Raw genomic sequence first — 104,417 nt, 5'->3', positions numbered from 1 at the left:
CATGTTTAACTTAAAACATCTTCATATCAGTTCTAATATAAAGTTGCCAGCGGAGATTGGGAGATTAACTAATCTCTAAACACTACATCACTTTACAATGGGCAAAGAGAAGGGCTACCGAATTGAAAAGCTTGGAAGTTTAAAGAATCTCAAAGGATTACTAGTGATTCATAATCTGGAGAAGGTACGTGGTGAGGAAGAGACTCTAAAAGCAAATATATTTCAGAAACCAAACTTATTTAATTTTCGGTTTGAATGGAGCGATGATAGTGAATATGAAAGAAACGATGAGTGAGTTGGAAGGCCTCCAACCTCATGCAAATCTAAAGAAGTTGAAGATTTCAGGATTCAAAGGCGAAAGATTTCCATTATGGACTGAGAAGATGGCAGTGTGTGATGGGCCTCAAAGCTCTTGGGTAAATCCCAATGCTAGAGCACTTGCCTAATCTCAAGTCTCTTTGTTTGGACGGATTGGAGAAGGTGAGGTTTATAACACTTCTAATTCTAATTGTTTAAAGTGGGGAGAAGAAAATTTAAAATTGACATAATAACAACTAAATACAATCAATAATAATTAATGCAATTGTAAAAATTTAATTTATTGATAATTCAACTAGTTACCAATCACCACTTTTAAGATGTAATGTTTCGTAAAGCTCTTGAGTCTTTGACCAATAAGGATTATAGTCTATTTTATTCTTACCAAAGGAAGTTGCTTTCTTAAGTCGTTAGATACTACTCCCTCCGTCCCGCTTAAGATGACACGTTTTTCTTTTTAGTTTGTCCCAACTAAAATGACACATTTTCTTTTTATAGTAACTTTCTCTCTCCAATTAATACATTCAACCACTTTTTCTCACTCCTACTAAAATATCCATCTTTTTTTATATCTCTACTTTAATACTTACACCCACCTTCTCTCTCCAATTAAACACTTTAACCAATAACTCCTAAAATCTAGTGCCGGCTAAGCAATGTATCATCTTAGCCGGAGGGAGTATATATTTCAAATAGTCAACCACCATTATGAATAGAGATAAATAGCTAATGGACTTTGGAATATGGAATAGCTTAATTGGATTGAATCAATGGCTGATCCATAATAATGCCTGACCACTAATTTTATTACCATTTGAGATAGTAAGTTTTAATTGAGGCCCAAACAAAAAAACAAGCCCAAAGAAAAAAGGAACCCAAATGTAAAAAGTTTTTGAAGGAGAAAAAAGGAACTCCAATACAATACGGTTATCATCCACAAGTTTCACAAATCAACCATTCTTCATCTCCAAAGATAACTGTGAACGAAGATTGTATTGATTTTGTCAAGGAAAATATCACATATTAAATGTTTACCATTTAGTATATACTCACTAATAATTAACTAACTCATTCAATTAGAGTTTTGGAATGTAACAAATTTATTTTCATCCAATTTTCTATATATTTCTTGAATACGTATGGATTTGAAAAAAAAAACATAAACATAAGACTTTATAGAGTTGTAGGCCCCGAATCTAGTTGAATTGATTGGTGTTTGAAACCTATGGAAATTAGAGAAATTGCCAAGTACGTTGAAGTGCATGTTTAACTTAAAACATCTTCATATCAGTTCTAATATAAAGTTGCCAGCGGAGATTGGGAGATTAACTAATCTCTAAACACTACATCACTTTACAATGGGCAAAGAGAAGGGCTACCGAATTGAAAAGCTTGGAAGTTTAAAGAATCTCAAAGGATTACTAGTGATTCATAATCTGGAGAAGGTACGTGGTGAGGAAGAGACTCTAAAAGCAAATATATTTCAGAAACCAAACTTATTTAATTTTCGGTTTGAATGGAGCGATGATAGTGAATATGAAAGAAACGATGAGTGAGTTGGAAGGCCTCCAACCTCATGCAAATCTAAAGAAGTTGAAGATTTCAGGATTCAAAGGCGAAAGATTTCCATTATGGACTGAGAAGATGGCAGTGTGTGATGGGCCTCAAAGCTCTTGGGTAAATCCCAATGCTAGAGCACTTGCCTAATCTCAAGTCTCTTTGTTTGGACGGATTGGAGAAGGTGAGGTTTATAACACTTCTAATTCTAATTGTTTAAAGTGGGGAGAAGAAAATTTAAAATTGACATAATAACAACTAAATACAATCAATAATAATTAATGCAATTGTAAAAATTTAATTTATTGATAATTCAACTAGTTACCAATCACCACTTTTAAGATGTAATGTTTCGTAAAGCTCTTGAGTCTTTGACCAATAAGGATTATAGTCTATTTTATTCTTACCAAAGGAAGTTGCTTTCTTAAGTCGTTAGATACTACTCCCTCCGTCCCGCTTAAGATGACACGTTTTTCTTTTTAGTTTGTCCCAACTAAAATGACACATTTTCTTTTTATAGTAACTTTCTCTCTCCAATTAATACATTCAACCACTTTTTCTCACTCCTACTAAAATATCCATCTTTTTTTATATCTCTACTTTAATACTTACACCCACCTTCTCTCTCCAATTAAACACTTTAACCAATAACTCCTAAAATCTAGTGCCGGCTAAGCAATGTATCATCTTAGCCGGAGGGAGTATATATTTCAAATAGTCAACCACCATTATGAATAGAGATAAATAGCTAATGGACTTTGGAATATGGAATAGCTTAATTGGATTGAATCAATGGCTGATCCATAATAATGCCTGACCACTAATTTTATTACCATTTGAGATAGTAAGTTTTAATTGAGGCCCAAACAAAAAAACAAGCCCAAAGAAAAAAGGAACCCAAATGTAAAAAGTTTTTGAAGGAGAAAAAAGGAACTCCAATACAATACGGTTATCATCCACAAGTTTCACAAATCAACCATTCTTCATCTCCAAAGATAACTGTGAACGAAGATTGTATTGATTTTGTCAAGGAAAATATCACATATTAAATGTTTACCATTTAGTATATACTCACTAATAATTAACTAACTCATTCAATTAGAGTTTTGGAATGTAACAAATTTATTTTCATCCAATTTTCTATATATTTCTTGAATACGTATGGATTTGAAAAAAAAAACATAAACATAAGACTTTATAGAGTTGTAGGCCCCGAATCTAGTTGAATTGATTGGTGTTTGAAACCTATGGAAATTAGAGAAATTGCCAAGTACGTTGAAGTGCATGTTTAACTTAAAACATCTTCATATCAGTTCTAATATAAAGTTGCCAGCGGAGATTGGGAGATTAACTAATCTCTAAACACTACATCACTTTACAATGGGCAAAGAGAAGGGCTACCGAATTGAAAAGCTTGGAAGTTTAAAGAATCTCAAAGGATTACTAGTGATTCATAATCTGGAGAAGGTACGTGGTGAGGAAGAGACTCTAAAAGCAAATATATTTCAGAAACCAAACTTATTTAATTTTCGGTTTGAATGGAGCGATGATAGTGAATATGAAAGAAACGATGAGTGAGTTGGAAGGCCTCCAACCTCATGCAAATCTAAAGAAGTTGAAGATTTCAGGATTCAAAGGCGAAAGATTTCCATTATGGACTGAGAAGATGGCAGTGTGTGATGGGCCTCAAAGCTCTTGGGTAAATCCCAATGCTAGAGCACTTGCCTAATCTCAAGTCTCTTTGTTTGGACGGATTGGAGAAGGTGAGGTTTATAACACTTCTAATTCTAATTGTTTAAAGTGGGGAGAAGAAAATTTAAAATTGACATAATAACAACTAAATACAATCAATAATAATTAATGCAATTGTAAAAATTTAATTTATTGATAATTCAACTAGTTACCAATCACCACTTTTAAGATGTAATGTTTCGTAAAGCTCTTGAGTCTTTGACCAATAAGGATTATAGTCTATTTTATTCTTACCAAAGGAAGTTGCTTTCTTAAGTCGTTAGATACTACTCCCTCCGTCCCGCTTAAGATGACACGTTTTTCTTTTTAGTTTGTCCCAACTAAAATGACACATTTTCTTTTTATAGTAACTTTCTCTCTCCAATTAATACATTCAACCACTTTTTCTCACTCCTACTAAAATATCCATCTTTTTTTATATCTCTACTTTAATACTTACACCCACCTTCTCTCTCCAATTAAACACTTTAACCAATAACTCCTAAAATCTAGTGCCGGCTAAGCAATGTATCATCTTAGCCGGAGGGAGTATATATTTCAAATAGTCAACCACCATTATGAATAGAGATAAATAGCTAATGGACTTTGGAATATGGAATAGCTTAATTGGATTGAATCAATGGCTGATCCATAATAATGCCTGACCACTAATTTTATTACCATTTGAGATAGTAAGTTTTAATTGAGGCCCAAACAAAAAAACAAGCCCAAAGAAAAAAGGAACCCAAATGTAAAAAGTTTTTGAAGGAGAAAAAAGGAACTCCAATACAATACGGTTATCATCCACAAGTTTCACAAATCAACCATTCTTCATCTCCAAAGATAACTGTGAACGAAGATTGTATTGATTTTGTCAAGGAAAATATCACATATTAAATGTTTACCATTTAGTATATACTCACTAATAATTAACTAACTCATTCAATTAGAGTTTTGGAATGTAACAAATTTATTTTCATCCAATTTTCTATATATTTCTTGAATACGTATGGATTTGAAAAAAAAAACATAAACATAAGACTTTATAGAGTTGTAGGCCCCGAATCTAGTTGAATTGATTGGTGTTTGAAACCTATGGAAATTAGAGAAATTGCCAAGTACGTTGAAGTGCATGTTTAACTTAAAACATCTTCATATCAGTTCTAATATAAAGTTGCCAGCGGAGATTGGGAGATTAACTAATCTCTAAACACTACATCACTTTACAATGGGCAAAGAGAAGGGCTACCGAATTGAAAAGCTTGGAAGTTTAAAGAATCTCAAAGGATTACTAGTGATTCATAATCTGGAGAAGGTACGTGGTGAGGAAGAGACTCTAAAAGCAAATATATTTCAGAAACCAAACTTATTTAATTTTCGGTTTGAATGGAGCGATGATAGTGAATATGAAAGAAACGATGAGTGAGTTGGAAGGCCTCCAACCTCATGCAAATCTAAAGAAGTTGAAGATTTCAGGATTCAAAGGCGAAAGATTTCCATTATGGACTGAGAAGATGGCAGTGTGTGATGGGCCTCAAAGCTCTTGGGTAAATCCCAATGCTAGAGCACTTGCCTAATCTCAAGTCTCTTTGTTTGGACGGATTGGAGAAGGTGAGGTTTATAACACTTCTAATTCTAATTGTTTAAAGTGGGGAGAAGAAAATTTAAAATTGACATAATAACAACTAAATACAATCAATAATAATTAATGCAATTGTAAAAATTTAATTTATTGATAATTCAACTAGTTACCAATCACCACTTTTAAGATGTAATGTTTCGTAAAGCTCTTGAGTCTTTGACCAATAAGGATTATAGTCTATTTTATTCTTACCAAAGGAAGTTGCTTTCTTAAGTCGTTAGATACTACTCCCTCCGTCCCGCTTAAGATGACACGTTTTTCTTTTTAGTTTGTCCCAACTAAAATGACACATTTTCTTTTTATAGTAACTTTCTCTCTCCAATTAATACATTCAACCACTTTTTCTCACTCCTACTAAAATATCCATCTTTTTTTATATCTCTACTTTAATACTTACACCCACCTTCTCTCTCCAATTAAACACTTTAACCAATAACTCCTAAAATCTAGTGCCGGCTAAGCAATGTATCATCTTAGCCGGAGGGAGTATATATTTCAAATAGTCAACCACCATTATGAATAGAGATAAATAGCTAATGGACTTTGGAATATGGAATAGCTTAATTGGATTGAATCAATGGCTGATCCATAATAATGCCTGACCACTAATTTTATTACCATTTGAGATAGTAAGTTTTAATTGAGGCCCAAACAAAAAAACAAGCCCAAAGAAAAAAGGAACCCAAATGTAAAAAGTTTTTGAAGGAGAAAAAAGGAACTCCAATACAATACGGTTATCATCCACAAGTTTCACAAATCAACCATTCTTCATCTCCAAAGATAACTGTGAACGAAGATTGTATTGATTTTGTCAAGGAAAATATCACATATTAAATGTTTACCATTTAGTATATACTCACTAATAATTAACTAACTCATTCAATTAGAGTTTTGGAATGTAACAAATTTATTTTCATCCAATTTTCTATATATTTCTTGAATACGTATGGATTTGAAAAAAAAAACATAAACATAAGACTTTATAGAGTTGTAGGCCCCGAATCTAGTTGAATTGATTGGTGTTTGAAACCTATGGAAATTAGAGAAATTGCCAAGTACGTTGAAGTGCATGTTTAACTTAAAACATCTTCATATCAGTTCTAATATAAAGTTGCCAGCGGAGATTGGGAGATTAACTAATCTCTAAACACTACATCACTTTACAATGGGCAAAGAGAAGGGCTACCGAATTGAAAAGCTTGGAAGTTTAAAGAATCTCAAAGGATTACTAGTGATTCATAATCTGGAGAAGGTACGTGGTGAGGAAGAGACTCTAAAAGCAAATATATTTCAGAAACCAAACTTATTTAATTTTCGGTTTGAATGGAGCGATGATAGTGAATATGAAAGAAACGATGAGTGAGTTGGAAGGCCTCCAACCTCATGCAAATCTAAAGAAGTTGAAGATTTCAGGATTCAAAGGCGAAAGATTTCCATTATGGACTGAGAAGATGGCAGTGTGTGATGGGCCTCAAAGCTCTTGGGTAAATCCCAATGCTAGAGCACTTGCCTAATCTCAAGTCTCTTTGTTTGGACGGATTGGAGAAGGTGAGGTTTATAACACTTCTAATTCTAATTGTTTAAAGTGGGGAGAAGAAAATTTAAAATTGACATAATAACAACTAAATACAATCAATAATAATTAATGCAATTGTAAAAATTTAATTTATTGATAATTCAACTAGTTACCAATCACCACTTTTAAGATGTAATGTTTCGTAAAGCTCTTGAGTCTTTGACCAATAAGGATTATAGTCTATTTTATTCTTACCAAAGGAAGTTGCTTTCTTAAGTCGTTAGATACTACTCCCTCCGTCCCGCTTAAGATGACACGTTTTTCTTTTTAGTTTGTCCCAACTAAAATGACACATTTTCTTTTTATAGTAACTTTCTCTCTCCAATTAATACATTCAACCACTTTTTCTCACTCCTACTAAAATATCCATCTTTTTTTATATCTCTACTTTAATACTTACACCCACCTTCTCTCTCCAATTAAACACTTTAACCAATAACTCCTAAAATCTAGTGCCGGCTAAGCAATGTATCATCTTAGCCGGAGGGAGTATATATTTCAAATAGTCAACCACCATTATGAATAGAGATAAATAGCTAATGGACTTTGGAATATGGAATAGCTTAATTGGATTGAATCAATGGCTGATCCATAATAATGCCTGACCACTAATTTTATTACCATTTGAGATAGTAAGTTTTAATTGAGGCCCAAACAAAAAAACAAGCCCAAAGAAAAAAGGAACCCAAATGTAAAAAGTTTTTGAAGGAGAAAAAAGGAACTCCAATACAATACGGTTATCATCCACAAGTTTCACAAATCAACCATTCTTCATCTCCAAAGATAACTGTGAACGAAGATTGTATTGATTTTGTCAAGGAAAATATCACATATTAAATGTTTACCATTTAGTATATACTCACTAATAATTAACTAACTCATTCAATTAGAGTTTTGGAATGTAACAAATTTATTTTCATCCAATTTTCTATATATTTCTTGAATACGTATGGATTTGAAAAAAAAAACATAAACATAAGACTTTATAGAGTTGTAGGCCCCGAATCTAGTTGAATTGATTGGTGTTTGAAACCTATGGAAATTAGAGAAATTGCCAAGTACGTTGAAGTGCATGTTTAACTTAAAACATCTTCATATCAGTTCTAATATAAAGTTGCCAGCGGAGATTGGGAGATTAACTAATCTCTAAACACTACATCACTTTACAATGGGCAAAGAGAAGGGCTACCGAATTGAAAAGCTTGGAAGTTTAAAGAATCTCAAAGGATTACTAGTGATTCATAATCTGGAGAAGGTACGTGGTGAGGAAGAGACTCTAAAAGCAAATATATTTCAGAAACCAAACTTATTTAATTTTCGGTTTGAATGGAGCGATGATAGTGAATATGAAAGAAACGATGAGTGAGTTGGAAGGCCTCCAACCTCATGCAAATCTAAAGAAGTTGAAGATTTCAGGATTCAAAGGCGAAAGATTTCCATTATGGACTGAGAAGATGGCAGTGTGTGATGGGCCTCAAAGCTCTTGGGTAAATCCCAATGCTAGAGCACTTGCCTAATCTCAAGTCTCTTTGTTTGGACGGATTGGAGAAGGTGAGGTTTATAACACTTCTAATTCTAATTGTTTAAAGTGGGGAGAAGAAAATTTAAAATTGACATAATAACAACTAAATACAATCAATAATAATTAATGCAATTGTAAAAATTTAATTTATTGATAATTCAACTAGTTACCAATCACCACTTTTAAGATGTAATGTTTCGTAAAGCTCTTGAGTCTTTGACCAATAAGGATTATAGTCTATTTTATTCTTACCAAAGGAAGTTGCTTTCTTAAGTCGTTAGATACTACTCCCTCCGTCCCGCTTAAGATGACACGTTTTTCTTTTTAGTTTGTCCCAACTAAAATGACACATTTTCTTTTTATAGTAACTTTCTCTCTCCAATTAATACATTCAACCACTTTTTCTCACTCCTACTAAAATATCCATCTTTTTTTATATCTCTACTTTAATACTTACACCCACCTTCTCTCTCCAATTAAACACTTTAACCAATAACTCCTAAAATCTAGTGCCGGCTAAGCAATGTATCATCTTAGCCGGAGGGAGTATATATTTCAAATAGTCAACCACCATTATGAATAGAGATAAATAGCTAATGGACTTTGGAATATGGAATAGCTTAATTGGATTGAATCAATGGCTGATCCATAATAATGCCTGACCACTAATTTTATTACCATTTGAGATAGTAAGTTTTAATTGAGGCCCAAACAAAAAAACAAGCCCAAAGAAAAAAGGAACCCAAATGTAAAAAGTTTTTGAAGGAGAAAAAAGGAACTCCAATACAATACGGTTATCATCCACAAGTTTCACAAATCAACCATTCTTCATCTCCAAAGATAACTGTGAACGAAGATTGTATTGATTTTGTCAAGGAAAATATCACATATTAAATGTTTACCATTTAGTATATACTCACTAATAATTAACTAACTCATTCAATTAGAGTTTTGGAATGTAACAAATTTATTTTCATCCAATTTTCTATATATTTCTTGAATACGTATGGATTTGAAAAAAAAAACATAAACATAAGACTTTATAGAGTTGTAGGCCCCGAATCTAGTTGAATTGATTGGTGTTTGAAACCTATGGAAATTAGAGAAATTGCCAAGTACGTTGAAGTGCATGTTTAACTTAAAACATCTTCATATCAGTTCTAATATAAAGTTGCCAGCGGAGATTGGGAGATTAACTAATCTCTAAACACTACATCACTTTACAATGGGCAAAGAGAAGGGCTACCGAATTGAAAAGCTTGGAAGTTTAAAGAATCTCAAAGGATTACTAGTGATTCATAATCTGGAGAAGGTACGTGGTGAGGAAGAGACTCTAAAAGCAAATATATTTCAGAAACCAAACTTATTTAATTTTCGGTTTGAATGGAGCGATGATAGTGAATATGAAAGAAACGATGAGTGAGTTGGAAGGCCTCCAACCTCATGCAAATCTAAAGAAGTTGAAGATTTCAGGATTCAAAGGCGAAAGATTTCCATTATGGACTGAGAAGATGGCAGTGTGTGATGGGCCTCAAAGCTCTTGGGTAAATCCCAATGCTAGAGCACTTGCCTAATCTCAAGTCTCTTTGTTTGGACGGATTGGAGAAGGTGAGGTTTATAACACTTCTAATTCTAATTGTTTAAAGTGGGGAGAAGAAAATTTAAAATTGACATAATAACAACTAAATACAATCAATAATAATTAATGCAATTGTAAAAATTTAATTTATTGATAATTCAACTAGTTACCAATCACCACTTTTAAGATGTAATGTTTCGTAAAGCTCTTGAGTCTTTGACCAATAAGGATTATAGTCTATTTTATTCTTACCAAAGGAAGTTGCTTTCTTAAGTCGTTAGATACTACTCCCTCCGTCCCGCTTAAGATGACACGTTTTTCTTTTTAGTTTGTCCCAACTAAAATGACACATTTTCTTTTTATAGTAACTTTCTCTCTCCAATTAATACATTCAACCACTTTTTCTCACTCCTACTAAAATATCCATCTTTTTTTATATCTCTACTTTAATACTTACACCCACCTTCTCTCTCCAATTAAACACTTTAACCAATAACTCCTAAAATCTAGTGCCGGCTAAGCAATGTATCATCTTAGCCGGAGGGAGTATATATTTCAAATAGTCAACCACCATTATGAATAGAGATAAATAGCTAATGGACTTTGGAATATGGAATAGCTTAATTGGATTGAATCAATGGCTGATCCATAATAATGCCTGACCACTAATTTTATTACCATTTGAGATAGTAAGTTTTAATTGAGGCCCAAACAAAAAAACAAGCCCAAAGAAAAAAGGAACCCAAATGTAAAAAGTTTTTGAAGGAGAAAAAAGGAACTCCAATACAATACGGTTATCATCCACAAGTTTCACAAATCAACCATTCTTCATCTCCAAAGATAACTGTGAACGAAGATTGTATTGATTTTGTCAAGGAAAATATCACATATTAAATGTTTACCATTTAGTATATACTCACTAATAATTAACTAACTCATTCAATTAGAGTTTTGGAATGTAACAAATTTATTTTCATCCAATTTTCTATATATTTCTTGAATACGTATGGATTTGAAAAAAAAAACATAAACATAAGACTTTATAGAGTTGTAGGCCCCGAATCTAGTTGAATTGATTGGTGTTTGAAACCTATGGAAATTAGAGAAATTGCCAAGTACGTTGAAGTGCATGTTTAACTTAAAACATCTTCATATCAGTTCTAATATAAAGTTGCCAGCGGAGATTGGGAGATTAACTAATCTCTAAACACTACATCACTTTACAATGGGCAAAGAGAAGGGCTACCGAATTGAAAAGCTTGGAAGTTTAAAGAATCTCAAAGGATTACTAGTGATTCATAATCTGGAGAAGGTACGTGGTGAGGAAGAGACTCTAAAAGCAAATATATTTCAGAAACCAAACTTATTTAATTTTCGGTTTGAATGGAGCGATGATAGTGAATATGAAAGAAACGATGAGTGAGTTGGAAGGCCTCCAACCTCATGCAAATCTAAAGAAGTTGAAGATTTCAGGATTCAAAGGCGAAAGATTTCCATTATGGACTGAGAAGATGGCAGTGTGTGATGGGCCTCAAAGCTCTTGGGTAAATCCCAATGCTAGAGCACTTGCCTAATCTCAAGTCTCTTTGTTTGGACGGATTGGAGAAGGTGAGGTTTATAACACTTCTAATTCTAATTGTTTAAAGTGGGGAGAAGAAAATTTAAAATTGACATAATAACAACTAAATACAATCAATAATAATTAATGCAATTGTAAAAATTTAATTTATTGATAATTCAACTAGTTACCAATCACCACTTTTAAGATGTAATGTTTCGTAAAGCTCTTGAGTCTTTGACCAATAAGGATTATAGTCTATTTTATTCTTACCAAAGGAAGTTGCTTTCTTAAGTCGTTAGATACTACTCCCTCCGTCCCGCTTAAGATGACACGTTTTTCTTTTTAGTTTGTCCCAACTAAAATGACACATTTTCTTTTTATAGTAACTTTCTCTCTCCAATTAATACATTCAACCACTTTTTCTCACTCCTACTAAAATATCCATCTTTTTTTATATCTCTACTTTAATACTTACACCCACCTTCTCTCTCCAATTAAACACTTTAACCAATAACTCCTAAAATCTAGTGCCGGCTAAGCAATGTATCATCTTAGCCGGAGGGAGTATATATTTCAAATAGTCAACCACCATTATGAATAGAGATAAATAGCTAATGGACTTTGGAATATGGAATAGCTTAATTGGATTGAATCAATGGCTGATCCATAATAATGCCTGACCACTAATTTTATTACCATTTGAGATAGTAAGTTTTAATTGAGGCCCAAACAAAAAAACAAGCCCAAAGAAAAAAGGAACCCAAATGTAAAAAGTTTTTGAAGGAGAAAAAAGGAACTCCAATACAATACGGTTATCATCCACAAGTTTCACAAATCAACCATTCTTCATCTCCAAAGATAACTGTGAACGAAGATTGTATTGATTTTGTCAAGGAAAATATCACATATTAAATGTTTACCATTTAGTATATACTCACTAATAATTAACTAACTCATTCAATTAGAGTTTTGGAATGTAACAAATTTATTTTCATCCAATTTTCTATATATTTCTTGAATACGTATGGATTTGAAAAAAAAAACATAAACATAAGACTTTATAGAGTTGTAGGCCCCGAATCTAGTTGAATTGATTGGTGTTTGAAACCTATGGAAATTAGAGAAATTGCCAAGTACGTTGAAGTGCATGTTTAACTTAAAACATCTTCATATCAGTTCTAATATAAAGTTGCCAGCGGAGATTGGGAGATTAACTAATCTCTAAACACTACATCACTTTACAATGGGCAAAGAGAAGGGCTACCGAATTGAAAAGCTTGGAAGTTTAAAGAATCTCAAAGGATTACTAGTGATTCATAATCTGGAGAAGGTACGTGGTGAGGAAGAGACTCTAAAAGCAAATATATTTCAGAAACCAAACTTATTTAATTTTCGGTTTGAATGGAGCGATGATAGTGAATATGAAAGAAACGATGAGTGAGTTGGAAGGCCTCCAACCTCATGCAAATCTAAAGAAGTTGAAGATTTCAGGATTCAAAGGCGAAAGATTTCCATTATGGACTGAGAAGATGGCAGTGTGTGATGGGCCTCAAAGCTCTTGGGTAAATCCCAATGCTAGAGCACTTGCCTAATCTCAAGTCTCTTTGTTTGGACGGATTGGAGAAGGTGAGGTTTATAACACTTCTAATTCTAATTGTTTAAAGTGGGGAGAAGAAAATTTAAAATTGACATAATAACAACTAAATACAATCAATAATAATTAATGCAATTGTAAAAATTTAATTTATTGATAATTCAACTAGTTACCAATCACCACTTTTAAGATGTAATGTTTCGTAAAGCTCTTGAGTCTTTGACCAATAAGGATTATAGTCTATTTTATTCTTACCAAAGGAAGTTGCTTTCTTAAGTCGTTAGATACTACTCCCTCCGTCCCGCTTAAGATGACACGTTTTTCTTTTTAGTTTGTCCCAACTAAAATGACACATTTTCTTTTTATAGTAACTTTCTCTCTCCAATTAATACATTCAACCACTTTTTCTCACTCCTACTAAAATATCCATCTTTTTTTATATCTCTACTTTAATACTTACACCCACCTTCTCTCTCCAATTAAACACTTTAACCAATAACTCCTAAAATCTAGTGCCGGCTAAGCAATGTATCATCTTAGCCGGAGGGAGTATATATTTCAAATAGTCAACCACCATTATGAATAGAGATAAATAGCTAATGGACTTTGGAATATGGAATAGCTTAATTGGATTGAATCAATGGCTGATCCATAATAATGCCTGACCACTAATTTTATTACCATTTGAGATAGTAAGTTTTAATTGAGGCCCAAACAAAAAAACAAGCCCAAAGAAAAAAGGAACCCAAATGTAAAAAGTTTTTGAAGGAGAAAAAAGGAACTCCAATACAATACGGTTATCATCCACAAGTTTCACAAATCAACCATTCTTCATCTCCAAAGATAACTGTGAACGAAGATTGTATTGATTTTGTCAAGGAAAATATCACATATTAAATGTTTACCATTTAGTATATACTCACTAATAATTAACTAACTCATTCAATTAGAGTTTTGGAATGTAACAAATTTATTTTCATCCAATTTTCTATATATTTCTTGAATACGTATGGATTTGAAAAAAAAAACATAAACATAAGACTTTATAGAGTTGTAGGCCCCGAATCTAGTTGAATTGATTGGTGTTTGAAACCTATGGAAATTAGAGAAATTGCCAAGTACGTTGAAGTGCATGTTTAACTTAAAACATCTTCATATCAGTTCTAATATAAAGTTGCCAGCGGAGATTGGGAGATTAACTAATCTCTAAACACTACATCACTTTACAATGGGCAAAGAGAAGGGCTACCGAATTGAAAAGCTTGGAAGTTTAAAGAATCTCAAAGGATTACTAGTGATTCATAATCTGGAGAAGGTACGTGGTGAGGAAGAGACTCTAAAAGCAAATATATTTCAGAAACCAAACTTATTTAATTTTCGGTTTGAATGGAGCGATGATAGTGAATATGAAAGAAACGATGAGTGAGTTGGAAGGCCTCCAACCTCATGCAAATCTAAAGAAGTTGAAGATTTCAGGATTCAAAGGCGAAAGATTTCCATTATGGACTGAGAAGATGGCAGTGTGTGATGGGCCTCAAAGCTCTTGGGTACCACTTGACAACTTGATTGAAATAACACTCTTCGAGTGCTCAGAAATAGAGGAATTCCCAACACTAGAACACTTGCCTAATCTCAAGTCTCTTTGTTTAGACGGATTGGAGAAGGTGAGGTTTATAACTACTTCTAATTGTTTGAAGTGGGGAGAAGAAAATTTAAAATTGACATAATAACAACTAAATACAATCAATAATAATTAATTCAATTGTAGAAATTTAATTGATTGATAATTCAACTAGTTACCAATCACCACTTTTAAGATGTAATGTTTCGTAAAGCTCTTGAGTCTTTGACCAATATAGATATATAGTCTATTTTATTCTTACCAAAGGAAGTTGCTTTCTTAAGTCATTAGATACTATATATTTCAAATAGTAAACCACCATTATGAATAGAGATAAATAGCTAATGGACTTTGGAATAGCTTAATTGGATTGAATCAATGGCTGTCCATGATAATGCCTGACCACTAATTTTATTACCATTTGAGATAGTAAGTTTTAATTGAGGCCCAAACAAAAAAACAAGCCCAAAGAAAAAAGGAACCCAAATGTAAAAAGTTTTTGAATGAGAAAAAAAGGAACTCCAATACAATACAGTTATCATCCACAAGTTTCACAAATCAACCATTCTTCATCTCCAAAGATAACTGTGAACGAAGATTGTATTGAATTTGTCAAGGAAAATATCACATATAAATTGTGTCCCTTTTGCTTTTATAACTTTATATCACTTTGCTTTATGCTTGAGAGAGAAAGAAAGCAAAAGTGGTGGGAATAACTGATAATTTGATGAGTGAGAATATTATTAGCATACCATCCACAAGTTTACACACATTCTTCATCTTCAAAGATAAACTTGCAAAAGAATTTTCTCTGTCTAGATCTATCTCTGTGAAACCATGGAAGGAGTGTCTTCAGCCGCCATTGAAGTTCTTGTTCAAAACATGATCAACCTTTTTAGTGAAGAGTACTCTTTACTTCGAGGTCTCGATGAAGATGCTCAACAGCTGCATAGGACTTTGGGGACGATTCAAGCCTACTTGAATGACGCTGAGAAGAAATCCATCACCCAAGATTCTGCCAAGATCTGGTTGAGGGAGCTTGAAGCCGTGGCTTTCGATGCTGACAATGTCTTGGATGAACTCAGCTATCATCTTCTCCACAAAAAAGTGAAGAAAATGAAGACTCCCAAAGCCAAGGATAAGGTACTATCATGCTTCTCATCCTTTAATGGTATTTTGCGTCGGCATGACATGGCTCACACAATCAAACAAATCAATGCTACTTTTGAGTGTATGAACAAAAGGGCAACAGATCTTGGCATTCAAAGCTTGGTTGTGAATGCACCTGCTATTAGTCATATTTCGATTGAGACAGATTCCGTCAGTCTTGATCCAATCTTTGTTGGAAGAGATGACGAACTGCCTAAACTAGTTGACATGTTCACCCAGATCCAAGATGATCGGATGTTTTCCATGGTTGCTCTTGTCGGAATGGGGGGTATGGGGAAGACTACATTGACTAGGAAAGTCTTTAATCATGAAAGCTTAAAGGCTCGATTCGGATCACTTATTTGGGTTCATGTTTCTCAAACTTTTGATCCCATTATTCTTTTCAAAAAAATCCTTTCACCATTAACTTCAAATATTGGTGATGGAGTTGAATCCAGGGAACTTATCCTGAAAAGGCTTCGAGAAGTTCTCAAGGATAAAACTTATCTCCTTGTTCTTGATGATGTATGGAATAATGATGTTTCGAAATGGGAAGACTTCATAAACTCCATAATGGGAGTTACTTCTACAAAGGGTAATGGCATTATCATCACCACTCGGAGTGAAAAAATTGCTTGTGTAGTTAACCCATTTCATATTCATAATTTGAAAGGCTTATCAAATGAAGATTGTTGGTCCATAATCAAAACCAAAACTTTTGATGAAAATGGAGAAGTTCCATCAGGATTTGAAATGATTGGGAGAAAGATTGCTAAAAGATGTCAAGGTTTGCCCTTAGCTGCCAATGTAGTTGGGGGAGTGCTTCGCGGTAAGTCGGAAGAAGAGTGGCGCTTCATCAATGAAAATTGGCTTTCAGATGGTGAAGGAGGTGATCATATCTCAAAAATATTGAAATTGAGCTATGATCACCTATCCTCACCGTCGCTCAAGAATTGCTTTGCATTTTGTTCGATTTTCCCCAAAGGTCAGAGAATCGAGAAGCAAGACTTGATTGAACTATGGATGGCTGAAGGCTTTCTTCAACCAAGCCGAAGAGATGACATGGAGTGTGTGGGAAACATGTTTTTTAATGTGCTTCTACAAAACTCTTTGTTGCAAGTTGCATATAAAGATGTTTATGGAAATGTTTCAGAGTGTGTGATGCATGATCTTGTGCATGATCTTGCATCTTCTACCTTATCCAATAATGAAGATGGCACTCCATTGCGATATATGTTTCTCAATGAAGAATCAAGTCCTATTCCGAAAAAAGTGGCTAAACATTTGCGTACATTATTCTTGCATGGTGAAACTTCCGGTATGAATTTCTCAGACTTTGAATGTTTGCATAATCTTACTCTTTCTGGTTATAGTTACCGTGAGTTGCCGAATTCAGTTAGGAAGATGATACATTTGAGAAATCTGAATATTTTAAATACAAGTATTGAAAAGTTGCCCAAGTGGATTGCTGAACTCCATCACTTGCAAACATTAAGATCAAGCTGGACCATAGATGAACTGCCAAATACGTTAAAGTACGTGTTTAACTTAAGGCATCTTCATTTCCAGTATAATAAAAAGTTGCCGGCGGAGATTGGGAGATTGAAAAATCTCCAAACACTACCTCACTTCACAGTGGGCAAAGAGAAGGGCTACCGAATTGAAGAGCTTGGAAGTTTAAAGAATCTCAAGGGATCACTAGTTATCTATAATCTGGAGATGGTGCGTAATAAGGAAGAGGCTATGAAAGCAAATATGTTTCAAAGGCCAAACGTATTTGATTTGGTGTTTGAATGGAGTGATAATAGAGAAGATGAAAGAAACGATGAGAGTGTGTTGGAAGGCCTGCAACCTCATGCTAATCTGAAAAAGTTGAATATTTCGGGATTCAAAGGAGAAAGATTTCCAACATGGGTTGAGAAGATGGCAGTACGTGATGGGCCTCAAGGCTCTTGGGTACCGCTTGCCCACTTAACTGAAATAACACTCTCCAATTGCTCAGAAATTGATGAAATCCCAATGCTGGAGCACTTGCCTAATCTCAAGTCTCTTTCTTTGTGTGGATTGAAGAAGGTGAGGTTTATAAATACTTCATTTAATCATTTAACGTCACTCGATATAAGCGAATTAGATAAATTGGAATATCTACCAGAATTGTTATTCCTTAACAATCATAATCTCTCATATGTGAGTATATCAAGTTGTCCTGTGTTGAGTGAATTACCAGATGGCGTTGACACTCTCAATTCTTTGGAGTATTTGTTTATTTCGATTTGTGAAAATCTGAAGTCGATTGGGAATCCAAGTTGTGGAGCACGACAATCACAACAGATCCTCCGTCGGCTGATGATTGTTTGGTGTGGTGAGCTGATGGAATTGCCGTGTCAAATGCTAGAGTCGTGGGCCCCTACAATTGAGGATCTTTACTTGGAAGGATTAGGGAGGCTAAAGAATCTACCCATGCTAGTTGACTGCCTCGCCAAATCATCTACTCGACTAACAGAATTGGAAATTGAAGGTGTTCCTAAATTGATGGCTGCTACTAATGGTAGTGTTGAGAGTTGGGATCTTAGCAGATTGAAAAGATTAAAGATAGATGTGAGTGTGGAATGGTCAAGAGAGGATAGTGTTGGCATTGCACAGACTGTAGAAGGGATGCTGCAAAGATGTGGCAACTCACTTCGTTACTTAAATTTGAAGGGGGTGGAAAATTGGGAGTGGCTGCCCCAATCAATTCAATATCTCACTGGTCTTTATGAGTTAATGTTGAAGAATATAGGAGTAGAAGAATTGCCCCAATGGTTGGGGAATCTCTCATCTCTAACAGAGTTATATCTATGGAATTGCAACAAGTTGAAGCTTCTGCCCTCTGTGGGTGCATTGAAGCTTTTAGAAATTAGAGATTGCCCGGAACTACGTATTGATTTGGAGTGGCGCAACCACTATCGCCATCTCAAAATCTACGTCGATGGCCAACCCGTTTGAATGTTGTAGCAAGTAAGTATCATATTCCTTTCATATACCGTTTAGTAAAATATTTTATTGAAGCAATGGACCTGCTCTCTGTTTTTACATTGTGCTGTGCACCTTTTGTCTTCATTGTTTTATTTCATGAAACTTTGTTGATATGGAGAATCATAAATGACACAAATTGTACTATATGTTTGTTGGACATATGTCAAATGAATCTTTTTTCTTGATTTGGCATTTACTTTGGTGCAATTTTACCTATAAAACAAAATTCCATTCTTAAGCATTGTATTAATGATCTTATAGTACTACACATGTAATTGTATTGCTTTAATTTCATATTCTGTTGAGGTGAATATTTTAATGAAGCAATGGATGGCTCAATACTTTCAAATCCTCTCATCTGTAATTTCCTATACTCTGTTTTCCTTGATAATTGAAAACAGTTTCTAATAGTTCCATACAGATCAACTGATTATACCCAAATTTCATCACCTTTTCTTTTCTTTTTCTATACTCCAAAGATTTTAAATTAATCAGATAGGTCCTTTTGATGAACTTATTACGTGTTTTTAGTCTCATATTGGTTGTAAATTTTCATCTCAGGTCGCAGATTGAGGTGGAAACAGAGCGCGGACGAAGTTAGAGACAAGAATGGAGTTAAAAAAAAGAGACAATAAGGCTCACGTGGCTTGTGTATTTTGTGAGAAGTAAATGTGGTCCGTGATGTGGTGCGAATTGGAGTCTAAACACCCCATTTGGTTAATTGGGATGTCACAATGTTCCACTTCCACATGGTCTAGTCAATCGTAATCCAGAGGAGTCAGAACATTACAATTGACCGCGTGAATTGTCGTTACAAGTCACACCCCATTGATTCGGAGTGGCGCAACAACCATCACCATCTGGAAATCGAGATCGATGACGAATCCGTTTCAATGCTGTAGCAAGTAAGTTTCATTTTTTTTTCATATTATGTTTAGTAAAAGAATATACTGAAGCTAGCAATGGATCCCTCTCTACTTTTTTATATTTTGCCTGCAGTTTTACATTTATTCCAAAACTACAAACCATCCAATCTTACATAAATCGGTTGAAACATTGATAATGTATGATTTTTGCTGTTATAGGCAAAGTGTGGGCGTACTCGGAACTTCAATAAGGCAGATACGGTCGGCATCATCATCATTGTCGTCGTCGTCGTCCTAGTTTCCAACATGATAATAAGTTGAGGTCTAATATCTTTTAAATACTTACCAAATTTTGAAAATTTGAAGATAGAAACATTCAATCATCAATTGAGAAATATTGATAGTACTAATTGATTTTTTTTTGTTACGTGTGCAGTTTGTATGAAACATAGAGCTTCAACAGACTGACGTTGTCGTCGTTCAAGTTACCAACGTGCTAATGATTTGTAGTTTGTTATCTTCTAAAGCTAAATGTCTCCTAACTCTGCTGGCTGTAAATTTTTTAGTTTGTGCTGAGCACTTTTTCTTCATTGTTTTCATTCATGAAACTTTGCTACTATAGAGAATCATAAATGAGACAGCTATGTATATTTGTAGGGCACTTTATGTCAAATGAATCTTTTTCTCCTTTCATTTGCCATTTACTTTGGTTCAATTTTCCTATAAAGCATATGTTAGACGCTCAAGATTTGATTCTTTTTGTTATATACTTAGAAATTAGTTGATAGTTTATTGCGCTCCTGCTGGAGTTCTTAGTAAAAATGAGGTCGTTTAGCCCGCAGAGACAGCACATTTGGTTCCGAAGGGACAAAATTGCCTAAAAATGAAGTCGTTTAAGCATAGTTAGAGTGGAAAAGTAAGAGTCAATGTAATTCTTGTACCCAATATATAATATTCTTTCTCTAGGTGTGAGCAAAATACCCAAAAATCGAAAACAAAAATCCAGTTTGATTTTTTTAGTTCAATTTGGTTAGATATAATTTTTTGACAAAATTTGTTTTTTTGGTTCGATTTGGGTATATTAAAAAAAACAAAAACCAAATATAGTTTTAACATATGTAGTATATTTTATACCTAAAAAATCTAAGTAAAAATATATCCATCCAAAAAAAATGGTCGTTTCCATTTCAAGATGTCAACAAAGAATAACAAGTCTCATGCCACAAACCATGAATTAATTAACATACCCACCAAAATGTCAACCACAAAAAATGCAGAGTTTGGCCAAATTTAATTACATTAACTATTACTCCACAACAACATGCACACTAACTACACACATAGGCTCTCTGATTAATTTGTTTACAACATATTCCATCAAATTTTTTGATTTTTGTCCTTTCATATTGGCAATAATGCAAGATTAGAAATTCTCTAATATAAGAGCAGCATGTGAATACAGAAACCCTTAAGCTTTCATTGGATATGTATAGGTAACCATAAACAGCACAAACTTTTACATCACAAGCTTTCGTAGGATTTCTCCATAGACTACTTTTACGTAGAACGTGCCATGATCGTCTTCACATCAAGCACTCCATGATCTCAATGGTTTTGATTATTTGTAGTGTTTTCCATGCTTTAGATTATTGGTTGGTTTTTAAGTTGTTCCAATCCCAAATGACTCTATATGAATTTTATGGACAAACACTAATGTAGTGTCTTTGTTATTCATTAGCTATGCCTATAGTCCTTGTCTATAAGTTTTCATGTTGAATTGCTATGCATTGATGCATCTATAATGAATACTTTGTCCTTCCTTAATGTATTTTAACTTAGGGAATGAGGAATTCATGAGTATGAACCGTTTAAGAAAGAAATCATGAATGGATGGTTGTAAAAGCAGATTAGTAATATTTGATTATAGACTTTCTTTACTCACATAGATGTTACAATCAATGTAAAGGACTTAGAATATGTGTTTAGCTAATCTTGTCTGAATTTTGTCAAGTATGTTCAATGCTAGACGAATAAAAACCATTACACCATCTTTATAGATTGGAATTAGTTAATTTGATGGAGCTCTGAATTTATCTAGAAACGTGTTGGGAATGACAGTGTTTTCATAATTTTAATGTGTTCAACTATACTTTGTCTAAGAAACCATACTCTTTTGGGAACAAACTTTATCTCTTCAGCTACTTAATTGCTACAACTAAGTTGTAATTGTACAATATTGTTACCTTTAATCCGAAAATGGAGACGTGATATAGTCTCCTATCAGCGTGGCAACCGCGTCAAGGACCGTTTCATCATTGACTATCTCAAAATTAATATTTTGAGTGAATGTAATCTTCAAGGCATCTTCTTGAAAAGATTTGTGAATAAACAATTTGAGGCATGTGCATATTATATCAGGGTCGGCTGTCTCGGACAGACCTAATTAATAAGCTAAATAATGACTAATTTAAGGTCATTAATTTTTAATTAGCCACTAGCTTTAGCTTTTCAATAAATGCAGCTCTGATGTAATCGTGTTTGTTTTTTGCATAACCACTTGCTAACTAGTCTTTAAATTCTGAATATCGAAAACCCTTGAGAGAGAGAGATTCTATAGTTTTATTTTTAATCAATTCATTTTGAAAATATGTATCCCTATAATTTAACTTTACAAGTCTTAGAATCCTTTATTTTTTAAACTCAAATAATTTTATGAGTTATTTAATTAGTTAGTAGTATAATTTTGAAATAGTATACAGTCTAGATAATGTCTTACGGAATACTGGGCGTTTGATTTGAAAAAAAAAAAACCATGACATTTAATTTCTATATCATCACTTCTCCAATTTATGAATTGAACTCTTATATCAACAAAATTATTATTAGTTGTATTGTTAAAACAAGTAATCATAAACGAAAATAGTATTTGTAGAGTTAAATTGAGAGATTGTAGTAGAACATAGAAATAAAGCTTCATGAGACAATATAAATTATACTAAGGAGAGCATCGTTACATTTTTTACCAAAAGAGAAATAGGTCAATTAACCTAAGATATCCAAAAAAATTTGGAATCAGTAAATCAACAACGGAGGAAGTATTAATTAAGACTCATTATATAATTCTTTTAGGCGGTGGCGGTGTTATTTTTTGTGCTTTTATAAAATTTTCTTTGTATAATTTTCTCGTATCTATAATACAACGAATAGTTGGTATTAATTTTATTTCTAGTTAATTTATGTTTCATTTTGTAATTATTTTTAGTCCGATAATTTTTATTCAACTTGAACTAAAATATGCCAACAATTGATAAAATAATGTGATTTGTGGCTATGGAAAAGTCCACTATTGGGCTAGACAAGTTTTTTCGGCTGTGCCAACGTTATCGTGGACACTCTAAATATTCCATGATTTTGTACTAAAGGGTATTATTGTCAATTTACATTATATTTAAATAACAAACTCTAATACATTCTTATCAACCAAACACCAATCTAAACACACTAACTTTACACTATCTTACTTTTTTTGTCTGAAAATACTATCTTAAGTTAATTATCTAGTACTCCCCCATTATAAGGAAGATGACCCCTTTCTTGAGCGGCACAAGATTTTATACAATTTTATTTTGTGTGTTGAGTGGATAGAGTAAAGTAATAGAAAGGGAATGAAGTAGAAATAAAATATTTTTATTTTAAATAATATAATCTTGACTGTGACAAACTAAAAAGAAAAATGGATTATCTTCAATAGAACGGATGGAGTATATCCTATCATCCTATCATTGCAATCAAACGAGGCCTTATTAAGTGGAATTCAATGGACCCTAGACGACAAAATTCAGTATAGAAACATAAACAATCTTTACAGGCCGTGGGCCCCGATTCTAAAAGAGATAATTGGTGTTTAATTGTTGATGGCTACTGATTTCCTAATCCGTTGAATAATTATCCACTACTTAGTTTCCAAACCAATTAGCTGATATTTGTAAGCAAAAAAAAAAAGTCAAAACCATTTTCTCTCACACTGCATATCCCTTCTGCGAAACCATGGATGGAGGTGCTGCAGCCATCGAAGTTCTTCTCCAAAACCTCATCAACCTTCTCAACGACGAGTTCACTCTGCATCAAGGTCTCAAAAGTGATGCCCGAAAGCTGCAGTGCAATTTGAAGATGATTCGAGCCTACTTGCGTGACGCTGAGAAGAAATGCACAACTGAAACTGTTAAGATCTGGTTGAGGGAGCTTGAAGCCGTGGCTTTCGATGCTGACAACGTTTTGGATGAACTGAGTTATCATCTTCTCCACAAAAAAGTCAACAAGATGAAATCATCCAAGGATAAGGTACCATCCTGCTTCTCATCCTTTAATGGCATTTCACGTCGGCGTAATATGGCTCTCACAATCAAACAAATCAATGCGGATTTTGACTCTCTGAACAAAAGAGCATTCGATCTTGGCCTTCAAAACATGGTTGTGAACGCACCTGCTGCTGCAGCTGCTCATACTTCCATTGAGACGGATTCGTCCAGTCTTGATCCAATCTTTATTGGAAGAGATGATGATGTGTCTAAACTAGTCGACATGCTCACGGAGATCCAGGATGGTAAGGTCTTCTCCATGGTTGCTCTTGTGGGAATGGGAGGTATAGGGAAGACTACGTTGACTAAAAGAGTCTTCAATCATGAAAGGGTAAAAGCTCGATTCGGAGTCTCACGTATTTGGGTTCATGTTTCTCAAACTTTTGATCTCACCATTCTTTTCAAAAAAATACTTTATAAGTTGACTAAAAGGAGGAGTGATGAAGTTGAGAGCAGACATGAAATCTTGGAAAAGATTCAAGAAGCTCTCAAGACTAAAACTTATCTTCTTGTTCTTGATAATATTTGGAATGAGAATGTTCAAAAGTGGGAATATTTTATGAACTTCATGTCAAGAGTAACATCAACTAAGGGAAATGGCATTATCATCACCACCAGGCGTGAAAAGGTTGCATCAATTGTTAATCCATTTTATAATTATCATTTGAAACTCTTATCAGATCAAGATTGCTTTTCCATAATCAAAGCCAAAGTCGTTGTTCTTCCATCATATTTCGAGTGGATTGGAGAAATGATTGCTACAAGATGTCAGGGTTTGCCCTTAGCTGCCACTGTAGTTGGGGGAGTGCTTCGCAGTAGTAAGTCCATAAAAGAATGGCGCTTCATCAACGAAAATTGGCTTTCGGATGGTAAAGGAGGTGAGAATATTTCAAAAATATTGAAATTGAGCTATGATCACCTGCCTTCACCGTTGCTGAAAAAGTGCTTTGCGTTTTGTTCGGTTTTTCCCAAAGGATGGGAAATCGAGAAGCATGAGTTGATTGAACTATGGATGGCAGAAGAGTTTCTTCACCCAAGCAGAGGAGAAGATATGGAGTCTGTGGGTGACATGTATTTTAATGTGCTTCTACAAAACTCTCTGTTGCAAGTTCAAATGATAGACGATTATGGGAATGTTTTGAAGTGTGTGGTGCATGATCTTGTGCATGATCTTGCATCTTCTGTCTTATCCAATAATGCAGATGGCGGTACTCCATATCGATACATGTTTCTCAAAGAAGAATCAAGTCCTATTCCTAAAGAAGTGGCTAAGCATTTGCGTACATTATTCTTGGAAGGTGAAACTTCTGGTACAACGTTCTCAAACTTCAACTGCTTGCGTACTCTTACACTTTCCAGTTCTAATTATGAAGAGTTGCCAAATTCGGTTAGGAAGTTAATACATTTGAGAAATCTGAATATTTCGAAAACATGTATTAAAAACTTACCCAAGTGGATTGGTGAACTCCATCACTTGCAAACATTAAGAATAGAATTGGCGTTAGAGAAACTGCCAACTACATTGAAGTACTTGATTAATTTAAGGCATCTTCATATTGATTCTAGTATAGAGTTGCCTGCGGAGATTGGGAGATTAACTAATCTCCAAACACTACCTCACTTCTCAGTGGGCAAAGAGAAGGGCTACCAAATTGAAGAGCTCGGCAGGTTGAAGAATCTCAAAGGAACACTAGAGATTCGTAACCTGGAGAAGGTGCATGATAATGAAGAGGCCCTGAAAGCAAATATATTTGGGAAGCCAAACTTATTTGATTTGGTGTTTGAATGGAATGATGGTAGAGAAGATGAGACAAATGATGAGAGTGTATTAGAAGGACTCCAACCTCATGTTTATCTGAAGAAGTTGAAGATTTCAGGATTCAAAGGAAAAAGATTTCCAACATGGGTTGAGAAGATGGAAGTACGTTATGGGCCTCAAGACTCTTGTGTACCACTTTACAGCTTGATTAAAATTACATTCTGCAAGTGCTCAGAAATTGATGAAATCCCAACGCTGGAGCACTTGCCTAATCTCAAGTCTCTTTCTTTGAAAAAATTGAAGAAGGTGAGGTTCATAAATACTTCATTCAATTATTTAACGTCACTCGAAATAGAAGAGTTACATGCATTGGAATGTCTGCCACAATGGTTATTCCTTAACAATAAGAATCTCTCATATTTGAGGATATCAAAATGTCATGTGTTGAGAGAATTACCTGATGGTGTTGACACCCTCAATTCTCTGGAGTATTTGCATATTCATGATTGTGAAAATCTAACGTCGATTGGGAATCCAAGTGGTGGAGCACGGCAATCACAATGGATCCTTCATGAGTTGAGTATTAAAGGGTGCATAGAGCTGACGGAATTGCCATGTCAAATGCTAGAGTCGTGGGCGCCTACAATTGAGGATCTCAAATTGGAAGGATTAAGGAGCCTAAAGAATCTGCCGTTGCTAATTGACTGCCTCTCTAAATCAGCTACTCCTCTCACACAATTGACAATCAAAGGTGTTCCTAAATTGATGGCTGCTAATAGTGGTAGTGTTGAGAGTTGGCATTTTAGCAGCTTGAAATCATTAGAGATAGATGTGAGTGTAGAATGGTCAAGAGAGGATAGTGTTGGCATTGCAGAGACTGTGGAAGGGATCCTGCAAAGATGCCGCAACTCACTTACTAGCTTACATTTGAAGGGGGTGGAAAATTGGGAGTGGGTGCCCCAATCAATTCATAATCTCACTGTTCTTGATAAGTTAAGGTTGGAGAATACAGGAATAGAAGAATTGCGCCAATCAATTCAAAATCTCACTCTTCTTGTTGAGTTAAAGTTGGAGAATATAGGAATAGAAGAATTGCCCCAATGGTTGTTGGGGAACCTCTCATCTCTAACACGGTTATATCTATGGAATTGCAACAAGTTGAAGTGTCTGCCCTCTATGGATGCAATGAAGCACCTCACTAAATTAAAAGGGTTATATATTAGCAATTGCCCGGAACTACGCATTGATTCGGAGTGGCGCAACCACCATCAACATGTGTATATCGAGGTCGATGGCAAACACGTTCGGATGTCGTAGAAAGTAAGTATCATTTTCTTTTATTGAAGCAATGGAATGCTCTCTGTTTTTTCCTTTGTGAGTGAACCGTTTGCCTTCTTTTTTTACTGTCATGTAACTTTTTTAATATGGAGAATCATAAATGAGACAAATTATGTATGCTGGACACATGTAAAATGAATCTTTTTTCTTTGATTTGGCATTTACTTTGGTGCAATTTTTCCTATAAAACAAAAGTCCATTCTTAAGCATTGTACTAATATGCTAAATCTCATGATCTTATTATAGTACTACACATGTAATTGTATTGCTTTAATTTCCAAACATGAATGAAAGGGATAAGCTTCATTAACCATCTTATACCTCTTTATGATGCAGCTCTAGAGCTTAAAAAGTCACAGTCTCGGAATAACTCTATATTCACACGGGACATGTGAAACGGCCTTAGGAATCAAACACTGAATTTCGCCGAAGGAGTGTTCATGCATGATGAACATTTTCATATTGTGTTGAGGTAAAAAATTTCATGAAGCAATGGATGGCTCTCTATTTGCAAATCCTCTCATTTGTCATTTCTTATACTCTATTTTCCTTGCTAATTGAAAACAGTTTCTACATAATTCCGTACAGATTAACTGATTATACTGAAACTTCTTCACCTTTTTCTTTTCTTTTTCTATACTCCAAAGATTTTGAATTATCCAAATTGAAAATGGCTAACTAAATCATATCGTCGTTTTGATAAACTTATTACGTGTTTTTAGACTCATATTGGTTGTAAATTCTCATCATAGGTCGCGAATTGAGGTGAAAACAGAGCGCGGACAAAGTTAGAGAGAAGAATGGAGTCAAAAGAAGACAATATGGCTCACGTGGCTTTGGACCGTGTATGTGGTGCGAATTGGAGTCGAAACACCCAATTTGGTTAATTGGGATGTCACAACGTTCCACACGGTCTAGTCAATCGTAATCCAGAGGGGTCAGAACATTACACTTGACCGCGTGAATTGTCGTTACAAGTCACACAGACATTGCTCATACCATGTAGGGGTTGAATTTTTTATAATACTTTGGTGAATTATTTAGTGTATTTTATGTTTTGATTTTCATACATGGCTACTATTTTTGAGGCACATGTTTACGAGAATTGCTTATCTCTAAAGCTTACTAGTCGGACCAAAATGTGGAATGTGAATGCAGAATTAAACCCTAAGCTTTAAATAAATTAAACCTAAGGTTTAGTTGAAACAAAGCTAATGGATTTTGGAGTAGTTTATATTGATTGAATCGGTGGCTACTATAGACTTTTTTATGTGAGAGTGCAAAAATAAGTAACAACGAATTTTGAGACTCGGAGCATGAGCTATGAATGAATAGATGGTTCATGATTGATGATTTTTCACTATGAATAATATTCCTTACATCCATAATAAAATTTCTTATTTTTCCAATAATGGATATTTAAAATAAAATATCACATTTCACTAGAACTATTCTTGCATTTCACTGAAGAAGAAGATATGTATTATTTATGTTGGACGTAGAAAAAAGAGAAATACTAATATCTATTTCTATGGAACACAAGGAATAAGAAATGAAATCACGTTTATCAAACTTTTTCAATTCATTTTTCTGTACACTTTAAAAAATTCATGCCGGGTTCGAGAAGAAAAATATAGTGTGGATGAAAAGAGTACAATTTAATGTATGCAATAACAATTATTTTTAAATACTCCCTATGTCCCAACTAATTTGAGTTGTATTCCTTTTTGGGATGTTCCAACTAAATTGAATTATTTCCTTTTTTTTGACTAAAAACAAAATATTTAATCACTTTTAATTTTTTTCATCAGCTACTTTACTCTCTCATTGCCTGATTGGTATATGTAGTTACTAAAAGTATTTATTTCACTCCCTCCCCTTGCCATATTAGCAAGGCCCAATCCTTTTTAGGCCCATCTATGAAGAATCAAGTCCATTAAATGAATGAAAACCCCAAACTCACAAACACAATTTGTAACACGTAAGCCCAGTATATCATTAAGCTTTTGGGGATGTCTAACTTTATTTCTTAAAAGGTTTAATCTTATTTCCTATGATAAATATAAAAAAATGAAGAAGTTTAATTGAGGCCCAGCCAAAATAAACAGGGCCAAAGGAAAAATGAAGGTCGAGTTAAATGTGAGTATGAGTTAAGGTATAATGGCCCAAAATACCACTCACTCCAATCTCCATTAGAAGATCCATTTTGCCACCTTAGTGTAGTTTCATTTGAATCATATTTCATTTTTTATTATATTTAACAAATAAACTTTATATTCTACCAACTTACTCATATTTTATATATTATATTAAAATTAATATATAAAAAATAGGATATACATTTCTACCATTTTCAATTATAAAGTCAAACATTCCATTAAACAATTTCGAAGTCAAACAAATTGTCAAAAGACAATTAATAGACAATTAATAGACAGTAAGAGTCATAATGCATGAGAGAGACCTTAGTGTATGCATATCGTCCACAACCATTCCTCATCTTGGAAGATAAACATACCATTATTTTCTCTGTCTAGTACTATCTCTGCTAAACCATGGAAGGAATGTCTTCAGCAGCCATTGAAGTTCTTGTCCAAAACCTCATCAACCTTCTCAAGGATGAGTACTCTCTACTTCAAGGTCTCGACAAAGATGCTCAACAGCTGCAGAAGACTTTGAAGACGATTCAAGCCTACTTGAAAGACGCTGAGAAGAAATCCATCAACCAAGATGCTGTCAAGATCTGGTTGAGGGAGCTTGAAGTCGTGACTTTTGATGCTGACAATGTTTTGGATGAACTGAGTTATCATCTTCTCCACAAACAAGTATACAAGATGAAATCATACAAGGATAAGGTACTCTCATGCTTCTCATCCTTTAGTGGCATTTCACGTCGGCGTAATATGGCTCTTACAATCAAACAAATCAATTCGGGTTTTGAGTGTATGAACAAAAGAGCATTAGATCTTGGCCTTCAGAGCATGGTTGTGAATGCACCTGCCGCTGTTGCTCATACTTCCATTGAGACGGATTCGTTCAGTCTTGATCCAATCTTTATTGGAAGAGAGGATGATGTGCCTAAACTAGTTCACATGCTCACCGAGGTCCAGGATGATCGGATCTTTTCCACGGTCGCCCTCGTCGGAATGGGGGGTATGGGGAAGACTACATTGACTAGGAAAGTCTTTAATCACGAAAGCTTAAAGGCTCGATTCGGATCACTTATTTGGGTTCATGTTTCCCAAACTTTTGATCCAATCAGTCTTTTCAAAACAATTCTTTCAGCATTGGCTTCAGATATTGGTGATGGAGTTGAGAGCAGGGAACTAATCCTGAAAAGGCTTCAAGAAGTTCTCAAGTCTAAAACATATCTTCTTGTTCTTGATGATCTATGGAATGAAGATATATCTAATTGGGAAGACTTTATAAACTCTATAATGGGAGTTACTTCTACAAAGGGTAATGGCATTATCATCTCCACTCGGAGTCAAAAGGTTGCTTCAGTTGTTAACTCATTTCATATTCATCATTTGAATGGCTTATCAGATGAAGATTGTTGGTCCATAATCAAAGCCAAAACTTTTGATGAAAATGGTGAGGTTCCATCAGAATTTGAGATGATTGGAAGAAAGATTGCTAAAAAATGTCAGGGTTTGCCATTAGCTACCAATGTAGTTGGGGGAGTGCTTCGTGGTAAGTCCGAAGAAGAGTGGCGCTTCATCAATGAAAATTGGGTTTCACATGGTGAAGGAGGTGATAATATCTCAAAAATATTGAAAATGAGCTTTGATCATCTATCTTCACCGTCGCTCAAGAAGTGCTTCTTGTTTTGTTCGATTTTCCCAAAAGGTTGGGAAATTGAGAAGCATGACTTAATTGAACTATGGATGGCCGAAGGCTTTCTTCAACCAAGCCGAATAAATGACATGGAGTCTGTGGGCAACATGTTTTTTAATGTGCTTATACAAAACTCTTTATTGCAAGCTGCATATAAATATGAGTATGGAAATGTTACAAAGTGTGTGATGCATGATCTTGTGCATGATCTTGCATATTCAGTCTTATCCAATAATGAAGATGACGGCACTCCAGTTCGATACATGTTTCTCAACGAAGATTCAAGTCCTCTTCCGAAAAAAGTGGCAAAGCATTTGCGTACATTATTCTTGCGTGGTGAAACTTCTGGTACGAAGTTCTCAGACTTTGAATGTTTGCATAATCTTACTCTTTCTGGTGAGGGTAACAAAGAGTTGCCCAATTCCATTAGGGGGTTGGTACATTTGAGAAATTTGAATATTTCCGATTCAAATATTGTAAAGTTGCCGAAATGGATTAGTGAACTCCATCACTTGCAAACATTAAGAGCATGCTGGTACACAGAACTGCCAAGTACATTAAGGTATATGTTTAACTTAAGGCATCTTCATATTCATTCTCGTTCAAAGTTGCCGGCAGAGATTGGGAGATTGACGAATCTCCAAACGCTCCCTCACTTCACAGTGGGCAAAGAGAAGGGCTACCAAATTGAAGAGCTCAGAAGTTTGAAGAATCTCAAAGGAACACTAGCGATACGTAATTTGGAGATGGTGCGTGATAAGGAAGAGGCTATGAAAGCAAATATGTTTCAAAGGCCAAATTTATTTGATTTGGTGTTTGAATGGAGTGATGATAGAGAAGATGAAAGAAACGATGAGAGTGTGTTGGAAGGCCTCCAACCTCATGCTAATCTGAAAAAGTTGAATATTTCAAGATTCAAAGGAGAAAGATTTCCAACATGGGCTGAGAAGATGGCAGTAAGTGATGGGCCTCAAGGCTCTTGGATACCGCTTGCCAACTTGATTAAATTTACACTCTCCAATTGCTCGGAAATTGATGAAATCCCAGCGCTGGAGCACTTGCCTAATCTCAAGTCTCTTTCTTTGAAAAAATTGAAGAAGGTGAGGCTCATAAATGCTTCGTTCAATCATTTAACGTCACTAGAAATAACAGAGTTAGAGGCATTAGAATTTCTGCCAGAATGGTTATTCTATAACAATCATAATCTCTCATATTTGAATATTTCCAGATGTTGTGTGTTGAGAGAATTACCAGAAGGATTGGACACCCTCAATTCTCTGCAGAGTTTGAGTATTTGGGGTTGTGAAAATCTGAAGTCGATTGGGAATCCAAGTTGTGGAGCACGGCAATCACAAGGGATCCTTCGTTCGCTGAGTATTGGAAGGTGCGTAGAGCTGATGGAATTGCCTTGTGAAATGCTAGAGTCGTGGGCCCCTACAATTGAGGAACTTCAATTGGTTGAATTAAGGAGGCTAAAGAATCTACCAATGCTAATTGACTGCCTCGCTAAATCATCTACTCGTCTCACATTGTTGAGCATTTTAGGTGTTCCTAAATTGAAGGCTGCTAGTATTGGTAGTGTTGTGAGTTGGGATCTTAGCAGCTTGTACTTTTTAAGCATAGATGTGAGTGTGGAATGGTCAAGAGAGGATAGTGTTGGCATTGCAAAGATTGTGGATGAGATGCTGCAAAGATGCTGCAACTCACTTAAGGTGATATATTTTCAGGGGGTGGAAAATTGGGAGTGGCTGCCCCAATCAATTCAAAATCTCACTGTTCTTTTTTCGTTAGAGTTGGAGAATATAGGAGTAGATGAATTGCCCCAATGGTTGGGGAATCTCTCATCTCTAAAATATTTATCTCTAAATAGTTGCAACAAGTTGAAGTGTCTGCCCTATGTGGATGCAATGAACCACCACACCAAATTAGAAAAGTTGAATATTAGAGATTGCCAGGAACTACATATTGATTCGGAGTGGCGCAACCACCATCCCCGTATTGAAATCAAGGTCAATAACCGGCCCGTGTGAATGTTGTGGCAAGTAAGTAATCAATTTTCTTTTCATATTCTGTTTAGGAATAGAATTTATTGAAGCAATGGACTGCTCTCTCTTTTTTGTACTCCCTCCGTCCCAGAGAAGTTGGCATACTTTGAAAATGGCACGGGATTTTAGGAGGTTTTGTTTTGTGTGTTAAATGGAGAGAGAAAATATAATTTTTATATTCATGTGAGAGAGAACTTTTTCCAAAAAGGGAAATGTGACATCTTTTGTGGGACAAACTAAAAAGGAAAGTGTGCCAACTTCTCTGGGACGGAGGGAGTATCTGTTATGCGGTTTTACATGTATTTCCAAAACTAACAAATTTTTAAAAATTTAAGATAGAAGTATTCAATCTTAGATAATAAATCAATTGACAATAGTGGATAAGTTTTGTTGTTATATGTACAGTTTGTGTGAATTCACGGTTACAAAGATGTTTTTTCTTTGACCTGTGCACCTTTTTCTTCATTTCATGAAACTTTGCTAATGTAGAGAATCATAAATGAGACAAGTTATATTTGTTGGATGCATGTCAAATGTAATCTCTTTTCTTTGATTTGGCAGTTACTTTGGTGCAATTTTCTAGTATAAAATAAAAATCAAACCAAATTTAAATTCTTTAGCATTGTAGTAATATGCTAAATCTCATGATCTTATACTACACTTGTGATTGTAGTGCTTTAAATTCCTCTCCTCCGAATTGAAAGAGATGGATAAGCTTCATTAACCATCTTATACCACTTTATGTTGCAGTTCCAACTACGAGCTTAAAAAGTCACGGTCTCGGAATGACTTGATATTCACACAAGACCTGTGAAACAAGCAAGCTAAGGAATCAAAAGTAGGATTTCGCTGAAGTAGTGTTGATGCATGGTAAGTTTTTTGTCACCGGAGGTCGGTTGAGGAATAAAAACATCATACTATTACAATTTTCCGAATTTCGTTGCTAATTTACGTTTGTTAATTCCTTTTTTTCGTTTTAGGGTTCGCACCTCATATAAATAGTGGAAAGAGAGGGATCAAAATAGGTAGGAGACGCGATAGAAAGGAACCTTTTCTACCGATTTCATTTGAACTGTTTTTTCATATTCTACTAATACATCTCATTCATATTGTATTATTGAATGTATGCAATAACAATTATTTTTAGATATCTTTTGGTAATACTTTTTGTACAAATATCAATCTTGTTGATTGGTATGCCGTATGTAGTTATTAGAATAACCAAAATATTTATTTGACACACCCTCCCCCTATATATGGCATGGCCCAATCCATTTTAGGCCCATATAGTATAGGCGTGAAATTACACATGACTTAGATAAGTTAAACTATGCCTTCTTATAATACTAGATACATCTTAATTTAGTTGAAAACATTAAAATACATCACACCTAGACTATCAGATCTCTTCACCGTAGAATAATTACAATCAATTCAAATTTCGGTTATTTTGAAAATTGCATACAAATCAGAATTTAATAAAATTTCACGTGGTAGTTTGGCATATTTTGAAAGTTGACAACAAAATACACGTTATACACTACTAAAAACTCAGTATCATCATTTTAGAATGTTCACCATTAAAAATTATTTTATTATTTTTATAAATTAACTTATTTATATTACTATTATTTTTTCGTCCATTTTTCTGTATTCTCTTTCTATAATAGGGTAGTTAAGTTGTTGTCCTTTTTGGATTGTCCCAAATTATTTTATTTTTATTTGGTAAAATGTCTATCTTCTCATATTTTCTATCTCTCTTATTTTATCTTCAGTTTTTTTTTTTACACTCTCTCCATTTTTTAGTCTTACCATATTCATTTCTTAAATTTCGTATTCAAAATAAATGCCTCAAATATTTTAGGACGGAGGGAGTATTTCTTATAACTTAAGGATCATTCGATTAGATATTTATTCATAGACTAATGGAGTAGAAATTTCTAACAAAGTTGATTGGTGTTTGAATATTGATGGCGGCTGCTTCCATAATCCATATCCACTGAATAGTTATCCACATGTTTACAATTCAAACACTCATCTTGGAAAGAGAAAAAAAAAATCAAAAAATCATTTTCTCTCATACTGCATATCTCTTCTGCAAAACCATGGATGGAGGTTCTGCAGCCATTGAAGTTCTTCTCCAAAACCTCATCAACGCTTTAAAGGAAGAGTACTCTCTAATTCGAGATCTCAACGAAGATGCCCAACAGCTGCAGAAGACACTGGCGCTGATTCTAGCCTTCTTGAGCGATGCAAAGAAGAAATTTATCGCTGAAGATGCTGTCAAGGTCTGGCTGAGGGAGCTCGAAGCTCTGGCTTTCGATGCTGATAATGTCTTGGACGAACTCAGCTACCATCGTCTCCACAATGAAGTGAAGAAAATGATGGCAACCAAAGCCAAGGATAAGGTACTATCATTTTTCTCATCCTTTAATGGCATTTCACGTCGGCTTAATATGGCTCATACAATCAAACAAATCAATGCTACTTTTGAGTGTATGAACAAAAGAGCATTAGATCTTGGCCTTAAGGATATAATTCTTAATGCACCTGCTGCTGTTGCTAATACATCCACTGAGACGGATTCGTTGAGTCTTGATCAAATCTTTGTTGGAAGAGATGATGATGTGCCTAAACTAGTTCACATGCTCACCCACACCCACCCACAAGAAGTCTCCATCGTTGCTCTTGTTGGAATGGGGGGTATGGGGAAGACTACGTTGGCTAGGAAGGTCTTTAATCATGGAAACATAAAGGCTCGATTTGGATCACTTATTTGGGTTCATGTTTCTCAAACTTTTGATCCAATCAGTCTTTTCAAAAAAGTCCTCTCGGCATTGAGTTCAGATATTGGTGATGGAGTTGAGAACAGGGAAGATATCGTGAAAAGGCTTCGAGAAGATCTCAAGAACAAAACTTATCTTCTTGTTCTTGACGATGTATGGAATGAAGATATTTTGAAATGGGAAGACTTCATAAAATCCATACTAGGAGCTACTTCCACTAAAGGAAATGGCATTTTGATCACCACTAGGAGTGAAAAAGTTGCTTCAACTGTTAAGCCATTTCATATTCATCATTTGAATGGCTTATCAGATGAAGATTGTTGGTCCATAATCAAAGCTAAATCATCAGTTGGAAATGGTGCACTCGAGATGACTGGAAGAAAGATTGCTAAAAGATGTAAGGGTTTGCCCTTAGCTGCCAATGTAGTCGGGGGAGTGCTTCATGGTAAGTCTGAAGAGGACTGGCGCATCATCAACGAAAAATGGCTTTCAGATGCTGAAGGAGGTGACAATATCTCAAATATATTGAAATTGAGCTATGATCACCTCTCTTCACCATCACTCAAGAAGTGTTTCACGTTTTGTTCAGTTTTCCCCAAAGGTCAGAAAATCGTGAAAGAGGAGTTGATTGAACTATGGATGGGAGAAGGGTTTCTTCAACCAAGCCAAAGAGATGATATGGAGTCTGTGGGCAACATGTTTTTTAATATGCTTCTACAAAACTCTTTGTTGCAAGTTGCAGAGAAAGATGATTATGGAAATGTTTCGGAGTGTGTGATGCATGATCTTGTGTATGATGTTGCATCTTCTGTCTTATCCAATAATGCAGATGACAATACCCCTGCTCGGTACATGTTTCTGAAAAAAGAATCAAGTCCTATACCAAAAAATGTGGTCAAGCACTTGCGTACATTATTCTTAGAAGGTGGAACTTCTTGTACCAAGTTCTCAGGCTTTGAATGTTTGCATAATCTTACTCTTTTTGGTGATTATGAAGAGATACCTGATTCAGTTAGGGGGTTGGTACATTTGAGAAATTTGAATATTTCAAATACAAAAATTGTAAAGTTGCCGAAATGGACTGGTGAACTCCATCTTTTGCAAACATTAAGAGTAAACATATGGAGGTTAGAGAAACTTCCAAGTACAATCAAGTACATGTTTAACTTAAGGCATCTTCATATCTATTCTGATACAAAGTTTCCAGCGGAGATTGGGAAATTAACTAGTCTCCAAACACTACCTTATTTCACAGTGGGCAAAGAGAAGGGATACCAAATTGAAGAGCTCGGAAGTTTGGAGAATCTCAAGGGAATGCTAAAGATTAGTAATTTGGAGGAGGTGTGTGATAAGGAAGATGCCCTGAAAGCAAATATAGCTCAGAAACCAAACTTATTTCATTTGGCGTTTCGATGGAGTGATGATAGAGAAGATGAAAGAAATGATGAGAGTGTATTGGAAGGCCTCCAACCTCATAAAAATCTGAAGAAATTGAAAATTTCAAGATTTAGAGGCAAAAGGTTTCCAGCATGGACTGAGAAGATGGCAGTACGTGATGGGCCACATGGCTCTTGGGTACCGCTTGCCAACATGATTGAAATAAAACTCTCCGAGTGCTCAGAAATTGAGGAAATCCCAAGGTTGGAGCACTTGCCTAATCTCAAGTCTCTTTCTTTGAAAGGATTGAAGAAGGTGAGGCTCATAAATACATCATTCAATCATTTAACATCACTCAAAATAGAAGAGTTAGATATGTTGGAATATCTGCCAGAAAGGTTATTCTATAACAATCAGAATCTCTCATGTTTGGAAATATGCATCTGTGGTGTGTTGAAGGAATTACCGGATGGCTTGGACACCCTCAATTCTCTAGAGATTTTGAGAATTTGGTATTGTGAGAATCTGAAGTCGATTGGAAATCCTAGCGGTGGAGTACGACAGTCACAAGGGATCCTTCGTGAGCTAAGTATTATAGAATGCGGAGAGCTGATTGAATTGCCGTGTCAAATGCTAGAGTCGTGGGCGCCTACAGTCGAGGATCTTGAATTGGAAGCTTTAGGGAGCCTAGAGAATCTACCAATGCTAATTGACTGCCTCGCTAAATCATCTACTCGTCTCACAAGATTGAAAATCAAAGATGTTCCTAAATTGATGGCTGCTAGTAATGATAGTGTTGAGAGTTGGGATCTTAGCAGCTTGAAAGCATTAGATATAGATGTGAGTGGGGAATGGTCCAGCGAGGCTAGTGCTGGCATTGCGGTGACTGTGGAAGGGATGCTGCAAGGATGCTGCAACTCACTTACTGACTTACAATTGAAGGGGGTGGCAAATTGGGAGTGGCTGCCCCAATCAATTCAAAATCTCGCTTTTCTTTATTCGTTAACGTTGAAGAATATAGGAGTAGAAGAATTGCCTCAATGGTTGGGGAACCTCTCATCTTTGAGGGATATATTTCTATGTAGTTGCAACAAATTGAAGCGCCTGCCCTCTGTGGATGCATTGAAGCACCTCACTAAATTTGAAAGGTTATATATTGCTGATTGCCCAGAACTACGTATTGATTCGGAATGGCGCAGCCACCATCCCAATCTGGAAATCAAAGACGATTTGCAAGTAAGTAATCCCTCCGTCCCTCTGTAGCAGAGTCGTATTCGTTTTTGGATTGTCTGTGACTTAAGTCATATTTTTTTGGGCAAAAAAGCAACACGTTTCTTCTCCCTTCCTTTACTCGCTCCTGTTTTATTCTCTTTCATCAGTCTACCTTTGTTCCATGTGCAGTTTGTACAAGTCTCTGGACTTCTATAGAGTGATGCTGTCGCCATCATCATCATCATCGTCGTGGTGTGAGGTCTGTGATCTTCTAAATCTTGATGTTTCCAAACTCTGCTAGCTGCAAATTTTTTAGTTTTTGCTGAGCACCTCATTCTTCATTGTTTTCTTTCATGAAAATTTTGCTAATATAGAGAATCATAAATGAGACAACTTCTCTTTGTTGGACACTTTATGTCAAATGAATCTTTCTTTGATTTGGCAATAACTTTGGTGCAATTTTCCCACCAAAGCACTGTGCCAAATCTTATGTTCTTATACTGATGCATAATGAATTTTGGTCATCAGAGGACGTTTGAGAAATAAAAATTCGGTCAGAGACTTTTACCCGGCCCGGTGATTTGTCTAGCCAATTGTTGCCCAGCTGGTGGCTTGTTCATTCAAGCGTAAAAACTCAGTTTTTAATGCAGTTTTCTCAATCATTCGCAACGAAAAAGGGAGACTTAGGGAGAAGAACACGAGGAAGGAGGAAGACGAGAAAACTTAAGAAGATGCGCATCAACTCCGGAATGTACATTGATCTTAACATCAAGCTCTCCATGATTTTACTGATTTTGATTATTTGTAGTGTTTGTTTTGGATGATTAGTTGGTTCTTTTATGTTGTTCCGACATGAATCTAGACAAATTTTATGGACAAAATCTTATTGAACTTAGTTATTCTTTGGGTGTAATGTTTGTCTATGAGTCTTTGTCTATGAATTTAATTCCTTGCATTGATGCATCTATCATAGTGAATAATTACACATTCCAAACCTTTAAGAGTGTGTGACTAGGAAGAGGCTCTTCCTTCAAATATTTACCATTAAAAATCTTACTTTTTTATTATTATTATTATTACTTATGAAAAATAGACTTTACTTTCACTAACTCATTCAATTAATATTTTGGAATGTAACTAATTTCTTTTCATCCAATTTTCTATATATTTCTTAGAAGCCGTATGGAGTTGAAATTAAACATTTATTCATAGACAATGGAGAAGAATTCAACAAAATTGAATATGAACTTAAGACTTTATAGAGTCGTGGGCCCCAATTCTAGTAGAGTTGATTTGTGTTTAAATTTTGATGGCGGCAGCTTCCAAATCCTTTGAATAATCATCCACTAGTTCACATTACAATTCAAAGTTCAAACACTCATCTTCGTAAAGAAAAAAAAAATTCAAAACCATTTTCTCTCACACTGATATCTCTTCTGCAAAGCAAAGCCATGGATGGAGGTGCTGCAGCCATCGAAGTTCTTCTCCAAAACCTGATCAACGCTTTAAGGGAAGAGTACTCTCTACTTCGAGGTCTCGACAAAGATGCCCAACAGCTGCAAAAGACTTTGGTCATGATTCTAGCCTACTTGAGTGATGCACAGAAGAAATTCATCACTCAAGATGCTGTCAAGATCTGGCTGAGGGAGCTCGAAGCTCTGGCTTTCGATGCTGACAATGTCTTGGACAAACTCAGCTATCATCTTCTCCACAAAAAAGTGAAGAAAATGAAGACACCCAAAGCCAAGGATAAGGTACTATCATGCTTCTCATCCATTCATGGCATTTCAAGTCAGCGTAATATGTCTCTCACAATCAAACATATCAATGCTGATTTTGAATCTATGAACAAAAGGGCAACAGATCTTGGCCTTCAAAGCATGGTTGTGAATGCACCTGCTGCTATTGCTCTTACTTCCATTGAGACGGATTCGTTCGGTCTTGATCCAATCTTTGTTGGAAGAGATGACGATGTGCCTAAACTAGTTGACATGCTCACCCAAACTCTACCACAGGAGCGGATGTTGTCCATCCTTGCTCTTGTGGGAATGGGGGGTATGGGGAAAACTACGTTGACTAGGAAATTGTTCAATCATGAAAGGGTAAAGGTTCGATTCGGATCACTTATTTGGGTTCATGTTTCTCAAACTTTTGATCCAGTTAGCCTTTTCAACAAAATACTTTGTAAGTTGACTAAAAAGACTAGCGATGGAGTTGAGAGCAGAGATAATATTCTAGAAAAGCTTCAAGGAGCTCTCAAGGGTAAAACCTATCTTCTTATTCTTGATGATGTATGGAATGATGATGTTATGAAATGGGAAGACTTTATAAACTCCATATTGGGAGTTACTTCTACAAAGGGTAATGGCATTATCATCACCACCAGGAGTCAAAAGGTTGCTTCAATTGTGAACTCATTTTATATTCATCTATTGAATGGCTTATCGGATGAGGATTGTTGGTCCATAATCAAAGCCAAAACTTTTGATGAAAATGGTGAGGTTCCATCAGAATTTGAGATGATTGGAAGAAAAATTTCTAAAAGATGTCAGGGTTTGCCATTAGCTACCAACGTAGTTGGGGGAGTGCTTCGCGGTAAGTCCGAAGAAGAGTGGTGCTTCATCAATGAAAATTGGGTTTCGGATGGTGAAGGAGGTGATAATATCTCAAATATATTGAAAATGAGCTTTGATCACCTATCTTCACCGTCACTCAAGAAGTGCTTCTCGTTTTGTTCAGTTTTCCCCAGAGGTCGGGAAATTAAGAAGCATGACTTGATTGAACTATGGATGGCCGAAGGCTTTCTTCAACCAAGCGAAAGAGATGACATGGAGTGTGTGGGCAACATGTTTTTTAATGTGCTTCTACAAAACTCTTTGTTGCAAGTTGCAAATAAAGATGATTATGGAAATGTTTCAGAGTGTGTGATGCATGATCTTGTGCATGATCTTGCAACTTCTACCTTAGCTAATAATGAAGGTGGCGGTACTCCACTGCGATACATGTTTCTCAACGAAGAAGCAAGTCCTATTCCGAAAAAAATGGCTAAGCATTTGCGCACATTATTCTTAAAATGTGAAACTTCCAGTACCAAGTTGTCAGACTTCGAATGTTTGCATAATCTTACTCTCTCTGGTGGTTATAAAGAGTTGCCGAATTCAATTAGGGGGTTGGTACATTTGAGAAATTTGAATATATCAAATTCAAATATTGTAAAGTTGCCGAAATGGATTGGTGAACTCCATCACTTGCAAACACTCAGAACAAGCTGGTACATAGATGAACTGCCAAGTACGTTAAAGTATATGTTTAACTTAAGGCATCTTCATATCTATTCTAATACAAAGTTGCCGGCGGAGATTGGGAGATTGACTAATCTCCAAACACTACCTCACTTCACAGTGGGCAAAGAAGAGGGCTACCAAATTGAAGAGCTCAGAAGTTTGAAGAATCTCAAAGGAACACTAGTGATTCGTAATACGGAGATGGTGCGTGATAAGGAAGAGGCTCTAAAAGCAAATATGTTTCTTAAGCGAAACTTATTTGATTTGGAGTTTTCATGGGATCATGGTAGAGAAGATGAAAGAAACGATGAAAGTGTATTGGAAGGCCTCCAACCTCATGCAAATCTGAAGAAGTTGAAGATTTCAGGATTCAAAGGAAAAAGGTTTCCAACATGGTCTCAGAAGATGACAGTACGTGATGGGCCTCAAGGCTCTTGGGTACCATTTGCCAACTTGATTCAAATTACAATCTCTGATTGCTCAGAAATTGATGAAATCCCAAAGCTGGAGCACTTGCCTAAGCTCAAGTCTCTTTCCTTGAAAAAATTGAAGAAGGTGAGGTTCATAAATAATTCATTCAATCATTTAACATCACTCGAAATAAGAGAGTTAGAGGCATTGGAATGTCTGCCAGAATGGTTATTCTATAACAATCAAAATCTCACATTTTTTAACATATCAAAATGTTGTGTGCTGAAAGAATTACCAGATGGCTTGAACACCCTCCATTCTTTGGAGTATTTGTATATTTTGGATTGTGAGAATCTAAAGTCGATTGGGAATCCAAGTGGCGGAGCAAGACAATCTCAGGGGATCCTCCGTCGGCTGAGTATTAGAAGGTGCGGACAGCTGATGGAATTGCCGTGTGAAATGCTAGAGTCGTGGGCCCCTACAATTGAGGATCTTGTATTGGAAGGATTAGGGAGGCTAAAGAATCTACCAATGCTAATTGACTGCCTCACTAAATCATCTACTCGTCTCACACAATTGACAATCCGAGGTGTTCCTAAATTGATGGCTGCTAGTAGTGGTAGTGTTGAGAGTTGGGATCTTAGCAGCTTGAAATCATTAAGCATAGACGTGAGTGTGGAATGGTCAAGAGAGGATAGTGTTGGCATTGCAGAGACTGTGGAAGGGATGCTGCAAAGTTGCTGCAACTCACTTCGTTACTTAAGTTTGAAGGGGATGGAAAATTGGGAGTGGCTGCCCCAATCAATTCAAAATCTCACTGTTGTTTATTCATTGGAGTTGGAGGATATAGGAGTAGAAGAATTGCCCCAATGGTTGGGGAACCTCTCATCTTTAAGATGGTTATATCTATGGAATTGCAACAAGTTGAAGCATCTGCCCTTTGTGGATACATTGAAGTATTTAGAAATTAGTGAATGCCCAGAACTACGTATTGATTTGGAGTGGCGCAGCCACCATCACCATCTGAAAATCAAGGTCGATGGCCAACTCGTTTGAATGTTGTAGCAAGTAAGTATCATTTTCTTTTCATATACCGTTTAGGAAAATATTTTATTGAAGCAATGGAATGCTCTCAGGGTTTTGTTCATTGTGTTGTGCACCTTTTGTCTTCATTGTTTTCTTTCATGAAACTTTGTTGGACACATGTCAAATGAATCTTTTTTCTTTGATTTGGCATTTTCTTTGGTGCAATTTTTCCAATAAAACAAAAGTCCATTCTTAAGCATTGTAGTAATATGCTAAATCTCATGATCTTATTATAGTACTACTACACATGTAATTGTATTGCTTTAATTTCCTCTCCTCCAAACGTGAAAGAAAGGGATAAGCTTCATTAACCATCTTATACCTCTTTTTGATGCAGTTCTAGAGCTTAAAAAGTCACAGTCTAGGAATAACTTGATATTCACTAGGAATAACTACAACAACTAACATACACACCCTCCGTTCCTTGTTAATTGGGATGTTTCTTTTCGGCACGGAGTTTAACAATAGTGTGTTAAGTGGATGGTGAATAAAGTAAGAGAGATGAAAAGAGAATAACATAAGAAAGATGGTTACTTTTTGCCAAAAATAGAAATGAATCAATTAACTTGGAACAGAGGGATTAACATCGAACAAAGGGATTAACATCGAACAAAGAGAGTATTTATAACTTCATAATACAAACATGAGCTCTCTCTTATTAATAAGTAGTTTACAACATATTCCATCAAAATTTCCTCTTATGTTGGCAATGCAAGGTTAGAAATTCTTCAATATAAGAGCATCATGTAAATACAGATTAAACCCTTAAGCTTTCAACGAATATATATAGGTAACCACAAACAACACAAACTTAAGGTCTGGTTGTTACAAACAAAATCACACGTCTAGAGTCCAGACTAAGCAAATACTTAATCTCTAAGCTTGCTAGACGAAAACGAAGCCTCCCCCGTTGTTGGATCACATAATCTAGCTCCAAGTCCAAGTCTGCTAAATTCACTTCCACCTACACTCGGTCGAGCTAGAACTTTTTGTTTCAATATAAAAAGAACCTTCACTAACATCCGATTTATCGTTTCTGTAGCCAAGAATTATGTGTAGAAATGCTATAAAACTGAAGCACTGAAGTATGCTACATTCCAGCAGTTTTTCAAGGTAATGTCCAACTAAAATCCCTCGTTGAACGCCCTTCAACGAAGAACAACTTCGTGTAAATCAAGAACAACATAATTTAGTGTTTCTCACGATTAATTCTCTACATTACTAGTTTAACAGTCCTTAAACGGAAGAACAACTTCGTGTAAGTCAAGAACATAATTTAGTCTTTCTCACGATTAATTCTCTACATCTACATTAGTGCTAGTTTAACAGTCCTTAAACGGAAGAACTACTTCGTGTAAATCAAGAACATAATTTAGTGTTTCTCACGATTAATTCTCTACGTTACTAGTTTAAACTTTTAACAGTCCTTAAACGAAAAATAGCTTCGTGTGAATCGAGAACAGCTTGATTTAGTGTTTCCCACGATTAATTCTCTACATAACTAGTCTAACAAGGTCAAGCATATCAAATACTTGCATATACACTTCTCTAAACATAAAAAGAGGAAAACAACAACTATTTCTAAGCAATAAGGAGCATAAAGTAAACGAAAATGGAACCAATTACACAGAAATGGCATCAAATTTGCAGGAGACTGAAGAATGTTATCTTACAATTTAGATCTTGTATAAAGAGAAAATAAAAAATAAAATCCAAAATAGAGCATAATTCCTCTAGGGCTATTGAGGGGGCAAATAATACAATTCAGGCGAATCAAAATCCAATTGAATTCGAGAACCCTAACTACAATCGCGTACCTTCTGGATCGAGTAACACTACAGATGAGATCCGATCAGATCCGGTAGATCCAATCAAACGCGCGCGGCAGCAGCTGGCACGGCCGCGGAGGAGGCGGCGCCGCCTAGAAACGACATGAATCCGGTGCTAATCGGCTCCTGCTCATCCAAAAACAGATCCTCCGGCATACGGAACGCGCCGTGCGTGCAGACCACGGCGAGGCCGACCAGCAAGGCGGAGATGAGCACCGATCCGACGCTGGTGAGGAACACCACGACTATGGTAGACACGACGAGGATCCCCAGCACCTCGCGATCGGAGAAGGTGCGGCCGCCGACGACCAGCGGCTGGTCGGAGGGGCGGAAGAGGTAGAGGAAGAGCCAGGCGGCGAGGAGCGAGAGGAGGACGAGGAGGGAGAAGGGGTGCGAGAGGAGCGAGAAGGCGAGGGAGAGGGAGATGAGGGAAATGTAGTTGACGCGGAAGTAGTTGAAGTTTTTGCGGATGCGGGAGGCGGCCTCGGCGATGGTGTCGGGGCGGTTGAAGGCGGATCGGTCGACGAGCTCCAGCCAGGGGCGGCGCTGCGCGAGGCCGCTGCGGACGGAGGTGCTGAGGCGGGAGAGGAAGGCGCGGAAGGCGGGGGTGGCGATGGGGGGCTGGGATTCGGAGGAGGAGTTGGAGATCGGGAGAGTCGGCGCGGCGGCCATGGCTGATTTTGCTCCGATTTAGAGAGAGAGAATTTCGGAGAGGGTTTTTTATTTCAGAGACGAGTGAGAGAAAATGTGTGACTTTTAAGTCAAACTAGATCTTAGCTCAGTTAAGCTGGATTTTTATATTTAAGTCTATGAATTGGAATTTGGGAAATTAAATGGTGGAAACTGGAATGGTTTTATTTTAGTAAATTAAATGGTAACAAAATGAAATTATCGAATTATTTGCGTAATTTATAATTTTGTAGAGAATGACTATAAGACTACTAATTGAATATCTTACTACTTTATAAAATATATTATTTGAATTTATTTCAAATACTCCCTCCGTACCCCATTAAGAGTCACATTTTTCCATTTCGGTCCGTCCTCAATTAAAAGTCACACTTCATTTTTACCATAAATAGTAAGTAGGTCCCACATTCCACTAACTCAATTCACTCACATTTTATTATAAAACCAATATAAAAAAATGGGTTTCACATTCCACTAACTTTTTCAACCAACTTTTCTTTACATTTCTTAAAATCCGTGCCCGGTCAAAGAGTGACTCCTAATAGGGGACGGAGGGAGTAATAATTTTCAATATAACAATAAGAACATCTTATTTTATAATTTGAATAAAATTGACAAAATATAAGTCTATGATATACTAGTACGGCCCGCAGGACAGCGCAGTTGGCAACGGAGGGGCAGATCCTACTACAATGAGTCTGGGTTCGAATCTCACTATTGTCGTGTAGTTTTACATTGATCGAATCCCCTCACATGATGTCGGGCCGGAGTGTGGAGGCTGCCAAGGAGACGGAAAAGTCTTTTTTGCAATCATTAGGGTTGAAAAGCAGGCCATGAAAACTAGTTTCGAATCCCCTCACATGGTGTCGGGCCGAAGTGTGGAGGCTGCCAAGGCAACGAAATCGTCTATTTTGCAATCGTTAGGGTTGAAAAGCAGGCCATGAAAACTAGTGTCTCGATGACCTAGTCGAAAGTAGTTGACGCATACGTTGACGAATAGCAACAAATTTGAGGTAGAGGAAAAATGTTGTATGAATGAATAGGTTGTGCTGAAATTTTGTAGAAATATTTTACCATCTCAGTTTTTAGTGTTAGCCCAAAGAGGGTTTTCAACCACCAATTGTTTTCAAATTGTCTTTGAACTTGCATCATAAAACTATTTACCTCAATTAAAGTAATAAAAAAAAATTGACCATTACCCGTTACCAGCCTTTTGTCCATAATTTGGCCCCCTCTTTAAAAACTCAAAGTCACATTGAGTTAAATCCAATTCATCTTTTCAGTTTTACTTGAGTGAAAACAGTAAACACACAGAGTCGACTGCAGTTACAAATAAAACTAACAAAAATCTTATTATCAAAAATAATTCAAAGCATAAGTAATTGGAACAGCTGCCAGGCAAAACATAAAAGAAGAAAGTAACGGAACTGTGTCTCCAGATTTTGCAAAGGCATAGCAAAAAGTACAATGCGTCGGCGGATGCGTTGGCGGCCATTTTAGGCGGCATTACTTGATACCACGGAAAGATGGCAATACAGCAACAAGGGGATCTCCGTAACCAACGGCTTCTGAAAACAGGTTCAGATATAACTATATCAGCACTGAGAGTTATATCGAATGACCAAGATCGCAAATACAGTAAATTGCACCACCTAATAGGAATTTACGGAGGAAACGAAACATGTGATGCTGTATGTTGTTGATGAATTAGTTTTCTCTCCTCTATTTGGTTTTGGTTTTGGTTTAGTGTTTACTGCCTATTTAAAGCTATCTATAACTACATAGTGAAGAATTTTACTAAAGTAAGAAACAGAGGTGTTTATACCTCCATCACTGAAAAGGAGCTTTAGGACTTCTCCAGCTACATCCGACTGTTTCATGGTTATCCCGTATGGTCATGAAAGAACATGGAAAATCATTAGAAAAGAGTCTAGGCTCCAGCAGATCATAAATATGACAGGGTGGAAAGTAAGACTCACTTTGACAGGGAGTTCGGAGCCAAACTGATCCAAGAAGCCTATCACCTGTCCCTCCTTGATCAGGTCACCCTACGGTATCCGAAAGAGCAAGAAGAAATGGGCATGGTATCATTATCTGAATACATTAATACTAACAAAATGGCGTAACAGGTGTCTTGCAAGGTAAGTACCTCTTTACAGGCAGGTGGTTGCTTCTTTCCTTTGAGAGTCCTGGCTCTTCTGAATGAACCGACCTATCATGGACATGAGAGAGAAAGCTATGGAAATTTGTTTCTAAATTGTAGATATTAGCAAACCGCTATTCGAAGGTCACACAATACATACCGTGGGTGACGATACTATAACATACCCACTGGATCCAGAAGCATCCAGGGCTGCCAATTTAGCAGCCTTCTCAGCAGAGACATTTGTAAATGAACTTGCTTTTTCTGCAGAAGCCTTAGATGGTGGTGGAGGAGGAACAGCAGGTTTACTTGGAACAGGAGATTCTGTTGCAAGAGGAACAACAGGTGCTGGGATTGCCGGGCCATCAATATTCCGCTTCATGTGGATCTCCAAGGCTCCTAACTGTTATATCATGGTGGGAGAAATCCATAGAAAAATAACGTCAAAGCATGGATCAGTGCAATCAAAAGCAGTCAACATATATATTTTGCAAGTTATATCACTCTATTTATGACTAAATTTAGCTCTCTTAAGTTATAATGTTATATCATGAAAATAATCCTGTTCCACCTTCTAAGAACATGATGTAGCTCTCTGGTTGTTGGAATTCTTTTATTCCAATTAATTGATGCCTTGTTTCTTTTTTAAAGTTATACTAATTTGCTCAATCGAAATATACAAAATGAAAGCAGATGGACTGAAATCTAACTTAAGACTGAGAAGTAAAAAAATTTTAATTAGATTGAAGTGTAAAGGGGGTTGATAAAACAGAGATATCTATCGAGATCTAGCATCTAAATACATCTGCTCCCACTAAATTTGAAATGAGTCACAAGCTTTCAGAAAATGATAGAATATGCTAGTTCAGTAAGAGAACTAGAGAAGTCATGGATAGTAATAGTAATGAATAAATTGCCAGCTTATATAGAAAGATTATCTACCTTGACTTTCAGCTCAGCGATCTTTGTCTCATCGCAAACTTCTGTCAGCAGGGTCTGAAAAAGAACATACATTAACATTTTTTTAAGTAAATAGAACAGTAATCCTAGACAATAGCTTAAACTTGTGATATGCAAAAGAACAACAGAAGCAAGAAATTCACAACCACCTGCTAAATCCAAGAAAACACTTTACATGGCATTCAGGGATTTCATGGATGGTGAATGTGGTGAATGAGACTCACAGCTAAAGGGAGTACATCTTTGTGGAGTGCTAATTGATTGATAAACTACATCGAATTATGGCATATTCTAGTTTACATCAGCTGTTGGAAACCATAAAAGTTCTAATGCTTTATCAACAATCATAAAAAGCTCCATTCCGATTTACCACATTAAAGCAACTATGAAATTGCAAATCAGTTCTCTCGTCTTCAACACCTAACTGCGTGACATTAATAAATAATGATCACCTGGGCACACAATATGTTTTTATCAGCTGTAGCTAATTAAAGTGCATCAATATCGAGTACTTCTATGAATCTATGATTGTCAATCACAGAGTCATAGGTTCGTGAGCAAAAAGTGGCTGCATCTCAAACACTTCTCTTGTTTAAGGAAACACAGTGACCAAACTATAAACCAATTTGAATAACAAAGAATGAGGGAGGTCTGCAGGAAAAGTTACTAAATCTACTGGATATATGATTGGTTCTGCATTGACAAATAAAACATTTTGAGAGAAGAATATGGATGAACCAAGACGAGATCCGAAATAACACCTCAAAACCAGTGGGAAAAGTGGTAGTTATTGGTGTCTTTTTCTCTACTGCGCCATTCGATTTTTTATCTGATAGAACAGCTCCATTAGGATCACCTGAAGTGGGAGTAGACATGATATGGTTTTAAACTTTAATAATATAGGGACCAAATTCATTACGTACTCAATAAATCATTTGCTGTTTCTCGGTAGCACTAGAGAATAAAGACAACCCACCTTTGGCTGAAATAGTAGCTTCTGAGGTCTTTGCACATGAAACAAGTAGTGCCGCGTGTCTTTTTCTAGATGAAAGATTCTTTCCACCATAAGCAGGCAATTTGCTTAGGTCACAGAATGCAGCAATGCCAGGTCTTTGAAGAACGGACTTAATGTGGGAATTTGTTCCAACTGCATCTGAAATACTAGAAGTTCAGTATAATAGTTGTTTATGACCACATAAACAAAAACTGCTAGAATTAGATATCAAGAATAAAAGTAAAATGCTGCAATAAGTATCTAAGACAAGTGAGTAAAAATGAGATTAGATTGACAAGACGAGGTGCATCCACAGAAACTTAAAAACATGTTACTTCATTCTTTCCTCTTCCAAAGTAGTACTACTATTAACTAAACCTATTCAGGTGCCAAATATTCTTAGGTTGTCCACATGAGTGAAATCCACTAAATGTTACCCATACTTATCATTTCCAGATTCACATCTCTTTGCATCTCAGCTCACAATAGCAAAGAAACTACAGCACTCTCAGCTCACTAACACCATACAAAAATTTACAGATAAAAACATAAACAAACACCTATGTTCCAATCACAGCACGAGCTGATCTTCAACTAACACAACGTGCACTAAACATAAACAGCAATTTCAAACAAATAGATCATTAACGCAGAGCTAATCTTCAGCAGTTCAGCGCAATGCATAAGCCACACGATTTTTCAGATCACGCGAACTAAACAATCAAACACACAAATGCATACATATCTAAAACCACAAATTCAACCACACCAACGCGAGATTAAGAGAATGCGCCGTACAATCGAAAGAGCGGAGAGCGGCGGCGGACTCCATCGTGCTCAGCTGGCAATAACCGCAGAGATCCAGCAGGAAATCGGAGCGGTGTGAGAAGTGAGAAGGCGTCGAGGATTGCAATGTGAGCTTGGTGGGTAGAGAGCGGTGAGTAATGGGAGAGGGTGAGTTGTTTAAACCTCGAAATTTCCGCCCCTTTCTTCAGTTTCTCCACCCGCTTAGATGCTTCTGTATTTTCTATGTATCAATTTTGTTAAAGGAGTGATTAATTTGGATAAAAATAAAATCAATAAATTGCTAATAATTTAATAGAAATATTGCAATTATTTTGAAAAGTATAACTTTTTTTCAAGTAGGAGTATTATATTTCTGAATGAATCGTATTATCTCGTTGTCTTAAACTGTGGAGAAAAATAGAGGTGTAAAATTTTTCTACTTTTTCATCGATTATTTTAAACAATGTAATGTCATTGGCGGATGTTTTGTGTTGTATTGCGTTTTACCGTCTTTTATCCAATGAGATGGTTCATACTTGATTCCTTGCTTATAATAGAGTCGACCTTTCTGCTTGTGCTAAATTGATCATTGAATGTTGCTTTGGTTCTTTTTAGTACAGTCGACTTGTTATCTATGCACTTTATGGCAATCTCTTTCCCAAGTCTTTACGTACTTAAAAGACTTTCATTCATGTAGGTGAGCAAACACATCTTTCAACATATCCAATTCATTTGAACTGTTTTTCCTTTCTCTTCGTATTGTGTTTCTCATAATGTAAAACTTGAACATTTCGGGGTTGACTCCATGCGAGTTGTGCCTTTGTATTTCCTCTAAAATCATGATGTTTAATGTGAAGATGAGCATACTTTCATCCACCGAGACACTAACCTTGGACTTCTTCGTGGCATCGAGATATAGAGTTGACAACTCAAAACAATACGATTCGAATTCAGCCTCTTGAAATTTCATTTTTTGTTTGGATTGTATCGATAATCAGTTTGATGATGCTAAAAGATCATTTAGGAATGTTGGAGTTGGTCAAAATTAGAGAACAAAACTTTATATTTATAATACTCTTTTTATTCAAATACAATAATGATTGATTACGGATAATAGTAATAGTAATTAATAAATAAGGGAAAAAAACATTTACATTCGTTCATGTTCCACTTGTTAATTTATATTTCTAACAATTTACATTACAAGATACAAATACTACTTAAAATATAAAATAATTAACTATATTACCAATAATTGAAGCCAAAAAAATTACCATCAACTACTACTACTAACTAAAAAATTGAAATATTTTATATATATACCCCAAGATAAAATTAAAAAGAAAAAAGAAAAGAAAAAGAGAGAATATCCAAAAATTTCAAACTAATTTTGTCCTCTATTGTAACAGGGATAATATCGGCATTTCAACCAAAACCACCACCTTTCCGGCATGTTGGCACAGAGCTTCTGCAACATTTTTTCTTTTCTTATTTTGGTGCAAAAAACTTCTGCAACATTTAATAGAGAAGCAGCAGTACTTTGATCTCCCCACTCCATTCCTTTCACAGAAATCTGCGACGTCCAATCCCTCGCAGGATTTGATGCTCTCTCCCTCAATCACATGTATAAACGTGAAACTCTTCTAAGTTTTTTGCTTGTTTGAATTCCGAGGTGAAAATCGGTACGTTTTTCCCCCTTTTCAGCTTTGTGTTTGACTAAAGTGATGATTTTTGAATTTGAAACGATACTACTGCAATTTTCGTAAGTACTAGCATCATTGTTGTGTTTATGTTGAAAGCAATTTCTGTTTGAGGTAAATTTTACTGATTTCATCGTTTACTGATGCTATTGCTGACTATGTTCGTTTTGATTCTATGCGTTTTCTCAAGGTTTGCTAGCTGAATCGAGTTATGCTGGAGTGTTTTAGTAGTATCAGTGCTATGTTATGTTGAAAGAAATTTCTGTTTGAGGTTGATTTTACTAGTTACATCGTTGATTGATGCTATTGCTGGCTCTGTTCGTTTTCATACCCTGCGTTTTCTCGAGCTTTGCTTGCTGGATCGAGTTATGCTGGAGTATTTTAGTAGTATCAGTGCTATGTTATGTTGAAAGAAATTTCTGTTTGAGGTCGGTTTTTCTGATTACATCGTTGATTGATGCTATTGCTGGCTCTGTTCGTTTTCATACCCTGCGTTTTCTCGAGCTTTGCAGCTGAATCGAGTTATGCTGGAGTATTTTAGTAGTATATGTTGAAAGAAATTTCTGTTTGAGGTCGGTTTTACTAGTTACATCGTTGATTGATGCTATTGCTGACTCTGTTCGTTTTCATACGCTGCATTTTCTCGAGCTTTGCTTGCTGAATCGAGTTATGCTTGAGTATTATAGTAGTAACAGTGGTATGTATGTTGAAAGAAATTTCTGTTTGAGGTCGATTTTACTAGTTACGTCGTTGATTGATGCTATTGCTGACTGTTCGTTTTCATTCCCTGCGTTTTCTCAAGCTTTGGATTCGATACTCGTGATTCAGTTTAATACTCGGTCTAATTGCTTACTGAGTCGAGTTTATGGTGCATATCTTTGAGTATTGTCAATACTGAGTCTTGTTAGTTATGAATAGTTTAGTTCCTTTTGCTGATAATGTTTATCTTCATTTGTTCTATTAAAGCTTGAACTTTTTAGATGGGGGCGGGGAGAAAAACCACAACGATTACTCTGAGTGAGAAGTATGAAGATCCCTGGAAATCTAACAGTGGTGCACCTGCTAGAAATCTGACCAAAGGCGAACTCGGATCCATTGTATTTGGATGCAAGCACAGTACTAAGAAGGAATGCTTAGATAAAGGGCTTTTTGGTGTGTTCTCATAGTCTAATGTCTTTATAGTTTATTTTAGGTTAATGCATCTATCTTTAATGCGATACTCTTTGATGTTGTTTGAAAATTTCTTGAGCAGGATTGCCAGCTGCGCATTATTCATACGTGAAGAAAGTCATCCCTGGCCTTACACTCTTTCTCTTCAACTATAGTGACCGGAAGCTTCACGGTGTTTTTGAAGCAATATCGTGTGGACAGATGAATATTAATCCGAATGCGTGGATCACTGCAAGTGAGGGTTCTGAGACTACACCATATCCTGCACAGGTACAAACAAAGCTGAGATTCCCTTGTTTATGCATAGAGTGTTGTTAATTTAGGTGGTTTTTTAGAAAGGGGCTTATAGAGAAGTGATAGTAAGTTATTTAAATTCGAATGTTTATCAATAGATGTTTGCTCAGATAGGGGTTTCTTCATTATGGAAGTATAGTCATATTGCAAGATATGTTTCTGTTTTAGGTACGGGTCCGTGAAACGTGTAGATGCAGTCCTTTGCTAGAAGAAGAAATGAAACCTATAATCGCAAAGAATTACTACACAGAGAAGTTCTTTTGGTTTGAGCTTGATAAAGAGCAGACAAAGAGATTGATGGCACTGTTCAAACCATCTCCATGGCCAGAAAACAATTTCCGCCCATCAAATGCAGATTGGAACAGAAACATTACCAATGTGCCGCCCAGATCTACTGTAATGAACTCGGGAGAACGCCTTGAAATGGAAGAGGCTAGGTTAAATGGGAAAGAGCAATCAAATGGCTCAATCACTAACAAAGATGTTCTTTCCCCAGAGAAGAAATGGAGTGAGTTGTTCAAGCCTTCATCTTCTTCATCAGCAGCAAACCGTGCTGAAGTTTCCGAACCTGAGAAAGTGTTGAGTCCATCAGCATCAGAATCAGAATCAGAATGGTTTGATGCGTCTGCCTCGAATTCTGATACATGGGGTGAATTGCCTCCTGAAGCTCCTTACACTGCAGCTGATGTTGAGAGTGACTCAAGTGTTGTGGAATGTTGGGAAGATAGCAATCTTGTTGACAGTTATTTGGAAGAGATATCTGAAAACATTGTGCAATATCATGATGGAGAGACAAGTATGCCTGATCCGAAAGACATGCCATCTTCGGAGAAGATGACTCTTTTCGATGGATGGGGTGATCCTGTGCAACCTGAGGAACCTGAAGAAGATAGCAAAGCAAGCAATGGATCAAGCCTCACTTTGGCAACCAGCGAGCATATGACTCTTTTCGATGGATGGGGTGATCCCGTGCAACCTGAGGAGCCTGAAGAAGATAGCAAAGCAAACAATGGATCAAGCATCACTCTGGCACCCGGTGAGCTTAACTTGATGGATAGGAGGGTTAAAGATCACAAGTCGGAAGAAGAACTGCAATATCCCGATTTTCTGCTTATGATCACTAAGGTATAACCTCCTCCATCTGTTTCTAGTTCCAGCAAAACATTTCCTCACCCTACTTTTCCTCTTGTATCTTGTGAAATGTGATGAAGGTGATAGAAGAAGTTAAAGAGCTGAAGGCCTTCCAGTTCAATCAAAATCTGAAAACTGAGACTCTGGAGCTGGAGTTGGTACTGTTTCTCTCTTCCATACACTGTGATTTTGTGAACTATTCTCCTCTTTTATAGCTCATTTTCTACCCCCATTTATACATCTTTCTAGAAGACAAGTGACTTTACTGTTATTCATATTTGAACTTGCACAAATGTTTGAATACACACACACAGATGCATACACATATATGTGGACTGTTTGCAATATCTTTTTTAGAGCTTTCTTTCTGCCTCTCTTTACTCATCTTTCTAGGACACTAGTAATGATATTTGAAGTGTACAATTGTTTGAATACACACAAGCATACATACATAATGACTGTTTGCAATATCATGATTTGGTAGATTTATTTGGGTTTTCTTTGTAATCAAACTGTGCTTCCATATCTGATTTCAATGTTGATGCTCTGGTATTTGAAAATCTGTGTAGGAACATTCCAAACAAGAACTTGATGAATTGAAGAAGAGGTGCCAAAAGCTGGAAGATACATATGACTGTGCCTCACCTGTTTCAATGAAGAACAATTAACTCCCTAGCTTTCCACTTTACTTTAATCACTAATTTTTTCCATAAATAAATTTTAAGAACTTTCCTTTATATGGGAAAATAGTACTAATATGTAGAACTTCATCTTATCTCTAAATTTAAAGAATTTTCTTTCTATGGGAAATATATAACTTAAGTTACTCCTTGCCAAAACATCTTCTCTCTACAAGATAATTGATGTGTAATTTAATTTAATACTACTAGTAGTATTTAGTAAATTAAGAATGCTGTGGAATTTGAAATACTACTGATAAATATAGATTTCACAAGTAAATTAAATATAGAATATAATACTAGTAATATTTCTCAAAATATACCGACATCTCCGAAATTAATTTTCTGATAGTCGTCGTTTCACACACATTGATTCCAATTCATTCCATTTCTACAATTGTTATTTTTGGGAAAATGAATATTTAATTGACCAGACTACGTGATGATTATGTCTTCTACAAATTCAGACACTTAAAAATTACATTTACCAAAACTATTATTATAAGAAAATAAGTGGATAATCTTCCACCTTTTCTCCAAAGGAAAAATCGGTAATTTGTCAATATTTTACATCCTATACTTTTCCATAGTTTAATATAACCAGGTTTTATTTTTTCATTTGATTGATTTCTTTCATCAAAGAGTTTTAATTTTTTTTGAAGTATTAGATTAAAGAAATTATTTAATTAGAAAATTAAGAAAAGAAATTAACCCATGAGTTAAGGCCAAAAATGGTACCTAAGATATGACTGTTTTATGAATTTGGTTCCTAACATTACCTTTTTTATTATTTGGTCCCCCACATATTAACTCTGACCCGAATTGGTCCCAAATTGACGGAACCGTCAATAATAGACGGAGCAGCGGCACCGCCGCCGGCTGAAAACCGCCGCTGCTGTCATCAGGCCGCCGCCGCGCCGACTTCGTAAAACAAGTTTTTAGGTTAGAAACTTGTTTCATCCGCCCCCAAATCAGAGCTCCTCAAGGAGGTGAACTCCACAACCGTCGTCCTCGCTCCGTCATCGCAGCTCCGACGCCACGCCGGCGGTACTCCGATGGTTCAGGCCTCCGTCGGCTAAGGTGCATCTCCAATTCGAAGAGATCTTCCCCCAAATCGACCAAATCGGAAATCCCCAAATTTCAAGCTCTTCAAATCCGCTGCCTTCGTCACCGGTCACCACCAAAGGTCGTTGCCTCACCCTCACCGGAGATCACCGTCGCTCAGCCGCTACCGTTGCTCCGTCTATTATTGAAGGTCCCGTCAATTTGGGACCAATTCGGGTCAAAGTTAATATGTGGGGGACCAAATAATCAAAAAGGTAATGTTAGAGACCAAATTCGTAAAACAAACATATGTTAGGGACCATTTTTGGCCTTAACTCTTGACCTATGCATAAAATAGTATATTTATTTATTTATTTATTTTTTATACATACAAGTAGTGTTACTGTAAAAGAATTTGACAGACTTTATCTCTATCTGATTGAAAATTGCCAAAAATATCACCTTGAAATTGCCTTCAAATTTTGCCATCAGTTAGCTAGGGGTAAAATTGTCATTTTCTCGTCATCCACACGGCTATTTTTCATTCTATAGCATTTCTTCACTGTATGAATGTCACCAGCTCCAAAGCTTGAGGCGTCCGTACACCTTCCTCTTTTCCAGCGCTGAGAAAATTCCGAATCATTTTCCTTTTTGTAGTTGTGTTTTTCACAGATCACTGATCGCAGCCGTTATAGCCTGAAATTTGAGGTAAAAGTTTCCTTTATTCCTACGTTTTTCCATTTTTAAATTTTCTGTATGTTTACTTGTTTGAATGACGGTGAAAACGTTGATCTGAGATCGGAAACTTAGTTTTAGTACTAATGCGGTGATGGTATGTGGTATAGTTTGCTTAATCTGTTGTATCGATGGATGCATGTTAAGTTGGAGCTCGATTTTTTCGTTTTTTTCGCGATAGTGCTGAACTGGTGATTCTCTGTTTCATTTTTGCCTTTGTTTTCATCGTGGATTGTAACCGTTCTGTTAATTTCTCTGATGACTAATTTGATCAGATTTTTCACATATCACTGATAGTAGCTGTTAGCCTGAAATCTGAGGTAACAGTTTCCTTCTATTCCTACCTTTTTTCCTTTTTTGTTAATTTTTTTTGGTATGTTTGCTTGTTTGGACGGCGAAAAACGTTGATCTGTAAGTGCAAACTCAGTTTCAGTACTAATGCAGTGTTAGCATGTGGTTTACTTTGCTTAAAATGTTTAATTGATGGATGCATTGTAAGTTGGAGCTTAACTTTTTTTGTTTTCTTTGCGGATTGATGTAAGTGCTGGTGGTTCTCTGTTTCCTTTTTTTACTCTGTTTTCGTTGTGGATTGTAACCACTTCTATTAATTTCTCCAGTGATTGTCTGATCAGATTTTCCTTGCTTGGTGTATGCCTTCATTTGGAGTCATGAAGTTTATGTTTGGTTTGAGATTTGTGATTTTGACTTTGATAACTAGCTCTTGGTACTTGTAGATGGGGAAAGGGAAAAAAAGTAGAACATATCCTTTGAAGGAGAAAGCTCAAGTCGAATGGACAGTCAATATGAGCAGAACGGCCAGAAATTTAACAAAGGATAAACTGCGAGCTGTCATATTTGGATGCAAAAATCACACAATCATGGAATGCTTAGATAACAATTTATTTGGTATACTTTCTACACGTCCTGCATGTTTATACTCTTTTTAGGTTAATGCTCGTAAGATGAGATTTAATTGTTTTTGAAAATTCTTGAAAAAAATCCCGAGCAGGACTACCAGATCATCATCATTCATATGTGAAGAATGTGACCCCTGGCCTTACACTGTATCTTTTTAACTATTCTGACCGGAAGCTTCATGGAGTGTTTGAGGCAGTTTCCAGCGGGCAGAGGAATATTAATCCACGAGCATGGGCTGACATCGAGGGTGTTGAGAATACACCATACCCTTCACAGGTTTAAAATTGAAAGAGTGAAAACTAGGAATCACTTGCTTGCTTTATGCAGGTATTGTTGTATGGGTGATTATGGGGATGTGAGTCTACCAAATTATTGAGGATGATGAAATGGTTGCTGGCTGTTTCATTTTCATACATTATTCATTATTGTTAGTTTAGATGGTTGATTGTTTTAGTTAGATGGCATGCTTTTCTCTTTCAGGTACGAGTCCGTCAACAGAGAAAATGTCCTCCTTTACTTGAGGAAGAATTTAAGCCTATAATAGCGAGTAATTATTATACAGACAGGTTTTTCTGGTTTGAACTTGACGATGAACAGAATAGAAGATTGCTGAATATATTTTTGCCATCACCAGAGCCTGAAAAGGTGCCTCGTCTACTGAATGTAACTCGGGAAAAGTTTGAACATTTGTCCAGCTCTGATGCATATGAGAATACAGTTGAGAAGATCAAGTGTGGAGAGAAGGAGGATTCATGTACCTCAGATAGTTATAAAGATTCTCTTGGTACAGAGAAGAAGTGGAGTGAACTGTTCAAACCTTCATCGTCTTCATGCACAGTGACGAATGAGGAAACTTTGCAATGTCAGGAAGTAGAATCAAAATCTTCAATGACAGATTTCTTGGATAATGAGTGGAAGTTTGCATCGTCTTCTGGCGGATGGAGCAAACTGTCCTCTGAACCTCTCCTCGGTGACCGTGATCCATGTGATGTAAGAAGTTGGAAAGGCTGTGCTTTTGTCGAAAACAGTGTGGGGGAGATTTATGAAAATAAGGTTCAGCATTTGCAGCATCAAGATTCGCAATGCGAAGATTCAGACAGTGATAATAAGCCCAATATGACAGAGGAATCTTCAGAAAACAATGATTTTTCTGATGAAGAGGTTGTATATGAACCCTCGGAACTTAAGGAAAGAGATGATACCAAGGAGATAGCAACACCTGGAACTGATTCGCTCATGATAGAAAGCTGGGAGAGAAATCAAGATCATTTGAACTTGACAGAGAAACCCTTTCAAGAGGACAAGAACGATACGCCTGCAGTGGTGCAAAGAGATGCAAAATCTTCTGAGTATGTAATCACTAAGGTACCTGCATGTTTCTGCCCAACTAAGAAGCTTTAGTGTTTGCATTTATTTACATATTTCCCATACTTTCTTTTCTCATTTATTAACACCATCTTGAATCTTATGGCTATATAATAAAGTTAATGCATGAAGTGGAAGTCTTGAAGCTATCCCAGGTGAAACAAAGGCTGAGAATTGAGAATCTGGAGCATGAACTGGTATGTGCTTCCCCGACTTTTAAGGGGCATTCGTTGCCAATATGTTGTTGTCTTATTACTAGCTCCTTAGCATTCCTGATCTTTTATGCCAATTATCTTTGTCTTCCCTCTCCTTTTTCCATTCGTCATTTTGTTCATGAACAGCTAAATTTTACACAACACCCAGTTGAGCTATGTATAAATCAATCATACTTCGCCATAGGTTTCATAGCTTGTATTAGTCTATCATCATTTTCTTTCATCTTCTTATGGAAATGTAAATTAATCCTTTGAGAAGAATGTCAGAGTCAGCCTTCCGATAATCCATCTGAAGTTGGTCGTGGCACCTTTTACTTTCTCGCGCTTTCACTTTCCAGTTCATATTTGTTGGTGTTGTTGGTGTTCTTGATAGTCTGGTAATTCTACACCTGCATAGGTCCACTCCAAAGTCGAAATTGATCAACTAAAGAGTGCTAGTAAGTTCGGTACTGTGTTGGCCTCTACCAGAGATAACTGCAAGAGAGAAGACAGTGCGTCCTCAAATCTTATACCCGAGAAGGTATTCATCTTTGGGGGATTTGATGGATGCTCGTGGCTTTCAGATTTGAGTTTGTATTCTCCATCCAAGGATCATGTTGTATCACTTTGCCCAATGACCTTTATTCGATCTCACACCTCGCTAGCAAAGTTGAATGGTGAGCTTTATGTCTTTGGTGGTTCTCACGATGGTGTGTGGTACGACACAGGTATAAACACCTCATTGACAATAAACTCATACCATTTGAACTTCATTATGGTAAAAGTGAAATAGCTAACACTTTTGTTGGCAGTTGAATCGTATAATCCCTTCAATAATCGATGGATCCAGCGGCCTTGTTTGAATAGGAAAAAAGGATCTATGGCAGGAGCATCCATGTATGACACAATATTTGCACTCGGTGGTGGCAATGGAGTTGAATTCTTCTCAGAGGTGGAATTATTTGATCCACGCATTGGAAGTTGGTTGTCCACTGATCCCATGCATGAAAAGGTGCATTGAAGATTTTATCATAGTACTAGATTTGTTCTCCTGTACAATAATAATAGTAGTACTAAATTATGTTAATTACATATCACAATTATATAGGTAAAATTATAAAGTATTCTATTTTAATTAAAAGGCAAAACCACCTCTTCATTTAATTAGTTAGAACTGGTATATTTTTATGATTAAAACTAACCTTTTTCTTAAGTGAAGTAGTAGTTATTTAGAGATATTGACACATCAATTAATTTGCGGAAAAGATTGTGGTAAGTGGTTTTGTTTTTATATCCCTCTCCTGTATATGTGTGTGTGCAATGTGCATACCCATACATACAATATATTTTATTATTTTTATTGTCCATAAACAATGTAATATTTCAAGTAATCTATATAAATGTTAATTTTGTTGATATGATATGATACAATGATATAAAGTTTAGTTTGTGGAGTGACAGTAGTATAGTAACTTTACTTTCTAAATATAGGTTAGCAGTCGTCCTTTTTCTTTACATGGAGTATAAAATATCATCATTGATTTAGTTAATTTTTTAAATATAACTCTGTATTGTTTCTATCTGCAGCGTTCTGATGCTGCCGCCACCGATCTAAATGGTGCTCTCTATGTTGCTGGAGGTTATGATGGAAGTGATTATCTTAGGTTGAACAATTATATCAATTATTTGTTTCTCTCATAATGCATTCAAGGCTTACTTAGTTACTTATATGTATATTATCTTTCTCTTTTGCTACACGAGTCGTACTGAAATTGCAAGTTCAGTCAAATGTCGTGATTTTAATGACAAAGCAATGTTCTATATAAACAGATCAGTTGAAAGATTTGATCCAAGACAACATGCATGGACCAACGTCAATGGTATGAACTTGAGAAGAGGGTGCCATTCTCTTGTTGCATTCAACGAAAAGTTGTAAGTAACGACTTGATTTGAAAATATTCGTAGGTATGCATGCTGTTTTTCAGAAAAAAATAATCATATCGGGCTGTCTTCCCTATTACTCAAAGCTAATTTGTGTAATGTATCAGGTTTTGCTAGTTTGGATTTCTTTCTATTTCAAGTTTGACTTGGTTAGGTGATTGTAATATTTTGTTCAACACCCATATCCAATAAGTTAGACTCAGCTATAGTTTTTCATCGCAGATATGCTTTAGGTGGTTATGATGGAGATACAATGGTGTCAAGTGTCGAGGTTTTTGATCCACGTATTGATTCGTGGATGATGGTGGAACCGATGAAAGCTTCAAGGGGATGCTTTGGCTCATTCGTCCTTGGGGGAAGAATATACGTTATTGGTGGTTTGCAGGACGCTCAAGTTTTAGACCAGGTATGTTATGTAGCATCATTTGCTTAGGCCTTAGGGTAATTAATTAGACATGATATGCCAAACTAATATAGGTAAATAGAAATGAACCTGCACCAGGAACTTCCTCTAATTATTCAAGATCAAGCCTTTAAGGTTCTCCAAGTAATTGTAAAAATTAAAAATTGATTTCTCAAACATGAAATTTATTCCCGGACCTTTGGCCAATAAAGCTCGGGATTTTGGGCCTTTAGTTTGGTGGTGGACTTTAAGTCTTTGTACCTAAAAGGCCAGGTGTTCGAATCCCCTCGGTTCAAACCCCTATGTGCCTAGCTCCTATGTTTGCCACTCTAGTGGTCGCGATGCATATCACGCTTGACCCTTTAAAATCCAATTTGTCCTTAAAGCGGAACTCTTTATAGATTTCGTGGAGTGCAAAGTGTTAAAACAATCACCAGCTAAACCATTTCTTAGTGACGATTTCCCAAACGATTAAATGACTTACATGCAACTTGTTATGAAGAATTCTCTTGAAATAAAGGCCTCCAAACCGATCCTATTCACTAGATGAAACGCAACTTGGTAAGACGTTTCTCGCTTGGGGGTTCGAGTCACCATGTGGCAAATGTGGTCTCTTTTAAAAAGGAAAAAAAAATCCCATTTGCTAACTAATTAGTACTACTACCAAGTAATTAAGTGGAAATAAATAAGTAAAGCAAATCACAAAGAAACATACTCTTAGAGAGAGGATGGTCTTCATGATGTATCAGAAATCTCTGCCTAACTCGTGAAGTCACATTATGTGCTGTGATTAGAGAAATCACTTGTAATTGTTCATATATTCTATTCACATATGGAGTATATTGTAAAGAGATTATAAGTAATCCTTATAGATACGAATTTTGCCCTGACTATATCTTCTTTTGCTATGGCAAATAGGTCGAATGCTACGATGAGGATATTGGTTGGCATGAGACTAGAATGAAATCACTTGGTAAAAGATCTTTCTTTTCTGCTCTTCTCTTGTGAAACAAGTTGTAAACATCTTTCTTTTTTGGTTGTATAGTTAGTATCTAAACTTTTTGTATGAATAGTGCCACTTTAAGCTTGCCAAGCCTACAAACAATGAATTCAGCTGATAAGAATCTTTTCTCCTGACTAGTAATTCAAGGTCAGAATATTGGGTGAGAAATATTAGAATTAGGGTGAAAATGTTATAGGGTAGTTTGGTCAGTTTATAAATGTTGTATATGAAATAACTAAAAAAAAAGAAAAGAAAAGAGAGAATTTTGAAAATCCTTTATTTTGAAAAATTTGCGTGTCTTCATCCCATATTTCGAAAAGTCAGCGAATTAATCCCAAATTTTAAAAGTTAGCTAATTTAACCTTTTTTTTTCTGAAATCTCTCTAATATTTATGAAAATGTATTGAAATTTAATAAAATTATTATAAACCATAATAATACTAAAGGTTAGCCAATTTCTCTATCCTCTTTTTTCTTCTCGATAAAATATTCAATCATCTTTTTTTTTTAAAGTTTAGTGAATTTCATCTCTAAATATTAATATAGTGTTGATTTTTGTTTCAATCAACGGATTTGATTCAAGCAAGTTATCACCAAAACTGGCTCACCAAAATTCACTGCCATAAAAAATGGAAAAGTATACTAGTTGTAACAAAACAAATTGATAAAAACTCATATTTAATTAGGAACTACACTAATTTCAATAGACATATCAAAATTAAAAAAAAAATGGTAGTACCATCAAAATATGGAATTATTTTTCAGGCAAAATTATCAAAATTTCTATCACGAATCTGTCTCTTCCCCAAGATAGGAAAAGATTCTGCTTTACATACCATACATGCCAGAAATAAATCAATCAACAATCCATTTCTATGCAATTTTGCGAATTCACCTTTACACCCCTAGATGCCTCCTCAGGCCCGTGAAACCAGCGAGGGGCGTTAAGGTCATTTCACGTCCGTACCAAAACCACAGTTTTAGAACTTTGGCGCAAAATCTCTGCTGCATTTATCAAAGCACTCTGCGCACCAACTACTAATTCACCGTAGCTTCTGCTCTCTCTCAAACGTCAGTTCATTTCGCCTCTTTCGCTCTACATTTCGCGAAACCCTAGCTTTTTTCTTCTGAGGTATCGATTTGTGCTGCCTCGGGGCTTCGATCGTCGCCGGAATTTTGAAATTCGAGGTGGTGATTTCTGTTTTCGGCCAATTTTGTGCGTTTGCGTGTGTGTGTTTTTGGATAATCGTGAGAATGGAGATGCTAGAACTTATTTCGGAGTAGTAATGTTGTGTTATTTTGTGGTTGATTTGGTGATAGGCATGCATTATGTGTGATCATGGAAGAATATGTTAAGTAGCTGCTTGTGTTGGTGTGCTAGTGCTCACAGTGAAGAAATCTGTGCTGTGTTTTGCTGTGTTGATTATACAATGAGTTTGTTGTGTGTTTTTGGATATGATTTCTGAGTGTGTTAAATTTTAGGTTTCGGGAGATTATGCCTTTTCCCCATTTTAACATTTTGCAGTCTCCTTTGCTGCTTAACTTTCTGAGTGTTTTTACTGACTTGAGTTGAATTCCAAGCTTAAAGCTGTATTTGCTCATCTTGTTTAGTAACAGAAGGACACCAATCTTCGGCACAAGTCTGAAGTTTGAGATGAAAAATTCTATTTTCAGCTGATTTTGTGTGTGTGTGTGTGTGTTTGGAAAATGGTAATAATGAGATTCTAGAAATTATTTCTCTGTAGACTTGCAGTCTGTGTGATCACGGAGGAACATGCTAAGTTGCTGCTTCTCTGTTTAGTGTTCACATTGAAAAACTCTGTATCTTGTCTGAATTATTTGTGGTTGTGTTGATTGTAAATGTGCTTATTCTGTGTTTCGTTTAGGATATTAAGTGTGTTAGTTTTAGGTGTATGAAGGTCATGTTTTAACTTATTGCAGTCCCCTTTACATCTTTTCGCCTTTCAAGTTTCTACCTTTTTGATTGACTTGAGTTGGACTTCCAAGCTTAAAGCTGGATTTGCTCATCCTTTTGTATTGTCATTTTATTGTATGGCTGTGAAAAGTCTCCAATCAAGACGTGTCAGTAGAAAAGGTTAATGTACGAGTTTTAGTTGATTATGTGGCCATGTGGGTGAATGCATACGGTCTCACAGTTTGTATGTAGTTAATGTAGCATTAGTTGTGTGGCTATGTATAACAATGGTGGTTTTTTTTTTTCATATTGCTGTAGAAGGGGATGAGGAGTAAAGGTGAAACTTTTCGATTGGAGACAAATTCTGAACGCCCTTGGAGAGGCTTGAAGAAAGATAAACTTGGGGCTGTGATTTTTGGATGCAAGCGCCACACTATCGCGGAATGCTTAAAAGATGGGCTTTTCGGTTCGCTACTTCTTGGCATTCATTTATTCTATTTTATGCTAATGTTTCTAGTTTGAAGTTACTTAGTTGTGATGTTATGTTGAAATATTATTGAGCAGGATTGCCAGCTCCACATTATGCATATGTTAAGAACGTGACTGCTGGCCTTACGCTGTATCTGTTCAACTATACTGACCGGAAGCTTCACGGTATCTTTGAAGCAGTTTCATGCGGGGAGATGAATATTAACCCACGTGCATGGATAACTAGTGAGGGAACTGAGCTTACACCATACCCTGCACAGGTAAACAAAACATGCACAATGGGACAGGTATAAAAATGATGATAATCCCATGTTTTCTTATCTATATGCCATGCCATTTGGAGGGTTTTCTGGGAGAACTAGAGTTACTTCTAACTTATGTCATGCTCATCAATTTTCACTAGTTAAATATTGGATCGTTTTAGTAAACAAAGTGTACTCGTATTCACAATATTCATCTCTTTTAGGTACATATTCGTGAACGGAGGAAGTGCAGGCCTCTACTTGAAGAACAAATTAAGCCCATCATAGCAAAGAATTACTATGAAGAGAAGCATTTTTGGTTTGAGCTTGACAAAGACCAAAATAGAGGATTGATGAAACTGTTTCTATCATCACCAATACCAGAAAAGCTGCCTCGTCTAGAAAAGTTGCCTCATCCTCCAGACACCACCTACAGCAACATGTTTGACATTTTGTCCAGCTCCAGTCAAGATGATATTGCAGATGAAGAGAACAACCATGATACTGAAGAATTTTCCGACATGGGTGAGATGAGGCCAAACGAGGACATGCATTCATCTGCCTCAGAAAATAATGCAGATTCTTCTGCTCAAGAGACAAAGTGGGCCGATTTATTCAAACCTTCAATTTCGTTGTTAAAGAATGAGAAAGTTCGTGAAACTAACAGTGCAAGTTTAAATTTACCAGTATCAGATATGGAGCGGAAAATTAGATCATCCTCTGAGCAGATGGGAGAACTCCCTCGTGAAGTTTGTCAAGATGCAGCTAATACAATGTCTGACTCATGCGTTATGGAACGGTCAGAAGTCATTTCATTTGCTGTTGATGATGGTGAAGAAGTGTATGAAAATAAGATGGCATGTACTCAATATTATGATCAAGATAGTGATATGCCTGATGTGCCATTTTCAGAGGATAAAACTTCTTTAGATGGAGAGGGTGAGCTGATGCTCTCAGTAATGGATTATGTACTAGCTGAGGAACCTGGAGAGGTATGCATTGATACCAAAGAAAAAGTAAGATCTGTTTTGGCATCCCTAGGAAGTTATGAGAGACACCATGATCAGCCTAACTTGCCAAATAGGGCTTCTCAGAAGAACAATAATCCATTGCCTGGAGGGGTACAAACAGATGTATCATCTTCTAATTTTCAGTATGCAATCATTAAGGTACCTTCAGCATATGTTTGGTTATGAAATTTCCAATGTTTGTATATATACATATTTCCAGTTTACATTCTCACATATCCCCTCCCCTCTTAAATCGCAAGGCATACATTGTGAGGTTAATGCAAGAAGTTGAAGGATTGAAGGTCTCCCAGTTGAATCAAAGTCTAAAGATTAAGCATTTGGAGCATGAGTTGGTATGGTTTCTTTCTTGCAGTTTTGCGCCTTTTGGGCTGTAGTTCTATTTGGTTCTTCTCAATGTCCTTATGAACTTCCATATTTCCTATAATATACTACTTTTATTCAACTCATATAAATTACTAGGAGACTACATTTCATTTAAAATTCATCCCAACTTTGCATGTATGGTAGTTGTGCTTGATTAATTTAGGTTGCATAATGGAGGTTTTCATTAGGTTAAGCTACTATACTGTGTTGCATATCCTTTTTATTTCGAGCAATGTTTGTTTTCAAAATTGTAGCTTTTTACCACTTAGTGCTTTTTGTGCTCATTTTGAAATGTTACAAAGCACATCATTATGACATGATTAGTTAATGCTCTAGCTGCAAACATCTGGGATCTGTGATATGCTATTTCCTTATTTGGCTCTTTCGTTCATGGTTGTGTTCAAGTTCTTAACTTAGTCGGACGACTCGGACTGCCATGCCATACTAAATCTAATTATCCTTGTGGAGCTAAGAAACTCCAAAGGAAATGTTAGTATGGATTGTATGAGTTCTAATAATTCCACACCCTTGTTAGTAATATCAATTTCTAGCACTGATCCACCATGCAAACATCCTTTTGTTTGAACGGTACTTAAGTCCCATTGGGGTTATTCTTCTTCTTGCTCAGCATCTTTTGCGTATTCCTCCCTTCATTCGGTAATAAATGTTCCATATTGGACCGGTGTGGATTTAAAGAAATTGTTTCACTTTGTAAAGGAAAGTGTGTGGAAAAAGTTAGTACAATATGGGTCCTACTTTTATGTACTTTGTTTTATAATAAAACATGAAATTTAATGGCGAACGGGTGAAAAAGGAAATATGTGACATTTAATGGCTGGTGGAGGGAGTATTATTTTTCAGCCTTCAGGTTTTATAGATTTTAAGATTTTGTTAGTACAACTCTTTTCATTATCTATTTCATTCTTGTTTTGAAATGCAACTTTATCTTTTGAGAAAAGTTGTGCTTTTGCGTTTGTATGCTTTCTTCATTTTAATCTTGATAGTTTAACAACTGTGTAGGTCCTTTCCAAACTAGAAATTGATCAATTGAGGAAAAGTTATCAGAAGCTGGAGCATAAAGCATCTTGTGCCCCAGATAACTGCAGTACAGAGGACTGTTCGATCTCTTATTCCGCACCTGAGGAGTCGGTATTCATTGTCGGGGGTTTTGATGGGTTCTCTTGGCTTCCAGATTTGAGTTTGTATTCTCCAAATCAGGATCGTGTCACACCACTTTGCTCGATGAGCTCTACACGCACATATGCTGCAGTGGCAAAGTTGAATACCGAGCTTTACATTTTTGGCGGCACTCTTGATGGTGTATGGTGTGATTCAGGTATAAATTCCATGACTCTGATTCTCTGTATCTTAATTTTCTTTCTTATTTCATTCTTGTAAATCAAATTAATATATCTAGCTGTTGGTAGTTGAATCATACAACCCAATCAGTAATCAATGGGTCCAGAGGCCTTCTCTAAAGATGAAAAAAGGAAGTCCAGCAGGAGCATCCATGCATAATAAAATCTTTGCAATCGGTGGTGGAAATGGGGCTGAATGTTTCTCAGAGGTGGAAGCGTTTGATCCAAATTTTGGTAGTTGGATCTACACTCAATCCATGCTTCAAAAGGTTTGTCAAGAGCCTTAGCCAAATAAATCTATTTTAAAATTTTCAAAGTTATTCGTAGTATAGCTGTTATATCTGTCAATTCCTTTCATGACATTTTTGTATGCACATCAGTCTACATTTCAAAGGTTTGTCAAGGGTCTTAGACAATAAATCCATATAAGCGGGTCGTTACTTTGCGTAAATACAATTAGAAAGCTATGTTGTGTGAAAAAGTAGCAGGCTCCACTAAATTTGTATATTAAGCATTTTGATATGTTGGTTCTTTCCCTCTGTAGCGTTTTGCTCCTGCTGCCGCAGCCATGAACGGTGCAGTTTATGTTGCTGGTGGCTATGATGGAAAGGATTATTTGAGGTTTGATAAAATTCTAATAGCTTCTTTCATCTTTTGCACTCATACATCATTAGCTTGCACTATGATTAACTCTTACAAGAACTGGGATTTTCGATTTGTCCTTGGCTCATCATGTATGTGAAACCAACCAAATTGAACTTCTAATTTTCATTCCGGTTCGCTTTTTGGTTAAAAAAATTTTGGTCTTTCGATTTTGGGCTCAGTAGCACTAAATGGTTGCCTCGTTTGAACAAAGAATTCACTCACACAAAATCCGTCTACTTCCTATGAATACCTTGTTCATATTTCAAACTAGCTTATTAGGAATCATTGTGTATAATCATCCTTTCCTCTTTGACGTTTTGTATCTATCTTTTCAACTCAAACCAGAACAGTTGAAAGATTTGATCCTAGACAACCTGCATGGACCAGCATCGGATGTATGAACGAGAGAAGAGGGTGCCATTCTCTAGTTGCCTTCAAAGAAAAATTGTAAGACGCAGCAGCTTCTTGACAAGAGTGACTGTCTTTGATTTTGTGTTTTCCCGGATCCCGAGTTAGGAACACTAATCATATGTTCTCATTTGCAGATACGCTATAGGTGGCTACAATGCTAATGAAATGGTGTCAACTGTAGAGGTGTTTGATCCACGATTTGGCTCGTGGATGATGGGGGAACCGATGACAGTGTCAAGGGGATATTTCGGCTCATTCGTCCTTGGGGGAAAAATGTACGTGGTCGGCGGGGTCCAGGACAATGATGTTCTTGATTTGGTAAGCACATTGAACTGAGAATATGCTTAGACTATGTTTAACAACAACCACACCAACACCAACAAGACAACCCCATCGATATTTAATTGATTTCTCTATTTTCCATGTCACCAATATTCATCACAACCCAACCTCACCCAACCATGACATTTTATATAGTTTTATGTTTTATATATTTAAGTACTAAAAATGGCAATAGTTAAACTTTGCAATGCCTAGAAAAAGATAGAAGTTTAGTGTCTAGAAACATAGTAGAAGTATCAAATATGGTCTCAATATATAGATATTTTTTTAATGAATTTTGATAATAAATAAATAAAAGTCTATCCATCCCAAAATTAGTCTGTATTTTTTTTTTTGGAAGTTTCTCTTTCAATGTGGTAGTTCCCATTTTTCACTATACTTTAGCCATTTCTGCTCTTTATTTTAGTTCACAAATTTTGAATTAAAACTCGTATCGTCCAACTAGGATGAGTAATGGTACTTTCCGTGGATGCAATATATTACTCAATTAAACATTGATATTTCTCATGCTCGTCACCTACATTTCTGATTGCAACAACAGATGGAATGCTACGATGAGAGTTCTGCTGGATGGCAAGTGGTCGGTGCAACGGCCATCGGTAAAAGGTCGTTTTGTTCTGCTCTAGTTTTATGAAGAACACATCCTGCAACTAGTCGTGGGTATTACTTAGGTGACACTTTTATTTTCAGCAAAGCCATGATATGATTTCATTTAGCCTTGTCATGAAGTTGTTTAGTTTCTCTTCCAAATCTTCAATGTCTTTTGTTCTTCATTTAGACATACAGGTTAACCTTTGACCTGATTTCTATGTCGAGGTTTAGAATCAAACTAATTTCGTTCTACAACTCTTTTATACTTCCTCCATCCCAGCATAAGTGACATATTTTTCACACGTGTTTTGTTAAAATTATACAGCAAAAATAAAGTAAGAGAAAATAATATAAATGAGATTCTCTTTTACGTTATTCACTTATTTTACTTTCTCTCTACTTTAACTATTTATAACCATTTTTCCAAAATACTCTAAATTTACCGTGCGAATGAATAAAAACAAATAGAATAATGCTGACTAATATGCTTGATATTTTATGGCCATCATATATCACTTTCCTTCGTCTCATTCAAGATGATCATCTTTTCTTTTTTGTTTGTCCCAATCAATATTATCATTTTTCAATTTTGGAAATAACCTCCTCTCATTAAAATATTCAATTACCTATTTCTTCTTTACTTTATTTCACCTAACAACACATCCTAAAATCTCGTGCCACTCAAGAATGTGGTCATTTTGAGCAGGACGAAGGGAGTATATAGATAAGATTTTATTAATAAATATTCACACCAATTATAATGCTACATCTATTTATAGTAAAAAAATCTCAATTTATACACACGTAGTTATTGAACAGAGTATACTTGTATAATACACTCTATAATCATGTAAAAAATTTAATGAGTTTATTACATGTTTATGTCAGGCATATACATCAAAAGAAAAGCTATACATAGCCTTATTTCCTTAACAACCATTCAACAAATGTGAAGGTGTGTTGAAAGTAAGAATGCATTCTTCATTTCATCCCCTTTTCCTCCATCTTCATCCATCACAAAAATGGCCACCAAAACTACCAAATAGTTTAGAAATTCATCCAAAAAGAAGAAAAACAACAAGAAAAAGACAAAGCCATGGATCCTACAACGGCAGGAAACATAGCCGAAGGAAACAGAAACATCGTCTGTCAATACAAAGACAACGTTGCCACATTCGGAATCTGGATCACCCGCAATCCACTAAACTTCTCCCTTCCCCTCATCCTCCTCCAGCTCGCCGCCATCTCCCTCGCCTCGTTGCTCATCGAGATCTTCCTCCGCCCCCTCGGCCAGTCCTCCATCGTCGCGCAAATCCTCGTAAGCCCCGTCCCTCCCCGGAGGACCGGAGGTGGTAACGAATTATAACTGATTCACGTTTTTCCCCGCGCAGGGCGGCATATTGTTCGGACCCTCGGTGCTCGGGCACGACGGCATCATGGGGAACATCCTGTTCCCGGCCAGAAGCATGCTCACGCTCGAGACCGTGGCCGTGTTCGGCATCATGTTCTTCCTCTTCGCCATCGGAGTGCGCACCGACACGAGGATGATGGTCAGGCCGGAGAGGCAGGCCGTGGTGCTCGGCTTCACGGCCATCTTCGTGACCCTCGTGTTCTCGTTGTGGCTGACGATCTTCCTCGCCACCCACGTCGCCATGGACAAGTCACTCGCCAAGGCCCTCCCCTTCTTCGGGGCCGCCCAGTGCCTCACCGCCTTCGCCAACGTCTCGTGCCTCCTCATCGAGCTCAAGATGGCCAGCTCCGACCTCGGCCGAATCGCTAGCTCCACGGCCATGTTCACCGACCTCGTCGGGATGTGCCTCTTCATCACAATGGCGGGCGTGCTCCAATCCGCCTTCGATGTCAAGAAATCGGTCCAAGCGCTCGGATCGGCCTTCGTCTTCGTCAGCATAATGGTTCTCATCATTAGGCCTCAGATTCTCAAGTTAGTGAAGAAAATCCCCGCAGGGAAGCCATTGGGGCATAACTATGTCTTCATTTGTTTCACTTGCATTCTCATTGTTGGACTCATCACTGAGGTGATCGGGCAGCACTTCATGCTGGGGCCGCTCGTGCTCGGCTTCATCACCCCGGACGGGCCTCCTTTAGGCGCCCCGATGATCTCGAAGCTCGACCTCCCTATCGGGAAGTTCCTCTACCCGACCTTCCTGACTACAAGTGGTATCAAGACAAACATCTTCAGCATCAATCTCCGGAGCTTTGCAATCTTGGCATTTGTCATCACTTCCTGCTGCATCACTAAAATTCTGGCCATTATGATCGCCTCCAGATTCTGTAACATCGGGCTACAAGACTCTGTCGTCGTCGGCCTCGTATTGAACGCGAGGGGCATCTCCGAGCTCCTCATGTTCAATCTGTGGCGCGACGGCGGGATCCTCACGGATCAGGAGTTCGCCCTCAGCGTGATCTCCGTCGTCGGCGTGATGGCGGTGATCACGCCGCTGATCCGGCTTCTCTACGACCCGACCCGCCGGATCATGCCCACGAAGCGGAGGACTATCCAGCACTCGAAGCGCGAGGCCGGGCTGCGGATCTTGCTCTGCATCCACAACCAGGATAACGTGCCGACGATGGTGAACCTCCTCGAGGCCTCCCACGCGACCGAGATGAGCCCGATAGGGGTCGTCGCGGTGGTCCTCGAGGAAGTCGTCGGCCGGATCACCGGGATGCTCGTCTCGCACCAGACGACACGGTCGCTCGACCCGAACAACGTGAGGTCGAACCAGATCGTGAGCGCCCTCCGCCAGTACGAGCTCTACAACCAGACGTGCGTGACCATCCAGCCCTTCAGCGTCGTGTCGCCGCTGCAGACGGTGCACGACGACATCTTCCGGGTGGCGATGGACGAGAGCGCGACGGTGATCATCCTCCCCTTCCACAAGCACTGGGAGATCGACGGGTCCATCGGGTTCATCAACAAGTGCGTGCAGAGCATGAACGTGAAGGTGCTCGAGCACGCGCCCTGCTCCGTGGGGATCCTCGTCGACCGCGGGGTCCTCACGGGGCAGCTCTCCATCCTCAGCAGCCAGTTCGCGTACCGCGTGGCGGTCATCTACATCGGCGGGGCCGACGACGCCGAGTCCCTCTGGTACGGCGCCCGGATCGCGGGGCACGACAACGCGACGCTGACCGTGATCCGGTACCTCCTCTACGGCTGCGACTCGGCCCGCGAGCGGAAGCACGACAACTCCCTGATCGACGAGGTGAGGCAGCAGAACATCGAGAACCAGGACTTCGTTTATCAGGAGCAGGTGGTGAAGGATGGAGTGGGGCTGGCCTCATCCCTCAGGGCGCTCGAGAACTGCTTCGACTTGTTGATTGTGGGGAGGAACCACCAGTCCCAGATACTGCTGGGCCTCGGGGAGTGGAGCGAGTGCCCCGAGCTCGGCGTCGTCGGGGACATACTCGCGGCGCCGGACTTCGGGAGCACGGCATCCGTGCTGGTGCTGCAGCAGCAGAGGATGAGAGGGGAGAAGCTCATTAGTCGGGTGATGAAGCAAGGAAAGGAATCCATAAATGGATGTTACTAGTTTTATTCTCTCTTTTTGTACAAACTTTTGTACAAAATCAAATTCATGAATCACACCAAACATCATCCACAGAGTTTTTTACCCTTTTTGTACAGAAAAACTCAGTTTCATGAATGACACAAAACATGAGATGGAAATTGGAATAATCCCACTGTTTCATACCATCAATCAAGACAAGAATTGCAGATGCATAGATCACATAAAGAAATGAACCTATTGAAGCCCATTCAATATAATCTGACACTTTTATTTGAAGAAAACTTGTTAGTAAAGAAAATCTCATGCTTTTCTAGATGTTCATTCTTGTCTCATACAGTATACTACTACTAGAAGTCCGATTTCGACTCAACAGTTTTACCTAATCCGAGAAGATAATTCGAAACACCAGGTAAACATATTGAAAGGGCTACTACCTGTAGTGGCATACAGGCACACCAACCGCAACAACTCGGATCCCATTTCAGCAGCAGTTAGCCGATGCAGGCTCGTACTCCTGCCAATTCAGTGGCGGCCGATAGTGACAAGAGGTTTCAGGGTCTCTCCGGCAATCCTACCAAATTTTAACAAAATAGCAAGACATGAATTGAATGTGCAAAGATCACACAAAGAAATGAACACTTCAGAGTATATCAAGCTCTATAACCAGCATACAATGGATCAAATTTTCATATGATTTTCAATTTCCAGCAAATTATTGTCTTCAACACATCAAAACATTGTGCTCATCATGTCAAGAACAATCTGCACATCAAAGACATTTTTGCAGATACAAATTAATCTAATCAAACAAATCTACAATAGCAGCAGCTTATCCAATCCCCAATTTCATCATTCTTCAATCACACAGCAATTGATCCAACCTTAAACAACAATTCACTACTCTATTTGAGAGAGAATAGAAATCAAACCTATCATCCATTTACTGATCGGGCTGTTCCTGCAAATTGCAACGGAAAGCTCCACCTCAAGCTCCGCCACTCAATCAGATTTCAGCACAATTTCAGTATGATTTCAGTGCTTATTTAGGTGAAATGAGAAATTATTAGTGAAATACAGAGAAAAAGTAAAAATTGTGAAATAAAAAAGGCATTTCTCCAACAAGATATCTCTTCCATAGATGAATTAAGATAGTAAAACACCAGATCTACAAACATCAACGATTTCAGCTTCTAAAAATAACAAAATCACAGCAGAAATTCAACAAATTAGAGAAAATCTCAGCCGCCGAAGCCGTAGAGCGTGCGGCCCTGCCTCTTCAAAGCGTAGACCACATCCATCGCAGTGACAGTCTTCCTCCTGGCGTGCTCGGTGTAAGTCACCGCGTCTCTGATGACGTTCTCCAAAAATATCTTGAGGACTCCCCTGGTCTCCTCGTAGATGAGGCCGCTGATCCTCTTCACGCCGCCTCTCCTCGCCAGGCGCCGGATCGCCGGCTTCGTGATGCCCTGGATGTTGTCGCGGAGCACTTTGCGGTGCCGCTTCGCTCCGCCCTTGCCCAGCCCCTTGCCGCCCTTGCCGCGCCCGGACATTGTCGAATTAGAGAGATTTGTTGTTGAATTTGGTGAGTTGAGGAGATGGAATTTGTGGTGTGGAGATCTGGATTTCGCAGGGGTTTTGAAGGGGGAGGAATTGGGGAGAGGAGGGAGATTTGAATTTTTGGGGATTTGGGGATTTGGCGGAAATGTTTTGAGCGGTTGGATTTGGTGGTGATGAACGGCTGAGATGGCGATCTGAGTGAGTTTGTGGGGTTGGTTTTCTGCCGTGAGATATATGAGATCGACGGTTGGGATTAAATACCCTGATTTTCGGATAGCTGACGTGGCGTTAAGTTACAAATGAAATGACGCTTTTCATTGCAATAAAATATTAATTCCATTGGCACTGGCTTTTGGCTTTGGTATTTTGATTTTTGAGTGTCACAAATATAATACTATAAGGGTGTGTTTGGTTTGGCGTTTAGGGACAGTTAGTGGATGATTTCTGACATTTTCTAATGTTTGGTTTGAAATATACCGTTTTTGAACGGCCTGAGTAAAAGGACCAAGGCCCGCCTTAAAATGCAATTTTCGCCAGTTAGCAATTCTTCCCAAAAACCTCTGATACCATAACTCATCACTTTCACAAAACAATTAAATACTCTGCATTTACTAATATAGTACTATAATCCTCCTTTTTATCCCCAACAACCACATTTATTCCTTCTACGCAATAAAAATTCTTCAAGCTTTCCTTCCTCCATTCACGTTTTCTATAAGCTCTCCGACGAAGACGGTAGCAAATACTCTGCATAAAACTTCATCATGTGAGAAGGTCGCCGCACACACCCAAGGTCGGACACAATTAGTAGGAAAAGCCCTAATTTTTTTTGAATCAACAGCGGAAATTCCCTAATTTGACGGAAATAACCTCTTCTATCGGCCGGCCGAGTGGGTTTTATAGGAAAGCAGCAGCCATAACCAACACCGTGCGGGTTGCCGCAACGCAGATGGCCTCCGTCGACAACCTCTCCGCCAACTTCGCCACCTGCTCTCGTTTGGTGAAGACAGCAGTCACCGCCGGAGCCGGAGCATAGCAGATACCGCTTGCTAGCTAGGGATTCAAGCATTTGGTTCTCGGATTGGGAGCAATGGGAGCAACATCTTGAATGCGGCTAAGCATGTGATTTAAAATTGGATGGCACAGGTGGAAATTGTTCTTATGAATATGACAATATGACAAACCAAACATAGAAAACACAATTGGGTCATACTTAATTGACAAACCAAACAATTGTACAAGAAACCATTACTCAAGAAAAGAACTTTGCAAACCAACCTCCACCCTTTTCTTGAGTAATGGTAAAGGCCGAACCAAACACACCCTAATAGTAAAAATAAAGACCACGAAAAATAGACAAGTTTTATCATTTTGGTCCGTCTATAAAAAATAGACTGAGTTAAAAAAAAAAGTTTTCAACCTATACTAATCTTATACATCATTCTAAACGCGGATTTCACAATCCACTAACACCCATTTCACTATCTTTTCTCTCTCTTATTTTTCATATTTCTTGCTTATTTTATTAATTATACATTAAAATCCGTGTTTCCTTACAATTTTGTCTACTTTTTTATGCACGGAGGGAGGAGTATACTTAGAAATTAAATGTAACCTTTTTTTTCAATTGAAATTAAATGTAACCTCTCATTTCTTTAAATATTTCATAATTATTGTTCGTTGTAATTTGTATAACTAGTTAGCTCTACGCATCTACCTATTAATTATTCGATGCTAATTAATCTTACATAGAGACAGGACCGACATTTTACAATAAAAATATCTGATAATGACTCAATTTTATTGTAATTGTCACAAAATTTAAACACTCACACGTGCATCTATAATTTTTGTGACACAAAAAAGTTACAAGTAAAACATTCCATGAAAGGTCAGTCTTATTCAAAATAAATGTTTTTTTTTTCATTTTTCCTTTAACTCTAAATATTTTATCCAAAATCACAATACAAATATAGGCACAAAGTAGTACTACTACTATATTGTAAAAATTGAATATTTTATTTAAAATCACAAGAGATGTGAATATACTACATTGTCACAACTAATAATAATATAATTCAACGATTAAATACTTGAAATTTATATAACTATTCAGATTCGAATCAACGCCAACTACAACAACCGCTAATTGTTTCAATTCCGAACACCTACACCACTAAATTAAGGACTTATTCCACCAACCAAAACCACCTCCAAACATTAAAAAATAATCCCCAAATCAACCCTAGTAACAATCAATCAAACACAAACAATATACATCAATCTAAATGAGAGTAATTTGCAAGACCTCTCTAAACTCCAACCTCTTAGTCTCAGTATAAAAAGTCCTATGCTTATTAGGCCAATAAGTCAACCAAATCCACCCCTTAATCTCCCACTCCATCACCCCTCCCAAACACCCCCTCTCCACCTTCCAACTCACACTCTCCCCATACTCATCTCCGGCGAATATCACCCCTCCCTGCCGCGTAAACGGCCGGTTCACGTTCGAGTACCGGTTCTTGAACCACGCCCTCGGGTGGAGCAGTGCCAGCCTGGACGGCCTCGACGAGAACACCTCCCTCCCGTCCTCGCTGTCGTGGAGGAACCAGTTCAGGTTGGCCGCGTTCCCGTACACCGAGGGCTCGAACTTCCACGGCCGCAGGCTCGTCGTGTGGCTCTCCCCGGCCGAGAAGTGGAGCCCTATCCCGGCCGGGGGCTCGAACGAGGCCTCGATCCCCTTCTCCACGCCGATCTCCCTGGCCGCGTTCTCGGACGACTTGCCCACCGACACGCTGATCACGCTCGCCTGCTGCATCGGGGTCATCTGGAGAGCGACGCGCGACGGGAAGTGCTTCTCCCCGGGCCCCGCGCCGCGCTCGCTCATTAGGGTGTCCGTTAGGAGCTTCACAACGTCGCATCTGGTCAAAATTGAAACTTTGCGTGAATGCGTCTTACCAACTGAATTGCGCGAACGTGTAATTAAAGAGTAAAATTAAATTAGACGTGAAGAATAATCAATATTCGAAATAAAGATGTATGTACAATGTATAGTATTTTGTTTTTTATAGTTGGACTAGTCTAGTATATGCCCACTAACTTTTAAAGATGAAGACGACAACGCCATAACGAATATTTCATGTACTATACAGTAATACAGAGTTTTTCTTTTTGTATAGTGAAATTAAATAATGAAGAAGTGCGTATGGTTTTAATTAACTAGCACTTTTGCAAAAAAAGTAATAAGTACTGTATAATCATATGAGTAATAGAAACTCTAAATAATTATGGATGGAACTAGTAAGGGGATACTGGGGGGGTTTATGTCCATAAAAAATTAATTGATTTCTAATTTTTCAATTTTAAAATTTTCGTAAATTCTCAAAAAAATGTTACCAATATAAAAAATTATAAAAATAATTGAATCCCTACCAATATTGTAGAATCGCAGTCTAAATATAATTGAATCCCTAGAATATTGTAAAATAATCATATGAATAATAGAAACTATAAATAATTATGGATGGAATGTAGAATCGCAGTCTAAAACATTATAAACATAATTGATTCCCTACCAAAATTTATTTCTGCCTTCGCCACTAGAAATAATTACTCTTGATTCGATCAATCCATAAAATTGAGAAATGTGAGAATTAATTTTGAACATAAAATGAATATCCCTAGTCCTAGATATAATTCATGAAAACTATTTTAATACTCACATATAAGAAGGCTTACATTAAAATCTTTCCGTTTAAAATCTACTACTACATCATCAATTTGGTTTCCCAATAAAATAAATAACTTAGATACACAAACAAATACACTTAGCAATTTAAGCTATCAATTTTGATAACGACTAATGTTTAACCAAAAACAACAGCGATATTCTAACAAATTCACATGCATACCTCTCAAAAATCAAAAGTCCACAATACATTAATTAATAAACAATTCACAATATAATTTTAAACTTAATGATGCAATTACCTTATATTATCGGTATTAACCTTAATTTCAATCCACTTCTGATGAACCGCGACCCTATGATTAAGCTGTATGACTCCCTCCAGCTGATGATAATTCAGCGAGAAGGCGAGCCGGTCGTCTGGCGACGGCCCGCTCGCCTTCACGATGGTCATGGCTATGATAGGGCAGTACAGCTGCACCTTCCACAGCCCGACCATCGAGAAGCTGTAGGAGAACAGCTGCAAGGGCGTCTCTGGTGGAGACGCCCTTGCGGCCTGCATCTCGGCCGTCCAGTTCGTGATGGCGAGATTCATCGACCTCATCCACCGCTCCTCGACGCCGGACCCCATCTGCCGCATCAGCATCTTCGACGCCTCCCTCGTCTCGGGGCGCGCGAGCTGCTCCCTGAGCGCCTGCAGGCACGCGCCCCGGAGGTCGGCCGGGGCTTCGTAGATGCAGACTACGAAGCACAGGCCGACGAAGGCTGCGTTGAAGGTCTCGGCGACGCGGTCCTGCAGCGGGTAGCCCCGCGGCAGGCGGACCGAGGACGAGGCTCCGCTCCTGGTGGAGCAGTAGCGGAGCACGTCCTCGATGAAGTTGCATAGCATGGCCGCGACGGGGGCAGTACTGGTGCTGGTACTGCCGCCGTCGCGGTCGATTAGGGTTTTGGAGGTAGGGTTTGGTGTGATTTTTTTGGATGTCCATAGAGGGATTGGGATGTTGTAATTGGCAGTTATGGAGAGAGAAATTTTGGAGTTTTTTAGGGTGGAGAGGGAGAGGTTGAGAGATGGGTGGATTGAGGAGGAAGGGCAAAGGTTGATGGATTTGCAAGTGGTTTCCCATTGGTTGATTGGTGGGAGGTTTTGGATCCATGAATATATGTTTGGAAATGAAGAAGAAGAGGAAGAAGAAGCCATGAGAAATTAAATAAAAAATTAGTGTGTGTTTCTTTATTTAAAGAGGTGGGGAAATATTCTATAAGGAATTTATAAATAAAGGTGTGAAAAAGATGAAGTGGGAGATTTTAATGAATAAATGTTTGGTAATATGAGGTGGACTAGCTCTTGTTAAGGGAATAAAAATTTAGTGGTGTGAACTTATTGTCACGTGGTGTGTTGAGCTGATTAAAATTTTACTATTTTCCCTCTTTTTTATGTAATTATGATTGGTTCGAACATATTGTCATGTGCATGCCAACTCCGATAATTTTGAAATATTCTAGTAAGTACTAAATATTTTACTAATTTTATTTTAAAACTAGTTAAATTTGAGAATAGTAGTTTCTTCGAAGCAAAGAGTTAGTCTACGGCTAATGTTATTAATCATCGTTTTAAGATTAACATCACGAAGTTATAATAAATGCACTATATAATTTTTGAGTTATGTAAAATTTCGATTGGAGCAAGTTGTGAAATGTCTTCTTAGCCATTAATAGCCTGAAACGCCTAGCTTCGCCACTCTATGAGAAGTCGATGGGGAAATTCGTAATGTGTGTTTGCTTTTATAAAGATGTGGGGAAATATTCTACAAGGAATTATTAATAAATAAAAAGTGAGGAAAAGATGAAGTAGAAGATTATGATGAATAAGATGTTTGGAAATTTAGGTGAAGAGAATATTAATGTTGAGTACATGGAGAAGCAAAATATTGTGCCCAATAATACTAACCGTGTGGGGTTTAACTTTGTTGCGTAGAATTTGAGTTCCGTTGAAATCAATCATTTCTCAATAAATATAGTATTTATTCACAAATTGCTACCTTATAACATAAATGGATTTTAGTGTTTATTAGCTAATTAATTAAGTGGAGCATTAATAATCAACTACATTGGTGGGTAATTTGATTATTGGTTTATCCGATTTGGGGGAGAATAAATTAGAATAGTTGAGTTTGGATGGGGGAATATTTTTCTTTAAAAAAGTTTCTTGCTCTCAATAGATTAATGCATGCTTATCTATTTTTTTTATATTGTTTTTTGCATGCGTTAATATAATAACACGATTGAAGTGTAAAGGGCCAGCACTTTATTTTTCCAACAAATACTTTTAAGTTGTGAATTCCCATATTTTGTTTATAATTTAATTACATAAAGTTAGTAAGTACTTTTTAGCATTGAATTTGCACCGTTTTGTTTATAATTCACGATCAAAATATTTATTTGGGTGTGAATCCACTATATTTTTAGTAATATTGACAAGCAAAAACCTATTAGTCATGAAAAAGGGCAAACCAATATTTGAAACCAATGAATACTTCTTTTATATCATTATAGATGGAAAAATTACCTACATGAAATAATGATAGATACAAAAAATAAATGAAAATATATTTGTATTATATTGTATTAATAATAGTAATAAATATAAATATAAATATAAATATAAATATAAATCAAATAGAGATCTTTATCATGGCAAACTAAAAAAGAACAACAACAAAAGTACAAAATGTGAACAAGAGTCATGAAATTATTGAAGATATTGTATGAAATTATTGAAGATCATATTGTCTCATCAACTAGCTATGTACACTATACATAGGTGGTTAGGTAATCGATCTCTCCAAGAAACATAAACATTGATTATGAGTCTAATACTGTTTCACGGACGAGGATCGACAAAAAATAGTTATGTGTCGTTTTTCACTTTTATTGAGATAGTATCCTTACTTTGTCGTTACGTTGATTTCGTTACGTTTTGTTGTTGTCTATATTTTGAACTACGCTTTTACTGTAAGTATATTATCTGGTGAACGAAGATCGACAAGAATACTTTGATAAGTATTGCTCGTTTGTTATTGTTTTTTTTTTTTAAATCTGTTCGATTTTAGATATTACTACATATTGTTAAATTGATTTTGATTCGTTTTGTTACTATTTATATTGTTTCATCATTGTTTAGGCTAACGAGAATTGTACTACTATATATAGAAATGAAATAATACCAACTCGAAATGAAATAATACCAACTCGTAGTGATCAATTGTTATTGATATCTATCTTAATTACTTGAGCATGGCAATAATCTTTTACACTTGTAGAATTAATTAATAGTTTGTATGATTTTCAGATTTCAAAATATATTAAATTGTTACATATTTAAAAATGTAGGCTAGGATAACCTAGCCGTTAAATTTCTTTAGGAAGCTTCTAAAAATTGTTAGTTACAATTAAATACTGTTTTATGATAATCAAAGTCAAAACTGAATAATTATATTCGGTTGTAGACTTTTAAAGTGCATTTTTAGTTGAAAGTAAACATATAATAGTTGGATAAATAATTGGTTCTCCAATTAAAGCATCATCGTATCACCTATGTTATGTGGTCCAAGTATATTAAAGATTTAGTCCTATTAATGTACCGAAATCAATTTCGCATCTGATTCGGTCCCATCTTGTTATATTTGAATTTAAGAAGAACAAAGATACATATACATACATTGTACGTGAATAATGTTCCTAAATTTTAAATTGAATAGCACATATTTTATTTAAATCATTTATTAATTAGTATACTATACTATTTTATGCAATTGAAAAAAAATAACATGAAAGATTTATGATAAGTTCACGAACACATTATTTCAAATTTGATTTTTAGATAATTATGCATATTTCCAATGAAAAACTTAATACCACCATTTGAAATTAATTGATATTCATGAATTGGTTTTAAATGTAACATATTTAAAAAGTCCAATTATACACTACTACTGCTTATATAATTGAGAAGGGAAACGTGTTGTATTATTCAAATAATTAGAATACGTTATGAACAAAATTTGCTGTGAGATAGATAGAGATAGCTTATAATAGGTGTGCGTTAGAATGATAATATGGTGATAACCTAATGACTTATTATTTTATGGGTCAAAAATATCATTTTTATTAAAAATAATATTTATACACTATAAAATGATATTTTTTGAATATGCATAAAATAATATTTTTAATTCATAAAATGATATTCTATTCTATAAAATGATATATTCTGTCCATAGAATGATAGATTATTAGGTTATCACCATAAATATGGGTTTATCATGTGATCACATCCCGCTAGCAATATGTGCAAGTAAAATGTGTATATATTCGACCTTTTTAGATACTTTACTACTTTACATTTAAAGTGATTTTAGAGTTTAAAAGTAATTGGATAATGTCTTAGTTTTAAAGTAATTTCCTATTATAAGAAACGTGTGTTGTAAATTTTCTCAATTTCTTATTCGTTGGAGTAGAAAACAATATCAAATTTACCAAATGGTTAATTTAAGTTGTTAATTAAAAACGTTTTTTTCACTCGTTGACCTGTTGGGGCTGGAGACCTGGAGTAGGCCACATATTGCTTTTTTGAAACCAATTTCCCCCTTTCTCAAACTATCACTTATTTGCATAATATTTTCTGAGATATTTTTGTCAATGTTACTAATATTATAATTTATAAGTTTGTGGCCTGTGGGTATATTTTTTCCCCTGTCAAGGACTTGTTATTTTTTTTATTTTGATTCAGTATTATTCTGCCCAAAATCTGCTTTTATATTATTTTTTAGATTATTATTTTTAATTAAAAATTTACAATCCTAAGCTCGGATTTTGGGCTATTCCAAAACACTAATCAAACTAAATTTACAACCCTATATATTTATTCATATGAATTTAACATTTATAATATATAAATATACAAAAAGTAAAGATATTAATGATAATCAACTCAAATATAATTAAATACCAATAGTTTTACTTTTTATTATCAAAACCTTTTTCCAAACTTTTCTTTATGTATTTCTCAAAATTTGAATCAGAGCCAAAGTAAGACAATTAATCGCGGACAGGACAAGGTAGAGTGCTTTCTAACATTGATAGACAGTAAGTCAGCTAAACCACGGCGGATCTCAGCCTCGGCCCGTGAGTACCATGGCGACTTGTGGTGGTGGCGGTGGCTCCCTTCCGGGCCCGCGAGGCCGAGGACCAGTGGCAAATTTCGGCGGTGGCGGCGGCGGCAGGCCTACTCGTTTCAGGTCAACAAAATGTGAATGAGGAATATTAATCCCCTTAGAGAGAGGAGCAACGGTGGAAGAGAAGGGCTTTTCTTCCACACATTGTGTGAAAATGGCTTCACGCATGAACAAGATGAAAAGGATTAAGAGATATGTTGCTCTCATTTGATTTTTGGGTTACAATTACAAATGTTGGATGTGTAGAATATTTGAGGTTGGAGAGATGCCTCGAAGAAAATAACGATTATATAAGCCCTACCAAATTGTCATTTTATGCTGAAAAGTCCACACCCAATTATTTTCTCCATAGTATTAATTTCAAGCAATTACAATTATTTCTCCATAGTATTAATTTCTACGTCGGAAGTAATTGTATTTCCACAATATATCCATGTGAAGAAAAACATGAACACATAGTACAAAAAATAAAGATATTACCCATATGATAAACATTAACTTAAAAATAATTAAGTACTAATGATAAAAAATAAAAAGAATGATAAGAAATATATTTAATAGTAATATTGTGATGTTGAATAGTTCTTATAGTGAATTGGATATTCTGAGTCATTTGTCTATTATTACGTCATACTCCTATATACTGTTATGTTGTTAAAATTCAACGTAATATAATATAAAATGGAGAATTAACTTTATTTTTGTATAATTATTTATTTTATCATAGTCATCATTAAATTATCAAATGCGTTGTTAAATAAAATGGTAAAATAGGTACACTAAAAAAAAAGTCCATTTGCTACCAATTTTTTTCTAGCACACCACGGTCCTCGCAATTTTGCTAGCAGAAACCGAGCAAAAATCAAACAACGACCCATTTTTGGAGGGGGAAATAAAAACGAGGGGCTTTGTGAGCACAAATTTAATGCTCGCAAAATTTTTTGCCAGATCTACTGACGTAAAAGTTAAGAGTAGAGAAATATGGGGAAGCAAACTCATCAAATTTTGATATTTTCCAATTATTGAAAGTTGGGAGTAGAGAAATGTGGGGAAGCAAGCTCATCAAATTTTGATATTTTTCAATTATCGAAAGGTAAAACTTTGATTTGTTAGTTATTCTTCTAAAGTTGTGGGCTAAATTAGTATAGTACTTGATTTGTTAGATATTCTTCTAAAGATGTGGGCTAAATTATTATACTTGATTTGTTAGATATTCTTCTAAAGTTGTGGGCTAAATTATTACACATAATTTGTTTGCTATTCTTCTAAATTTGTTGGCTAAATAATTCGAAATATTATTATACTTGATTTTTTAGCTATTCTTCTGAATGTGTAGGCTAAGTTTAGATATTCTTCTAAATTCGTGAGCTAAATAATTCACTATATTATTATACTTGATTTGTTAGCTATTTTTCTAAATTTGTGAGCTTAATAATTCAAAATATTAGTGTACTCGATTTGATTAATATTATTATACTGATATGTTAGCTATTCTTATTCGTGGGCTAAATAATTCAAAATATTATTATACTACTTCATTTTGATTTATATTGTTTCTTAACTAAGATTTCTGCGATTTGGAGGTGTTTCCGTTGCCCGTGATTGGCCTAGCTTGACATTTTCCAAGTATCTAAAGGTAAAATTTTTATTTGATTAAATGATAAATATTCTTTTAAATTTGGCGGCTAAATAATTCAAAATATTATTATAGTTTATTTGATTTATATTGTTTGTGTAAGATGGATAGTGAAATGAATAAAATTCCGAGAAGAAAGTAGATGTATGAGAGAAAATTTTCCACCGGAGATTGGATCTGGATTTTATTGATGGTTTGGATAAGTTTCTAAATTTTGTTGTGCAACATCCCTCTAGAATGGATGGTTCGAAAATTAAATGCTCAAGTGTACGATGTGATAAGTTTGGATAAGTTTATAAAATTTGACACATTTTACCATTTCGGTCCGTCACTGAAAGTTTGACACACTTCATTTTTACCATTTTTGGTAGTGGACCCCATATTTCACCTCACTCATTCCTACTCACATTTGTGCACGAAGTTGAGACAAAACTTTTGTGCACGAAGATTAAGAATTTATATTAAATAAATAGGAGAGATGAAAAAAATAGGAAAGATAAAAGAGAGTAAAGTAAATGATGGAATAAATGAAATAATACCAACTCGTAGTCAATTGTTATTGATATCTGTCTTAATTACTTGAGCATGACAATAATCTTTTACACTTGTAGAATTAAATAGTTGTATGATTTTCAGATTTCAAAATATATTAAATTGTTAAATATTTAAAAATGTAGGCTAGGATAACCTAGCCGTTAAATTTCTTTAGGAAGCTTCTAAAAATTGTTAACTGAATAATCATATTCGGTTGTAGACTTTTAAAGTGCATTTTTAGTTGAAAAGTAAACATATAATAGTTGCATAAATAATTGGTTCTCCAATTAAAGCATTATGTGGTCCAAGTATATTAAAGATTTAGCCCTATTAATGTGCCTAAATCAATTTCGCATCTGATTCGGTCCCATCTTGTTTTAGTTGAATTTAAGAAGAACAAAGATACATATACATACATTGTACGTGCATAATGTTCCTAAATTTTAGATTGAATCCCACATATTTTATTTAAATAAATTATTAATTATATTATTTTATGCAATTGAAAAAGATATAGTAATATGAAAGATATTTGATAAATTCACACATTATTTCAAATTTGATTTTGAGATAATTATACATATTGGCAATGAAAAACTAAATACTATCATTAATTGAAACTAATTAATATTCATGAATCGGTTTTAAATATAAAATATCTAAAAAGTCCAATTATATACTCCTTAATAATTGAGAAGGAAAACGTGTTGTATTGTTCAAATAATTAGCATATTATACACACAAAATTTGTTTATGAGACAGATAGAGATAATGTGCACATATTCGGCCTTTTTAGGTACTTTACATTTTAAAGTGATTTTAGAGTAATGTCTATGTACATCTTCTCAGTTTCCTATTCGTTGGAGTTTTAAAAGTAATTGGATAGTGTCTTAGTTTCAAAGTAATATCCTATTACAAGAAACATATGTATTGTAAATTTTATGAATTTCTTATTCGCTGGATCGGAGTTGAAACATGCATGATCAATTTTTTAAAATGGTTAAGTTAAGTTAAAAACATTTTTTCACCCATTGACCTATTTGGGGCCGGAGTAGGGTAAAGCCTAAAACAAGTATTGCTCTCTTTTTTCATAATCGGTTATTTTCTGAAACCAACCATCAATTATTTTTTTGTACTATGGGTGTGTTTGATTTGTCGGGAAACATTACTAAAGAAAAAGGAGTGGGCGGTTTACGGAAGTCTTTTTCTTTAGTTATAAAATTTGGGCCTCTTGTTTGGTTTGGGTTATAGCATTCCATTATTTTGATTCTTATATACGTATTACAACCTCATGTCCTTTGGAATGACATTTATATCCTCCAATATTATGTTGATTCACACATTTGTCATGGGCCTTCTATGTTCTTACTTGCAGAATAACTTTCTCCAAAAGAAAAAAATCGATCTTTGCGAGAGATACCAACAACACTGAAATCACTTCGCAATGAAGACAACGTATGTCACAAATCGCCATGAATTTCTTCGAATCAAGTTTTGTGAAGAAAACTGTGCTGGAGTATGATTCCAAAATCTTCTCTCTCTTCTTCAAACTTCCATTAGAAGACCTTTTCCATCTTCTTCTTTTTCACCGAATATTCGCCAGGCGTCTTCTCTGAAACCGTAGTGCTTTTAATTGTCGCATCAACCCCTCTTATTTGAGGCAACGAAGACACTGTCTCATTCAATCTCCTCTCTTTTCTCGGTCGCCGCCTTCGTCTTCCTCTTCTTTCACCTCCTTCTCCGTAAATCTGCTAAGAAAAGGCAAAGTGGCAAACATTGGAACATCTCATACATGTAATTTCTCTGTCTTTATCGTGATCGTGATTTGTTTGTTGATGTTGTTGGCAGAAGAGAGGGAATTAGAAGAAAGTCATGGAGTTTTTGGAGTGATTTTGAGTTAAGAAGATGGAAAGAGGAAATTATGTAATTAACTTGAGTTAAAAAAAAGGCAGTCAATGTGAGATCTCGCTGTGATGATGTTTGGAGTGATTTTGAGTTGAAGAAATCCATGATGTTTTAGGAGTGATTTTCGATTCAAGGTTTTTTTTGCTTAGGTGAGAATGACAATGTTTATCCTCTTTTTTGTTGGTTACAAAATGAAAATGTTGTGATGTTGGAGAAAAAGAAGGGGCAAATGAGTAAGTGCAAATTAAATATAGTGTTTCTGTCCCGCTCCAGTTTTGTATCAGTGCCTTTTTGGCTGATTAGCTAACTTCAGAATACAGCCTTTTAGCTTGGGCCTGGGTGCATTTCAAGGGCCATAAAGAAAAGGTAACAATCAAACCAAACATCTGCATTTACCATTTAACATTCCCTATGTTGCCATATCCGATAAACCAAACACACCCGTAGTTTTCTGACATGTTTTTGTCGATGTCAGTAGAAGGACGAATATAAAGTTATGCCAATAAGAGCATCTGCAGCGGTGCCCCGTCCGTCCGTGCCAGCGGAAGGAAATTGGTGTCAATTAATGTGGAACGGAGGGAATATGATTCGATAATATACGATTTTATTTAAAATATAAAAGTAATAGTAAGACACACAATCACTAACTTTTTTCAAAATTTTCTTCGCATTTCTTAAAATTCAAGTCGATAACGTACATTAAATTCAAACATCGATAGATAGTAAGACAACTAAATCACGGCGGAGGAAGTGGTCTCAGCCTCGGATTGTGAGTACCTTGGCTACTTGAGGCGATGACGGCGGCGGCTTCACTTTCTGCCTGCCGCGAGGACCTATGGCAACCATTGGCAGCGGCTGCCTCCCGGACGAAGCCGGAAATTTGTAGGGAGAGCGGCAAATTTACCTAGGAAGAAAATTGAAGAATTTGAAGAGGAAAAAATTAAAAATAATAGTAAATTTTATGATAGGAAAAATATACATGGAGTAGAAAATTTGAGGTGGGGCATTTAATGCCCCTCTAATGCTCTTACTAGATCCGGCGCCCATGGCGAGGACCGTTGGCAACTTTTGGCGCTGGCGGCGGCCGCAGGCCTCCTCGTTTGAGATCAACAAAATGTGAATGCGGAAGCCCCTTAGAGAGAGAAGAGAAGGGTTTTTCTTCCACACATTGTGTGAAAATGGCTTCTTGCATGAACAAGATGAAAAAGATGAAGAGATATGTAGCTCTCATTCGATTTTTGGGAGATGATATTAGAATATGTAAGGGTGAAGAGATGCCTTGAAGAAAAGTAACGATTAATAAGCCCTACCAAAATGTGATTTCATGCTGAAAAGTGAAAAGTCGACGTCAACGTCCACGCCTCAATACTCTCTCCGTTAACCATTATAAGACCATATTTAACTGGACACAAATTTCAAAAAATGTACTAAAAGTGGGTGAGAAAAAATTACTGAAGTTGGGTTCTTGTTTTATACAGGAGTATTAGTTTTATAACGAGGAGTGTGATAAAGTTAGTGGAATGTGGAGTCTATTATCAAAAATGATAATAGTAAAAGGTAAATGGAACTTGTATTGATGGATGGATGAAAATGGTAAAAGGAACGTGTATTAGATGGAGGGAGTAACAATTATTTTCTCCATAGTATTAATTTCAACGTCGTAGTAATTGTATTTTCCACATTATTCGTGTGAAACGTTTCCTCGAATCTTCCCTATATCAACGCAATTTTGAACAGTGACAAATTGACCTTTTTATAAAAATTTTGATTAAATTTTAGTTTAGTATGCTAGCCGAAAAATCACATATGAAACGTCGCACAAATGAGTTAAATCATTTTAATCACAAAAAATAACATCGCTACTTGAAAAACATGAACACTATATTACATTATATGCCATCGTAGGATGAAAATATATTCAAAGCTTGCGTATAATTGTTATAACTTATTATGTGTAAATACTTTATTAAGTTAACTTAAATAGAAAAGGTTATGTGATATTTTAATCGTTACATGAAATAAAATAATTAAATAAATTAAAATTAAACTGCAAATAATACTATACAAGTATCAAACTAATTTGATAACTATTCAAGAAATTAACCTGCGACTGAGCAAACCATAAAATTTAGGGAAAATTTATGCAGTTCACTTGAATCACAATCAAAATTAAATTTAGTTATAAGTTATTTTGATAAATAAATTTATAACTTTAACTTTGAAATTAATGTATTTCATAATTTCATAGTATTTTTATTTTTTATTTTCTAAAAGTTTAAGAGAAAGAAGATTTGAAATAAAATGATTGAAAAATGAAGTTAAAAATATCATTTCAAGCCCTCAAACTAAAAGAAAATATCATACCCAATACTAAAGCGAAAGATAAAGAAAATTTCATATCCAATACCTAGATATCATATCCCATTTTTATGAAAGTCCAAAAATACCCTTCGCTCTTACTCTTAAAAGAATACGATACAACCATAAATAATGAAGGTATAAGCCCCTTCCCACTATAAGGTGTGTTAATTATATGTAGGGATGTCAATCTAGCCCGAAACCCACGGGTCAACTCGAGTTACCCGGTAAAATCATAGGGTTAGGGCTGGAAAATCGCAACCCATATTCAGAAGCGGGCTACACTGGCTAACCCGTTCGGGTCGGCGGGTTATACGGGCTGGCCCGGATGGGTTGCAGGTTAGCCCACGGGTTGAGCATTTAATATAAAATATAATTAAAATTTTGGATTATATACTTATATGAAGTAAATTTGGTAATATCAATATTAAATATAGTACAACATTTGATATGAAGAATATATGGTAATTATGTCTTCTCTCTCAAATTAAGTTAGGGTTATATGAAATGCATGATTTCCATTTAATTGTAGTCAGATTCATGTGTGATATTAATTAAACGATATGTTTATCTACTTTGTTTCAATTTTCAATTGCTATTATTTTCTTTCTCTTGATCACTTTGATAATATTTTACTATTTGCGACAATCTACTTTTTAATAATTTAGAATATTGAATTGGATAGAAAGTAACATATAAGATTACTATTGACCCGAATAGCCCGTGGGTTAGCTCTAAACCCGAAGATTTAGGGTTAGGGCCGAAAATTTATAACCCGAAAAATTCACAGTCCGAACAACCCGCACCCAAATTGCCCGACAACCCGAGTGGATTGGCCCGAACCCGAGCGGGTTAGCCCAATTGACATCCCTAATTATATGTGTCTGCCCATGCCTATATTCAAATTAAATTCAAATTTGTAACTGATAAAATTAAATTTCTTGCCTTTGATTAATTAGTATTTAGTAATAAGAACCTTTACCACTTCATCACAAGTTCTTTCATAAATATTAGTCCATATATATCGACCATTAATAGTTTCTCCACACGTATAATAATTTGTGTTTAGTTATAGTACTTCTTATAAATGATAATTAATTTTAGTATTTTAATTATGATCCACTAAATCAAATTTATTATTCATTTAATTTGAGCTAACTAAACTTTAATACTATAAACATCAATATTTTTTTTATCGACACTAACTAATAATTCGTATTGAATAATATATTCTTATTACTAAATAATTTTAATATTTTAAGTATAATCCACTAAATTATATATTTGCTTTTCGTTGAACTTGAACTTACTATAATTTTTACATATATAAAATAATTTTTTTCTGGACACTAATAATTTGTGTTTAATTGTATATTCTTGTAAATAACTAAATAAACTTAAAATTTAATTATATTCCATCCATGCCATAAGAATATTTACTGTTGGTTGAGAACAAGTTTTAATGCACAATTAGTATAATAAAAGAGAAAGATATAAAGAAAAAAGTAAGAAGTATTTTTAGTAGAGAATGAGTTTCAACTCATTAGATAGAAAAGACTTACCAAAATTAAAAAGTACTCCCTCCGTTCCATAGTAATAGAGTCATTTTCCTTTTTAGTAAAAGTCAACACATTTTTCCACACCTACTTTACTCTCTCTTACTTTTTTCTCTCTTCATCTCTCTACCTTTTTCATTTTCCACTTTATTCTCTATTTACTTAACTCGCCTAACACAATTTTTCTTAATCTCCGTGCCGAAAAGTTTTGCCTCCCTTACTATGGAACGGAGGGAGTATATAATACTCTTGTGGGATGAAGAAAATATTTATTATTCATCAAATTTGAACAAATTATACTTTTATTTATTATTCATCAAATATTTATTATTCAGCAATAGAAGTCCTATTTCTAAAGGGCACGGGTTTTTAAGAAAGTTTTGGAGTGTGTTATAAATGGTGTGTGATAGTGGAATTTGGGACCCACCTCAATTGTGTTAAACATTTTTGCTTCATCTTGCATTGAAAAAGAAGCTGCCAATTTTTTTTTTCCTGCATTGCATACCATTTCAATGAACCCAACACATAATAAAATTTTTAATTTCAAGCTGCCAATATATTCATGGACATAAATTAAAAACTGAATTTAAAAAAACCCTCAACTTAAACAAAATGTCTTCCATTACTAGCAAAATGAGTGGAAATCTGCTCCAAATCTGAACCGAAAATTTCAAATCAACCACCATCCAGCATAGCTTTCAGATCTGGGATAGGAGAAAGGTGGGTTGCAATAGGAGTCAGGATCGACCCCTCCTACGTGTCGAAGGTCCACTCCGGCGTCGGATTCGGACGAGGCCAATGTGGAAGTTGAATTTTCCGTCCGAAATCCGAATCTAACCCATAGAAGGGGGTTAGGGTTTCAGAGTGTACTGGGGAAGAGGAGGAGTAGGCGGCGGCGGCGATTGGGAGGAGGAGGAGGAGGGCGGCGATTGGGATAGTGAGACCGAGAGTGAGAGTGAGAGAGAATGAGGGTGAGAGAGTGAAATTAAAGTTGGGTGGGGGGTGTTTTTTTATGGCAATTGTGTAAATTAGTGAGAAGGGGGAGGGTAATTAAATTGTCCAAATATGGTAAGTAGAACCGAGACTCCTATTCCCGGACGTCCCAAAATGGAAAAACGGGACTTCTATTGCTGGACGGAGGGAGTATTACTTTTAATAAATAGATCTCACATCTAACCACTTCTTCACTCACATTTTATTTAATATATAAAAATAATTGATAGAAATCCATGGGTTCCATCCTAAAACCAATTGGTGATAGGAGGAGGGCCCATGAGACTTATATACTAGTTTCAGTTTTCTCTTGACACCGATGTGGGACAGTCATATGTTATATTTTTTAGTTTCAATTGCCAACACCCTCCCTCAAACCCTTCAAGGTGAACCTTGGAGGGGTTGGACTTTTTTTCTAATCGATTGGACAATCGGCCCAATTTTTTTTTTCGATCGGTTGGACCACTTGGCCCATATTTTTAAGTCCAGATATACTGCTGGATCAGTCATTTTTTTTGGTTTCGGCCCAGATATACTGCTGGGTCAGTTAAATTTGACCCACATTCGGCGACCCGCTCTGATACCATGATAGAAATCCATGGGTTCCATCCTAAAACCAATTGGTGATAGGAGGAGGGCCCATGAGACTTATATACTAGTTTCAGTTTTCTCTTGACACCGATGTGGGACAGTCATATGTTATATTTTTTAGTTTCAATTGCCAACAACGCGCAATCACTAACTTTTCCTGATCGAGCTAAAGTAAGACAATTAATCGCGGACAACGTATTAATTTCTGACATTGATAGACAGTAAGACAGCTAAATCAGGGTGGAGGAGGTGGTCTCAGCCTCGGCCTGTGAGTACCTTGACGGACTTGTGGCGGCGGCGGACGACGCGGCGGCGGCGAATAGCGAGGACCTGTGGCATATTTTGGCGCTGGCGGTGGCTGCAGACCTCTTCGTTTCAGATCAACAAAATGTGAATTCGGAAGCCCCTTAGAGAGAGAAGAGAAAGACTTTTCTTCCACACATTGTATGAAAGTGGCTTCGTGCATAAACAAGATGAAAAAGATGAAGAGATATGGTGCTCTCATTTGATTTTTGGAGATGATAGAATTATTGATTTTTGGAGACTTTGAATGTGTAGTATATGTAAGGTTAATTGAAGAGATGCCTTGAAGAAAAGTAGTAACGATTAAGCCCTACCAAATTGGCATTTTATGCTGAAATGTCCACATCCATATTAATTTCCACAATATGCATGTGAAGTTTCCTCGAATCTTCCTTTATCAACGCAATTTGATACAATGACAAATTGAAATTTTTAAAAAAAATGTTTGATTAAATTTTAGTTTGGTATGCTAGCCGAAAAATCACATTTGGCGTCACCACAAATGAGTTAATTAATAATTATATTTATTCATAAAAAATGACATTAGTTGAAAAACACAAACACGTAGTACAAAAATTAAAGATATTACCCGTATGACAAACATAAACTTAAATATAATTAAGTACTAACGATAAAAATAAAATAAAAAGAATGATAAGAAAAATATTTAATTATATATAGAGTTGTGGAACAGTTCTTATAGTGAATTGGATATTCTGAGCCATTTGTCTATTATTATGTTAGAGCTTCCGCAATAGCAGATTAAAGGTAGGACTAGCGGTTAGGGCGTGGGGACGTCCACTATTGCGTTAGGCTAATGCGACGGACGTCCTGAAGTAGGATGAGCGCTCATCCGCGACCTAACACCGTTAGCCGATCGCTAGTCCGCTATTGTGTGCACACCGATCGGCTAGCCATTTTTTTTAATTTTTTATTTATTTATACCCTATATTTACAACTCATTGCACTTCATTTTTTTAATATTGTATTTGATAAATAATTAAAATGAATTAATCGTATTTGTGAATTTATTTTATTGGCTAGGGCATCGGCTAGTCTTAGTGCTAGGCTATTATTGTGTTGTGGTTAGTCCTGGTGATGTGGCAGGCTATGGTTTGTTCTAGTGCTAGGCTATTGGTTAGTCCACAATAGCGCCCTAATGGTAGGACGAACAGTTAGGGCGCGCGTTCGTCCACTACTGGAGCTGGCTAACGGGCGACAGACGAAATAGTCCTATGACTAGCGCTAGCCCGTGAGGGAATGGCGCTAGTCCGGCTAACGAGTTTTGTACCATATAAATGAAATAATACCAAGTTACCAACTCGTAGTCAATTGTTATTGATATATGTCTTAATTACTTGAGCATGACAATAATTTTTTACACTTGTAGAATTAAATAGTTTGTATGGTTTTCAGATTTCAAAATATATTAAATTGTTACATATACTTGAAACATTTATTTTTTTTAAATGTAGGCTAGGATAACAAGTACACCTAGCCGTTAAATTTCTTTAGAAAGCTCCTAATTAATGGGAGCGTAATGAATCTCATCGGCTGTGCTTATGTATATGTGCATAACGCAGGTGCAACTACACACTTGTACTTCATATTTATTGTGATGACAAGTGGTGGACGGAGGATTTTTACGCTGGGAGCTCCAATATATTGGTAACAATTGTAGGGTATTTTTTATGTTTGCGTAGCTGAAAGTTGTGACAAAGATGCACATGGGATGAGTAATGAGATAGAAAAAAGTTAAATGATATGAAAACTCGAGGTATATATATATTTAATATGGAGTATTATTAATTATGAAAAAAATTTGAAATAAATTAATTCATTTGAAATAAATTAATTAATGAATTAGTATAAACATATCGTGTTTTTATGAATAATAGTTATAAGACATGTCAAAAAAATTGTAAGAGACTGAGTAGAACACTGTATGCTATAGTGTTAGGCCAAGCTCTTTGCCACTTGCACAACAAAGTGAATACATAATTGTTATGAATATAGTAATTTACTATATATAGAGTAATTCGAAATTATTGGGGGTTCTATGCGTTTCCCAAGACCCTTAGTAGGTCGCCTCTGGTGATGGCAATGGATATCTACAAAATTTACTATACAGTGTGTGTGTGTGTGTGAATTTTGTAGATATCCATCACAATCACAACAAATATGAAGTACAAGTGTGTAGTTGCACATACATAAGCGTGTATATATGCATATATACATATCCACAGCCGACGAGATTCATTACACTCTCATAACTGAATAATTATATTCGGTTGTAGACTTTTAAAGTGCATTTTTAGTTGAAAGTAAACATATAATAGTTGCATAAATAATTGGTTCTCCAATTAAAGCATGATCGTCCAATCACGTACTCCCTCCGTCCCAGAGAAATTGACACACTTTCCTTCTTAGTTTGTCCCACAAAAGATGTCACATTTTCTTTTTTGGAAAAAGTTCTCCTCACATGAATATAAAAATTATATTTTCTCCCTCCATTTAACACACAAAACAAAACCTCCTAAAATCCCGTGCCATTTTCAAAGTATGCCAACTTCTCTGGGACGGAGGGAGTATGTTATGTGGTCCAAGTATATTAAAGATTTAGCCCTATTAATGTGCCTAAATCAATTTCGCATCTGATTCGGTCCCATCTTGTTTTAGTTGAATTTAAGAAGAACAATGATCCACATACATTCATTGTACGTGCATAATGTTCCTAAATTTTAAATTGAATAGCACATATTTTATTTAAATCAATTATTAATTATATTATTTTATGCAATTGAAAAAGATATAACATGAAAGATTTATGATAAATTCACGAACACATTATTTCAGATTTGATTTTTAGATAATTATACATATTTCCAATGAAAAACTCAATACCATCACTTGAAATTAATTGATATTCACGAATTGGTTTTAAATGTAAAATATTTAAAAAGTCCAATTATATACTCCTCATATAATTGAGAAGGGAAAAGTGTTGTATTATTCAAATTACTAGAATATGTAATGCACAAAATGTGTATATATTCGACCTTCTTCGGTACTTTAATTACATTTAAATTGATTTTAGAGTAATGTCTATGTGCACCTTCTCAGTTTTCCATTAATTGGAGTTTTAAAGTAATTGGACAGTATCTTAGTTTTGAAGTAATTTCCTATTACAAGAAACGTCTACGTAAATTTTCAGATTCTTATTCGTGGGAGAGTTGGAGTTGAAAACATAATAAAATTTTACCAAAATGGTTAATTTAAGATGTTAAAAACATTTTTTTAATCATTGACCTGTTGGGGCTGGAGTAGGCCAAATATTGCTCTCTTTTTACATAATCGATTATGTTTTTTAAAACCAACTTTCCCCCCTTTTTCCAATTATCAATTATTTTTTGTATAATATTCGCTGAGTCGCTGAGATATTAAGTTTGTGGGTATATATTTTCTCCCGTAAAGAAGGACGAATATAAAGTTAGGCCAATAAGATGTAACATTCGATAATTTGTTACTCCCTCCGTCCCACTATAAGTGATGCATATTCTATTTTGAATTTTCCATTCTAAGTGATATATTTCTTTTTATGAAAAAAAACAACACTCTGTCTCTCTCACTTTGCCTTTCCTCCTATTTTTCTTTTTATTTTTCTCATTTCTAATTTACTCTCTGCATTTAAATAGAAGTACTATACACAACTATTTAAAAAATATATAACCGGAGAAATTACTATTTTTAATGTTTATTCAGTAAATAAAACTATTATTTACCCAAAATATGCTACTCCTCTACTTTTTATTAATTTTAATAAGGGTTTTTGGCCCTAAAAACCATAAACTTTCCCCAAATTTCGGTTTTTCCCATGAACTTTCAAAGTTGTTTTTAAAACCACAAACTTTCGATTCGTATGCAATTTGCCACTGCGGGTCAGAGGCGGGTCAGCGGTGAACTCCGGTGTGTATACGTGTCAAAAATAATCCTATTTGACATATCAAGTGATAGCTGGATCCTATTTGGCGTTTATCATGGCGTGTATACATTGCCCAGTCATTTTTTCGGCGTCCACGCTGGACTATTTCGTGCCGGAATTTAAGTGGTAATTGGGTATTCGGGTCGGGTTGGCAAATTGCATACGAATCGAAAGTTCGTGGTTTTAAAAACAAATTTGAAAGTTCATGGGAAAAACCGGAATTCGAGGAAACTTTATGATTTTTAGGGCCAAAAACCCTATAATAAATAGACCTTGTAATCTAACCAGCTTCGTCTACACTCACATTTTATTTAAAATATAACAGTAATAAAACGGACAATCACTTACTTTCTCCAAACATTCCATTTTATTTCTCAAAATCCATCGAGCCAAAGTAAAACAATTAATCGTGGACAACTCAGCCTCCGCCGGTGAGTACCTTGGAGACTTGTGTCGATGACGGTGGCGGCATCGCATTCAACGTCGGGTCATGACCGCTGGGACCTCTGCCAGGTATTGGCGGCGGCGGCGGCCGCAGGGCTCCTCGTTTCATATCAACAAAATGTGAATGCGGAAGCCCCTTAGAAGATAAAGAATTTTCTTCCACACATTGTGTGAAAATGGCTTCTTGCATGAACAAGATGAAAAGGATTAAGAGATATGTTGCTCTCATTTGATTTTTGGGAGATGATATTGATACATATGTTGGATTTGTAGAATATGTAATGTTTTTATGCTGAAAGATCCACACCCAATTAATTCCTCAATTACAATTTTTTTCTCCATAGTATAATATCCATGTGATCGAAGATGTTTCCTCGAATCTTCCCGTGTCATTAATGCAATTTAAAACTATGACAAATTGATTTTTTTTTTTAAGTTTGATTAAGTTTTAGTTTAGTATGCTAGCCGAAAAATCACAATATGGTGTCACCATGAATGAGCTCATTAATAATTATTTGTTCATAAAAATTGACATTAGTTAACATGAGCACACTGTACAAATATTAAAGATATTTCACATATGATAAACATACAATTAAATATAATCTATTTATACATATATAAAAAAGGCTAGTTTTGGCCTTAATTTGAATATTTATGAATTCTGGGGTTAAATTCAAATATATAAACTTTAAGAAACGGACAACCAAAATTTAAATATGAATGATATAGGGCCTCTACAATTAAGCCATGGAATATTTAATTATAAGCTTTATAACCGTTGCCTTATTAAGAATTGAATTGAATTATAATTTGTAACCGCCTTGTATATTAAGAATTGTATTGTATTAATAATCTTTTGAAACAAAATTGAATTTGGCATGAGACGTTTCAAGAATAATAATTTATTGTAAATTTATAGTTGCTAATTGGTGAATTTCTAGACATTTCTTTATTTTTTGTCTATAAAAAGTTCTTTAGGATTCTTGCTCTTTTACCGAAAGTAGTATTTTTGTATTCATCTATTTATTTACTCTTTTTGTTTGATTATTATATTACTCATATTGTGATATTATTAGAAGAAGAAAATTGAAACCAAGGAATTCCCCTTCTTCGCAGACCTACAATCTAACATAACTCAGTCAATGAAGACGGAGTCAAGGAGGCGGTGGAGATTACTCATGTGAGAGAGAGTAAAAGGCGACGACGTGGAAGAAGCGAATCGAAGGCCGTGGAAAGAAAGTTGTGTGAGAGAAGGTGAAATGAACACACTTTGAAATCCTATTTGAGGATTGATCTGTGTTTTATGTTATGTTAGTTCATATTTAAACTCTATTTAATTTTAGTTTATTTTTTTTAGTTTTGTTTTAATTTCTTATGTCTTAGGTATAATAATTCTTTTTTTTTTACATATTATTATTATCTATCGATTTTGTTGCATGCCAAAAAATTATGTGGAGAAATGGTTCTCCTATAAATTACCATAATTTTTTATGTAAAGAAATTATTAAATCATCTTAATTGGTTCTCCAAGTAAACTTTAAATATTGTACAAACTCCAAACTATGATCTTGACCGTTAGAAAATGTCATACGATGACAAAATAGTAGCAACAGAAAATGTCAACACAGTGTCAACAGTTGATGTTGTGTTGACATTTTCTGTTGCTACTATTTTGTTATCTGTTGATATTTTTTAACGGTCCAGATTATAGTTTGGAGTTTGTACAATAATGAGTTTGCATTTTATCACTACATATATAGATTTATTCATAAGAAATTTATGTTTATAATGTATAAATATATACTCCCTCCGTCTACCATTATAAGTCTACATTTGATCGGACACGGATTTTAAGTAATGTAATAAAAAGTGGATAGGAAAAGGTTAGTGAAAGGTGAATTCTACTATTATATATTACTCCCTCCGTCCACGAAAATTTGTCCCAGTTTTCCATTTCCGTCCGTCCCCCAAAATTTGTCCCATTTCACTTTTACCATTTTTGGTAGTGGACCCCATATTCCACTAACTCATTCCTACCCACATTTTATTATAAAACTAATATATAAAAGTAGGACCCACAATCCACTAACTTTTTCAACTCACTTTTCATTACATTTCTTAAAACCCGTGCCCGGTCAAACCGGGACGAATTTTCGTGGACGGAGGGAGTAGTTTTATAATGAAATGTGAGAGAGAGATAAAGTTTGTGGAATGTGGGGTCCCTTACCAAAATTGGTACTCACTATGTCCCACCCAAGATGACCACATTCTTGAGTGGTGGCATGAGATTTTAGGAAGTGTTGTTAGGTGGAATAAAATAGATAGGAAAAATGTAGTTGAATTTTTTAATGATGAGAGAATAGAGAAAATGTTATTTCCAAAATTGGAAAGTGGTCATCTTGATTGAGACAAACAAAAAAGGAAATGTGACAATCAGAGGGAGTAAAAGGTAAATGAGACTTGTGTTGGTGGATAGACGAAAATGGTAAAATAGGACATTTATTGGGGAGTATAAAGTAAAGATATTAATGATAATCAACTCAAATATAGCTAACTCTTTTATCACTCCCTCCGTCCACCATTATAAGGTCACATTTGATCTGACATGAGTTTTAAAAAATGTAATAAATTTGAGTGGGAAAATAAGACATTTTTTTTGGTTTAACCACAGGTGTACCGAACCCGCAGAAAAAAAGACACTTATTAGTGAACGAAGTACTTTTTACACCTTTAATAAATAGACCTCACATCAAACTAACTTGTTCACTCACATTTTATACATTTTATTTAAAATGTAAAAGTAATATAAGACTCGTAATCATGAGCCAAAGTAAGACAATTAATCGTGAACAATGCCGAGTAGTTTCTAACACTGATAGATAGTAAGACAGCTAAATCACGGCGGAGGAGGTGGTCTCCCTCGGGCTGTGAGTACCTTGGCGACTTGTGGTGGCGGTGGCGGCTTCTTCACCGGCGGCTTCAACCCCGGTTTATCGCGAGGACCTCTGGAAGCTATTGGTGGCGGCGGCGGCCGCAGGCCTCCTCGTTTCATATCAACAAAATGTGAATGCGGAAGCCCCTTAGTAGATAAAGACTTCTCTTCCACACATTGTGTGAAAATGGATTCTTGCTTGAACAAGATAAAAAAGATGAAGAGATATGTTGCTCTCATTTGATTTTTGGAAGATGATATTGATACATATGTTAGATTTGTAGAATATCTATGGTTGAATTAAGAAAAGTTGGTGAGAGCACAAAATAACGATTTTAAGCCCTACCAAATTGTCAATTTATGCTGAAAAGTCCACACCCAATTGCTCAATTACAATCATTTTCTCAATAGTATTAATTTCAACGTCGGTAGTAATTGTATTTTCCTCAATATCCATGTGAAGACGTTTCCTCGAATCTTCCCATGTCAACGCAATTTAAAACAATGAAAAATTGTTTTTTTTATAAAAAAAAGTAAGAGTTTATATAGTTCGTCACCACAAATGAGTTAAATGATAGTAATTGTTTATTTTACAAAATAACATCGTTAATTGAAAAACATGAACACTATATTACACACTTTATTAAGTTCACTTAAATAGAAAAAGGTTATATATGTGGCACTTTAATAGCTACGTGAAATAAAATAATTCAGTAAATTAAAATTAAACTACAAATAATACTACACTATACAAGTAACAAAGATTGATAACTATTCAAGAAATGTCTATGTACATCTTTTCAATTTCCTATTCGTTGGAGATCAAAAGTAATTGGATAATGTCTTTGTTTTAAAGTAATTTCCTATAACAAGAAAACGTCTATTGTGAATTTTCTCGTTGGAGTTGAAAACATAATCAAATTTAACCAAAATGGGTAGTTTAAGTTAATAAAGTTGCATTTTTTTTAACTCATTGCCTAAAACCAAATATTCCTCTCCTTTTTTTCATAATCGATTATTTTGAAACCAATTTTTTGCCTTTTTTCCAACTACTGAAATATTTTTGTCAATGTCAAGAAGTACTACCATCCAATAACTTGTTATTTTTAATTTTTTATTCAATCAAGAAGTAGTACTATTATTCTGCCTTAAATATGCTACTGTATTTTAGTATTTCCGGGTTATTTTTTTTATTAAAAAATTGTAATCCTAAATACTGAGATTTCATACTAGCCCAAAAAAAATCAAACTAATTATTAATTAATCTATGTATTTTTTATTTATAAAAAAATATACTAGTATTTATAATATATACTCCATTCGTCCCTAAAAAATAAGAGCTTTTGAAACGATACGAGTTTTTAATTCAAAACTAGTACAGTAAAATAGAAAGAAAAGACTGCTAGTGGAAAGTGGGTGCACCTCATTAGAGAGAGAAAATATCTACTTTTAGGGAACGGACTAAAAAACAAAGAAATTCTATTTTTAGAAAACAGAGTATTATTATTTAGAGTTGCACATGTTATTATATTTTTAACTAATCAAAATTCAATTCGTTCATTTTCTCTATAACATAGAATAAACAAATCAAACAACAGATATAATAAATAGATTGCATTTTCAATTAACTTCTTCACTCACGTTTTATTTAAAAATTATAAAAACAAGACAAGCGATCACAAACCTTTTAAATCATTTTCTTTACATTTTTAAAACTTGAGTCGAACCAAAATAAGACAATTAATTATGGATCTACTAACATTCATAGATAATAAGACAACTACAAATACTTGGCACTGATCTCAGCCTCGGCCTATGAGCACCTTGGCGACTTTTGGCGGCGGTGGCGGCGGATTCACCTTCCGCTTCCAGTGGCTACCTCCGGCAACTCTTGGCGCCGGCGGCGGCCGCAGGCCTTCTTGTTTCATATCAACAAAGTGTGTGAAAATGAACAAGACGGCAAGGATGAAGAGATATGTTGCTTTCATTTGGAAAATATGGTATGTTGAAGAGATGAGGAGCTACCTATTATTGCCTTGTATTGGGCCCACTGATAATATTATATCAATAAAACGTGAAAAACAAAAAGATTAAGCACTACCAAATTCTTCAATATACTATTATATTAGAGTAGTGATTAATAGTAGCACTTATTTTTTATTCATTAGAATTTTATATTGATAACAGTCATAAACTGAAATACAATTAAATACCAAACAATATATATATATATATAGAAAGCGAAATATCAAGTGAAATAGTAGTAGAAAACAATTGGTTTTGTTTGTAATAAATTATTCAGGTTGCTGGATAGCCAGATTAGAATTTATTAAAAGTTATAAATTTTTAATCATAATTATATATAATTTTAGCAGACTATTCGAACTTTAGCCAACATGTTTCAAGTTTATTGACATCCCTACCTTAATGATTCATGATTTCATTCCCAACAAAATTACATAAGATGCCTCACTTTTTGTATGTCACAATTTTTTTAAAGATGTGTGATTTGTGTTCGGGTAGATCATCCAAAAAAATAGGAACATTTGTTTGAAACATATATACTAGTATGACATAAAAATG

General features: G+C 35.8%; 12 protein-coding genes and 1 long non-coding RNA gene across 18 annotated transcripts; 8 read left to right on the top strand and 5 right to left on the bottom strand.

The window, feature by feature from the left end:
- The first annotated feature begins 15,411 nt into the window (after positions 1–15,411).
- Positions 15,412–20,418, top strand: LOC125218106 (disease resistance protein RGA2-like). 2 transcript variants are annotated; one of them, XM_048119716.2, is made up of 4 exons: positions 15,412–18,847; positions 19,427–19,770; positions 19,951–20,047; positions 20,168–20,418. In XM_048119716.2, the coding sequence occupies exon 1, from the start codon at positions 15,539–15,541 to the stop codon at positions 18,833–18,835; it is 3,297 nt and encodes a 1,098-aa protein (XP_047975673.1). In that variant the 5' UTR covers positions 15,412–15,538; the 3' UTR covers positions 18,836–18,847; positions 19,427–19,770; positions 19,951–20,047; positions 20,168–20,418. The 2 variants fall into 2 exon arrangements, with proteins under 2 accessions (XP_047975673.1, XP_047975665.1); XM_048119708.2 differs by having other exon boundaries at positions 19,951–20,053.
- Positions 20,419–23,736: 3,318 nt separating this feature from the next.
- Positions 23,737–28,251, top strand: LOC125217307 (disease resistance protein RGA2-like). Of its 2 annotated transcripts, XM_048119008.2 has the most exons (4): positions 23,737–24,967; positions 25,064–27,168; positions 27,523–27,658; positions 27,939–28,251. In XM_048119008.2, exons 1-2 carry the CDS (start codon positions 23,779–23,781, stop codon positions 27,163–27,165), a joined length of 3,291 nt encoding a protein of 1,096 aa, XP_047974965.1. In that variant the 5' UTR covers positions 23,737–23,778; the 3' UTR covers positions 27,166–27,168; positions 27,523–27,658; positions 27,939–28,251. The 2 variants fall into 2 exon arrangements, with proteins under 2 accessions (XP_047974965.1, XP_047974963.1); XM_048119006.2 differs by having other exon boundaries at positions 23,737–27,168.
- Positions 28,252–29,699: 1,448 nt separating this feature from the next.
- Positions 29,700–34,252, top strand: LOC148931370 (disease resistance protein RGA2-like). Of its 2 annotated transcripts, XR_016135289.1 has the most exons (3): positions 29,700–33,065; positions 33,819–33,938; positions 34,049–34,252. XR_016135289.1 is itself a non-coding variant. In XM_089064312.1 (2 exons), the coding sequence occupies exon 1, from the start codon at positions 29,742–29,744 to the stop codon at positions 33,051–33,053; it is 3,312 nt and encodes a 1,103-aa protein (XP_088920438.1). In that variant the 5' UTR covers positions 29,700–29,741; the 3' UTR covers positions 33,054–33,065; positions 33,819–34,252. The 2 variants fall into 2 exon arrangements, 1 of the variants encoding a protein (XP_088920438.1); XM_089064312.1 differs by having other exon boundaries at positions 33,819–34,252.
- An 811-nt stretch (positions 34,253–35,063) lies between these two features.
- On the top strand, positions 35,064–39,356 carry LOC125210529 (putative disease resistance protein RGA3). Of its 2 annotated transcripts, none has more exons than XM_089065713.1 (3): positions 35,064–38,467; positions 38,633–38,702; positions 39,094–39,356. In XM_089065713.1, the coding sequence occupies exons 1-2, from the start codon at positions 35,084–35,086 to the stop codon at positions 38,657–38,659; spliced, it is 3,411 nt and encodes a 1,136-aa protein (XP_088921839.1). In that variant the 5' UTR covers positions 35,064–35,083; the 3' UTR covers positions 38,660–38,702; positions 39,094–39,356. The 2 variants fall into 2 exon arrangements, with proteins under 2 accessions (XP_088921839.1, XP_047966029.2); XM_048110072.2 differs by having other exon boundaries at positions 38,972–39,356.
- Positions 39,357–39,738: 382 nt separating this feature from the next.
- On the top strand, positions 39,739–43,506 carry LOC125201113 (putative disease resistance protein RGA1). Its single transcript, XM_089064219.1, has one exon. The coding sequence runs from the start codon at positions 39,895–39,897 to the stop codon at positions 43,192–43,194; it is 3,300 nt and encodes a 1,099-aa protein (XP_088920345.1). The 5' UTR covers positions 39,739–39,894; the 3' UTR covers positions 43,195–43,506.
- Positions 43,507–44,846: 1,340 nt separating this feature from the next.
- Positions 44,847–45,822, bottom strand: LOC125203065 (PRA1 family protein B3-like). The gene has a single exon (XM_048101352.2). The coding sequence runs from the start codon at positions 45,723–45,725 to the stop codon at positions 45,096–45,098; it is 630 nt and encodes a 209-aa protein (XP_047957309.1). The 5' UTR covers positions 45,726–45,822; the 3' UTR covers positions 44,847–45,095.
- Positions 45,823–47,069: 1,247 nt separating this feature from the next.
- Positions 47,070–50,866, bottom strand: LOC125210332 (biotin/lipoyl attachment domain-containing protein). The gene is made up of 9 exons (XM_048109892.2): positions 50,639–50,866; positions 49,823–49,999; positions 49,608–49,702; positions 48,829–48,882; positions 48,047–48,289; positions 47,893–47,955; positions 47,723–47,791; positions 47,569–47,614; positions 47,070–47,311 (listed from the first exon to the last, which is right to left on the bottom strand). The coding sequence occupies exons 1-9, from the start codon at positions 50,670–50,672 to the stop codon at positions 47,250–47,252; spliced, it is 843 nt and encodes a 280-aa protein (XP_047965849.2). The 5' UTR covers positions 50,673–50,866; the 3' UTR covers positions 47,070–47,249.
- A 1,237-nt stretch (positions 50,867–52,103) lies between these two features.
- On the top strand, positions 52,104–63,288 carry LOC125210473 (uncharacterized). The gene is made up of 18 exons (XM_089063968.1): positions 52,104–52,308; positions 53,293–53,478; positions 53,579–53,766; positions 53,959–54,915; positions 55,002–55,079; positions 55,491–55,586; positions 57,303–57,353; positions 57,656–57,700; positions 58,115–58,286; positions 58,390–58,574; positions 58,779–59,663; positions 59,783–59,860; positions 60,276–60,585; positions 60,670–60,869; positions 61,445–61,521; positions 61,688–61,789; positions 62,021–62,204; positions 63,120–63,288. Exons 2-18 carry the CDS (start codon positions 53,307–53,309, stop codon positions 63,207–63,209), a joined length of 3,870 nt encoding a protein of 1,289 aa, XP_088920094.1. The 5' UTR covers positions 52,104–52,308; positions 53,293–53,306; the 3' UTR covers positions 63,210–63,288.
- Positions 63,289–64,170: 882 nt separating this feature from the next.
- LOC125202089 (uncharacterized) lies at positions 64,171–70,846 on the top strand. 2 transcript variants are annotated; one of them, XM_048100414.2, is made up of 11 exons: positions 64,176–64,392; positions 65,438–65,585; positions 65,684–65,868; positions 66,075–67,019; positions 67,121–67,213; positions 68,265–68,580; positions 68,672–68,871; positions 69,147–69,223; positions 69,593–69,694; positions 69,793–69,976; positions 70,542–70,846. In XM_048100414.2, the coding sequence occupies exons 2-11, from the start codon at positions 65,444–65,446 to the stop codon at positions 70,632–70,634; spliced, it is 2,337 nt and encodes a 778-aa protein (XP_047956371.2). In that variant the 5' UTR covers positions 64,176–64,392; positions 65,438–65,443; the 3' UTR covers positions 70,635–70,846. The 2 variants fall into 2 exon arrangements, 1 of the variants encoding a protein (XP_047956371.2); XR_007173029.2 differs by lacking the exon at positions 70,542–70,846 and having other exon boundaries at positions 64,171–64,392; positions 69,598–69,694; positions 69,793–69,813.
- A 751-nt stretch (positions 70,847–71,597) lies between these two features.
- LOC125200552 (cation/H(+) antiporter 15-like) lies at positions 71,598–74,191 on the top strand. Its single transcript, XM_048098211.2, has 2 exons — positions 71,598–71,909; positions 71,983–74,191. Exons 1-2 carry the CDS (start codon positions 71,688–71,690, stop codon positions 74,137–74,139), a joined length of 2,379 nt encoding a protein of 792 aa, XP_047954168.2. The 5' UTR covers positions 71,598–71,687; the 3' UTR covers positions 74,140–74,191.
- Positions 74,192–75,228: 1,037 nt separating this feature from the next.
- Positions 75,229–75,730, bottom strand: LOC125200566 (histone H4). The gene has a single exon (XM_048098223.2). It carries the CDS (start codon positions 75,666–75,668, stop codon positions 75,357–75,359), a length of 312 nt encoding a protein of 103 aa, XP_047954180.1. The 5' UTR covers positions 75,669–75,730; the 3' UTR covers positions 75,229–75,356.
- A 1,945-nt stretch (positions 75,731–77,675) lies between these two features.
- LOC125219721 (uncharacterized) lies at positions 77,676–80,599 on the bottom strand. The gene is made up of 2 exons (XM_048121768.2): positions 79,666–80,599; positions 77,676–78,596 (listed from the first exon to the last, which is right to left on the bottom strand). Exons 1-2 carry the CDS (start codon positions 80,559–80,561, stop codon positions 77,960–77,962), a joined length of 1,533 nt encoding a protein of 510 aa, XP_047977725.2. The 5' UTR covers positions 80,562–80,599; the 3' UTR covers positions 77,676–77,959.
- An 8,303-nt stretch (positions 80,600–88,902) lies between these two features.
- On the bottom strand, positions 88,903–90,797 carry LOC148931369 (uncharacterized). Its single transcript, XR_016134969.1, has 2 exons — positions 89,704–90,797; positions 88,903–89,576 (listed from the first exon to the last, which is right to left on the bottom strand). It is a non-coding gene; the product is annotated as an uncharacterized LOC148931369 (long non-coding RNA).
- Positions 90,798–104,417: the final 13,620 nt, after the last annotated feature.

Source organism: Salvia hispanica, chromosome 2 (assembly GCF_029641045.1).
Source record: "Salvia hispanica isolate PSC_SH4W2 chromosome 2, Shi_PSC_v1, whole genome shotgun sequence".
NCBI lineage: Eukaryota > Viridiplantae > Streptophyta > Magnoliopsida > Lamiales > Lamiaceae > Salvia > Salvia hispanica.
This window is presented reverse-complemented; position numbering and strand designations above follow the sequence as displayed.

Coding starts and splice junctions, on each gene's coding strand:
- LOC125218106 (XM_048119716.2), top strand. CDS start 15,539: ATGGAAGGAGTGTCTTCAGCCGCCATTGAAGTTCTTGTTCAAAACATG.
- LOC125210529 (XM_089065713.1), top strand. CDS start 35,084: ATGTTTACAATTCAAACACTCATCTTGGAAAGAGAAAAAAAAAATCAA. Junction 38,468..38,632: donor AAATCAAAGACGATTTGCAA/GTAAGTAATCCC, acceptor TTCCATGTGCAG/TTTGTACAAGTCTCTGGACT.
- LOC125210473 (XM_089063968.1), top strand. CDS start 53,307: ATGGGGGCGGGGAGAAAAACCACAACGATTACTCTGAGTGAGAAGTAT. Junction 60,870..61,444: donor CTGATCCCATGCATGAAAAG/GTGCATTGAAGA, acceptor TTCTATCTGCAG/CGTTCTGATGCTGCCGCCAC. Junction 61,522..61,687: donor GATGGAAGTGATTATCTTAG/GTTGAACAATTA, acceptor CTATATAAACAG/ATCAGTTGAAAGATTTGATC.
- LOC148931370 (XM_089064312.1), top strand. CDS start 29,742: ATGGAAGGAATGTCTTCAGCAGCCATTGAAGTTCTTGTCCAAAACCTC.
- LOC125200552 (XM_048098211.2), top strand. CDS start 71,688: ATGGATCCTACAACGGCAGGAAACATAGCCGAAGGAAACAGAAACATC. Junction 71,910..71,982: donor CCATCGTCGCGCAAATCCTC/GTAAGCCCCGTC, acceptor TTCCCCGCGCAG/GGCGGCATATTGTTCGGACC.
- LOC125200566 (XM_048098223.2), bottom strand. CDS start 75,668: ATGTCCGGGCGCGGCAAGGGCGGCAAGGGGCTGGGCAAGGGCGGAGCG.
- LOC125210332 (XM_048109892.2), bottom strand. CDS start 50,672: ATGGAGTCCGCCGCCGCTCTCCGCTCTTTCGATT. Junction 49,703..49,822: donor AGCTACTATTTCAGCCAAAG/GTGGGTTGTCTT, acceptor CTCCCACTTCAG/GTGATCCTAATGGAGCTGTT. Junction 47,792..47,892: donor AACCACCTGCCTGTAAAGAG/GTACTTACCTTG, acceptor CGGATACCGTAG/GGTGACCTGATCAAGGAGGG.
- LOC125219721 (XM_048121768.2), bottom strand. CDS start 80,561: ATGGCTTCTTCTTCCTCTTCTTCTTCATTTCCAAACATATATTCATGG. Junction 78,597..79,665: donor GTTAATACCGATAATATAAG/GTAATTGCATCA, acceptor AATTTTGACCAG/ATGCGACGTTGTGAAGCTCC.
- LOC125203065 (XM_048101352.2), bottom strand. CDS start 45,725: ATGGCCGCCGCGCCGACTCTCCCGATCTCCAACTCCTCCTCCGAATCC.
- LOC125201113 (XM_089064219.1), top strand. CDS start 39,895: ATGGATGGAGGTGCTGCAGCCATCGAAGTTCTTCTCCAAAACCTGATC.
- LOC125217307 (XM_048119006.2), top strand. CDS start 23,779: ATGGATGGAGGTGCTGCAGCCATCGAAGTTCTTCTCCAAAACCTCATC.
- LOC125202089 (XM_048100414.2), top strand. CDS start 65,444: ATGAGGAGTAAAGGTGAAACTTTTCGATTGGAGACAAATTCTGAACGC. Junction 65,869..66,074: donor TTACACCATACCCTGCACAG/GTAAACAAAACA, acceptor CATCTCTTTTAG/GTACATATTCGTGAACGGAG. Junction 68,872..69,146: donor CTCAATCCATGCTTCAAAAG/GTTTGTCAAGAG, acceptor TTCCCTCTGTAG/CGTTTTGCTCCTGCTGCCGC.